The sequence below is a fragment of the Diadema antillarum genome, unplaced genomic scaffold (genome assembly GCF_040938485.1).
Source record: "Diadema antillarum isolate AM-2024a unplaced genomic scaffold, OU_Dant_1.0 seq00000411_RagTag, whole genome shotgun sequence".
In the NCBI taxonomy this organism is placed as follows: domain Eukaryota; kingdom Metazoa; phylum Echinodermata; class Echinoidea; order Diadematoida; family Diadematidae; genus Diadema; species Diadema antillarum.
The window spans coordinates 32,739-171,929 of NW_027271397.1; the positions used below are offsets into that span (position 1 = coordinate 32,739).

Sequence of the window (139,191 nt, forward strand, 5' to 3'; positions counted from 1 at the left end):
AAGCTCCGCGAGCGGGAGGAGGAATCCCCCTTCCCCTAAGCTCTACCTCACTAGACTTTATACATACACACAGATGGTGCACATTCGGAATAAGAGCTAAATTCCGTGATTTTATCACTTCGATGAAAAAGTATTGCACCAAAAATTTGCAACAGATCGCTGAATTTCAGGTCTGAAAACGCAAAATCACCTTCGTGTGATGGGAGGGGATATGCGCCTATCTACACCCTCGTGTGCATGCTTTTTCTGTTTGACTGCTGAACAGACGGTGTTCATGATATTCAGTGTAAGAATTAATACAAGAAGATTATTTAAATGATACCATTTTATAGGCAAATTGTTCAATAATAATCTACACTAAAATATACTGCAACTTTAAACAAGTGGGACTGTTTCAACTCATTAAAACAAGCAAAAACATGCATCAAATTGCACCATTTGCAACATCAAAATGCAAAAAGTTCTCACCGTGGGAGGGGGAACACCCCCTCCCACACCCTCCCCTCCCCCTTCGCTCTCTCCGCTCTCTCGGGTTCAGTCGCGTTCATGATATTCAGTGAAAAGAATTAATACAAGAAGCGTATTTAAATGATAGCATTTTATAGGCAAATTGTTCAATGATAATCTACATCAAAATATATACCTTAAACAAGTGGGATTGTTTCACGTCGATAAAACGCGCAAAAACATGCATCAAATTGCACAATTTGCAACATCAAAATGCAAAGAGTTCTCAACGTGGGAGGGGGGACACCCCCTCCCACACCCTCCCCTCCCCCTTCACTCGCTCCGCTCGCTCTGGTTCAGTCGCGTTCATGATATTCAGTGAAAAGAATTAATACAAGAAGTGTATTTAACTTATACCATTTTATAGGCAAATTGTTCAAAAATAATCTACACTAAAATATACTGCTACCTTAAACAAGTGGGACTGTTTCAACTCGTTAAAACACGCAAAAACATGCATCAAATTGCACCATTTGCAGCATCAAAATGCAAAAAGTTCTCACCGTGGGAGGGGGGACACCCCCCTCCCACACCCTCCCCTCCCCCTTCACTCGCTCCGCTCGCTCGGGTTCAGTCGCGTTCATGATATTCAGTGAAAAGAATTAATACAAGAAGTGTATTTAACTTATACCATTTTATGGGCAAATTGTTCAATAATAATCTACATCAAAATAAACTGCTACTTTAAACAAGTGGGACTGTTTCACGTCGATAAAGCGCACAAAAACATGCATCAAATTGCACCATTTACAACATCAAAATGCAAAAAGTTCTTACCGTCGGAGGGGGGACACCCCCCTCCCACACCCTCCCCCCCCCCCCCCCTCGCTCGCTCCGCTCGCTCGGGCTCGGTCGCTTCGCTCCCTCGCAGACTAACCGCCCCCCCTAAGATGAAATCCTGGCCACGCCGTTGCAAGTGCCTCAGCAGAATCAGCAAGAAGTATCCACTTTATATTGCTTCAGCTGGCTGTGGCCTGGGCTCCCAAGTTTGTTGGGTTTGATGGCACAAATCCTCAGGGCTCGGGTCGGCCGGGCATTGAAGGAGGGTTCCGATGGTCCGCAGCCGATTGTAAGTTTCCCGCCAAATCTTTGAACTTGGCGTGTGTCCGGTTGTATCAAATCAGAGCAGGAGCAGGCATGACACGTCCGTTCAGAGGAGCGTTCTGCTTTGGTGCTTTGGTGCTCTGATGCTCTGATGCTCTGATGCTCTGATGCTCTGATGCTTTTGTGTTTTGACCGGGACATTACCGATTTGCTGAATATCGGAAATTTGTCTGAGTTGTTTTTCGTTGCGGCATTTAACTAAGATTCCTGCGTTCATACTTTTCATGAATTCTGGCGGGCTTCCTGACACATTTGGATTGATTTGGCAATTACCAGTAAACTTATGTTGCGAAGAGATTTGGAACGCTCGATGGGGGTGATAAACACTTTCAGATCTGGAGGATTTGCTTTTGGCGTACGAAAGACGTTTTCGTAATTGTCATAGTCCGTTTCGGAATCTGTGGAATTTGACATAGAGTCCCTTCTGGTGCTTATCTCTTCCACCGTACTTAAGCCTTCTCTGTACTTTCGTTTCTTACGCCTGCCTGAAACAACTCTGTAATCTTCTTCATGAACTTTATCATAGCTAGTGTCGCTGTCTGTCCCCTTGGGGTCAAAGCCCCTTTGGGGTCTACAGCTCTATCGTATTCTCGTGAGGCGGCAGCCACCGCCATGGTTTCACAAGACGCCAATTGGCGGGAAAGTTGAGTTATTGGTGCGAAGTGCGAAATTCCGGATGTTTGCTTACCTTAAAACTGTTCGACGGCGTGCTTCTAGAAAGACGTATATTCCATATGCCTCAAACTATGGCCCAAAACATGCAAAGTGAGTCCAAAATATCAAAATATCAAAATTATCCAAATAACAGAGATTCCAAGTTCGGAGCTAGAGGTGGACACGTCCGGCGTCCGTGACCACCGCTTGACCTTTTTTTTTTTTTTTTTTTTTTTTTTTTGACCACCGGTCTATGTAGTCTTTTGTCAAGGCTCTCTTCCCAAATTGCTCTCCACCATACAGCAAGAGGGCCTTGGTAAAAGGCTAGAGCGACTAGAGCTACTCCATCTTACTCTGCTAGCTCTGTACTCGTACTGCTACTGTACGTACATACTCAGAGTGTACGCAATACGGATGACTTGTACGCTTGCCCGGCGCCCAACACAAACCCGGTATAACCCCACGAATAGTACCGATTCTGACAGAAAATTCGGTGAAACGGCCAAGAAAGAAAGCGTGCGAAAGTGAGGAAGTTCATGGCAAAATACTTTAGCATCTGGTAAGTGTGCAACTAGTTTAATGTACAATGTGCGTTTCGACGTTACTGTATTATGAGATCACTGAGATGCACAGACTGAACCCGAACGATGCTGAATAGGCTAGGCCTAAACTACTCTAAACATTGACGTTAGAATTCTGCCTCAAGTAACAACTTCAAGTAAACGGACTAACATTACTAGTAGAACTAACGTTAGGACTACTAAACGTTAGATAGGATCATAGGAGAAGTTGATTGTTCTGAAGCCTACGTACCTAGCCTACACCACCAGAGACAGAGTGTGTGGCGAGAGTTGAGTACGAGTACGATACTACTTCAGTACTTGTTTACGAGCCGGAAACGATTCAATATCCATAGAACCACACAGTCAGACCTACGTGGGGTTCCGCGCCTATCTGCGTTCGTTGTGTATGATTTCCTAAAGTTGCTGGATGTTCGAAGCCGCCGCTCAATAATATTTGAAGCCTGTGCCAAACAGGATCTGCCGCGCAGATACGAAGACAATTGACTCGTGTCTCATTGCATAACACCAGCCACTTTCAAAGGAAGATAGAGTAGTCTATGTTTTTGTGATGGAATTACTTTTCGCTATCCCTTCTTACAAAAGGTAGATGGTATGGTACAGACACGAGGATGCGCGAATAGAAATTGAGCAAAAAATGCTGAAATAAAGATGAAAATTACTAGACTGGGCATACCCGGGCACTAATCTGATATAGATAGGCCTATCTATCAATAAAGAATTATACTTGGAAGATTATTTCATGTTAGAAATGTTAGAGTTCTACTTCTAGTTTCATTTGTGGAAATTAAGAGGAAAAGTGATAAAACCAGCTTTCCTGGGGCCTGTTTCACAAAGGTCGCACTTAGTAAGTCAGACTTAGCGCTAGTCAATCTTAGTCTAAGTGCGACTTTTTAAGTCTGTTTCACAAAGTCAATCTTAGGCTAAGACTGACTTATTCGATTTGAATAATAATGTACGAGCCAAAAATATGCTAATTAGCCATTTGTTGTCTGCTGATGATTTTTGAGTAATTTCTGGAAGGGAAATTGCTTTGATTTTCTGCAACTGCGATTCATATGACATTACTGTATCATTCGTTATTCACAGTGCTTATTTACTGACTCATATTATTTCTCTTTTGTACATGAATAGCCGCTCGTTTGATGATTATTTTGATATAAGACTATCTAAGAGATGTTTTGTGCATGAGGCCTCTTTAATCCAGTCCCACATGTTTATATTGGACTGTGTGAAAGTTAGGATGAATGGGGTTGCTCGCGCAGCTCGCAGCAGCTAGCTGGCACTGATGAATGATCTCTGCATTCTGTGCAACCATTCACATTGCACAATTGGTAACTGTGGACCTTGGTAGAAGAGGATTCTGGCTAGCCTCTTGTTGCACACGAAGAGAAGTTTTCTTTTCCAACTAGCTAGGGTTGGTCGTAACTACAGAAGTGAGTGTAGCTTGATCTGTTAGTCATTAGGTAGGTCCTTGAAATTATGTAGACATAGACATAGTCTAATTTGAGCAAGAGATGATTCATCGAAGGTTAGGAAGGGACTGAATATTATGAACTCTGTGTGTGTTGTACCGATACTTGTATTGTAATTTGTAGAGTCTGCTCATTACTAATATCATGTCATTAGACAATGTCTACATTAGCCCGACCAGACGCTGTTAATACGCTGTGCGAATAACTGGGCTGTGTATAGTTATGTCTACATAAACTCTTTATCAGTTCTAGTATTAGTATGACTATAATTAAACATGGCTATGCCTAACAGTTACTAGTACTAGTAGTGTAGAGTCTGTGCACTGTGTTATTAATCAAGATAGGGGCACAGTGCCACATCTTCATGATTTTGAAGAAAACAAAGTGCATGATTGCCCTAGACTGCATGTATAAGGTTAGTTAGAACCATAATAAATCATGGCTAATGGCTATCAATTAGTCGAATTTTAAAGTCCAATTGCTGGGCCCTGAGTTGAATTGGGAAGTAATTGATGAATTTATGCGTTTTCGGATTTTGGAATGTGTTTGAGAACTGCATCAATCAAGATTAGGCATAGAAACTACTTTGTACTAGACCTCTAACGTTTTCCGTGTATACGTTACTGTAGCCTTTGATGCGAGGCAGAGGTGACTGTCTATTGGCTAACCGTTTCCTCTAACTGACACAAAATGCTGGGGGGGGGTTGTTATGTCTTATTTTGTTTTGTTTTTTGCTTCCAGGAAAAAAAAAAAAGCATTCATTAAGATGTAACTGGTACCGTAGAAATGGAAACTTGGCTAATTTCATTGGCTGTCATGTGTAGAGGTAGACCAATAAATCTGCCTCTTGTCGGGTAGCCTCTTGTTAACTGTATTTATACGGTCGCTAATGCAGTCGACCGTATTACAGACTGTACAGATACAATTAGGCTACCGAACAAGAGACAAATTTATCGGTCTAACCAGTTAGTGTAGATAGACACAGCCCCGTCCTGTACACAAGAGGTATAATATTTCAAACAAGTATAGGTCTAACTAATTTGTTCTAGGTTTTTCTAATTTGTTGTGAATGCATGATATTTGTAATGGATAGGCATGCATTAATATTCATGGGTAAGCAGCTGAGAAGATAACACAGGCAAGAAAGGATTGATAGAAATATAATTAATTTCCAAAGTCCAGATACATGTAGATTATATAGCTCTTTATGAGCTAAAATTTTGGTTTAACTTAAAACAGTTCAAACTATCAGTACATTTGTAGGTAGGGATCTATTTTTATGACTATTTTTAATTTGGACCATTGTTCAGTGTATAGTGTAGGAGTAGACCCTCTACGAAACTAGTGATTCTCTAGTTTGTTAAAAATACTGCCAGCTCACTCAGGATAAGATAAAGTGGAAGAAATTAATGAATATTGGAAGTTGATTATGCTTTTGAACTTCCCATTTTGGAATTTAAGTCTGACTTTACGCATGGCTTCAGGCCATGCGTAGAGTTACGCAGGACTTGGTGGGACTTACGCATGACTTAAGCTTTGTGAAACAGGATTCAAAGTCCTGCGTAAATTTACGCAGGACTTAGGGATTTACGCAGGGTTTGGGGATTTACGCATGAGTTAAGTCAAACTTAAATCTTTGTGAAACACACCCCAGGATGGCACAGTTTTCATCATTTTCACATGATACAGCTCTGGTTTACACTTATGCGCAAATTTCTGGACGGAATTGACTTTTGATTTACATGCTTTATAAATAAGTGAAATTTCATTTAATTCAGTAAATACACTGTAATTAAGCAAAATATGGCCAACATTATGATAACATTCAAAATGAATCGTCAGATTGCTCAGCAAGACGGCGGCGTCGAACATCGATCATCAAAGGCACAAGTGCACCTGTGGAATTCTTTTGTACATCAATAGAAATCTGACAACTGTTTGAATAACTACAGCCAGTTGGAACTCCCTCCTCAAATGGTATAACGTGGAACTTTTATGCATTGTACTGTTCAGGGCGTCACATACCTTGGACGTAGACCGACCAAAGAGGTAGTTACAGGTAGATTTAACGTTAGATTTAGTACTAGTAGGCTCGTAAAGTGACAAATGTTAGGGCCAATAAAGTGTGATAATAGTCCAGATATTAATCTGCCTCCAGTACCCCCAGAAAAGGGGGGTTCAAGTTGAAGCCTCGTACTCGTAGACGTAGGCTTGTATTTATAGGCTCTGCTATAACGTTAGATCTAACGTTAGTGCTAGTAGTAGTAGGCCTATCTAGCTTTTAATAGACTATTAACATTTATAGATCTATACAAAAACAAGAAATGAATGTGAAAAAAATTCAATAACCAACTCATTTAATTTATCTCAACTATGAAGACAAGATTTCTAATGAAATTCATTTTAAATTCATCAAACAGTCCTTCAAGACAAAAGTGATATCAAAGGATTAGAATATACTGTATAAATCTATATTGACGTTCTTGTCAAATATTATTAGGGGGAAAATGACAGCTAGAAAAAATAATAGCTTGTTGGAAAAGTGCATTTACATCCGCTTTCTACATCCTATGTATTATCAAAAGAGCGAGGGGTGGTCGGTTTTAATGTAGAACACCTACTTACAAGCTTCAGGGCAACTGAGTGCAGAAAAATAATACTCCATGCCATGCGTTTTAAGCCGCCATCCAGAGCGTGTACCTCAGATTGCATTTTCAGCGCGTGCTTGTGAATTCGGAGTATTTCCTCCACATGTAAGTAGAATTTCAGGCATTGTGAGATTATTCACATTTCTATTGATAGAAAAATATTGCTCTAATGTTTTTCTATCAATAGATACTTATTAAAATATCTCACAATTTGCCTGAAATTTTACTCACATGTGAAGAAAATACTCTGAATTCACAAGTGCGCATTGAAAATGCAATTTGTGGTACACGCTCCAAGATAGCTGCTTCAGATGCATTAGTTGTTATTTTGACGTGCTCAGTTGCGCCGTATTTTGAAACCAACACCCTTACCCTCTATTGACAATGTGTAAAATGCACATAATGCTTCTCCTATACATGTGCCATTAATAATCTACAGTATCATTGTTTGGCTGTTGGTCTTGTTTAAATCGTTTTTTTTTTTTTTTCAGTAATATCGATATTGAAATACACAATTCACAACTTACCAAAATCAAAGATAATATGCAGCATGTGCAAACGGTACATCATCTTTCACTGACAGCCATTTTGAATAATCGTGTGAACTCTCAGTGCATATTGTATAAGCTGTTTTTGCGAATTTCGCGAATCACAGTTGGATGGCGAATTTAAGAACACGCGAAAATGTCTCCATGCGCCCTGTTGATAGTGCATTTTAGTAAGCATTGGCGTCAATTCGCGAAAACAACATCTCGCGAAAATGTCTATGGCCTCGTCATTCGCGAAAATAACAGCGTATACAGTACTGGTGTAGACAAGATATTAAGTGTTCATTTTAATTTCAGGAAACTCTGCTCTCGCGAAATTCTCGAAATTAAATGCACACAAACATTCCTTGTTTTACAGTATTGCCATCACTCTTCGTCCGGCGTCTGTCGTCCATTGTTCGTCATGCAAAACTTTTTATATTTTCATCTTCTTGAAAACCCCATGACCGATTTTTACCAAACTTGGCAGGTATCATCCCTAGGGGGATACGATCGATTCGTTCAAATGGGCACCATGCCCCCAGAATTAAAGAATCTGAGTTCCAAATTTGTTCATTGCAGATCCAGGGGTGCCCCCCATTGGAGTCGGGGGGGAGGGGGGGGGGGAGGGCGGGCTCCAAATGCAGGCTTAAATTGTAACTTTTCAGCTTCTTCTTGAAAACAACATGATAGATTATCACCAAACTTGGCAAGTAGCATTCCTAGAGGGATAAGATCATAATGTGCTCAAATGGGCACCATATTTCCCTTGTGAGCCCAGGGGCCTCAAACCTCCTAAAGTAAGGAATATTCAATGATAGGTTTCTCTAAAATCAAAAGTGATATTGAGCTTTAAGTCTTTTTGTTCAAAACTGCTTAGTCCAACTTTCTAAGTACAGTGTACTTGGCTGGTATTTGACCAGTGTGATGGAATACAGTGCATTGCTGTTATAACGAACTTGATTATAACGAAATTCCAGTTACAATGAAGATTTATGGCAGCAACATTATCAACTCTCTGTAATTTTACTTATGCCTCCGCCACGAAGTGGTGCTGGAGGCATTATGTTTTCGGGTTGTCCGTCCGTCCATACGTACGTCTGTACGTCCGTCCGCTTTCGTTTACGCGATAACTTGAGTAATATTCACTTGAATTCTACCAAACTTGGTCCAAGTATAGAGTATGATGGGGCAATTAGTTGGTTAGATTTTGGGTGAAATCTGCCAAAGGTCAAAGGTCAAGGTCAAATCATGAAATTGTATCCGTTAACGCGATAACTCAAGACTGGATAGAGCAAATTTCACCAAACTTTGTCGGAGGATGATGTATGATGGGACAATTACTTGATTAGTTTTTTAGTGAAATCGGTCTGAGGTCAAAGGTCAAAATCAAGGTCAAATCCTGAAATTTATCTGTTTACGTGATAACTCAAAACTGGACGAAGCAACTTTCACCAAACTTGGTCCAAGGATGAAGTAAGATGGGGCAATTACATTGTAGATGAGTAGTTTTTTAGTGAAATTGGCAAGAGGTCAGAGGTCAAAAGGTCAAGGTCAAATGCTAAAAATGTTGCTATTTCCCCAATATCTATGCAATGTCCTAATGTATTTTCTTGAAACTTGGTGCAGACATGTACTACTGCATAAAGATTCTCCAGAGAGAGTTTCATGTCATAAGGTCAAAGGTCAAAAGGTCAAAGGTTAGGTGAAAATGTAATATCACATTTCCCACAAATGGTTCAATGTATCTTCATGGAACTTGGTACATACGCATGTACTGACTGGCAGAGATTATCTAGGGAATTTAGGGGTCATAGACATCGGTCAATAGTCATGGGGTCAAAGGTCAAGGTCAACTCCTCAATATTTTACTAATAAATTTCCCTCGTACACTAGTATATGAAATGCTTGCATTATTAGTTTTCAAACGTAATATATTGTATACACACTACCTAATGGAGATTCTCCAGGAAATTTCCAGCCAGAATGTCAAAGGTCAAAGGTTAAGGGTCAAAGGCCAGGTTTCAATGCCCCCCCCCCCAAAAAAAAAAGATCTATTTTGTACTGTAATTACACTCTTTCTTCATACCTTCGAAATTACTCAATTCATAAACTTATAAAAGGGTCCATCAGAATTCAAGTAAAACTTCTCAATTCCCCAAATATGTGTACCTGCACTCTTCGACAATTATAGCAAACCCAGTTCAAGGAAAGTGAACATTCAAGTCATTTCTGACAAACCTGTCATATCAATATTTTGCCAGTTATGTGAAACTGTCATGGATCACACATTGTGAAGACATTGTACTATACGCCTATTGGGAGAATCATGCATTATGGCGGAGGCATCAGTCGCCATAGCGACATTTCTAGTTGTTTATTCAATCGGTTATAACGAAAATTTCGATGTAACGAAAGGACTTCGTCATAACAGGAGTCCTCTGTTTATGCGGGTTGAGGGTATTATATGCGATATTGAGGGTTTATGCACTGCAAGTCAACAAACCATTAGCAGTCCTACCGGTCAGGTCTTTTGGCCCACTACTTCTTCTTTCTTGCCCCATACTGTTACCCAACTGCCTCTACATAGTAGAGCAGGTCTTAGTCCCTGTACCATAAACGATTAGCTCTTCTTGCTCAGGATCTAGCAGTAATGGGGCTCTTAATGGAACAGACAATATCTTCTTACATTGTTGTTTAAAGATATATGTGGGGTAAAGGGGAATTACAGTACAGCTGAAAGTTAGTCTGAAAAGAAGTCATAAGATTTTCTAGCAAAAACAATGAAAATTGGATCAAAATTGGGTGAAAATAAGGAAGTTATGACATTTTGAAGTTTTGCTTATTTTTCAGGAAACGGTTCGTGAGCAGTCATTATATGCAAAATAGTAAAGTTGTCTGAGGTGGAACCTTCGTAGTTGTCTGCCGATGTATGCCGGATCGGCGCTTTACGCAATTCCAGGTTTTGAGCAGCTGAAAACTCCGCTTCGCGTAAAAGTTTACGCATTATTGCATGTTTTACATAATTTTTGCATATTTTGTGTGGTTCTTACGTGAACAGTGCGTGAAATATGCGTCAAATATCAGTGATCGTTCACGAAAATGTTGCCGCTATTGCGTTCATGCACGAATCATGCGCGAATCATGCGCGATTCGTACGCAGTTCATTAATGATAATGGGCAAGTCCAAGATAATGTCCCCTTTGATGCTCAAAATTCATCTGGATTTGATTTAAAAATTATTTGTATCATGTTGTAGCCAAAGAGTTAAATTGCGTATTTCCAGGAAATAGAATATTGAATTATGCAAATTTATGCAAGAAATACTGCCTTAAGTTGCATAAATCAAAAACAAACCTTACATATGGGACAAATGAAAAATATTCATCTGAAATCAGCTGAATATGTTCTTGACCTAGTTCCTTTATGGACATGACCCCTGCATGAGCTAGTTTAATTTCCAATTGGTACAGTTGAATTATGCAAATTATGCATTTTCCCAGAGCGAAGTGTCCCATACGTAAGGATTTGAGTATATTTTTAAGTTTTTTCTGAAGATTTCTAACATTGACCAATCATACTTTAGGAAGTTCTAATTTATTCATTTTAACTCCAGATTAGCAAAACTAAACATGTTGAAATTTAATTTGTCCTTCATCTATACTGATTAGATTTTGCTTACATATGGGACAGATGCCTTACATGTACATATACCATAATGGGACATTGCATGCAAAGTGGATGGGAAAACCTCCTTTTGACATGGATGCTATATGTACTTATTTGTTTGGTTAATGGTTATCTTTGCACCTACTCTGAAGGATATGTCTATATCTGCCTTTCCTATTCAGTTTACCTCAGGGAGAGTGTAAAAACAACATTATTGAGTCATTCTATAATTAAGAAAGGAAAATATAGAATCTATTTCTACTTGTATTTTCTTATTTTCGTGACAGGCTGTGCAGCTGGTCTTCATTTAACATTCCTCCTTTTAACATTTTGATATTGGACATTTTCTTAATTTAGTTACCATTTTCAACTTTACCTCTGTACAAAATGACTTTGTCCAAGGGAATGGGATTCTCTGAGTATCATTTTAGGTGCAGTACACTGTTCAGCATGTACTACAGCCTCAAAGGGAAATCAAAACAATTTTACTTGTGGCACTCATCAATGACAACATTACAGGTCTTACTGAAAATTCACTTGAGGTGACAGCAGGTATCTTTGTCATTGACAGCAAAGGAAGAACCCTACTTTATTTAGAATGCTTTATTTTCATATGATGTTTAATGTGATATTTCAACTGCACACCCCAAGAATATGTCACGACTTATCAAGGTCATGAACATGATTTCTGAAAATCCTGTAAAATGAAGACTAGTTCACTTTTGCCATGAACCACGATATCAATACTAATTCTGTGGTTGGAGTGCTAAAAACACAACACAATCAAATGGGGAATTCATTTTTCTTTTTTATTTGAAGAGACAGATACATGTATGCTCTGAGACATCTTCATGTATTATGTCAGGCCATAACTCACACTTACTTCGTACCCCACATCTACACATCAAAATGCATTGTAATCTGGTACTGTATTATCAAATGAGGTTATAGAATTTGTCAAAATTGTAAGTTTCAGATTAGTGAGTTACTTAAGTGTTTCAAATCTAGAATTACATTTTCTCTTCGATTTGAATGTACAAATGATAGTCTTTCCTGTATCAGCATAGACACAAGCATGCTGTACATACTTATGTACAACGTCGTCTTTAGTTTCATAGAATTGAAGCCAAGCAATTTTTTTCCCCTTTTTTTTAAAAAGCCAGCATAGGTACTTCTACATTCTTCTCTCTCTCTGGTCTACCATGGTTTTTATGCCTCCGCCACGAAGTGGTGCCGGAGGCATTATGTTTTCGGGTTGTCCGTCCGTCCATCCGTCCTTCCGTCTGTCCGTCCGTCCTTCCGTCCGTCCGTAATGAATTTTGTGGACAGGGTAACTATAAAAACCTTTTGAGGTATCCTAATGAAACTTGGCATGTATGTGTATTAGGGGGTGAAGTTGTGCCTATCAACTTTTGGGTGCACATGCTCAAGGTCAAAGGTCAAAAGGTCAAGGTCATATACATAAAATTTCACTATTTCCACCATATCTATGCAATGCCTGAAGATATTTTCTTAAAACTTAGTGTATACATGTATTACCAAATTAATATTCTCTGGTGAAAGTTTGGGTCATGAGGTCAAAGGTCAAAAGGTCAAGTAGAAATATTAAAACTTCACCTTTTTTCTCTGTCTTGGAAATTGTTCAAGGTATCTTCATGGAACATATTATATATCAATATACATGTACTGACTGGCAGTGATTATCTAGAAAATTTAGGGTTCATGGGGTCAAAGGTCAGGGATCAAAGGTCAAGGGAAACACTTCAAAATTTTACTATTTCTGTCATGTTTATGCAATGCTGGCAGGATTATTATATTTTTTACACTTGGTGTGTGTATGCATAACCTAATAGAGATTCTTTGGAAAGTTTTTTTTCTTTTGTTTTTGCCTCAAAGGTCAAAAGGTCAAAGATCAAGTGAAAGTGCTGAACTAATAAGCTTTTCCTCCATATCTCGGAAGTGGCTCAAGTTATCTTGAAACGTACTACATATTTATGCATGTTCTGCCTGACAGTGATTATTTTATGAATTTTAGGGTCAAAGGCCAGATGAAAATGGTATCAATTTACTATTCAATACAGAAATTGCACTTTTTCTCCGTACCTTGAAAATAACTCAATGCATAAACATATGAATGGGTCAAAGTCAAGTCAAAGTCCTTAATTATATATATAATTATATTATTATAAGTAATTTCTTGTAAAGCGCTATGTCCAGTTACAAACTACTCAAAGCACTTTCTGCTCTCTCTTGAGAAAATAGAAAAGGTACAAATAAATAATACATTACAATACAGTGCAATGCCATACAAAACAATACAATACAATGACAACGCCCAACAGTAGAAGAAAAAAAAAAAAACCACACACACACAAAAGAAAAAACCCTAATCATATCATTGAGCAAAAAAATATGCCTTGACATGTTGTTGAAAAGTATCTAGGCTGTGTATGCTACGAACATTATCCGGAAGTTTATTCCAAAGTGAAGGAGCCATATGGAGGAAGGCGCGATCCCCGTAGGTTGTCCGAGTTTTGGGAACATGTAGCACCGTCGAAGAAGAAGAACGTAGGCTATAAGCTGACTGCTTCATTGTGACCAAGTCCTGAAGATACTTCGGAGCCATGCCATGTAATGCCTTGAAAACAAGAGTAAGAATCTTGTACTCAATCCTCTTCTTGACTGGAAGCCAGTGGTATTGTCTTGGTATTGGGGTGATGTGGACATTCTTCCTCACACGAGCTAGAACATGGGCGGCACTGTTCTATACCCTTTGGAGGCGACAGATAGAAGAGTTAGGCAGACCAGTTAATACTGCATTACAATAGTCAATGTTTGACGATACTAGGGTGTGAATAACCTTGACTGCATCAGATTCAGACAAGAATCTGCGAATTCTTGCAATGTTCCTCAGATGGTAGTTGGCACTCTTACAGGCACATTCATATTCAATCTGTTGTCTAGGATCACTCCAAGGTCACGAACTGATTCCAAGAGCGACAGATTCTGGCCATTCAGGGAAATGTGTTCCATCTCAAACACAGAGTGTTGATGTCTGGAACCTATCAGGATCACATCAGATTTGTCATTATTAAGTTTCAGGAAATTGCCACTCATCCAGTCCTGCATTGCCGCCAAGCAATCCTGAATTTGCCGACAACAGATCTGATCGGTTATTCCTGGCTTGAAGGCCACATAGAGCTGCGTGTCGTCAGCATAGAGATGATAGCTTAGGCCAACACGTCTTGCTATGTCACCAAGAGGAGAAGTATACATGGTAAAGAGGATAGGTCCCAGCACGGAGCCCTGCGGGACACCACATTCGATGTAGCACTGCTTTGATGAAGAATCCAACAAAGTAACTACTTGGGATCTCAAAGTCAGGTAAGAGTGGAACCATTTGAGAACATTTCCAGAGATTCCAAAACGATGCAACATTCTCATCAGCATTAAATCGTGGTCCACAGTATCGAACACTGCGGATAGATCTAAGAGGACAAGGAGTACCATCTGTTTCTTGTCGAGGACTAAGAGGATATCATTTGTCACTTTGACAAGAGCAGTTTCCACACTGTGCCCTGGTTAATATGCGGACTGCAGGTTCTCGAACAGATCATTTCCCTTGAGATACTTGCACAGGAAATTTCCAACAACTTTCTCAAGAACTTTGGAGACAAACCGTAGTTGCGAAATCGGTCTATAGTTGTCGAGAGAGTCAGGATCAAGAGTAGTCTTCTTAAGCAGGGGCGTGACATGAGCACGCTTGAAGATGTCTGGGACAATGCCAGCTTCAAGGGAAGAGTTAATGATCTTGATGATGATGTCTGCAAATCTCTCCTGGGCCACTTTCACCATCCACGTTGGAACAGGATCAAGGGCACACGACTTGCAGGGCGAGCTTTTGATGACTTTGGAAACCTCGACTGATGATACGAGTTGGAAGGAGAGCCATGTAGAGGAAGGAGGGTGGGAAGTTTCATGAGCTGTTCCACTGGCAGAGAAGTTGGATAGCACAATGCGGATGTTGGATATCTTCTCATGAAAGAAGTCACTGAACATGTTGGCAAGATCTGCTTCACTATCATAGATAGTAGGTAACCTTTTTGATTTTGACCTTCGTAGGAGCTCATTAACCAGACCAAACAGAAGCTTTTGATCACCATCACAGTCCTTTATCTTCTCCTTGATATGATCTTTCTTGGCTACAGATGCCATATCAGTGAAGATATTTCGTTGCTTTGTAAACTCTTTGCGATCCATAGGGAGTCCTGATTTACGCCAGCATCTTTCTGCCCTCCTTTACATGCTGTTTACACCTGTGTACCACGGCACTGGCTCATGTTCAGGTACACGTACAGATACAAACTTAACTCCCAAATACATGCTCTCCTATTCATCCAATTAAACCTAGGTCAAGGAAGGTGAACATTAAACACATTTGTGACAAGCTTGTCGTTTTAATATTTTGCCACTTTTATGAAAATGTAATCACACATTGTCCACACGTACTATCTGTACCTACATAGGAGAGTCATGCATTATGGCGGAGGCATACCAGTCGCCATAGCGACATTTCTAGTTAAAATCTAAAAGTTTCAGGAAAATTTGATGGATTTTTTGCAGAAGCTACAATTTACATGGCAAAACATAATCAATGATTACAGAGCAAAATGAAGTACAGTTGTTGTTGTGTTTTGTGCTGCATTTCAAACAATCATAAAGCTCTATGAAAACTTAGACAATTTGCAAGGTTAGCCTAGACCTACTGAAACTACCCACTTCAAACTGTATTTGCAAATATATGACATTAAATTTTAAAGTTGAAACTATCAAGACTACAAATTAGTCATGGTTGGCTATATCAAGGTCGCAAGCTAGAATTCGCACATTTTTTTTTTCCACTTAATAAAAAATATTGACCACATAGTATTAAAAATGGGCTAGAAATAGAATGCCAAAATACAGTATCTGTACATGTAGACACCACGAGGACAGTGTTAATGCATGAAGGAATCCGAACAAAGGCATTTTTAATGGGTGATTATTTTTATTTGTCTTGATTTTAGCTACATTAGGTACCTGAACCAGGAAAGTACCCACATACAAGTCTATTTCATTTGTTACATGTTGTATTATGATTTGTGGAACTGAATATGACACTATGGAGAAATCGTAAGTCATTTCCATGAATGCACTTGCACACTAAAGATAAATGTCCCATACGTAAGTTGAGCCATGTCCCATAGGTAAGGCGTACTTTCGTTAATTAAATCAACTTCATGAAAATATGCTTTATTCTTTGAAGTGAAACTTTGCTGAAAGATTCTTCAGTATTGTGCCTTTCTTCACTTCTAAACAGAACTTGATTATTAAGAGAATTCAGAGAATTTTTAATTCAAGCTTTACTTTGAAAAATTCAGTTTTTCTCTGGTCCCATACGTAAGTTGCCATATTTTTCTTAATAAAATACTTAACCCAAGGTCAAATGTGACGCACTCCGTCGGAATGAGTCAAAAGTCGCAAAAAATGAAATCGTAGTTATGCCTATATGTGAATTCTACAGACTCTAAGCTTTACACTGATATGTAATACAACTCATTTCGATATCCCTATAGATCATAAAAACGAATATAAACTACGTTTATGAAGTCAGTCCATTTTCTGAATAACGGAGAAAATCACTCTCAAAGTTCAGGCTATGTTCAAGCTCACAACCTGTTTCTTTCACGGGACGAAACAATACAGCAGTCCTGCTTAGCGACGGCGTTTACGCTCCATCGCACGCACTACCGTATAAGGCGATAGCTTGGGTATGTAAGATAATTAACCAATCGCAGGACAGGTCTGTCATTAACGATTCTGACCAATGCGGCAGCCCGAATGTAAACTTCGGCGCGTTTGTGTCCGTGTCGCTGCCGCCGCATGAATGAGTCGGTACGCGTTGTGTGTCGGCTGCGTTGAGCTTTGCCGCAAGTTTTTAACTCACAAACAATAGGAAACAGTAGAAAGAAAAAAAAGGCACGCAATGCGTCTTACGAGAAGCGTCTTTTAGCGAGGGCGTTGATCGCTTCCATTCTCCTCCCATGTTGTTGTCAATGGAAACTAAAGAGGATGCGTTTAGCAAGTACCAATACCTAAATAGAACCTGAGAACCTATTGTAGGCGGGCACGCAATGCGTCTTACGAGAAGCGTCTTTTAGCGAGGGCGTTCATCGCTTCCATTCTCCTCCGATGTTGTTGTCAATGGAAACTAAAGAGGATGCGTTTAGCATGCAAGTACCAATACCTAAATAGAACCTGAGAACCTATTGTAGGCGGGAGTTCAAAAGACAGCATCGGTAGAAAAAGTCAATGAAGTTAATTACGATAGTCGTCTTTTGAGATCGTGTTCTTTGCGTGTACTAAAAACCCTCAAATTACGCACATGGTCGTAATGTTGCAGAGCATCAAAGACTGCTTTCGCGTCAGTTCTGCTGCAGCTGTACACAGCCGTAACATTCTGAATTCCCGCCATATTAGGCACATTTCCTGTATAGGCGTTGCGTGCACAGTAATTATCGCTTATCACGCTTGCCAATGCTGCACATATTATACGTATCAGAAGCAAAGGTTGATGTAGGCTTGACAGCTTCACGTCGGGTTTACAATGATTGTATCATAAATATACTTCTTATTCTCAGTCACTTTTGTTATACCATAGCATATAAAAAACCATTAACTTGTAGCTTAAGCTGAATGTGTGTTTTTTTTTTACATCACATTTGCAGTTACAATCTTTCTGCATTTGAGAAATGGAGTATAGATAATAATACTGACAAATATTCGGAATTAATACTTAGGCCTTCTTCATTTCGTTTTGTATTCACAAACCTATTAGAAAAATGATTGCTTGATTACTTTCGGGTAAAGGAACCACCGGAAAGGAACCGCATTTAATTGTCTTGTTAACGAACCTAAGCTAATAGTGAACCATATTTCATTGTGTGATTAACGAACCTTCAGATAATCAATTGTATTACCCCCCCCCCCCAGAAAAAAAAAAGCATTTCAATGTCATGCGTTGTCAATAGTGATAAAAGGCCCGTTTTTATTTCGTAGTGTGTCTCAGTACTCCTGTGCTTATTTTTAAGGGTGTGCCTCTCTCAATGATTGCGATTGATGTTCAACTATTTCTTTCACGCAGCCTTCAACAGGAAAAAGCTGAAATTCAGGCAAGGAGACGAGTTTTCTTCCATGAGATACAATCATCAAGACACACATCTATTCCCGAAAGTTGTGTGATTGCTTATGTGCTAAAGAATTGTGTCCATTACATGAATCAGGCACTATACAAAACGGTTGAAATCTACTGAAAGTCGAACTTCGTTTTTTTTTTTTTTTCATTTCATTTCCATTTCAAGCTGGGATAGACTAGAAATTAGTTTGTCTATACTTGCAGGAGACATTACAGTTTCCAGTACATGCTCCGCATTTAAACAGTCGCCATATTTTCGTGGTCAGAATCAGATAATGGGCACATGATATGTTATAAAAATAAACATACAAAACAACGAATACGCCATATGTACAAACATTATGAACTTCAATGAATTAAACTTACCTGTGACATTCCGCATAAAAAACAAGCACGCCGATTAAATAATATTTTAATAGAATTAATAGAACACACAGCGATCATGCGTGGCAGATCAAATCAAGTTCAATTGGTGAGAAAGCTAAATGAAGTTAAAAAGTTGACTTCTTTTCGTTTCTCTTTCAATTCATGAAAACAGAATTACATTGTATATCTATTGAAGAGGATTGTCTCTGTTGCGAACGATCGCCATATATAGCACTGTTAGTCTTCTGCGCAAATCCGAATCCCTAAATACTTTAATTTTTGCTTGATAATGTAATAACCCTGCTAATAACTTATAAAGGACTCGCAAATTAAAAGTTTCAAACCGTATACTAAAACATTAGTACGCGGTGTATTTAAAAAAAAAACACACATTTTGAATGCGTTGTGTGTTAGCATGTTAGTAGCATCAATCTGCCTTTTATTTTCCGTACGTAAAGCGCACAGAAACGTAACCAAACGTTACCAAATACAGTGAAATGCATTTTACGGCGTGGTACTATCATTAGAAGTATATCCCATTCCTTTTTTTTTAATTTGCTTGAAGCAGTCGTCAAACCATGTGTCATTTTCATAGCGACATCACTTAGGAATTAGAATGTATGAAGATAATCGTTACTCATTTATTTTGTGCTACTATTATAGCACTTATATACATTTTCCAACTTTTATTGACATGCAGTATTATGTTACTGTATGGTTACGATTACGAATGTTGGTTATGAATTCAAAAGACTGGTTCATTAATCGAACTATAAAGGTAATAGTTGTTTTGAAAGTAGTTCGGTACAAGTTCAAAACGCAATCGAAGTCATAGTCATAGGGGGAACTGATAGCTCTAGAAAACTTGTTTAGGCTCGTAAAGATTGCCGTATGCAATCTTTGTAGAAAGTTTTGACTTAGGCCATCTTTTGAGTATTTTGAGAAATTATATAAAGAATTATTTGTTTTGATTATGTCAAGAATAAGTTTTGAACTATGAGAATAAAAAGGCGCGGTTACCCAAACAATGTCGTACTTCGATTAGACATGATGGGTAAAGTGAATTCATGACTTGACTAATCCTTACTGAATTGATGATCACTTCTGTAAACCATCAGTTATGTCTTGTAGATGATACCTCTGTAATCGCAGTCAAAATTCTTTTGAGCGATGAGACGAAAACCAACAAACAAAATGCCGTGTATCATCGCTCGAGATTCCAACATTTGGCGTCACCCGACCAACAATAAGTGACGAATCAAATGGAGTATTATGTTGTGGGATAGCAGACTGTGTTACGATTTTTAAATGTCGAGATTCCAACATTTGGCGTCACCCGACCAACAATAAGTGACGAATCAAATGGAATATTATGTTGCGGGATAGCAGACTGTGTTACGATTTGTAAATGTTTCGAGCAATTGTTAAAAAAAAAGAGAAAAATGAGGCAAAGTTCAAGAAATTAGAAAAAAGCACGTAAATGCAGGCGATCATGTTTGATAATCAAAGTAAGAGATTACAATCGGCGGTGCGGATGTATATGATTGCCTTATTTACATGTCTGATTTCTGTAAACTACATGTATGTTATATTTAAATTTAAGTTCCCTTCCCTCCTTGATAAATGTTGCGTTGGGTTTTTGCTATAGGCAACGACAACAAATGCCTACTATACATCAAGAGATGACCTATACATACATGAAACACAAAAATTCTGTACGTTCTGATATAATGCAACTGCTTGTTTGTTTGTTTGTTTGTTTGTTTTGAATTACCATGGTCTTTGTCGGGGGAAAGATGAAGAAAAGTAGTAGAGTGTATCACTCTCAAATCCGGATGATTGCGATAAGTGTGTATCCCCGCCCTTTCTATACAGGTAAACGATTTAAGTTTGGTATGCAATTATAAAAGCCTGCATGAGTCACGCAGAAGAACTGATTCCGCGATCACTTGTAACCTTTCATAAAATTCACGTTTTAAGATAGTAACGATAACTTGTAGGAGATAGAGTAAGTTAGCGTCCCTGACTGTGGTTATGAACACAAAAGGGGACTGAAAAATTCTTTTACAAATTAGCAGACATAATGCCGATCCTCCAACACTGTTGCTCCATTCCGTCACTGATTCTGCTATCAATGGCGAAGAAAGAATACTGGTTGCGTGATTCTCCACCCCTTGATAGCAGGAAGTTTACCTTTCATTGTTTAAGGCTTCGTTGATGGGGGGTTTAAGGCGTGAACAGTGTCGTCCGAGTTCTTTCATTCGAAATTCCTCAGAATACGCAATTCAATGGGCAATTAACGCTGCTACTTCGCAAAGCTGTTAGCCAAATTCTTTGCAGATTTGACCTCTCACATGTCAGCTACATGCAATACACGACAAACAGCTATCATTACAAACATTCTGATTAAAAAAACAAAACAAAATGAAGAAGCACACTTTTGAGTAGCGACACAGCTTTCTGTCCCTTTCTCAAATAGGTCCTACTTGAGTCTAAAAAATACACAGATGACAAGAGTCAGAATATCCTCCAAAGGGAACACGAGCTATTTGGGCATTAATAATGTTTGTCTTCCGATTTCTCTCCATGCCGTCACGGCCCAAACCATCATAAGAAATAGGGCAAAAAGTTTTATTAACCAGGGAAATAATAGTACGCATTACATACATTTGGCGAATTATCACCCGAATTGTCGACGGTATATAAACGAGAATAATTGACAACTTAGGCCCTACTATATCTCCAGAGATGAACTTTAAACAGCAAGTCACATACCAGGGAACGAAAGTAATGATTATTTGAATGAATTCATTAATGAGGCCAGTTAATAACCGTTGTAAAAGTACACACACGCATAAAGAGGTTTCAAGTTCGATATGTGATCATTGTATTAGCTCATAGATAAAGTATCATAAATTTTGCGTGATCGTTCGTTGGAATTAATTTTCTCAGCGCGATTTGTGCGTCACATCAATCACCACTTCATGAAATGGAGGGCACGTATCAAACGAAACTCGCTGGTCATGCAATTGATGGCCTTGGTCAGCTCACTATTATTGCGTAATTCTAAAGCCCTCGCCGCTTGGCCGCCGACGCCGCCGCGCGCACCATGCTTTGTTTTGTCTTCAATGGGGTCAAGAGCAATGCCTCATTAGCATACACCCTAGCAACGGAGGCGGAGTCTCGATCGGGCAAGAACAATAGGTGCGAAACGCAACGCAAAGGCGAGCGTTCGAAAAAAATGTAACCGAAAAAAATTGTCTCAGAAAAACTGTGATTTGGGACACTTGTACTCATTTTTACACGCTGAAATTTTCTGTACAAACAGATAAAACATCAAGGAATCAAAATCCGTCATAAAAAAAATTCGACCCGAGCAGTGCTTCCCCTTCATTTTCGGCTCATTACGGGAAAACTCCCTGTGCGACTTATGACTCATTTTGTCGGAGCGCCACACAAATGACATCAAGCTTAAATACAATATTCTTCTCAGGGATACTAGTCCTATTGATGATAAACGGTCAAATCCAAGTTCTCCTTCATTACTTTTCAGAGGTTTGAAATCACTGAATGTCCCATACGTAAGGTGCGCGATATCTTGGACTTGCCCTAATGCGTAGATTATATGTGGTTTTTCGTGGACCTCAGTCGTCAGGCACAACCACGAATTCGCCCTATTCGGGGCCCTTTGTGTGCCTATGCACTGAAAGTGCGTGGTTTGTTAGTGATTTTTGAGTGATCTCTCCGTAGTTCTTGCGCAATTCATCGGTGATTTTCATCGCGCAAATCAGCGAAGATTCTCGACGGAGAAGCACGCACAACCAAATTTCTTGCGTGATTCATGCGTTTACGCGACTTATGGGCAGTGTGACCAGGGGGGCATTTCATGAAGCATTTTGTCCGACAACTTGTCGGACAAAATTTGCTTTCAGCCAATCAGAAGCAAGGATTTCAGTAGCTTTTAACAGTTTGTCAGACGAAATATCTGACAAATTGCTTCATGAAATGCCCCCCAGGCCTTCAAATCCTGACATGTCTGACTGATGATTATTCAAGTTAGTCAACCAGGAAATAACATATTTTACACTGAGATAACAGAAACATTAAATTTTTGTCATTTTTGTACACTAGCAATGAAAAATTGAGAAGTGATGACATTATCCAGTCATTTGCATAGTAATATCAACTGTACGAGAACTCTTCTGCAGAGGTACAAACCTGTAAGAGAAACTTCACAATGCCATAACTTCCCTAATTTTTTGCAGTGTTGCTCAAATTTTCACTTGTAAGATTTCAATCTTTCGTACCAGACTAACTTATAACTTGACTTCAATTGATCTTTAAAACTCGACTCTCCCATGAATTGTCTATATTTTCTACCCTTTAGGAAGGATGAGCATGTAGGCCTGAATGCTTGGGAGCTTGCCCAGTGGGAGATGTAGGCTAGTCTGGGGATGGTCACCGTGCGACCTTGGCACAACCTAACCGCAGGTCGCAACATGTTTTGAACATTTCCAAAACCTTGCATCGTCAAGGGACCTCACCTTTGTGGCGGCGAGCTGCTGCGATCTGGTGCGACCTTTGGGTACCCAGTGAGCAACTTTACTGCAGCTCGCAGGAAATCGCTCCAGCTGGTTCCAGATTGCAGGCCCATGTCGCATAGTGGGCATTTAGGCTTAACAGCATTGAAAATTTTGAATTTTGGAGAAAAAAAATGCTGAGTTGCAGTAAGGAGTTCTGTGATTCACTAGATTATTTCTACAGCTCCTGGCAGAACCTGGTCATGGAGCATCCTGGTTTTCATGTAAAGAACGAAGAAAGGTTTAATTTGTCAGTGAGTTAAAGAACTTGAATCTGTTTTCTCCTTACATAATACACTGTAGTAATAATCCCATTTCATTATTGGAGCAGCAAACCCTGTTTCATTTTCATTTTCAGATCAACAAATATGTAATGTAACTTTTAGATTAATTAACCCCTTTTCCCTTGCAGATCTACAAATCATATTTCGTTTGCAGAAAACTTTCCTCATTAATGAACTGTCAGATTAACGCAGCAAAAAAAAAAAAGAAAGAAAAAGAAATGGATTCATAAATAAACTCTCTTTCTGTTCTGGAGTAGTGAACCCTATGTCATTTTCAGATTAACAAACATTTATATTTCACTTTCTGATAAGGGAACCTTGCTTGCAGTAATGAGTCAAATGATCGTTATGCAAAAAAAAAGATTAGATTAAGTAAAATTGTTTTTTGTCCCCGCCGAACAAGTTCGAGCAGGGGACTATGAAACGGGCTCCGTACGTGTGTGTGTCCGTGTGTCCGTCCGTGTGTGATCAAAATGTTCAATTTGCTACTTCTCTGTCATTTATGAGCCGATTTTTATTCTGTTTGCTTTATATTAGAGCACTACATGGGAGCTTTGAAACATCTACACAGAATTTCAGTTGTGACCTTTGACCTTGACCTTTGACCTATATTGTACATTTTGCTACAAAATGCTACTCCTTCGCCATTTCTAACCCGATTTCGATTCCGTTTACTTTATATGATAGCACTAAGTGAAAGCTTCAAAACTTCTACACAGAATTTTGACCTTTGACTTCTTTGACCTTTGACCTTGATTTTTTTGACCTGTATTGTACATTTTGCTACAAAATGCTACTCCTTCGCCATTTCTAACCCGATTTCGATTCCGTTTGCTTTATGTGATGGCACTAGGTGAGGGCTTCAAAACTTCTACACAGAATTTTGACCTTTGACTTCTTTGACCTTTGACCTTGATTTTTGACCTGTATTGTACATTTTGCTACAAAATGCCACTTCCGGCGGGGACATATATTACGCACCGTGTAATTTCTACTTTTCCTTGTTTAAATTGTCAGGGTGAAGATGTAGAGAGGGAATTAGCATTGTCATCTGTGGAATGCATGGTAAGATCAAGGAGGTTCGAGAGGTGAAGTTGTAATTATACAATGTACCCGCGCTTACACGAAGTGTATTATGAGGGGGTGTGTGGTCAGGCGGTCTGTTGCAAATCTTGCATTACGAACTCTCACAGTTTTGAAGCAATTTTTATGAGACTTGGGTTACATGATGACATTGAGGTATAGATGTGCCTTTGATGATCAGGGTTTGAAACCACCATCTTTCTGAGCAATTTGAAGATTTGTTTTGAGCTCTAACAATATGTTGTCTACATTTTGCTTGTTTATTGTATCCCCCGAACAGAGTTCGGAGGATACTATGGATTTGGCCTCGTCGCGTTGCGCTGCGTCCGCCGCTGCCGCCGCTGTAGAGATTTCCTTGTGAGCGCTGTACCAGCTGCGTTTCTTCTCCGATCGTCTTCAAATTTGGCATGAAGGTGTATTGTGGTTAGACAAAGAAGCCTATTGTTTTTGGTGATGGCACCCTCGCTTGTTCCATCTTTATACATGAAAAGGTAAATTCAATATGGTCTACTTGTGAGCGCTCTACTGGCTGCAGTTCTTCTTCGATCATCTTCAAATTTGGCATGAAGGTGTATTATGGTAAGATGAAGATGCCTATTGTTTTTGGTGATGGCGCCCTCGCTTGTTCCATCTTTATACATGAAAAGGTAAATTCAATAGGGTCTGCTTGTGAGCGCTCTACTGGCTGCAGTTCTTCTTTGATCATCTTCAAATTTGGCATGAAGGTGTATTATGTTAAAGATGAAGAGGCCTATTATTGTTTTTGGTGATGACGCACTCGCTTGTTCCATCTTTATACATGAAAAGGTAAATTCAATAGGGTCTGCTTGTGAGCGCTCTACTGGCTGCAGTTTTTCTTCGATCATCTTCAAATTTGGCATGAAGGTGTATTATGGTAAGACAAAGACGCCTATTGTTTTTGGTGATGGCGCCCTCGTTAGTTCCGTCTATATACATGAAAAGGTAAATTCAATAGGGTCTGCTTGTGAGCGTTCTACTGGCTGCAGTTTTTCTTCGATCATCTTCAAATTTGGCATGAAGATGTATTATGGTAAGACAAAGACGCCTATTGTTTTTGGTGATGTGGCGCCCTCACTTGTTCCGTTTTTATACATGAAAAGGTAAATTTTAAAGCGTCTGCTTGTGTGTGTGACGCTGGCCTTGTTTATCGACAATTTTTTTTTTTCAAATTTGGTATGTTGATATAGTCAAATCTATACATGTATACCTATTGATAATGCTGACCTCACTATTCCAGCTTTTACAGGGTCAAAGGTCACCTTGATCATGTCAAAATTTGCAAAAGTGCTTGTTTATGCAATAACTTGATTGTTACTCAACAGATTTTATTTAGACTTGCTAGGAGGAGTATGGGTGATCATTCTACATGAAGGACACAACAGTTTGTGGTGACGGCGCCCTCAGTGTTCCGACTTTGGATGCAAATGCACATTTCTTGTGTGTACTCCATCAGCCACATTTAATTAGATTTTCTTCAAATTTGGCAAAAAGGTGCTTTATAGTGAAATGAAGATGCCCATATTGTTTTGGGTGGTGGCGCCCTCGCTTGTTCCGTCTTTATACATGAAAAGGTAAATTTGACACTGTCTGCTTGTGTGTGTGACACTGCCTTGTTTCTTGACCGATTTTTTTCAAATTTGGTATGTAAATGTATCATAGTCAAATCTATACACCTACACCTATTTGGATTTTATTGTATCCTGCAACAGTTGCCATGTCATACAAAATTCTGGCCTAAAAAGTAATCCAGATGGAGTATGGGACACGGGTTCGGGGGATACATGTGCTTGATTGCGAGTGCTCTAGTTATAAAATGAAAGGAAATTGTACTTTGTGATAAAGAATATGAAACAAAAGTCATTTTTTGTTCCAAATTATATCAAAAGGTGTATATCTGAGCTTTATGTAGTGAAAATGTGTGAAATTTTAACCTCCTTGAAAGCCAGTTTTATCACTTTTCTGATTACTGAACTATCAAATGAAACTCAAATGGTATCATCTTCAAGTATGTACAGTGCACTCCCGTTCCATAACGAAATGCTCGGTACTGGCAGTTTTCTTTCGTCATAACGAAATATCGTTATAACCGAACAAATACAATATTTAACGAAAACAAAGAAACCATGCATGTATTACATTCTGTTTGTTGAGCCATGGACCTGGAGGGTCCATGGTTGAACACTCATCATACACTGATGGAAAGCTATGTGAAATGGGATAGCACCTTTTTAATTTCGTATTTATTACATTTAAAAGAGAGCAAAAAGTTGTTTGTATTGTTACACATGTATAGAAAATGATCCGGTTACAGTTCACTAGTCCAAAGGTTCGTTTCTTGCTAAAGTTCGTTCGATGGCTCCTTATTCCGAAGTTTCGCCATTCCCAGAATTCCGAATGTTTGTTCATCTGAAGCTTCATTATTCTATGAAGATTCGTTATTCCGAAAGTTCATAATTTAGGTAGAAATATATTGTTCGTTTCCCGAATGTTCATTGATCAGAAAAATTAAATGAGGTTCATCATTCCAAAGGTTTGTAAATCAAAAACTGAGAAAGGTTCTCTATCCTTAAGGTTTGTTATTCCGAAGGTTTTTTAATCCGCAAATGAAATCAAGTTCGTTATTCCGAAGAAGGTTTGTTAATAAAAAATGAGAAAGGTTAGTTATTTTGAAGGTTCGGTTATCTTAAGATGATTATAAGGCTTGTAATTCCTAAGTTTTGCTAGTGGACTCACCTTTTTTACTTTTGGATTAAAGAAACTTTTTTAAATGTTCAGATTAAATAACGAACGTTTGGAATTCCTATCATTTTCGGACTAACGAACCGTTGTAATAAGAATTATATTCCACATACTAAGAATGTTGCAATAGGATTGGTCCAGAGCTGATCACGTGATGAAGCGTAGTTTTGCCCATCGCATCACCTAAGAAGAAAAGTTCGTTACACTCTATGTTGATAGTTCCTTTTGTTTCGCTGATCTCCACACAGTCCACACAGTCCTAACGCAAGATGAGTACGCGCGAAATAAAAGTGCGTTGCACTGTGGACTATCATGTGACCTATGTCACTTGATAGTACACAGTGCAACGCACTTTCACTTCAGTGCCACGCGGTTTCATTGTTTTGTCATCTACGCGCACACGTACCTAAGCCCTAAGGATACCTAAAGACAGCTAAAACGGTTTCAGATGTGGAATAAAATGGGAATTTCTAGGACCCTAGATGTGGAATATAAAGCAAATAATCAACCTTTAGTTTCAGGCAATGAGACAAACTATCACTTCATCGGCAATCTGAATGTGTACGCTATCTTTCCTCAGCTGCGCTTTGGAAAGATAGCTACATCCAGATCGCCTCGGAAGTGATAGTTTGTCCCATCACCTTCACCAACGTTGATTATTTGCTTACTATATTTCATTGTTGGATTAATGAACCTTACGAACCTTTGACATAACGCCAAAATGTTCGTAATAACAAACACTACTTCATTTCCAAACTAACGGACATTTTAGGTTATCAGAATCTCTATAAAGAATCTTCGGAAACGAACCTTATTTCATTTAAGATTATTGTATCACAATAACGCAAGTTCCCCTCGGAAACTGTGCATGACACAAGGAGTGAATACACAATGGGCCGGATGCATAAACGCTAGCAATTGCTTGTGCTAGCCTTTTACTCGAATCCGTATGCATAAAAACGAGCAATTGCTTGCGAGCAGAAGCTTTTGCTAGCAAGCACAAGCAATTGCTTGCAGCTGGCAAGCAATTGCTTCGAGACCAAGCATTTGCTTAAAACATATGCATAAAACATACCTTTTGCTTGTTCTTGCTAGCAATTGCTTACGATTTTCCAAGCTCTGTAAAGTGAGCTTGAGCTTTTGCTTAAATGGAATGTTCCCTTTTAAGTATCATTTTCATTTTCATAAAAGAAAGACCATACTTGTGCAGGAGTGGTATAAATCTACAAGAAGGTACTCCTAAGAAGTGTAAGAAACTTTTTCGTTTCAACAGCGGGAATGTCCAGTGGTTAGCACGCAAAATATGATGAAAAACAGGTAGGATGTCTGACTTCGGTGGAGAGCAGGGAGACCTCTCTCCTCGTGCGATCTGGCAGTGTTCTGTGCGTCTGGAGTGTCATTTCATAGCTCTTCTGCTATGTCAGGAAATGTTTCCGCTCACACACACCCTTTCAAATACATGCTGACACACTCGCCTTTGTTCTGGTGTTTGCACAGGCGTGACGTCCCTTTTGTTGAAAACGCATTACAAGCAATTGCTTGAGCGGGACAAGCAAAAGGTATACGCACAAGCAAAAGGTTATGCATATGGATTTAAGTAATTGTTTGAGCTAGACCTTTTGCTAGACGAGTTTGTGCTTTTGCTTAAAGCAATTGCTTGCAAGCAATTGCTTGTTTTATGCATTTGGCCCAGTGATGAGAAGCGTTCGCCCATGCAGAGACATTATAAATGCTTGTTCCGCTACTCTTTTTCGAAAGCGATCCGCATTTTGTTATAACGGAACACATTTCTTTTGTTTTTCTTTGTTAGTGGTGCTCGGAAAAGACTTCGTTATAACGAACATTTCGCAATAACCGTGTTCGTTATAAGCGAATTTTGTGCCATAGACTCTAATGGCGATAATTTTGGGACCAGAAGTTTTACTTCGTTATAACCGTGTTCGTTGTAACGGGAGTGCACTGTAGTGAACTTTATAAATTGATATAGCAGATTCGTGTACAGACATGCACAGTCAAGTAATTGACAATGTGTTTTTTAGCTCACCCTAGCCGAAGGCTCAAGTGAGCTATTGCGATCGCCCTCCGTCCAGCGTCCGGCGTCTGGCGTGCGTCTGTGGAGCCTGGAAATGTGCAAATGCCGGGAAATGTGCAAAGTCCTAAATTTCATCAACCGGAAATGTGCAAACGTGACGCTGGGAAATGTGCAAATTGTTAATTTCACCTATATTATTATGTATAGAATGAAGAGAAACCCTCAAAGCTGCGCATGAACAATTACCATCTTTACCACCTCTCTGAGCGACCACAATGTAATCTGTCTTTTCAACATTTTTTTTGTAAACCCCACAAGGGATTTTCACTAGATTTGGCAGATATCATCTTAATGGTGATATGGTCGTGATTTATTAAAATGAGGCCCCCCCCCCACCACCAAAGGAAAGGGAGGGGGGGGGGGGTTGAAGCCTCAGAGTCCCTGAACTCTGGATTTTTTTTTCTTCTTCTGTAGAATCGAAAAAGATAGAGCTAAGTTAGTGCTTTGAAGATGACTGAAATTTCATGTTTGATTACACTGTATATGGCAGATCTAGGGGTGCCCTGATTGATGGGGGGGGGGGGGGGTTGAGAAGGGTGAAGGGGAGGAGAGGGATTTTCCACATTTTCAGCATCTTCTTGATAAGTCTATCTACAGTTTTACACCAAACTTGGCAGATAGCATCTTTATGGTGATATGATCTTTATTTTGTATAATGAGCCCTACCCTCCCCCCCCCCTCACTACCAAAGGGGTAGATGAAGCTTCAGAAACCTAACCTCTGGAATTTTTTTTTTTTAATCTTCTGCTAACAAACTGGAAAAGACAGGTAAGTTTAATAGTGCTATGAAAACATTAATGACTGAAATTTCATGTTTGATTATGGCGGATCCAGGGATACCCAGATGGGGGAAGGGGGTGAAGGGGAGGAGATTTTTCACATTTTCAGCATCTTCTTGAAAAATCTACAACAGATTTTCACAAAACTTAGCAAATAGCATGTTAATGGTCATAATATGATCTTACTAGATAAAATGAGCTCCCCCCCCCCCCCCCCCACCGCTGAAGGATGGGGGGAGGTTTGAAGCCTCAGGCTCCAGAAACTCTCGAATTTTATCTTCTGTCGAACCAAAAAAAAAAAGAAGAATAGAGCTAAGTTAGTGCTATGTAGACATGAATGACGAAATTTCATGTTTGATTGTGGCGGATCAAGGGGGGTCCTTATCGGGGGGGGGGGGGGGGGTAGAGTGAGCGGAAGGAGGGGGATTTTCCACATTTTCTGCATCTTTTTGAGAAATCTTTGACAGATTTTTATCAAACGTGGGAGGAATCATCTCTGGGGTGATAAAATCCCACTTTGTTTGAAGGTGAAGTCCAGTTTGTTCCCTTTCCCCAAAGCGGGGGCTAAGAGGAAGGTACAATTGTAGCCACCATGTTATAAGCAAGAGTGAAATTTCATCAAAAATGTAGTAAAATTGTGTTCCTCTTTATTGTACAGCAAATTTCTTCAAATATGTACCCTGGTATTCCTTTTGTCATGCATAGGGTTTTCAAGAAATACCTTAAATTCTGAATTCCACCCGAACGTCTCATCTCGGTCCTTTGAAAGGGGCTGAGATGGGGGGAGGGTTCACCTAGCTCCTCCAGCCCCACCTTTTTGGTTGGGGGAATGCTCATTAAACAAATTGAGGTCATATCACCTGATGAATATGCTACGTGCCAAGCTTGGCAAATATCTACTGTACACAAGTTTCAAGAAGAAGCTGAATATGAGAAAATTCCACCTCCCCTGCCCTTACATTCATGAATTAACTTTAATTCTCTTAGCTCCATCACTTTTGTATTGATTTTTTTTTTTTAAGCTGAAATGGGATTTTATTACTGGAGAGATTCTTCTTGAGTTTTCAAGAAAAAGATGAAAATGTGAAAATCAACCTCCTTCCTTACCCCCCCCCCCCCCCCCCTCTTTGAGCATCCCTTCATCTGCCATAGCCAACTTGAACCTACAAGCACGGTACTATATATAGATACCTGTCACACTTATGGTTAAAGCAAATTTTCTAAACAACCCCTTAGATTTGGGCATTCGTCTCTCAACAACCACGCCCTTCTCCCCCTGGTTTGTTGCCCCTTAGTGAGATTTTATTACCCTAGGGATGCTAGCTCCCACGTTTGGTGAAAATCTGTCAAAGATTTTTTAAGAAGATGCTGAAAGTGTAAGTCTTCTTCCTCATCCCCCACTTTCCCTCGTCCCTCCCTCCCCCCCCCCCCCCCAGCCCCTATCAGGGCACCCCTGGATCTGCCATAATTAGACATGAAATTTCAGTCATTAAAGTCTTCACAACACTAACCAAGGCTACGGTCAAAACTCAGAGCGGCAACCGACCGATTTGTAGCCTCAGTGACCAACGCTCAGCGACCAACAGGTGACGATAGGTTATCTACCCGTATCCTGTAGGCGCACCGGTGGCTGCCTGAAAATTTCTCACGAACTACCTGGGTTTATTCTTGTACCTATATGTGATTTGTAATGTGATAATCTATTAATTAATTAAGATAACACTCGAGGCTAAGGATTTAAGAGTTAAATTATCAACTACCAAACCTCAGATAACTAGAAATTAGAAAATCAAACAAAAGAGAGGAAAACCCAAGATGGAACAAAGATTGAGATAAATCAGAATTTTCCAAAATATCTCTGTTTGCTTCTAATCTAACAGTATTTTTCTATTCCTATGTAATTTCATATTTCCATTTCCCCATCTCATGTTTTTCATGACTTCTTCATTCAATAGGCCTTTAATGAATATGATATATAATCTATATATAATATGCTAAGTTGTCGTTGTTGTTGGGGCCTTAATGTATTCCCTGTTTTATTCCGGTGTTGCTGGATTGTCTATCTCCTCTTAAGCCGTCGCCTCCAGGCGGCTGCGACCGGTGCCGTCGGCCACGTGAAAGTATCCTGCATTGAATGGCGTGGGTTTCGTCCCCGCTCCCCCTCCGTGTCAACATCGAGGATGACAAAGAAAAATTTATTAGATTGACGCATAATGCATGATTGTGCGTGAGGAAAGAGCAGAGCATTGGACTCCTGCTTTCTCGATCATCCATCTTTTAGCTTGCAGAGACAGTGGGAAACTAAAGATGATGAGGTGCAACAAAATCTCTGTCATCTTTGGTGGACAAACACAATGTAATCACAGGTATGCAGTGTATGGCCTGTGCCTGTGTACTGTAAAACATGATATATTCGTGGCATGAATTTTTCACGAATTGGAGCCGACGGCCTTTTTTGCGGCATGAAATTTTCGCGAACTGCCCCTGGCATCCAATGCATATAGTGTAGACAAGAACTTTCGCGTGCATTTTAATTTCGCGAATCTTGGCGCTCGCGAAATTCGCGAAATTAAAATGCACGCGAACATTCCTTGTTTTACAGTATGTAGTGACAATACACGAAACACTTTCGCGTGTGTGTGATATGGACTCTGATACGGTAATACACGGCACGGTCATACAGGGCATTTACGTATAGTTCGCCATTGGCGTGCCCGAAGGAAAACAATGAATACAGTTATTTTATTGTATTTTTGCACAACTACAGGATACTATGCAATTCAGGTACGTCATTGAGTTTACTCTCAAGTCGGGTATCATTGTACTCAAACTGTTTAGGACGGCTAAATATCCACTTAACTGGGACACATATTCATGATAATCGTGGTCTTCCATTGGAGATTACACGCGCCACTGTCCATTCGTTTACCACAGCTGCTGTAAACATTCATAAGACATGTGCGGACATAGGTGACTAGTGTAGTCCATTCGCTTTGTGAACTTATTTTTGAAGTTATGAAGTGAAAATAAAATGGAGCAACAAAAATACTAGGGGTCTATGAAGAAGTCCTACTTAGCACAAGATTATGTACGTTAGTGCAGTGAAGCAGTTTTGGACAGTTTGCGCAGGTTTTATGAAGAGCAGAAAAATGGGGAAAATATATTTGTACAATAAACATTTCTGCCTCCTTGATTCGTCCCTATATTATGACTCTACTCTCTCCTCTCACCCAAATAATAATTGTAATCATAATGATAATAATAATAACAACAATAACAATGATACACTGAAATAATGATAATAGTACAATAGGCCAATGCAGATGAATGGAGAGGGGTGCTATGATCCATAACTAAGAGTGGGGGGAATTAAGAAACACAAACAGGAACTGGATTGTTTTAATGTTGAACATGAAATATTAAAGGCACATGGTCCCGGTGTTTTAGTGAAATGCATACGCGGGCGCACAGCGCAAGTTTCCAATAAAGACCTACGCTATCGCCTCCTCTTTAGCGCTTACGTTTTGCCCCATTTCCCCCTAGTTTGAAGAAGTCTGAATCCACTGTACTCAGTGGTCTGATCACAGTTCAGCTCATGATACGGCTGAGGGGGATGACAGCTTTCGCAAACTTCTTTTATGATGTCATAATAAAAAGCATGTATGCATACACCCTGGCATTGCTACAGACTGCGTGATGCGCAGAAAAGAACAGGGAAGGCAACGTTACCTAGCAACACCTATGCGCTTTACTCTTGATGACAGCTCAACTTTGGCAATCTTTGTATCAATGCTAATGGTGATCGGTAGTATCATCAACAGCGCCCTCTACACTACCAAGACTATGTGCCTTTAATGATGATGAAGCTATTTGAACCATTTATCAAGTGTAGAGTAACCTTGACATGACAGAAAGTCACTATCCTATCCGATTAATTATGTAAGATAATAATAAAACCTAATTACTATGATCTCCCCTCCCCCCCCCCCAAGTAATAGTAGAAGTAGTAGTAGTGACAATAATAATAATGATAATAATAATAACAGTTGATGAACAGTTTCAATGAGATAAGCGAGTGTTTCTATGATCCATCAAACCAAGTTTTGGTGATAAAAATAAAAATGAGGGAGCAAATGAAGACGAAAATATTCTATGTGTATTTCTTCTCGCATATTAAACGTGGGTAAAGAAATATTAAAGTTCATACAAAAATACGAAGCCCTGACCTTTGGATTCCCACAGGTGCCTAATACTTATAACACCTAATGACAATGATCTCCCACTCCCCAAATAATAATAATTATAATTATAATAATAATAATAATAATAATAATAACAATAATAATAATAATAATGATGTACAGTCTGAAGCAGATTAACGGATGGTTCTGTGATCTATCAAACCAAATTTTGGTGATAAAAACAAAAAGGAGGGGGCAAATGAGGACGAAAATAACGTTGGAAAAGAAACATGAATTTAAAAAAATATGAAGCCTTGAGACCAGCCATGGATTCCCACGGGTGCCTGCGTGGAGGCAAGAGGCAAGAGGCAAGGTAATTAATATCAGAGTCATAGTGTCAAGGGTATCAGAACTTTCGGGAAATCTCATAGATCCTGAGCGTTTTTAGTAATTTTTCCCTAAATGTTAGTTTTTGTATTTTGTTCTATGGGATGGAAATCTGTGTGTTTATGTGTTTGTGTGTATGTGTGTGTGTGGGGGGGGGGGGATGGGCGTGGGTGAGGGACAACAAAACAACCGTTGGACTTCAACGGGTGTAGATAACCCCTCGAAACTCAAGTTCTATTATAAAAGCAAGTAGCGGGAAGATCCCAACCAATGGACCAGATCGCCGGGCACGTTTTACAAATGTAATACTGGGAAGGGTGATCATGTGTAGAAGAGAACAAAGGAATGAGAAAACATTTTTTTTTTTAATTTCAGCAATAAGAATGTGCAGAATCGTATATGAGAATAAAAAATAAAGGCCCTCAGACCCATGGATTTCCACGGGTGCTGCTAGTATAAAATATATGAATAATATTTTTGGTTCGACAGATCTAAGAAGAGTAAAAGTGAAAAATCCAGAGTTTAGCGACTGGGAAACTTATCACCCCCCCCCCCCCCCAAGAAGATGGAGAAAATTTGGAAATTCCCCCTCCCCACCCTAATCAAACATGACATTTCAGTTATTAATGTCTTCATAGCACTAACTTAGTTCTATCTTTTTCGGTTCGACAGTTCTAAGATAACTAAAATCCAGAGTTTAAGGGACTCTGAGGCTTCAACTTCCCACCCCCCCCTTCCTCTTCGGGGGGCGCGCTCATTTTAACAAATCTAGATCAAGTTAGGTAAAAATCTGTCATGGATTTTTCAAGATCATGCAGGAAATGTGGAAAATCCCCCTCCTCCCCCTCACATCCCCCTACGTATCTATAAGTTCTATCTTTTTTGGTTAGACAAAAGAAGATTAAAAATTAGCGATTAGCGATCTGAAGCCTCATCCCCCCCCCCCCCCCCTTTGGCGGGGAGGAGGGTGGGGCTCATTTGAACAAATAAAGATCACATCACCGTAAAGATGCTATCTGCCAAGTTTGGTGCAAATCCGTCTTGGGATTTATTATGAAGATGCAGTAAATGTGGATAATCCCCCTCCTCTCCGTCACCACCCCCCCCCCTCCCCCCCCCCCCCAATCAGAGCACCCTTGGATCCGCCGTAATCAAACATGAAATTTCAGTCATTAATGTTTTCAAAGCGGTAACTTAGCTCTATCTTTTTTGGTTTGACAGAAGGAGATAAAAGAATCCAGCTCCCCCCCCCCCCCCAAAAAAAAAGGAATCTTAAAGAATGGTAGCATCCCGAGGGGATAGGATTTTAATTTGTTTAATTGGGCACCACGCACCACCTGGGGACCCAGGGGAGCCCAAACTCCCCAAAATTATGGCATCTTACAAAAGTTTGTCTCTAAAACCAGAAGTTATAGAGCTAAGTTAATGCTACAAGTTAGTACATGTACATTGATGACTATAGTTTCAAATTTGTTCATGGCGGAACCAGGGGTGCCCCATTTGGACCCAGGGGAGGGGGTGGGAGGGGGTCCTAATTGGAGCCTACATTGTACATTTTCATCTTCTTGGAAACCCCATAATGGATTTTCACCATTGGCAGGTAGCATCCTGTGGGGGATAGGAACTGATTTTCTTGAAATGGGCACCATGCTTCCCCAAGGGGCCCAAGGGGGCCCAATCACCCCCCCCCCCCCCAAAAAAAAAGGGATCTTTACAAATCTATTTCCCTTGACAAATCAGGACCATAATTATACATTTTCATCTTCTTCTTTAGAATGTGTTGTCAAATTTTCACCAAACTTGGCAGGTGTTGTTGCCTACGTGATATGAATAGGCATGACTCCCCACTTGGGGGGGGGGGGGGGGGGGAGGGGGGAGAGACTGGAGCACAATGCCTGAAGTGTGGAGGGGAGGACAGTCAGAACAGCCAAACTGAGTTGAGAAATCTTTGTACCAGGTAAATCTTCTTTTCTCAAATTGTAAGCGATAAGCTGCAGTAGTACTATGTGTAATTTAGATTAGTGACTGCATGGAAGGTGAACTTGGGATACTCAGGTGAGCCCGAGACCCCCGGGTCTGTTGTTATTTTATCATTTTTTTTTTTCATTTTTTTTTTGGGGGGGCGCAATTTTTATTCATACATCATTGTTTGTATCTGTATAATACCACTCATGTTTCATAAGAAGGGACAGTGAAAAGTAATTACCATCATAAACACCCGTGATATTGTACACTGTATCTTTGATAGTGACCAGTTGTGATGCAATGACACATGAATCACACACACGAATATTTTTGTGTGTCGTATGCTCCAGTAGTTGGCGACTTGATTCCACGGAAGGAATCCCATTTTCTTTGCTCAATTTTCCACTAATGAATTAAAAACATGCGAAACTCTTCTTACCCAGCCAAGCGCAAAAAAATTAATCATGCGAAAATATCCACTTTTACAGTGGTCACTGGTGTGTCTTCATTCACGCACACTGTGGCCTACCATTCAATAGCCAAGTATTGCATGAGATAGTGCTGTTGTGTGATGTGTGAAGGATTGCAATCGCCGCTATGGCTTTTCACACCAACTTGCAATTGCACTGTGCTTTCTTTTTTCAAGTCTCTTTTTTCAATGTCCTCTGAATTGGCACCAGCGACAGTGATAAGTAGGTAATAACAAAAAGAAATGTCACTTGATTACAGAAGATAGCATTGTCTGTGAGATTGATTACTTCAGAGGTTAATATGGCATTGCTAAGTGGCACATTGCATAGTCTGGAGTAGGCAGGTGATTCTCTGAGTTGGAAAAGCAATAATTTGCTTGTGTTGGCGTATAGGCCTCACCCTGAACTTACCTGCTTTATTTTTATTGAGCCCACCCTGGGAGACTAAGGGATCGCCTGCGGCGTCTGTTTGTCCGTCGTCCGTCTGTCCGTCCGTCGCCCCTCTGTAACGCTACAAAAACTTGAATTACTCTCTACTGAGGACTTCAATTTCATGAAACTTAGGCCGTGTTTATGCTTCCCCTTTTCGGGCCAGAATCAGCGTTTTGATACATGTTTAGTTCAAAATGCGGTTGCGCCCTTGCTCGTTTTGATATAAACACCGTTTCAAAACGTTGTTTCAAAATGCTCAAAAAAGTGCGTTTACGATCGGCGTTTCTGACTAATCACGTTTAAAGGGGAAGCATAAACGCAACTCACATCACATACGCGTTTAAATGACGTCACCTCCATCGTTTTTGGGGTTCACTTGAAATTCGCGCGCAAGGCCAGCTGACCTTTCGATTACAGTTGTACTGTGCTGCGAAACACAATTTGCAGGTGCTGATCCCTCGAGCTCCCTGTTGGTACACTACTGTACATGGTGACAGCCATTATTATTAAATAATGCATGAAGAGCTCACAACACATCATTAATTCCGATTTGTTAACACTTTGTCAATGAAATAAATACTCGTATTTCCTATCATTGTCTGCAGTTCATGTTCGTGTGTATTGTTAAAGCAATCGAAATTATATTAGACATGCTACGGAACATGAGCAATACACACTCAGGCCAGAACTTCCAAAAAAGCGCACGCCCCAATTTGACCTGCCTCTGCTGAGGTCAGTGAAGTAATTGCAAACGCTCTTTCCAAGGTCGAAGAAAGCAAGCATAAACCGTGCTCCCGTGAACCGCGTTTTAAATCAGCGTTTTGAATCAGCATTTCAAAACACTGATTCTGCCTTCGCAAATTGAGCATAAACACACCCTTAGAGCGAAGAGTGTTAAATACAAAGTTACACATTTTACCAAACATGAAGGTCACAGGCAGGGGACAATGAACTTTAGAGCCCAATGTTTAGTTTTTATGAAGCTTTTCGATTATGGCTCAAAACTTTTGATCCCTATCTCCGTTTGTGACCAAACTTGGATGGTAGATGTCCCTTGGGGAGTTGAAGGTCACCACAAGGTCAAAGGTCACAGACAGGGGTAAACAATCTTTTAGGGCCCAATGTTAAAGGGATGGTAAAGTATTGGTGGAGATGAGAATTGGGCTTTTAAGTTTTTGCAAGGTACCAAGAAAACACTTATAAAATAGTACAGAGCATACCATTTTAAGAAGAGAATCAAAGTTTATTTGATGAAAATCAGGTTTTGAATGACTGAAACATCCAAAAACAAAGTAAAACAAAGCAATCGTAATGAAGTGTTGGTCCCACACTTTATTAGAATCACTCTGTTTTGGATATCTCAGCCATTTCAAAACCAATTTTCATCAAATTAATGTTGAATTCCTCATGGAATTACATGCTCTTTCATATTTCATAAGAGGTTTCTCATTATCTCACCAAAAAATGTTAGAAACCTGAAATCAGTTCTCAACCTAAACTATATGAGCCCTTTAAAGGACAAGTCCACCTTCATAGATATATGGATTGAGTGAATGCAGCAATATTAGATTAACACATCAATGAGAGTTTGAGGAATATTGGACAACCCGTTCAAAAGTTATGAATTTTTTGAAGTTCCTGCTCAGTCACTGCTGGATGAGAAGACTACTACAGCTTGTGATGTCACATGTGTGCAACGATATAAAGAAAACATAAAGAAAATTCAACATATTTTCACTTTTCTCACATAGTAAAAAAAACGCTTGACTTGCCTCTTTCAGAAGGCAGGAGGAATAATATTACCCTTAAAACATACATCAGTGACAGGTTGAGGAAATGTGCACTTTTTTCAAGAAATTAACTTTTGTGAAATTCTCTTTATATTTTCATTTATAGCGTTGTATGCATGTGACATCATGCACTGTAGTAATCTTCTCATCCAGCAATGACTGCACAGATAATTCAAAAATTCATAACTTTTGAATAGGTTGTCCGATTTTCCCTAAACTTTCACTAATGTGTCCTAATAGTCTTGATGCACTCACTCAATCCACATGTATATGAAGATGGACATGTCCTTTAAGTTTTAACGAAGCGTTTTGATTATGGCTCAAAATTTTGATCCATATATCTGTTTGTGACCAAACCTGGATGGTCACCACAAGGTCAAAGGTCATAGGCAGGCAGGGTCAATGAACTTCCGGGAGTTAGAAAAAAAAATAATTTCTACGCGAATGGGCAAGACACATTTTGGCTCTTGCCTTGTAAAAGATATTGTGGCCTTATCACCGGCGAATATGGCATGTCTTTCATAGTACATGATGCGCAGGTCTGTGTGCATCAATAGGAATTGTGTGCATAAGGTATACTGTAGAATGCTTATTCACCTCCTTGGTTTACCACATACACACTATTCCTACTGACACAAAAGACATGTACATCATCTGTTTTATAGAATAGGGCTCAGGGATCTTTTTTTTTTTCTACAAATCCATCTTTTATCATGTAACCAGATGACAAAGCTACTGGACACATTTCCTTTGGGCTTGCCATAGATGCCATGATTTTTTTTTTCCACTGGTTGAAATTTACTCGCTGCATACTTTTATTTACTAGACACATTTACTGATGCATGGCTAGCTCACATTACTTACCATAGTAGTATGCGAACACTTGCTTTAGTTAGCAACAACATGTTTACAATGGCTGTCTTCAGTGAGGCAGTGAAGGGCTAGTAAAGATCAAGTTCTTTACCAATCAAATTGCAAGATATGTGAGCAATTCTTTAACATGAATAAATGATGAGAATGAGGTATGAACACAAGTTCCTATTTTTTACATGCTTTGGATAGGAAGGTGGGCCAGAAACTTAACTCTTGTGATTACTGGTACTTCCTTACCAGGTCATTATCATTTTAAGTACTCATTTGTCAATGTTGTTCTGTTTTTACTCACAGGAAAATACGGGAAGGCAAGAGACGGTCACAGCAGGCTCTAGCAAAAGGACCAAAGCAGTGAACAATAAAATTAACTGTGTTACTTGAGAGTAAATATAAGTCCACGATGGGCAATGTTTTTGCAAAACTCTTCAATGGTCTCTTTGGTAGGAAGGAGATGAGGATATTGATGGTTGGACTTGATGCAGCTGGAAAGACAACAATTCTCTACAAACTCAAGCTGGGTGAAATTGTCACAACAATTCCCACAATTGGTAAGTAAACTCGAGGCAGCAGATGGATGTGAATATGAATGCAGAAGCATAATTTTGCTTTATTCTAGTGGATTGAACTGAAGTGCTATATTAAACAAAAGGGTACTAAGTACTAGATTAAAGGGATGGCATCATTTTGGTTGAGAGGGCACTTCAGATTTTTACCTTTTTTGTGAGATAATGAAGATTTACTTCTGAAATATGGAAGAGCATGTAATTCTGATTGGTTTATATCATTTCTGCATTTCTTTTTTCATACATATATGTGACACAGAGTCAATTGAACAAAGTAATTATAACCCCAGCCACACATATTGTGTATGGGGATGTATAGGAATCACTCTGAGGTCAGTTGGCCGGGCGGTCAGTCGGTCGGTCGAGGGGCGGTTGCAAACTAGTGGCTCGAAGTTCTCTCGCTTTTTTTGAGCAATTGACCCCAAATTTGGCATGCATAACCACTATCAAAGGTAGATGATCTCATACACTGTAGGAAGCTGTGCAAGACACTTTTTTTGTCTGTATGGAGCTATGCCATACAATGGTAACTGCACATTTTTATATAAATCATACAGAATATGGCGGCACAAACTACTCTTATTTTTTTGACAATCGACGTAAAATTTGGCATGTGTTATCGCTATCATTGGTAGATGTGTAAGACACCTTTTTGCCACGTGGCAATGGCACATTTTTTGAAAATCACAAAATGTTGTGGATCAAACTACTCCCTCAGTTTTAAAGCAGTTTAGCTGAATTTTGGCACATGTAGTCAATGTAATGTGTAGTTGTGAGTGTTAAGAAATCTGTTGCCATGCCAACTGTAATTTTTATACAAATCCTACAAAAAAAAAAAAAAAATATGTGATTGACCTAACTCAGTTTTTTAGCAATTTAGGCCCATGTGATTAATGTAATATGTAGTGGTGTAAGGCATCTTTTTCATGAGTGTTAAGAAGTCTGCTGCCATGGCAACAGCAATTTTTACACAAATCCTACAAAGAATATACAGGACTGGTGTAATTGACCTAGCCCTAACCAGTTCTTGAGCAATTGGCCTGATATTTGGCTTGTGTGACCGCTATAGAAGGTGAATGTACAAAATGCCTTTTTCTGTCAGGATCGCATAATGCATTACCATGGCAACTGCAAATTTCCATTAAAAATCCTACAAAATGTTGTGCATCAAACTACTCTCAGTTTTAAAGCAGATCAGTTGAAATTCACCATACAATGATCAATGTAATGTGTATTTGTGCAAGACATCTCTTTTTGTGTGTGAAAAAAAAATCTGTTGCCATGGCAACAGCAGTTTTGTATACCAATCATGCAATAAAATATGCAGATTGAGGTAAGTCCCTTAGTTTTTATGCCTCTGCCATGAGGTGTCGCCGGAGGCATTATGTTTTCGGGTTGTCCGTCCTTCCGTCCTTCTGTCCGTAATCAATTTTGTGGACAGTGTAACTATTAGTCGAACTGCCCTAATATTTAAAAAACTTTGGGGCAGTTTTTGTTGAGCCCACCAGAGGTGAGGGGAAACTAAGGGATCGCCTGCGGCATCTGTCTGTCAGTCATCTGTCCGTCCATCGTCTGTCCATCGTCTGTCCGTAAAGCTACAAAAACTTGATTAACTCTCTACTGAGGACTTCAATTTCAATCAAACTTGGAGGGAAGAGTGGTTATGCAAAGTTGCATATTTTATAAAACATGAAGGTCATCTTAAGGTCAAAGGTCATAGGCAGGGGTCATTGAACTTTAGGGCCAAATGTTAAGTTTTCACTCCCTTTTCGATTATGGCTCATAACTTTTATGTACAAGTCCTTTTGTGACCAGACTTGGATGGTAGATATCCCTTGGGGAGTTGAAGGTCATTACTGGGGTCAACAAACTTTTAGGATTCAATGTTACAGTAAGTTTTTACGGTGCGTTTTGATTATGACTCATATCTTTCGATCCATATGTCCGTTTGTGACCAAACTTGGCTGGTAAATGTCCCTTGGGGAGTTGAAGGTCACCACATGGTCAAAGGTCATGGAGGATTAAACATTAATTTCTTATACTTGAATGGGTGAGATACATTTTGGCACTTGCTTTGTTTAATGAAAATCATAGAAATTGTCAGTTTATCTTACTCAATTTTGAGCATTTGACTTAAAGATATGTCACATGTGACTAACAGTGAGCAAAAGACATTTATTCAATATTGAACAATGCATTGTCATGGTAACAATATTTTTTCAATGAAAAGCATACAAAATAATTGCTGATTGAGCTACATTAACTCCCTCAGTTTTAGGTGGGGGTATTAATCACATTGAGTGATAGTTCTAGTTCATGATGTATTGCCCTGGGCACAACTAGTTTGAATTCATGGTAAAATATGTACCTGAAAAAAGTTAGCACATGTTTCTATGTGATTGCATACACATGCATTACATTTCAGGATGAATGAAGACTAATTGAGATAGAAGAATTCCTTGTGAATAAATGATACAGCATTCAAACCCTGGTCATCGGGTGTTAACCATGCACACTCCCATACACGCCAGTTGATGCTGCAAAGTTATAATTTTTTTTAACCAAGGGATGAAAATAGAGCAAAGTCTGAACCCATACTTGAAAATTAATGTTGAATTTAATGAAACTGATTTACAATGTATCCTTTCATTTTTTAATTGCTCCAACAAAATTGTACACTATTCAGATATTGCTTATATCTCTGCCAGTGTTATCTGATATATAGTTTTTAAATGTTAACCATCAAAAGAGGGGAATGTTTTTTTATAATACCTAGTACTAGTGGATAAGATGTCTGTTTGGTGATCAGGGGCCCGTTGCATAAAACTTACCGTTGAATTTCAATGGTAACTACCGTCAAAATTAGGTGTCACGGCCAATCAGCATCAAGGATTATAAAATTTACCGCTAATTTGAAGACTTACCGCTGGAAAGGAGCGGTAAGTCCAGCAGTAAGGGTTTTATGCAACAGGGCCCAGGAATTCGTAGGATTAAATCCTGCCTGTATTTTTTTTAGATATTCATGGCTCGTAGTCATGAGACTGAATTGCACAAAGAATTACATGGTAAAAGAGACAACAATGATTACTCAGCCATTTAAAAAACAATTTTCATCAAATTAACTTTGAATTCCTCTTAGAATTATGCTCTTTCATATGTAAGAAGAGGTTTCACATGAATTATCTAAAAAAATCGTCATAAAAAAAACCAGAAACATGAAGCCCAATCTCAACCGAAACTGCACCATCCCTTTAACTCTGTTTTCCTGTAATTCTCGCTATCGCCAATGACGTAAAAAGTACCCGGATGTGGCTTTTTCGTCAAGATGTAGTGCACTTGGTAGCAAGGGCACTTCCGGCGCGGGGCATAATTTGCACAACGCTAACGTGCGCGTACGTGTACCTTACCTATAGCACAGCGCCGACCACGGATACTAGTACAGTAGGCCCCTGTACCGCCCGAGCCAGCGAGTGGCCAGGCCTGTCATCATACTCGTACACTGTAGTCCCCTCCGGCGGCCGGCCTTGCATCGCATTAGCATGCACCACTGCACACAGCGCATAAGCTAACACATACCCCGGTACAGCGTAGAATTTCTACTGCTTGATCATGCGATCGATGTGCACGCATCACAGATCAGTCATCTCTGCATACGCTGAAAATATGCTGGAAAATATTCACCCACCTGGATATACAGTATATCGTCATGGAATGCCCATCTTTTTTTTTATTTGTTCTCTGTCGAAATGTCGCGAACACAATCGGGAACGAACAGTGATCTCGAACTTATCCTGTCTCCGAAGCAACTTCTTCCAAGTAAGTACGTACAATGTAGGTAGGCCTACTGCCTAGTGCTACTACAGTTACCACTACTAGTAAGTCGCGCGTACACGCACTGCGCTGTGGAGTCACCCGCAAACTTCACCCACGCGGCCACGTCACGTCTCGCTTGCCAGTAAGGGTCCTATTTCTGCAGATTTTTTTCATTCATTGTCGTGCGAACAACACATGGCAGCTTCGCAGCAACAACCAATAGTCGTATTAACAGCAACTTCTTAAGAATGGAGAAATTTCAAATCATATTAAAGCTGTAATTCAAGTCGAGAAAACCGGAAGTACACGTAGAATACAGTCAGTTGTGTGTGTAAATAGCATTAGTCACGTATCACGCGCGTACGAACGGAAGTGACTTTGCTACCGGACTATCCCATAATGCACCGTAAATGACGCTTAAATCAACATCCGGGTACTTTTTACGTCATTGGCGATAGCGAGAATTGAGGAGCCATACATGTACTTCTGGGTGATTACAGCAATGGCATGAGAAAGGCAGAGGCATCCTAGATGACTGTACATGTTGAGCAAATTTCTTGCTTTGTTCAGTGATATCTTCATTTTCATATTTGCATAATTCAAAGTTTTACAAACTGTCATATGTTTGCTATTGCAGGATTCAATGTAGAGACAGTGGAATATAAGAACATTGCCTTCACAGTATGGGATGTGGGTGGCCAAGATAAGATTCGACCACTGTGGCGGCATTACTTTCAGAACACACAAGGTACGTACACATTCCTATAAAATTACCATGTACATTACACATACACACACACACTCAGCAACAACAATGCTGCTTGGAAACTTCTATGCTTCTTCATATTTTGTTGGTGGACTGCAGTTTCATTCTATATTCAGTGAACTCTGTGTATGGTTTAAATGACTACTTGATTCTTTATCAAATTGGCATAACCACCCAAAGTGTCTGTTTTAGCTGTGAAAATGAGGTATAAGAACCTGTTATATATCAGTTTAACCAATGTATAGTACATCAATTTATTCAAAACTTATCAAAACGTTTAATTTTAATCACATCTGCAATTTTATCCGCTGTTTTGTCAGTAGGGTTATGGTAAGATCATGCAAAGGAATGCTTTAAAGAGCTCTTAAGAGAATGTTCAAGTTGTGATTCATGTAATTAAACATTTGTGATTAAACATTTTTCACAAGTCTAAGGTGTAGTTTCTTTTCTGTCTGTCAAGAAAATTTACAAGCAATTATTTTCATAAATGAAGGACTTGATGCTGCTAAGTAAGAAATAGTCTGGGTGCCAAAGCCAAATTTTGAGTTAACCTTTTTGCCATCTGCTAATGTTTTTAATGGTTTTACCCTATTTCGAAGGTGCTGATTCTGAATCTGAATGATGCATCTCCAGTTTCCTTAAGGGTTGTGAGACATTCAAGACGGCCACCAAAATGGCTGCCAAAAACAGATATTAAATGTATTTTTCTTCTAAATGTTGAATTGAAACAATTAATGGCCTTACCCTATTTCAGGGTTCCTGAATCCAAATCTGAATGATGCAGCTCTTGTATCTTTGGGGGTTATGGCATATCTAAAATGGCCACCAAAATGGCCACCAAAACAGAAAACCAGTGTATTTTTCTTCTAAATTATTAAAAATTGGGGGAAACTGATGGTTTCAATCCTATTTTGAAGGTGTTGAATCTTAATCTGGATGCTGCAACATTTGCATCTCTGAGGGTTTTGGGACATTCAAGATGGCCACCAAAATACTAGTAATAATAATAATAATAATAATAATGATAATAACAATAATGATAATAATAATAATAATAATAATAACAACAATAATGAAAACAATAATGATAATAATGATAATGATGATAATAGAGAGACTCTTATAAAGCACTCATTCTACCTAGAAATACACTCGTGGCGCTGTAGAACAGAGTACATATATGCATCACGTTACAACAGTATCACAGAAGATAATAAGAACAATAAACAAACAAACAATATACATGCACATATACATACAGGTAAACAATTGTCAATTTAACCCCCAACTATGCTTGATTCGAGGTACCTGTAATTCTTGTGAGTTTGACGGATGGAGATTTCGTGGTGGTTGGTGAAGATGTAGAGTATTTTGAAAGTAGGCAGGGGCAGATTTGTGCAATGTATGGTAAACAAGAAGAAGAATCTTGAAGTAGATATGTTTTTCTGCATGGCCGCCAAAAACAGGAATTCCCATCCAGTTTCTTCTAAATGGTGAAAAATTAAAACAATTGCGGTTTTATCCTACACTCCAAGAAAAAAGGGTTCTTTTGAGCACCATTCACATTGAATGGTTCTCAGCACTGTCACAATAGCAACACCTTTTTGGTGCTCGTGAGAACCTTTTTAAATGGTGCCTGTCGGCACCTTTTGCAGAAGGTGACCATTAGGACCTTTATACGATGAAATGGTGCTCATGAGTACCATTTGGAAGGTGCCTATGGGCACCTTTTTGACTAAAGAGGTGCTCACATCCTCTGTTTTAAAGGGTGTATATGAGAACCATTTCATTGGAAAAAGTTCTAATGGACACCAATGTTAAAAGGTGCTGCCTGGGACCATTGTAATAGGTTCTCACAAGCTCCAAAAAGGTGTCGCTTCTGTGATAGTGCTGAGAATCATTTAATGGTGGTGAAAAGAACCTTTTTTTTTTCTTGTAATATATGAGTTGATGTCTGTGTATTTTTGGTGTGTTTCACACACAGTGCTGGTAAGGTGCTTCATTGTCACCATTCTTAAAGGTACCTATTTGCATTGAAAATGTGCATCACAAACTCAATTCATGTCAGCAATCAAGCATACGTACAAGACATATTGTACATATCAGCAATACATGAGCACGTCATACATTATTATTGATCTGGAAAAAGCCAAGAATAACACACCCATGCACACACAGTTTCACAAGCATGAATACATGAAATTCACCAGTCTTTTTTCTAGACTTACAACATAATCAATAACTTAAATCCATAAAAATTTACTCTTTTACAAATTCAGAGCGATGTTTTTATTCAGGTTAACTTTTACAATCTAAAGGCAAGGTTTGTATTTGTCATGTTATAATCTATGTCACATATTCTTGATATATTTTCAGTCGTTCACTAATTTTGTTTTTCCACAAATTTGTCATTTGTTAACAGTTCTTGAAGCACCACCACACATCTCTGTACAGATGATATGAAATAGCAAGAGGTGCATCAGCCTTTTGAAGAACAAAATTTCCAGTTCTCTATGAAATATAAAATTCCTGCATGGGTGTACATACAGTAATTGTGTCAGTCTTTAGATGTGCAAAAATCAAGTATATTACTTGAGTAGTATGAAGAACTTTTACCACATGTTTGCTAGTTATGGGTTTTTTTTTAAACACATTCATGCTAAAAGCAAGTACAAAAGGCAAGAAAACAATTATGTTAAACAGGACCTTTGGCATTGTCGTTGAAAACAAACATAATATTTCTGGTATGAATTCATATACTTGGAAGAGGATAAGCTATATGAATTCATATACTTGGAAGAGGATAAGCTATACACTTTTGGTCACAGAACGTGGGGTACTTGAATTAACTTATCTTTGGTTCTATACCAATGGCTATTTTTTTTTCCGTTCTGCAATTCGAAAGCACTATAGACACAATACACAACTGCAAATGCAAAAGAGTATAAATTCAGACTAATCATGACCTCTAACAATTTACAGCATATTCTATGAAAAAAAAAGAAAAGAACATCTGTTATATATTGTGAAGGATGATAAGAATCCCAAGGGGAAAAGAGCTGGGATACCACACCACACAAAGTTTCACAAGCATGAATAAACAAAATTCACCAAACATGCATAAAACATATCTAGCATTTGGGATCAATAAAAATGTACACTTTTTTAAAGGCAAAGCCATAAATTCCTTGGAGTAAACTTTTACAATGCAGACCTAAGGCTGAGGTTTGAATTTGCCGTGTTATAATCTATAACAATATGTTGTTAACATTTGTCATTTGTTCATCAAATTTGACAACAGTCTTTCAAACAGCACCACCACACACATGTATTTCTGCAAAAACAATATAAACTGGCAAGCGGTACATCAGTGTTATAGCTGCAATAAGTTTTACTAATTAGTGTGTAAAGATGCAAACTTTAAACGTGCGCAGAAATCGAGCACATAATGACTGGAGAAGAATAAAGAACATTTTCCACTTATGTTTTTAAAGTTTGAAAGTGCATCAATCTACCATGCAAATACATAGGACAAGAATACAGTTATGTACAATGTGACTTTTGATGATATTACAGTGCGGTACATGACATTATCATCTGTATAGGACGTTTTAGCGGCGCATTAAAAACGCGTATTGTACATTGTAGTGCGCTCAATTTTTACCGTTCAATATCAGAGCATATTGAACGAAATGCATAGGCCAACGTATTAATTCCCCATTACCGTTGTTCTTGCATGAATACAATGTACTAGCACTTGGAAATGGATATGTACACTAGTGGTCACATGATGTGGAGTACATTTATAAATCAACTTTTTTATGCCTCTGCCAACGAAGTGGCCGGAGGCATTATGTTTTCGAGTCGTCCTTTCCGTCCGTACGTCCGTACGTCCATCTGTCCCGTTTTGTTTTTGTTGATATCTCAAGAACCGTGAGGTGGTTTTGCATCAAACTTGGTATGAGGGTATATCCTGGGGGGATGATACTTTGTTTGGATTTTAGGGTCATGGGGTCAAATGTCAAAGGTCACAGGTTATTTTGTGAAAAAAAGGTTGAAATTTCATGTTTTTCTCCATATCTCGCAAATGGTTCAAGGTATCTTCATGCAACTTAGTAGGGTTGGGGGTACCAGCTATCGTCACCCTAAGGATCTGTAGCTTGTTTATTCTAAAAACATAACACAAATTCGCCTAATTCTAACCTCAAATATGCCATAAATACTGCAGTTTTGAATGTCATGACCGTCTCGTTGATTATGAATCTCCGTTTTAAAATAGCGCAATTTTAGTGCGCGCATTCCGTTTTCTTCGCGCAGCTAAAAAGGGTACCTTGCGATCAGCACCCCCTCCCCTCCATAGGTAATACACGTGAATTTCACAGCCATGCGTCGTTACTGAGCGGATGTGTAATAGAAACGTTTTTAGCTTGGTTTGTTAGTTTGTTTTTGAGATTCATTTTCGTTTCTTCGTTTTTATTGTCTTTATAGCTAATGACACTTGATCCCGCGCGTACCTTTTCGTTCTATACGCAAACAGCCATGATACGCAGGGTGCCGATGGGAAGGTACCCTGCCGATAGGTGGTACCCCTACCATATATCGTCTCTGGGGCGACAAGACCTCGTATCTACAAAATGTCAAATGTTCAGGAGAGCTAAAAAACATGGCGGAAAAAGCACTTTATCGAATGGGACAGCCGTTCCTTTGACATGCCATGGTGGCTTCACTTTTGGGGTAAGACAACTAGGATTTGGACAGGACATCACTTGACCGATTGTTTGACCATAAATGCAAAAAAGTCATTTTCACCAAAATTGCAGATACAAGGTCTTGTCACCCCAGCGACGATATATGCATGTACCGATGGACAGTGATTATCTAGGGAAGTTGGGGGTCATGGGTCAAAGGTCAGGGGGTCAAAGGTCAAGGTCAACTCCTCAAAATATCACTACTTTCCTTATATTTATGCAATGCCTGAAGGTTTTTTTTTAACTTGATGTATGCATGTATAACCCAATATATATTCTGTGGGAAGTTTCTTGCCAAAAGGTCAAAGGTCAAAAGGTCAAAGGTCAAGTGAAAGTTTTAAATTGCACTTCTTCCTCCATATCTCAAAAGTAACTCAAGGTATTATCATGAAACTTGTTACATATTTATGCATGTTCTACCTAACAGTGATTCTCTTTGGAACTGTGGGGTCAAAGGTCAGAGGCCAGGTTTAGATAATACTATTTTACCATTTGATACTGAAATTATACTTTTTCTCAATACCTTGAAAATTACTCAATGCATAAACTTATAAAAGGGTCAAAAGTCAAGTAAAAATCATCAGTTCCCCCAAATACCTGCACTCTGACGTTTTAATCATTCATCCAATTGAACCTAGTTCTAGGAAAGTGAACATTCAGCACATTTGTGACAAACCTGTCATTTTAATATTTTGCCAATTGTGTGAAACTGTCATCACACATTGTCAAGACATTGTACTATAGACCTAATAGGAGAACTATGCATCATGGCGGAGGCATACACCAGTCGCCATAGCGACATTTCTAGTTTCTATTGGTTCTACTTGAGTAACTTTTTGTTTTGTCATGCAGTTTTGAAAGCACTTAACTTATCTACACAACAGCAAGACACCAAAAGCACGAATATAAATTTGGGTAAATCATAATCTTTGGCAATTTACAGAATTTTCACAGGCAAAAAAAAAATGATGTGATAGAGACTATCCCTATTATCAATACTAAAATGTAAATTACACAATTAACAGAAACATACAAAGATGTAGTCTTCTTCTTGCTTATGAGGCAGCAGCAGCTAAATAATGTCCCTCAGTTGTTGTAGCCAAGTTACAATATGTGGGGTAGGGTGTGTCAGGTCCATGTTGTCAGGAGGGTGGAGATCAGGGCACTCACTCAAGATGTGTTGAGCAGTCTGTTGTGGTGCACCACACTGGCAAGCTGCTGACGGGCGTAGCCCCCAACGATGCATGGCTGCATTGAAACGCCCAACTCCCGTTCGAATCCGATTTAGAGACACCCACTCACTCCTTGGGAGGTTTGCTCCTGGGGGGACAGATGTATTGGGCATGACAACGAGTTGGGCAGGTCGTTGGGTGTCTTCCCAGCTTGTTCTCCATGTCTGGCAGATGTTGAAGTCTGATCCCCTCAGCGTTGCTGCATGGCGGGAGAAAGGGTGGCGAGACTTCAGTCGCTGATGCCGCTGACCCAGAGTTACAGAGCCCTCAACTACTGTACGTCGTGGAGGAGGTCGTCCGGGTTGCTGGAGGCCTTGGTGACCAGCCTATGTGTGTGATGTTCTCGGCGCATGGGGGCGGGAGCGATGCCTGAGAGAACAGGTAGGAATTCTGTTGGTGTAGGCCGGAGACATCCTGTAATTAATCTCATGGTGTCATTCAGAACTGAGTCAAGTTTCTTGGTGTGAGAGCTCCTACACCACGCAGGGGAGGCGTATTTCGCAGCACTGTATACCAGTGCTAGCGCACTAGTGCAGAGAGTGGTTGCACTGGCACCCCATTTTGAGCCTGCAAGTCGGCGAAGGAGGTTGTTCCGTGAAGACACTTTTCCACTTATGGCCTTGAACTGTTCCTGGTAGGTCAGCTGCCCATCCAACTTCACTCCAAGGTAGGTTGGTGTAGCATTGTATGGAAGAGGTGTTCCATCAAGAATGACACTGAGTTGCCGATTAGCCTCCTTGGTGTTCAGGTGGAAGGCTGTTACCGTTGTCTTGGACATGCTAATCTTGAGTCTCCAGATCCTGAAGTACTTCGCGATTTGCGACATATCTGCAGTGAGGGTATTCTCTACATTTGACCAGGCTCTGTCAGAGTGAAGAAGGGCAAGGTCATCTGCATAGCCATACTGTCGTGAGGTTGTGAAGGGGATGTCACTGATGTATATGTTGAAGAGCAAGGGGGATAGTACAGAGCCTTGAGGAACTCCATTCCGCAGTTGGCGTGGTCTGCTGGACTGTCCATCACTAGTCTTCAGAACGAACCTCCTGTTGGCTAGAATGTTGCAGAGGAACCTCACCATGTGGTGATCAGGGATTGTCTTTAATAATTTCAGAGTCAGACCCTGTTGCCACACAGTGTCATAGGCTGCAGTGAGGTCGACAAAGATGGCGCCGGCTTTGTGATTCTTCTCAAAGCTCTCTTCGATGTCATTGGTCAGCTTGACAATTTGGTGGACTGTACTCCGACCATGGCGGAAGCGCGCTTGTTCGTCTGGTAATTGTGGGTCGACCACAGGTTCTATCCTCGCCAGAAGGAGACGTTCCAGAAGCTTGTAAGGGACACAGAGAAGGGAGATTGGTCTGTAGCTCTTGGGGTCATCAATTGGTTTGTTTGGTTTTGGGAGAGCAATTACAGTGGCTTTTCTCCATATCTTAGGGATGACTTGGTTGGTGAAACAGCAAGAATAGAAATCTGTTAACCACTTCTGACATTTGACCCCGCAATGAATAAGGAATTCCGGTAGGATGTTGTCCGGACCTTGGGACTTTCCACTCCTAAGTAGGGCTAAAGCATTAGCTAACTCCTCCTGAGAGAAGGGGGCCGACAACCATCCATCCACTCCCGGGGCCTGCCATAGGTTGGTAGTCTCCTGTTTCACAGATCGAGTGTGGGCCTTGTCACAGTCCTTGAATCGCCCATTGCTAACAAGTTGTTCCGCGATGGAGTTGGCTGAAACGGGACATGTTCTAGGTTTGGTACTGTTTCCAGTGAGGCGTTTGAGAGTCTTCCAAGCAACTCTGCTAGAGTGAGTGAAGTCTATCCCTTGCACGGTTTCTTCCCAACGTTTACGACGCTTCCCGTCTAGACAATCAATCAGTTCTGAGGCTTTGGTGGAAGCCATGTCTCCAGGTTCAGATCGCAAGAACTGGTTGTAGATAGCATCACATTCTTCGTCCCAGGTGGGGATGTAGTGTCGGCGAAAACCGCGCGGGATGGAATTCGTTGCTGCCTTGATAAGTATATTGCAGAAGTCTGAGTAGGCTTGGTCGATGCCATGGGGAGTTGGTGGAGGGAGATTGCATACGGCTTCATCTACCAAAGTCGAGAATTTTTTCCAGTCGGCCTTGCGGAAATTCCAACGCTTAATAGGCTTGGTTGTGACTGGTTGGACTGGGTTTACCGGTATGAGCAGTGATGGCCTGTGTTGTGACTTGGGAAAGGGGTCTAAGATGATCCGGTGAGGTGATGGGCCTTGAAAGTTGACAAAGGCTAAGTCAGGGTTTGACGTTGTATTCCATCTGCAAGAGTGGAAGCAGTCTGGCTGTTTTGGGTCAAACAGTAATTGGACACCAGCTGTTGAGGACCAATCTTCTAGTGCAAAACCATCTGGATTAGTGGATGAGTAGCCCCATGAAGTACTGTGACTGTTGAAATCTCCAGCATAGATGCAGCACTGAAGATAGGAAGGGTATTTGGCTGGAGTCGAAATGAGGGTGGCTTGTAGATATTTATAATGGTAACCTCTTCAACTAACGTTGCCGTCCACTCCACTGGTGAGTCTGATGGACATGAAACCAATGCTTTCCAACTGTGAGTACTCTTGACAAAAGTTGCAATCCCATGAATTTCGCTTACTGTATGTGCGGCCAGAGTGAAGCCAGGGATCTTGAGATAAGAGCTGTCCTTAGCATGAGTTTCCTGTAGAAGAACTACTGTTGCTTTATGTGTCTGAAGTAACTGTTCAATAACATTGATCTTGGCTTTGGTTAGGCCTTCTACGTTTAGTTGCAGCACGGAGACGCCTTCCTGTATGACATCAAAAGATGCTTGCCCTGATAACCTTGTGTCAGCTTCAGGCTGTGAACATGAAGGATTCATCTTATTTAGAGCTTTACTGTTGCTGCTGCTGTCTCAGATTGTTGTCATTCGCCTGATAAATCAGTCACCTGATCGATCAGTTGCCCCGGGCCCACGACAAGGAGGTTGACAACACGGACCCACAAACACTATTCGGTGCTACCCGATATTCGTGTATTCATAGCTGAAAGTTCTAAAGGAGAGGAAAAAAAAAATTGGACGTGTCCTTTAGCTCTTGTGACGTCACAATAATGAATTGCGTCAAATCTGGCTGCTTACGGGTGCTTTGTGTGCGTTCCTGAAAGTTAGCTGCGATGACTGTAGGGGATGACGTCACAATGAGGTTTGTTGGCTGAAGATGCGCACTTGTTGCATGTTTCTAGCGTATATGCCTAAACCAGCAATATGGGGTTGCCCTCTCCAAAGGTCAAAGTACTGTTCCTTAGTAAAAGCTGCGTTGACTGCACTGTAAATGGTGACGTCACAGTGAGGATTGTTGACTGGTTGCGCACTGGTTGCGCGTGTATCTAAGGAATACGGTTGTTACTATCAATTATAAAAAGCAGCGTTGTGGAGTAACCCGGGTGACGTCACAATGGAGGTCTGCGTTGCAGCTGGATGAATGTGTGCTCGTTGTGTGAGTTTCTGGAGCACAGGCGCCTGTTGCCAGGACTTGATGACAACAAGTTGTTATGGCTTGAAAGGAATCTTTACAGAGTCCAACGATCAAAAATCACACAAAAGTATGATAAAAATGATGATAACTCACTCAAAGTTCTTCCGAAATGAAAATTGACACCCCCAGAGGATTCCAAACTCCAAACTCTTGAAGGGTGTGTATTTTCGTTATCAGCTGAATCCCGGAAAGTAGTTTGTTGACCAGATTAACAAGAGCGCTACAAGCACACGTCCTGCACCGACGAACACGTATAGGTCGCAAAGATGTAGTAATATTGCACTTTAACATATAAGGCAAACACCAAGTTCATTGACTTTTTGACCTTTGACCTTGTTGGCCTTCACCAACATTCCAATTTGACTGGCATCTATGAGGTCATGTACCTGTGGTATGAATTTGGTGGTCATAACTAGAAGCTGTGGAGAGTTATTGAGAGTATAGTGAGGTGCTTGCACCTCGTCAGGGGCCCGAATACCGTCACCCCGCTTGAAATTGTTTTAAGCACACTAAATAAAAATTTATGACCGGGACTGTGTTCAGTACACTTGAAACTTGGCAGGGCCACCACAGCCAAGCAAATTGTGGTGAAAACCGAACAGTTTTTCGCGAGAATCTGAAATTTTAATCGGAATACGTGTTAGAATGCTATCACCACTGTCCCCGCACGCATCTTTTACAAGTATGTCTATGGGAACATCACGGTCACCCGCACACGTCTTTTACGTGCTAAGTCTATGGGAACGCTGGTGACGCGTTGAGGGGCCCCTTCAGCGCACAACTATTCCGCATCGTTCACGTTTGGCGACGATAGCTGCAAATTTTCGATATCGATCAGTGAACGTGTGATTCCATTGGAATTTTCAGCATTTTTCCTGTATGTGAAGGGGATTTCATAGAATTTCAGTGTTGAAATGTGATTCAAATATGAACAAAAATTTAACTATGATGAGGTGCGGGTCACCCAAACATACATCACAGTACTAATCCAGTGCTTATCAAATCAAGTAATGGTCATTTAACTTTTGACCTTTAACTTTGTTGGACTTCACCATTACTGAGTACGTATCTAAATATTATCACCATCTTTAGGTGATGTACCTGTGGTGTGAATTTGGTGGTGATGTTAATATGTGGGGCTCATTCTGAAAAAGAGTGTTTTTGTGATGGAATTTCTCCTTTAATGACGATGTGCTCCAATTTTGCAAGTTCCATTCATGTCCTGGTCAATATTACACAATGACATTTTTTTTTTTTCATTGTATACAAAGATCGTAGGAAATACAGTCAAAGCCCATTATAAATGAATCAATGGAATTTTCAAATATTGTCAAATTATGATTATCAAAATAAAACTTTTCTGTTTTGTGTGTTCCTTCCTCTACCCCCCCCCCCGAAAAAAGAAGACAAAATGTAATATTTGGAGTTCAATATTGCTATTTCCCTGTCAATATTAAGTATTCCTCTCTCCTCTTCTGAGTTCAAAGTAATATATTAATTTCTGGGGGGTTGCTTGCTTTTGGGGGTTTTTTTGCACTAATTTTTAACCATGAATGACTCCATTTCTCAGATAATTGGCATCTAGTCCGACCTCATTTGGTCTACACCCCTCATCCCCCTCCATGCAGTTGATACAAAGTTGTTCCAAAGTGCATATAGTGAAAGATATTACTGTATACGCCATATACTTCACGAGTCTAAATTTTTGCGAATCGAGACTTCCCAACGATTTTGTGAGTGGTTAAATTCGCGATCGTGGAGTACTGAATTGTACGGGGAAATGTATACGTGTACATCACTTTCATATCAGGATCAGAGTCAATATTTTTGCGTGTTTTTAATTTCGCGAATGGCAGCTGACCCGCGAAATTCGCTAAAATAACAACCTCGATGAATATTTGACGTATACATGTACAGTAATCACTGGTACATTGTAAGTTGCAAATATTGGGATCATAACAAAACATATGTCACCCTCCATCACAAAAGCCAACAAAAAGTCACCAGACATAAATTTTTAGTTGACAGCAGATTCTGAAAGAGCAGCTGTAAAATGATGTATATTAATGCAAGTGGACTTCGATACCTACCCTTTCTACATATTTCTATGAGAAATATGTAGAAAGGGTAAATTCTCTGGCAGCATCAGTGGTTTCTCATTGACTCAGCTCATTCTTGGCTAGCCTAGGTTTCTGGCCGATGCTGTCAACGGGCTATACAGGCTAAAATTGTCATTCTGATCGATATATTCTCTTGGTCACCGAGCTCATTCTTGACTAGCCCAGGGTTCTGGCTGATGCTGTCAACGGGCTGTCACAGGCTGTCATTCTGATTGATGTATTGTCTTGGCCACCCAGCTCATTCTTGACTAGCCCAGGGTTCTGGCTGATGCTGTCAATGGGCTATCATGGGCTGTCATTCTGATCGATGTCTTCTCTTGGCCGCCCAGCTCATTCTTGGCTACCCTAGTTTTCTGGCCGATGTTGTCAACGGGCTGTCATGGGCTGTCTCTCTGATCGATGTACCTTGTTCCCTAACTGCACCAGTGACCCCAACACGTACTGGTTACAGTGCCCTGGCTGGAGTTACATGTTCCCTGGTGTCTGTGCATGTGTCCACTTCCTTGACATGTGAATTGAAAGATACTCTATACCTGTACTGGGTTAAAACAAAGCCATTGCTAGTTTAACGGAACACAGCATGACATGACTCCTTACTAAGAACAAGCCTGAAAACATACTGAAGAGATTTTGACCTAGTGTATATATAACTTATAGAACAAATTTCCCATTGCATCTAGACAAGGGAAGCCTAGGCTTTAGCCTATCTAATAAAGTTCATAATTACAATGAACTGATAAAATTCAATAAATGTGCAGATTCTAGACAATAATCTCCTTGGAATACAACTGATTCTGTGATATCCCTGCATTTGTAATTTTTTGCATGCTTGACATCACATATAAACGAGACTAGGATCTAGTCTATGTAACTTTATTTATGGGCACTGGCAAAAACTAAAATTTCAAACCCTAACAATTTGTTGGTAGGGGCCTAGAGCTAGACCATTGATCTAGATCTAACTAGAAACCAGTTAGACATTTTATAAGGTCTAGATTAGAGTTTATACATTAAATGCAGATTCAATGTTCTTGCGAATATGCAATTATAAAGTGCGTCCCACTATATAACCAAGGGGCCAAAAGTTAAAAACAGAGGTCGAGTTCCACTCTCTCTACAAACTAAGTAGACCATGCTTATTTTCCAGTTTTTATTGTAACAAACAACATTCCACTGGTCTACCTCAGAACATTTGTTGCGAAAGCCTCCAAATCCAAGATGGCGTCCAAGATGGCCGCCATACAAATACTGAATTTATTATTTGAAAGATAGAATTCGATAGAAACATCAGATTTCAACAAATGTGTTGTCATATGAAAGAGAATTAAATTTTTCTACAAGTTGATACCATTTTTGTGGGTTATTGTGAAAATGGATTGAGATTTTAAGGAAAAAACACTCATTTTTTGATATTTTTCTGAAGAAAGGAAAATCATGAAAATGCTTGATTCAGCATAAATCAGAGAAAGACTGAAGGATTATCTTGAAACGTTTCAAGAATTTTATTTGACATATAATTGATATTTGGAGAAAATTAGGGGTCAGTACCATATTTGGTTCAGGAGTTATAATGTCAAACTTGAAAACTCACTATGTAAAAATGGCCACTTTAGTTGTGACAAGACCTTGTTGGTCGTAAAGAGAGTCTGCGTGCGCCAAGACTACTACACGCACCACTGGCACTGACGCTTGTAGCAGTGCCAGTGGTGCATGTAGTAGTCTTGGCAAATGCAGACTTTTTCTTTGACAAACAAGAGTTTGTACCTGCAAACTAACTTTTCATACCAAGTGGTAGCTCAGGTGACACTGATTGCTATTATTTCAAAGTAGATTGTTCTGAAGCAGATGAGATGAAGCAAAAAATATCTTTCAAATAGAGGTAGAAGCTTGAAACAACCTTGCTATAGAAAGTTTAAAACAAAATTTGGATCAATCACTCAAAAAATTCAAGATTGCAGGCCATCAAAGCTGTAGTGTATTGCGCCAAGGTAAATGTATTATTTCGATTTTGATACAATTTTGTCTGTTGTGCTATCTATTCATATGATTTTAAATATTTTGAACATTGTAGTGCCATTTCAAACCGTCTTAGGTTTTTATGTAGACATTTTTAAAACCAATGATATTCTACTCCGAAAAAGAAAAAAATCGAGTGGAAGTTTTCATTTTTGAAGGAGTGAATAACAGAAAACTGAATTTAGAGTGAAATTGGAGTGAATTTTGAGTGAAAATTTTCATTTTCACTCATGTTAGAGAGACCTTAGGGATCACTCGTCACTCTTGGAGTGATCCCTGAGGTCACTCTAAAATGAATGAAAATGAACATTTCCACTCTCGAGTGATCCTGATATCTAATATGGGAAAGCATCTACCGATGGCATAAGTTCAGATCAATTGTGACACTATAACCCACATGAAATCAGCCTAAAACATAAAAAAAAAACTTTCAGCATGCTTATTTAGAAACGTGAATAACAGCACGAATAATCAATTTGGACAGTTTTATTCGAACAATATACTGAAAAGTAATTTCGCACAACACATTTAAGAGCAAATTTGAGAAATTGCCGCCATGTCGGATTTTTCGGGGGGGGGGGTGTCTCGGATCAGAAGGGCTTTCAAGGACATCTACGGATCAGACATTATTACACATAATATTTATACCATCATCATTCACGTTTCTACGACAGCAGAATAACATACAAGTAAAAAAGCATATCTTTGATACAGAAGCATTTCTTTTTTTATCAAAGATCGGGCCTTACCCAAACACTGGAGTGAGCTCCACCCCCCCCCCCCCCAACCAAAAAAAAACAAGCAAACAAAGACCCTCAATATGGTTTACACTAGTACAATATCGTTTGGATGTATACAAAGAAACATATAATAGACAGCAATGTAAGAAGATTAAAAAAATATATCAAATTGTAAGTTGAGATTCAATTTTGACGCAACACACTAAAGATATTGTTTACCATTGGGGGAGATATCACATTCGATTTATATGTGCAGGTTAGTTGTATCACAAAACATTCTACCATGTAAAAAAAAATATAATAAAGCCTAAAACATACGGAGATATCACCATTTCTTTTCAAGAAACCATAACCATGATAACTGTTGACAGCTTAGTATTTAAAAAATTATTCTTATCAGATCTATTTAGTATATCTAACAATTGAATAGCATTAACTATACTGATTTAAGTTTGTACATTAGTTGTTCTATCCCTAACTCACAGTTTAGAACTAGTTCGAGGAATTAACTAAAGCTGGGTTTTTGTTTTATTTGCACTAATTTTTTATTTTGATTTGATTTTATTGGTTCCTGCATTATATCATTGCTCATGCAGATACATAAACATATATCATATACATTAATGGTACCATACATATAAATGGATATACATGAACATTAGTTGCTAACAAAGTGAGTTTTTTTATTACCTTTATAAAAACGAAACATAAAAAGTGAATTTTGCAAAAAATTGATATCATTTACCTTTAGTGTTTTTTATTCTACGAACAAAGGATCTGAATGGTCCTGATGACCTGAATTGGTAATGGCAAATAATGCCTTGAACGACAACCTCGATTAATTACCGCCATCTTGAAATTTGTGTCGATACTATTTTTGTCGCTAAATATGACACAATGGCAAAATTTGTGCCAAATTCCAAGCTCCTATCTCTTTTTGGAAAATACTTTCTGTTCAATCTTATCTGCCTCAGAACAATCTACTATGAAATGCTAACAGTAATAGCGACCAGCGTCACCTATCACTTGGCATGAAAAGTTAGTTTGCAGGCACTTGCAAGTCACTAGACCATTACAGTATTACATGTGACCATGGAAACACATTGTATGCAAAATTTATAATGCATAAATATAATTTTTTCAAGTTTTAGATGTTAACGTGTCAACAGTGTGTGATATTGCCTGTAATTCCGTAAATATGAATTATGTATCAATCTCAGTAAATCTCAATCTCAATGGCAGGTTTCAAAATAATTCTTCAGTTCTTTGATAAATACTAAATCATGCATTTTTACATTTCTTCCTTTTTTTCAAAACTATATAAAATATGGATTTCCTCCCCCTCCCCCCCCCCCAAAAAAAAAGAGAGAAGCAAACAACCCCCACCCCATTTATTACAATACACAGCTAAGGTGGTATCAACTTTTAGGAAGTTTTACTCTCCTTCGTATGACATCAAATTTTTTGCAATCCAACGTCTCTATCAAATTTTATATTTGAAATGTTAAATTCAAAAAAATGGCGGCCTATTGGACCGCATCTGTACTTTGGAGATTTTTGCAACAAATATACTGAGGTGTACTAATGGAACATTGCTTAGTATGTTTAATATTATGTATGGTCTTGCTTATAGAGAGAGTGGAACTCGAAAAGTAAGTACGATCTTGGATTTGACCCTCTGTGACGTCTTTGGGAACAGATGCTTGTAAATACATGAAAAAACAAATGTAAAATGGGATTTCAAGTTTGAGACATTATAACTCCTGAACCAAATACAATACTGACTTCTAATTTTCTCCAAATATTGATTATATGGGAAAGATGTTAATTTCTACATGGTTTTCATAAACATTTTTATGCCTCCGCCACGAAGTGGTGCCGGAGGCATTATGTTTTCGGGTTGTCCGTCCGTCTGTCCTTCCATCCGTCCGTCCATAATGAATTTTGTGGACAGGGTAACTATCAAAACCTTTTTAGGTAGCCTAATGAAACTTTACATGTATGTGTATTAGGGGGTGAAGGTGTGCCTATCAACTTTTGGGTGCACATGCTCAAGGTCAAAGGTCAAAAGGTCAAGGTCAAATACATAAAATTTCACTATTTCCACCATATGAGTGCAATGAATGAAGATTTTTTTTTTGAAACTTAGTGTATACATGTATTACGCAATTAAGATTCTCTGGTGAAAGTTTGGGTCGTGAGGTCAAAGGTCAAAAGGTCAAGTAAAAATATCAAAACTTCATCTTTTTTCTCTGTACCATGGAAATTGTTCAAGATATCTTCATGGAACATAGTATCTATACATATACTGACTGGCAGTGATTGTCTAGAGAATTTAAGGTTCATGGGGTCAAAGGTTAGGGGTCAAAGGTCAAGGGCAACACTTCAAAATTTTTCTATTTCCCTAATGTTTATGCAATGCCAGCAGGATTCTTTTTTTTACACTTGGTGTATGCATGTATAACCTAATAGAGATTCTCTGGATAGTTTTTTTTTTCTTTTGTTTTTGCCTCAAAGGTCAGAAGGTCAAAGATCAAGTAAAAGTGCTCAACCAATTTATTCCTCCATATCTCGGAAGTGGCTCAAGTTATCTTGAAACGTACTACATATTTATGCATGTTCTGCCTGACAGTGATTACCTTATGAATTTTAGGGTCAAAGGCCAGATGAAAATGGTAACAATTTACTATTCAATACAGAACTTGCACTTTTTCTCCATACCTTGAAAATTACTCAATGCTTAAACGTATGAATGGGTCAAAGTCAAGTTAAAATCCTTAAATCCCAAATACATGCTCTCCTATTCATCCAATTAAACCTAGGTCAAGGAAGGTGAACATTCAACGCATTTGTGACAAACTTGTCACTTTAATATTTTGCCAATTTTGTGAAAATGTAATCACACATTGTCCACATGTACTATCTAGACCTATTAGGAGAATCATGCATTATGGTGGAGGCATACCAGTCGCCATAGTGACATTTCTAGTTAAATTTGATTTTTTTTTTACTTTTTAGAGAAATATTCATGGTGCATTCTGAAAAATGTCTACATAAAAACCTAAGATGGTTTGAAATAGCATTACAATATTCAGAATATATAAAAAACATAAATAGACAGTAAAAAACAGACAAAACTGTATCAAAATCGAAATAATACATTTACTTTGACGCAATACGCTATGTCAGGTTTGATGGCCTGCAATCTTGAATTTTTTGAGTGATTGATCCAAATTTTGTTTTAAACTTTCTATAGCAAGGTTGTTTCAAGCTTCTACCTCTATTTGAAAGATATTTTTTGCTTCATCTCGTCTGCTTCAGAACAATCTACTTTGATATAATAGCAATCAGTGTCACCTGAGCTACCACTTGGTATGAAAAGTTAGTTTGCAGGCACAAACTCTTGTTTGTCAAAGAAAAAGTCTGCGTTTGCCAAGACTACTACATGCACCACAGGCACTGCTACAAGCGTCAGTGCCAGTGGTGCGTGTAGTAGTCTTGGCGCGCGCAGACTCTCTTTACGACCAACAAGCTCTTGTCACAACTAAAGTGGCCATTTTTACATAGTGAGTTTTCAAGTTTGAGACATCATAACTCCTGAACCAAATATGGTACTGACCCCTAATTTTCTCCAAATATCAATTATATGTCAAACAAAATTCTTGAAACGTTTCAAGATAATCCTTCAGTCTTTCTTTGATTTATGCTGAATCAAGTATTTCCTTTTATCAGAAAAATATCAAAAAATGAGTGTTTTTTCCTTAAAATCTCAATCCATTTATCCTAATAACCCACAAAAATGGTATCAACTTGTAGAAAAATTTAATTCTTCATATGACATCACATTTGTTGAAATCTGATGTTTCTATCGAATTCTGTCTTTCAAATAATAAATTCAGTAAATATGGCAGCCATCTTGGACGCCATCTTGGATTTGGAGGCTTTCGCAACAAATTTTTTGAGGTAGACCAGTGGAATGTTGTTTGTTACAATAAAAGCTTGAAAATAAGCATGGTCTACTTAGTTTGTAGAGAGTGTGGAACTCACTCGTTAAGTAAGCGAGTTTTGGGGGTTTGGCCCTCCGGTTAATAGGTTCAATGTCTTGCAAATTCTCACTGTGTTGGAAGCAATTTAGGCCTAATGTTACATGCAGGTCTATAAACTGTAAACATTACAAGTAAAGACAGCTTCAATCATATTAAGGCTTAACTCACTGAGAAAAGTTACTGGAAACTAATCTAATTTGATTTTGTACCAATGAATGTCATCTAAAATGAGATAAAACCACAATACAGGCCTTGTATTGATATCTATATTGCTTACTGTAAACGTTATGCAGGCCTAGGCCTAAGAGTAGGGTTTCTAGTAAAACTTTATAAGGATGGTATAGTTTTGGTTGAGGCCTAACTTCAGGTTTCCAACATTTTTGGTGAGATAATGACATGCTTCTTCATGATAAGCCCATGATGGATCGTCACCAAACTTGGTAGGTAGCATCCCAACCCCCAGCCCCATTTAAAGAATCTCTGTGCGTGATATCTTGATTCTGCAAAATTGAAAACACGCAAAACTCTTCTTACCCAGCCAAGCACCAAAAAAAAATTTAGTCGCACGAAAATATCCACTTTTACAGTATTAGTGAGTGGTATTATCACGTATGTTTATGCCAGATTCAGGGATGGCTCCCTTGGGGTTAGGACTAAAACTACAGACCACATTTCACATTTTGATCTTCTTTTAGAAAATGCAGGTGCAAATTTTCTACAAACTTACCAGATATTATTGCCAGTGTGATAGAAAATAAATGGAGAATGCTCTCCTGGAGGTTTCCCAAAGCTCCCCAAGTTTGCTACGTGTAGTTTCTTGTGGGTAATAGTCTTCAAGAATGTGTGGAAGGTAAATATGCAATACTCAAGTGACCATGAGACCCCTCCCCCACCCCAGTTTCTTGTTTGAAGTTGCAATCAATCAAATCAAATTGATATCTCTGTGATAATATGTGGACTCGCCCTCCATTTCCTTTGTGCATAGAATCTCATGAAATCTCTTTTCTTTTTTATTAGTTTTGGTTATTGATGATGAAATATGTTGCTTGTATGAGGGTTATATAGAAAATATAATGATTGTATTGAGGGTGTATATGTACAATTGGAAAGTTTCTTGATGGGAAAAACTAAGTCATTTTATAGTTCAGAGCAAATTGGGGATGAGTTCACATGTAGCATTACAATGTATTTTCGAATGATTGCATCTTCTAAAAATCATAATTCTTATCAGTTTTCATCAGAATTTGATCAAACTTACTCTCCTGTTTCTGTAATTTTGTTGATTTCATTCACAAAATTTTCAGGATGGATTTCTCTTTTTTTAGAAGATATAGTCACTATGATATACTAACAAGTTTCTTTTTCTTTTTCAAATTTGATTGTGAAAGGAAATGGTTTGACAAAATCAGTAAACTGGTAACATGTTAAGTGTGAAGATAAGCAAGTGTTCATTGCCAGTTTCAACATCAGAATGCATTGGCTTTTGTTGTCCTACAATGTGATTATAAAAAAAAAAATCAGTGTAATATGGTAACCTTTTTATAGGAATTTACATGCATGGCATGGAAAATTAATCATGAACAGGAGGGAAAATTGTAAGAATGTTATCTGAATATCTTATTCATGTGTTTCTGTCTTAGGTCTCATCTTTGTGATAGATAGTAATGACAAGGAGCGACTTGGTGAGGCAAGGGACGAGCTCACCAGAATGCTGAACGAAGATGACCTTAAAGATGCAAAGCTCCTGGTCTTTGCCAATAAGCAGGTATACTTGCTTTTTTTTAAGTCAGTATACCTCTGCACCATGTGTGCTAGAGCAATGTGCATTTGGGGCTTCTTCTCTTTTTATTTTGGCCTATCAGAGTATGTTTTCATTTATGTGAAACTGGATTGAAAATCAAAAGTACTGTTCTGCTAAGCTAGAGCAGTAGATTTTGACAGGGCAGTGCATTGTATGTAGATTCAGGGGCAAATTTACCTGAGGTCATTTAAGAAAAGTCAAATATTTCAATTTAATTCAATTCATTTGTGCTTTATTTTAATTCAGTTGTTTCCATGCCAAAATCCAATTGATTGCATCAACATTTTGCCAGTTACAGTGTCTGTTGTGAGTATGCTACATGAGGTGCTATTGTAAATTACCTTTTTTTATGCAAAATCTGATATAAGGATGAAAGGTCACGAGAATTTTGATAAATGATAGTGTTCAGTGTAACAATCACAGAGCATGCAGTCATAGTAGTCTGGGTGACAGAGGCTGAACCTTGTTTTACCGCCCACCCAATGTTTTTTTTCAATGGTTTTACCCTATTTCTGGCATGCTGAGACCGAACGCAACTCTTGCATCCTTGAGGGTTTTGATATATTCAAGATGGCTACCAAAATGCCAACAAAAATGGATATTCACATGTATTTTCTTCTAAATGGTGAAAAATTGAAAACATTTGATGGTTTTATCGCATTTTGAGGATGCTGAATCCGAATCTGGATGATGCAAAATGGTTCAAGGTACCTTCATGGAGACTTAGTACAATGCATGCACTGGCTTACAGTAATTATCTAGGGAACTTTGGGGTCATGGTTCAAAGGTCAGGGGGTCAAAGGTCAAGGTCAACTCATAAATTCATTATATCCCTCATATTTATGCAATACCTTCGTGATTTTTCTTAAAACGTAATATAAACATGTATTACATAATAGAGATTCTCTGGACAGTTTCTTGCCCGAAGTGTCAAATGTCAAAAGGTCAAAGGTCAAGTGAATGTACTAAATTTCACTTCTCCATATTTTGAAGTGACTCAAGGTATCATGAAACTCGCTACATATTTATGCTTGTTCTGATTGCTGATATTTTAATATTTATCATTGAAATTCCTCCTTTTCTCCATACCTTGACAATTACTCTATGCATAAACTTATAAAAAGGGTCAAAAGTCAGGTAAAAATCCTCAAATCCCCAAATACATTCAACACATTTATGACAAACCTGTCATTTTAATATTTTGCCAATTTTATGTGAAACTGTCATCACACATTGCTAAGATATTGTACTTTAGACTTATTAGGATAACCATGCATTATGGCGGAGGCATACCAGTCGCCATAGCAACATTTCTAGTTTTTTTATGTTGTGAAGGGATTTCTTTCTTTTTCTCTTAAATTTTTTTTTTTGTGGGTTTCCTCTTTAGATATATGAATCTGTGTGTGTCTACATGTGATATATTATGTGTGACAAGCTAAAAAATGGAAGCTAAATTTCTATTAGCATATAGACCAGTAAATTTTACTGAATATACATGTATTTGTGTATAATGCAGATGTTGCAGAGTTTCGAGGCATAGTGGATTGGCTGATTAAAACCTAGAAAAAGAAGGTTCTCTGTTCTGAAGCTAGAAAAGCAAACAAACAAACAAACCTGAGGAAAATTAAGTTTGAATTTATAATTCAATAATTCCCTACTTGCCATAGAAAATAAATCATACTCACTTTATCCACGACTCTGTGAGGAATTCTAAAACAAACACTCTTCCAAAATCCAGTTTGATTGATTACAAGAGTAAATTTTTTAAACTTCAGTTCTCTATCAGGGTCTTTTTACATGTTATTCAATCCCTAGAGAAATTAAAGTGTTAAAATTAATGAATAATTTTGAATTCAAATAGAAACAATTTCGTTTGGAAGACTATACACATAGCTAATTTAAGGGACATTTCTGGGTGTTTTTGTATTGTTATTGTTCAAACCTTCTGTGTATTTTGCAATGTTTGTATTTTGCATTGTCCTGTTTTGTCAACTTGTATGATTACATTCTATGTCTTACTTTTTTGATGACACTTTTCATATCTTTTCTTGTAAATGGAAACTTTTCTTGAAAAATTACAATTTCGTTCTGTTTTTGGCTCTCCCCAGGATTTGCCCAATGCGCTGGGTACTGCTGAAATTCAAGAAAAGCTTGCTCTAAGCGCGCTGAAGAACCGATCATGGTATGTGCAGGCTACTTGTGCAACCTCTGGAGATGGCCTTTATGAAGGCTTGGACTGGCTTTCTAACGCACTGAAGAACCAATGATGGCACTTATATTTTTTGCCTTGATAATTTTTTGTTCTTACTTTGATCGCCTGTTCTCCAACATCAATGTAAAACTAATACCCCTGTTCCACAGAGGGTTTTTTCTCATCAATCACTTGTCGGAAGCAATAAACTTTGCTTCTGCCTACCAGCTAAAGTTTGTCAGATCGGAGTCTGATGAATCCAACATGTGTTGGTCAACTATCAGGTCAGTGTCAGACATGTCGAGGCTTGATCCAATGAGACAAGATCGTCTGAGGAAGATCACATGCTACATGTCTGACACTGACCTGATAGTCGACCAACATAAGTGGGGTTCTCTGAGACGTTGCATCAAAATTATACCTTGCAGGATCCTGCAGGATCCTCCAAGGTATAATTTTGATGCAACGCCTAACTGCAATCTGATTCACTTTGTTTGGTGGATGGAAGCATCAAACTTTGGTTCGGACGAGTGACCAATAAAAAAAAAAATCTCTGTAGAATGGGGGTATTACAGCCGCAATTTGTGACTCCCCTATTATCAGATGTTTATATTCATATTTGGGTTTGTAAATTCTGTTGCACCTAACAGTGGGGATTATGTAAATTCTTTTGTTTGTTTGTTTTTTCTTTGGGGGGGCAGAGATGGTAGCCCAAGTGCCAGCATGCCATTCACTCAACTGAGCCAAAGGCTCAATTGAGCTGCTGCGATCACTCATTGTCCGGCTTCCAGTATGCATCTTGCGTAAGCTTTTTACATTTTCATCTTCTTCTTTAAAACCCTATGACAGATTTCCACCAAATGTGGCAGGTATTATCCCTAAGGGAATAGGATCTCAACTTATTCAAATGGGCACCCAAGGGGAGGGCACACAGGTGGCCCCAAAACCCTCAAATTAAGGAATATTTAAAAATCTTCTCTAAAACCAGAAGTAATATAGCTAAGTTAATGTTATAAGTTAGTACATTGATGACTGCAGTTTCAAGTTTGTTCATGGCGGCTATAGAGGTGCTGCCCTTCGAGCCCTGTAGCAGGGTCCAAATTGGGGCATAAATTGTACATTTCTATCTCCTTCAAAATGCATGTTCAGATTTTCACCAGACTTGGCAGATGTTAATCAGGAGGGTAATGAAATAGATATTTGTATAAATGGGCACCATTCCCCACTCTATCCCCACATTAAGGAATCTTTACAAATCTTCATCTCTCAAAACTTTAGTGTAGTGAATAAATTAGACTGGTGACTGTAGTTGTCAAGTTTGTTTGTGACAGATTGGGGAATGTGCTGGGAGATCAAATCAGGGCCAGTTTTCACATTCTCATATTCTTCTCCAAAATGTATGGTCTGATTTTCACCAAACTTGGCTGGGATTATGGCTCGGGCAATAGAATATGTACATGTATATCTGTTCAAATTGGTGACTGTAAATTCCACTTGCTCATGGCTGATCCACAGGTGGACAGGAGGAGGTTTCAAGTTAGGGCCCAATTTTCACCTACCTTTTCAAAGTGCATGGTCAGATTTTCACCAAACTTGAGATGTTTTGTCACTGGGGGCACAGTGTCGCATGGGAGAGACAAAGGCCTAAGATTAGGAAATCATTACAAATGAGGGGGATGGTAGAAGGGGTTGATCAAATTGGGGCCTAATTCTTTCTTCTTTTTTTTTTGTCCTCCTGAAACACGGTCAAATTTGTCACCATACTTAACAGGCATTTTTACTAGAATAACAATGTATATCTAATACAGGGACCCCAGAACCTCCCTATTAAGCCCATTTTAACAGAACCTTTCAAACTAGAGTTATCGCGACAACGTCAGGGTTGAGTACTGGTAATCTGTTTTTACCCTGCCTATTAAAATGGTCCCTGCAAAGTGTTGCTGGGACGTTGTCACTGCAGAGCTGCCAAGTCTCCCTGATTCTTCAGGAGTCATCCTGACTACTTCTGTACCGCTCCATGTCTAGATAGGAGATTCTAAAAGCCCCCTCATTTTGGAAGATTTTTTGCCCAATGGCATCATGTACTGTAAAAGTGGAAATTTATGCGCCTTTTGTGCAACCACAAGCTAGCAAGAACATTAAAGCATGTGAATATTTTTGCATGCCATATGTTCCAGTAATTAAAGGCATTATTATGTGATCCCACTATCCTCTCGAATCACCTTCTGTATCTGTACTGATTCTATTTTTTATTTATTCTTTATTCCTCTTTATTTCTCCTCAAATCTTGGGCAGAGGTTAACTCAAAAATTCCTTCGAGTATCAACTTCAAACTTTCATCATGTACTGTAAAACAATGTTTTCGCGGGGTGAAATTTTTGCGAATTAGAGCCGACTGCCTTTTTTGCAGCATGAAATTTTTGTGAGTTGCCCTTAACATTCAATGCATCTAGTGTAGACAAGAACTTTTGCATGCATTTTACAGTATGTATCATGTCATGAAGACAACAGATCTGAGGTATCACCGTGATCAGTCATCCATGACGTCGGTATAGTCATTATCTCAGATCACACACTCAATCATATCTCATCAATGGAATTTTCTGTACATATTCAGAAAAAAACGAGTCGTAGATATTTCATGAGTTGCTAATGCTGGCATATTTATCAAAAAGGTATCAAATTCCTCAGTGATAATAAAAAATGTGAAATTTCAAAATGACATCAAATATCAAGTTCACTCAGGCATATCTCATTTACCCTTTGCCAATTTTCTCCCAGATTTCAGTTTGTTGTAGCTTGTTAGATTCTCTTTCAGATGCGTAACCTCAGATTTTATATTGAAAGACGTCATCACCTAAAAAAATGATTGAAGGTAACCTTCAAATTTGACCATTAACTCGCTGTCTCTACAGCAGTCCATTTTCTGGATATGCCAATTTACACGACTGTCTTTATCAAGCAGTAGCTCACTTTCTCCCAGATTTGAATATGTTGCAGCTGAGACTTTGGGCTATCAGAAATGTGCCCTCCATTTTTTCAATGGATGGCAGGATCGCATTGAAAAACTTGTATGAAATTGAAACTCAGCTTTGATGTAGGGAGATATTGAGCAATACATAATACGTTGCATTTAAAGGGACCGTACAGTACTTGTTGAGGTAAGGATTCAGGTTTATAACATTCCCAAGTGAGATAATAAGAAACCTCTCATGGAATATGAAAGAGCACGTAATTTCAAGAAGGATTCAATGTTTGTTTGTTGAAAATTGGTTTTCAAATGGCTGAGATATCAAAAAAAAAAAAATGATAATTATAAAAGGCAACAGGCCACAACTTATATTAGGATCTTTGTTTCACCTAGTTTTTGGATATCTCAGCCATTTCAAAACCGATTTTCATGAAATAAACTTTTGATACCACTTAGAATTGCATGCTCTTTGACATCTCATAGAGTGGTTTTTTAATATCTCGCAAAACGTTAAAAGCTAAATCCTCATCGCAACCAGAACTGTACAGTCTCTTTAACGTGGCTCAATGGATAGTGCGTTAGACTTTGGATTCAAGCATCTGGTGTTCCAAGCTTAAATGCACATGACTTTTTTGTTGCATTTTTAATCCTTTTATTTTTCCTTTTTCTTTAGTAACGCCTTGTTCTCCCTTCCTAACTGTATCTTTTTTCTGATTTTTATTTTTTTAGATTAAATTTCTATATTATACCTGAACTTATTTCTTCCTTTTTTCTCTTCCACTTTTTGTGCCCTAGCTCAAGAAAAACAGTCCGTATATACCCCCCATATTTTGCACATGTTTATTTAGTCCATATCATGAACATCATTTCATAAGATAACTACTTCATCAGACGCCATCTTGGCTGTGTAAATTAGGGTCAAAGGTTATAAAGGTTTCATCCTATATTTTGGTGAATAAATAAGCTATTTTTCCCATATTTTGCACTTATTACCATGTTGCAATAATCATTTCCGAAAGTAACAATTAGTTTCTCAGATGTCATCTTGACTCAGCAAAGTTTGGTTAAATTTGTTTCAGTTTCATTCTGTATCTTCATTTATAGTGTATGCAGTGTCACCCTCATATTTTACGCATATACATATGGACCTTGATGCGTGATCATTTTGTAAAATAAGGACTCATTGGTCTGATGCCTTTTTGGCTGTGCAAATGAGATTCAAATATCACAGAGTCATTATTTTTTAGCGTGGTTAGCATAATATGCTCTACAGGGGCCAGATTTTGAGCATGTGTATAGACCATTTTACCTGGATCTTTGCATAATGCAATTCAATTCAGTTTTCTTGTCCATTTCTGGAAATTTGTTTTGTTTGCTTGCATACATGTTACATTGATACATACATATACAAAGCACACGTATAACATACATGTAGATACATAGATATGATAGACATACGAGATGTGATCTGTATAAGTCAACATTGTGTTGGATGTGATGTGCATGTAACATGGACGGGTGTGTAAATGTGTGTCAAATTAATAATAACTATATAAGAGTTTTAAACAACATGAGTGAATGCATTTTTATGTCTAAATAAATGATTGTATAAAAGTCTTGAAGGTTATATGTGTGCGTGTGTGTGCGTGTATGCGTGTGAACGTACAAAAATGTATATCACACCACGATCATAATCATTCTAAATTGATATTTTCACTTGACTTTAACCTTTGACCTTTAACCCAATAGCCCAGAGGGTTAAAAGTCAAAGGTTAAAGTCAAGTAAAAATAACAGTTTGCTCCGACGCCCTCTTGGCTGTGCAACATAGGGTCAAGGGTCAACAACTGCAAATGTACTTCTTCCTGTATGTTGGTAATTACATGCCCTATCACTCCCATATTTTGCGCACATCAAATCCATGTCATATGAATTGTTTCATTAAATGACAACTTTCTAACAAGACTCCATCTTGGTGATGTAAAGTATGGTCAAAGGTCAAAAACATCTTGTCCTGTATCTTGCTGGGTAAATATGTGGCATAATGCCCCCATATTTTACTCACATATAGACCATGTCAATAGGATCATTTGGTAACAGTGACTTATTCTTCGGACACCATTCTTGGATGTGAAAATGAGGTTCAAAGGTACAAAATTTTAATTTTGCATCTTTTTTTTAGTATACATACTGTATCCAAATTTGTTCTGTAAGCAAGTCCCTTTCTTTGATGAAAATCTCCAAAATCACGAAGCCATTCACCCCCCCCCCCCCCCCACCACCCACCCAATCACAGATACCAGATAGGGTGACAGAATTAGTGTTGGGGCTCAAAACATTTATTTCTGGATACATTGGATCACCTAATTTGTCAGAATTGACAAATTTTCAAGTCTAGTTTACCATTTGCAGATGAAACAAAAACCCAGCTTTAGTGCTTCTTTTTTTATGCCTCTGCCACGAAGTATCGCTGGGGACATTATGTTTTTTGGTTGACAGTGTAACCTAAAAGCTGTTTGAGGTATCCTAATGAAACTTGGCATATGTACAACTATATGTATGAGTGGACAAAGTTGTGCCAATCAACTTTGGGATGCACATGCTCAAGGTCAAAGGTCAAGGTCAAATTCTCAAAATGTCACTATTTCCCTATGCAGTGCCTGAAAGTATTTTCTTGAAACTTAGTGTATTCATGCAATACCCAGATAAAGATTCTCTAGGGAAAGTTTTGGGCCTTGGGGTCAAAGGTCAAGTGAAAATGCAAACTTATATTTTTCCCCATATATGGGAAATGGCTCAAGGTTTCTTCATGGATCTTACTACATACTCATCTGAAAACTCTGACAGTGATACTCTTGGGACTTTTTGGTCATGGTGTCAAAGGTGAGGTTAGAGAACTAAAATTCTACTAGGTAATGCTGAACTTGCACTTTTTTCTGTAACTTCAAGGTCAATGTATAAACTCCATAAAACTACATAGGTATATACATGCATTACTTTACAATGCTTATGAAGGTAAATGTTTTTTGCATGGGGTTAAAGGTTAAGGGAGAATGTTCAAATGGCACCATTTTTCCATATATATATATTGAAAATAACTTTATGATAATGGATGTCACCAGTTCGTGATAATTTGAAGAATTGTGGACCATGTGGTCAAGGGTGAAGTGAACATGCTCAAATCCCTGAATACCTGCTCTCAAACAATTTAGCCATCCATCGAAATTAAACCTACCCTTTCAGACAAGTACACGGTGTATATGATGTATTATTGGAAAATTGAGCAAAGAAAATGGGATTCCATAGGGAATATGATGTATGGATGTACAGTCAACCTCACGTAAGTCGACATAATCGGGACTGAGCAAATCACGTCGACTTACGCGTAAGTCGACATTTTGTCGACTTAAAAATGAAAACAAATTTCCCCTGTACAGAGTAAGATTTGGATCACGATGCGGATCGCTATCCAAATCTTACTCATTTTGCCGCCAAAACATGCCTACTGACATTGGCAAGAAAAATGTTTTAGCTCATGCATAAATCTCGCGCTGATTAGGAAGGAGAACGCACAATTCCCAAACCTCTAGAGATATTTTGAGACAGCGGGATCGGAAACCTTGGCCGTTTCTAGACACTTTAAGTTTTAAACTTGATTTGAAAAATCAAACGCAAATTCCCCAAATTGCATGCAACTTTGCGATTTAAATTCAAGTGCGTTGCTGCAAAGATATGCGTGTGAATTCGTATGACTCTGTCGACATGACTTTCAGGGGCGGATCTAGCTTTTTATAAAGGGGGGGGAGGGTAGGGAGTATGGTAGGGAGAATTTTTGAAAATCTGTGTGTGAAAATGTCGTTTTCTTGCATCTAAAACACCACTATTTTTGGTATAGAGGTCATTGCCAAATTAACCCCCATGAAAATTTGTAAAATTTAGTTGCATTTTCCTGCCATGTAAGGCCAGTTGACAACACAGGTACAAAGAATTGGGGACCTTGGAATAAGCACTGTCAACCTAATACTTTTATTATGAACAGCTAGTCACTGATACTCACTGGCAAATCTCAGTCGAATATGATGGACTGGCAGAAGAGACGTCGTGGATGTTTCTGCACAAATCGCGGAACTACTTTGTTGGAACTTAGCTGCAGGGTTGCCTGGTAGTGGATAGCCATGAGGGTGAGTCCAGCAAGCCTCTCTTCCCCTATAGTAGATCGAAGATATGTCTTTACTCTTGTGAGTGCCAAAAAAGAACGTTCAGCCTCGCAGCTGGTGACTGGAGATGTGCAGCCCAGAATGATCAGCATCCTGATGTTAGGAAAAAAGTCCTCATCGGCATGTCTCAGGCAGTCAACCAAGTTCTCAGGAAGCTGAGCTTTGTCCATGTTTTGAAAAAATCTTGTCCAGCTCCCAATCTCTGCCTGAAACATAAATATATTGAATATCACAGTGCTGTCTCTTGGTGTCAAAAAATTATTAACATTAGAATAAGAAAACTGGGAGAAAATGGTACCTTTAGGTTTTCTGGTGAAGGAAGATCTGCTTCCCAGAACATCAGCTCCTGCATCTGTTCATCAAGAGCCTCTGTGTTAGTCAGGAGTACGCTCGGAAGAAGTCCCATAATGGACCTCATGCATCGGTTTTCTGGGGAGAATCTTTCTGTCAGACCTTGGCTGAAGCTATCCAGAAAGGGCACAGCTATCGCTCTCTTGAAATATGTGCTATAACCAAAGAGAACAAATGACAATATATTGTCATCATTGGTATATACTATCTTTACAGAACATATAATTGCATTTGAAACTGTACTGGAGATTGTTGAAGATAACTTTAATAATAAAGAAATGCTAATTCCGTGTTACTCAAAAACTGGTAGAAACTATCCCTGCCCAAGGAGAATGGTAAGAATTCCGCATACTGAGGAAGGGGTAGATCCACCATTTCTTTAGTGACTGACATGGAGCTACTTGTTATATATCCTTTATTAACTAGAAAGAAATGACAAGCTGTACAAATAATAGAATTATAGAAAACAAAGATGGTTATTTTTAGCAAAAGATGATCCCTCCGAACATTAGCCTCCCATCTTATTGGCTAGATTACTGATAATGAGTCATTAAAGTCAGTAGGGATTGTTCCGTAGTATTGCACATTGTCGTCAAGAATGCACAGAATTAAAAATGATAGAAAATATCAATGACATACTGGTATAGTATTCACCTTGGTGTATCAGCAGGAACATTAGCTCGATTTCTCTGCACCTTGGTCGTTCTTGGAGTTTCGATGCTACTCCCAACGTCCTCTGCAATTGCACAAGACTCCATGAACCATTCATCCCACACTTCATCGATGTTCACGCGCATGCTTTGGATTTCCTTGGTGACAAAGTCAATGTGACCATACGCCTTGAATATGTCACTGTCTCTCTTCTGAAGTTTGACACTTAGTGCCTTTACCGGTTGCAGTCCATTTTTGAGAATCACCAGTGCGCTGATATGAGTTCCACTGGTAAGGGAACATCTCAGGCCCTCTGCTTTTACCAGGGTTTCTCTGTCCCAGTCCCAGTCTTCATAGTTCTCATCTTCTCTACTTTCTTCAGGTGCAGTTGTCAGCAGTGGATAGAGACCTGGTGTCACCATGGAGTGCAAGCAGGTGACAATGTATTTGTACAGAAGCACCAGGGTTTCCAGGCAGTCATGGCGCTCCACCCATCTCGTCTTACAAAGGCCCTTCAGCTTCTTGACCTTTTGTTCAGGTGCATAAACCTGGAGCACAAACTCCAAGTACCGTTGCCTCTTTGGGGAGAGTTGAAAGAAGAGGTACAGCTCGTTAATGACCCCAATCACATTGTGCAATGCCTGAACTTTGCAGGAGCCAGCTACGGCCAGATTCAAGACATGTGATCTGCAGTGGGTATAAAGAGCAAGTGGATCCTGGGCCTTGATCTGTGCCTGGGTACCAACATTGCTGCTAGACATTGCACTTGCCCCATCATAAGCCTGACCTCTAATGTTTTTCACATCTAAACCACTTGCTCTAAACCATTCCTGCGTTCACATCTAAACCATTCCTGCGGAGGACGGACATGATAGCCTTCCCCACCTTCTCTCCAGTGGCGCGTCTGAGGTGAATGAAGTCAATGAAGACTTCCTTGATCTGTGGGTGATCAGCTGTTGACAGATCAAGGAATCTGACACAGACAAAAAACACCTCTTGGTTGGCATGGGGATCAGTGACTTCGTCAGCTGTGATGCTATAGAAAGTTGTTTTCTTGAGAGGGTGCAGGAGCTCCTCTTTCAGACATTCTGCTGCTGTTAGGATGATATCATTTTGAATAGTCTTAGAGATGTATTTCTAGTTCTTCTTGCCTCTTCGCAGATGTTCATCCAGCACTGGATCCCTGGCAGCTGTGTGTTCCAGTAAAGCCAGAAAGTTCCCTCTGTTAATTAGGGGGTTGGCTGTGCTGTCATCTCTATGTCCTCTCAAGGACAAACCCTGTCTTGCCAGTAGTAGAATCGTTTCCAAGATCTCGACCAGGATGTGACGATTGGTTTCAGATAGTCGCTGAGCCTCACAACTGAGTTTGATGTCAATTCTAGACTCAGGACTCTGGTAAGTGCTGATGAAAGCCTTTGCTGTGTCAGTAGCCTGCTTGTGGTATATGTTGGCAGCATGGTTGGTGAGGATGCCATCTTTGCCCTTTGCACGAGCAAACTTGGTGAATGGGACTTTCACTAGAACTCCAAAAGTACTCTTGTTGCTCTTTGCATACAAAGTACAGTATTTGCAGAAACCACCCTTTTGTGATGGTGAATATACCAGCCATGGGTACTCTTCAAGCCAGGAAATCTGGAAGCTAACTTTCCAATTGTTGCCGCCCTTTCTAACTTCTTGGAATGCCAGCATGCTGCTCTTGTCAGGCTTGAAATGGTTTGTCTGGAGCTGAAACTTTTTGTGTCCGAGAGTTTTGATTTCTCATCTGGAGAAGCAAACCGACATCATTGACATCAACATCCATGGCAGACTCCTCAAACTCTAGATTGGCATCAGGACTATTACTACAGACTCCACCTGAAGTAGACCCAACCCCACCACCAGCAGAACTAGGACTTTCATCACTGCAAAGGACACTGTCACCACTGGTATTTGTATCACCCTGATCAGAAGCCACTTTGTGATCATCATTCTCAGACCTGTATAAAGGATGTGAAAACAGTAACTTCAATAGCTACCGGTACTATTTACTAAACCTGTTCATTATCATGACCAATCCTGTAAATGATGAACTAATCCTGCAAACTACAATATTTGTTAAATGTTGTGGTTTTTTTTTAATGAGAAAATATAGTTTGTAATCATTGTTACAGCAAATAAAATTACTTAATTTTTGTGGCCCAAAAGGGCAACTGCCAAAAAAGTTCATATGGAGCTCTGGGAAATGCAAACATAATTGATATTCTATTCTACTGGCCGAACGGGCCATTAAAATCCTGTTATAACGAAGTCCACGGGACCGGCAGTTTTCTTTCGTAATAACGAAATTTCGTTATAAGCGAATGAATAAACAATAAAAATACATAGAGTTGATAATGTTGCGGCCCTAAATTTTATTTTGTTGTAACCGGAATTTCGTTATAACCGTGTTCGTTATAACGAGAGTGCACTGTACTCGCATTCTAAAAAAAAAAAATGTTAATGGCAGTTTGATCACTTTCCTAAATATGCCCAAGTATAAGTGATTCAATTTTAACTTAAACAGGTCAAAATTAATATTTGGAACAGTTTTTCTTTTTTTTTTTCCATTGACAAGGAAAAACAGCATGTTTTGGAACGGTGTTTTTTTCATATTTTTTCATCTACAAGAAAAAAAGGGTGATGTACTGGAACGGCTTCGAGTGAAAAAAGGCGATGCAACTCAGCGGCACATACCCACTACCCATTTTTAAATGGCATTTTGTACTTACTACCCCCCCCCCCCCTCCCCCTCCGGGTTATCATTTAAACATGGGTATTATGAAGTATAGTTACTCGGTTATGCTATCTACAGAAGATATGAAACTACTCTGTTATACAGTTATAGAAGAAAAAATCAAAGCATAAGTATTAGAGTTGTATACTTTGTTATTTTGCCATTGGCTTAGCCTTAGATTACTCAGCGATTCATCAGTCCTAAAACACGCCTGCGCTCTGGCAGAGAATTTGCACACACACCGTACAATACACAGCTACTCAAATTGTAAACTGACCAGTCAGGAGACTGAGCGCCCTTTCCCGGCGAAGCGTGGGCGCGCAGCGCCCCGGGCCTGCCGGGCCGGATGTGTTTTATTTACTCAAATTGTAGTATTACAACACGTCCGTAACACCCCCATGTATGGTAATTTACCCTGTATGCCAACTGTTTTGCATGATTCAAGCATACCTTCCAGTAAAGAAAGATGCGAGACTGGATTGCCGCAACCTCTTTGCCCTATTTGCAGGTTCCATAATGCTTGTCACTCAGACTGATAAAAAAGTGAGCAACTTGAACAAGTAATCCAGGAAATGAGCAGCCCAGCTCAGCGTTGCCAGGTCAAATCTTCACAAAATCCCCACCCAAACGACACTTCAAAAATCCCCAAAGTTGCCAAATTTTGACAGAAAATCCCCAAATTCGTTTTACATAAAACTCAATATTATTTTCATTCCCAAATATTTATTTTTTTCTGCAACGCTCTTGCGTTTTAATACAGCGTTGCGTGTGATTTGATGGACTTATTTTTTTTTTAATTATAGAGTTGCGTTTAAACGCAAATGAGTTTTAGTTTCCTACAATTTTCTGGTTTCTTGCATTTGATTTTTAGAATTGCGTGTAAATGCAATTGAGTTTTAGGTTCGTACAATAACTTTCTAGTTTCATGAATATCAAACGCAAGTCTTTTCAGCAACGCACAATGCAAAATTGTGTGCGATTTGATACACCTGCATTTGATTTTGACTCGTTTGCACCATAAGTTGCATCACGCTGACCTGCATCAAACGATACACACAGACACAAACACCTGTACTACGTGTACTACTCAGTGTAAATGAGTCTATACCTTTTCTATTCAGGCGTATAAGACAGTGGATGCATGGCGCGAACGCTACTGCGCCGTACACTAGCGAATTAGCGAGAAGAAATGCTGCGAATCGGGGCAGGAAAACAATCTTTTTCAGAGAACTGGGATAAGAATTCGAGCAAAAAATTATGTCGACTTAGACATAAGTTTGCGTTTGAGAAAGTTGCGTTTAACATAATAATGATAATAAATACGTGTTAGAATGAACACGTATTTCAGCTCACTTGGCACTGAAAATCATGTCGACTTAGGCGAGTTGTCGACTTTTAAATGTCGACTAATAAGAGGAAATTTTCAAGGAATAACAAAGGCAAAAATCAGGACTTTTTTATCGTGTCGACTTAAGCGAGTTGTCAACTTATGCGATGTCACTTAAGCAAGGTTTACTGGATATTCATATAGGATAGTTTTTCGCGTCTGAATGCGTGCATATTGATTTGTCGTTTTATTGTGGGATGTTTTTTAAAACAATGTTTTGAGCACCATTTTGTACGATAATGCTATAATGCGACATTTTGGGGGTGTGAAAGCTCTCAAATCCGTACATTGTATAAAAAGACGGGGCTTATTCACAACACATGCCTAGGGCCTGACTAGAAAATGAGTCCAGCACAAAGTATAAACACAAAGTGCAAAGCCTGCACAAAATTCATACTGTGCAACAGAGAGACTCATACACATTCATTGAGCTTCCCATGAAAGTCCGACTGAACGCGAAGTCTAAATGCTTCCATACAATTACCGGATAACGGGGCATTGCATCTGAATGGACTTGTATTAATATGTCGCACAGTTGTATATCCTTACATCATAATGATTATAACGTAACTCAGTACATCTGAAAGCACTACTAGGTCAAGCCAAAGTTAGCACTTGATACATTTGTGACAAACATGTTAGTTTTTTCTAATTATGTGCAACTGTCGTCTCACATTGTCAAGACGTACTCTAGGTTTCTCAAATATTTGTGAGTAAAGAGTTCACAATGGCTGTTCAAGTAAACTGCCATTATCCAAATTAATCACAAGTCTTACAACTGCTGGAGTATTTAAACACCCCTTCTAAACAAAATTTAGGTAGCGTATATGAATCAGCATGTGGTCAGGCGGGTGGTTGGTCAGATAGTGTATTGCAAATGTTGCTGGTCAAATTACCAATACTTCTTCAGTTTTCAAATGAAAAAAAAAAATTGGCTTATTGTGTTGAGATCTATTTGCCATGATAACAACACCAGTGGGCTCAAAATAGGGCAAGAGACTTTCAAATTGAGTAAATTGTCCAGATTTCAATTGATTCGAGTGAAATTTGGCAAACATGTTAAGCTTAATGCGAAGTTATGTACAAGACACGTGTGTACAGCAGCATTCAGTATATTGCTGTGGTAACAACACATTATGGCTCAAAATCAGGTGAAAAGCTTGTAGAGAAATTTAATCTCTAGTTCTTAAGCCATTCAAACAAAATTTGGCACAAATGAGAAAACTTCCATTGTTGTGTGAGACACATTTGCAAGAGTACTGGAAAGTGCATTGCCATATAGTAACAATGCATAATTCCCCCCCCCCCCCCCCAATCAGGAAAGGCCATGCAGATTTAATTTTCCAGCTTTTATGCCATGTAACTGTAATTTGATACAAGTGACGACTGTGACGTACAGTTGTGCAGGACAAATTTATACAAGAAGTGAAGTGCATCACCATGGTAACAGTGCATTTATGCCCCGCCCCCCCCCCCCCCCAAAAAAAAAAAAAAGAAAAAAAGAAAAAAAGAAAAGCCTCGCAAGCATGGAACCCAGCTTTTAAGTGGTTCAAATCAAATTTGGTACAATTGTTGAACTTGATGTTAAGTTGTGCACATAAGATTTCCAAAAGTAGTTGAAACTGCATTGTCATGATATCAGTTTATTGTGGCCCCTAAAGGGGAAAACAACAACAACAACAAAAAAACATCGCAGGAGAAGTTTCACCACTTTATTAGCAGTTCAAGTAAAATTTGGTACATGTGTTGAACTTCATGCAAAGTTGTACAAAACAAATTCATCATTATAGCAAAAAGTGCATTGCCATGGTTTACAGTGGAGAAGCCTTTCTGATTGAAATTATCCAGTTTGTAAGTGATTCGGATGAAATTTGACCACGTATTGATTGTGATATAAAGTTTTGCAAGACATATTTTTTTCAAGTGTAACATAAAGTGCTTTGCCGTGGAAATGGCACATTTGTAACTGTTTATCATTCTCAGCAGTGTACCAGTACAGAAGTGTTAGATAGGGGTTTTCACCTTCAGTGAAATCTGCAGTTTTGTTGTTCATACAGCAGACTGTGAGTATCTGCAAAATACAAAGTAAGGAATGTATATAATGCAAGACTATTTGAACACATAAGGGACACTCATATGCTAGCCATGGAAGGAAATGTAGCTGAAATTTCATTGTGTAGATGGCCAAGAGAACACAGGAACTTGCAATAAGGCATTTAAAAAGTCTGTATTACTGCCAATGATGTACTCTTCATGTGACAGAACATTTATACCTGAGCTATTATTGTATTATATATATCAATGTGTATGTTGGTAATTGTATATTGTTTTCCATTGTATTCAATTATCTGCAGTAGTCCCTAGGGTGTGTGTGTGGTTTTTTTTTAATGGAAAAACATTTTTTTTAAAACATTTACACACATAGAACAGATATGTCAATCATGGATGGCGCTATCAAGCCCTATTAACTTCATACAATGACTGCATTTATCAGTGAATGTAACATAGTTAACTGCATTGATGGGATACTGGAAGTATGTTTTAGATGAATTTAATTACTTTTTGCCCACTGGGAGTAGATATAGATTGATGTACTATATGGAAACCACATGGTTTATTTATGTGTGAATGGACCTTTTATATCACCACTTGCTAATTTTTTCTGCATATCACCTGCTAAGTAAGGAAATGAGAGATTACACCAGTGCCCATTCCATCAGTCACTGATGACAGCATCGAGATTATCGTAATCATATGGAGGGCTGTCCTAGAGAATTTAAGTGTGGGGCAAATATCTTCCTTTTTCCTCACCTTTAAAAGACTATGACACAGTCTTTAAGCATAAGTTATGGATAGTAAATCACACTACTGTATTAGCTGTAATTTTCACATACAGTTATTTTTACGAATGAGGAGATCACAGACATTTCCACGAAATGGTGTTTTTTGCGAATGGACACCAATGCTGATATAAGTGCACTATTACCCTAGCATGGTGACATTTTCGCATGTTGTTAAATTGGCTGTCCAAGAGATATTCCCAAAATTCATGAAAATAAAACCCTCGCAAAAATAACAGCTTATACAGTATAGTGTCACCATATTGTGTTGTACATTTATACATTTATACTCTCACTATAAATTTTTTTTCTCAGAAGTGTTTGAATATGTCATTCTAAACACATTGCAATGTAGATTGTGTCAAAGAATGAGGGGCACAGTGATGTTCTTGATGTAAATATAGATAAATAATATAAAACAGGTGTGCAGTCATATACAGTTCCAAATTTAATCATGTAAAGTCTTAAATTAATGTAACTTGTAAGTTGAAAGTGGTAAATGTTATCCCAAGGAAATACTCCTTCCTTATTTTCATGATAGTGTTGGTGGTCTTCTTATGAGTGTCATCTTAGGTTTTGTCATCAGATTTTGCAAATCTCCATTACTCTAACGAATTACTAAAAAATAAACATTTGATCATGATTGTTCTGAATTCTGGCATTCTGCTTTGTTAGCTATACTCTTTTCTGCCATGTCCTGCTTGTCTCCTCTCTGTGTCGTATTTTATGCCTCATTCTGCAAAATACTGCTTGTGAGCCCCAAGCTGAAATTAGAGCTTTCTAGCTCACTTGAGCCTTTGGCTCAAGTGAGCTACTGCAATTATTCATCATCTGCCATCTGATATCTGTCATGCACTCTTTACATTTTTCAGATTTTTTTTTTTTTTTTTTTTTTTTTTGGGGGGGGGGGGGGTAATGCATGAGGGATTTTCACCAAACTCTACAAGTAGCATCTCTAGAGTGGTAGGTTCTGCATTTGGTCAAACAGACACCATGCACCCCATAGGTCCCAAAATTAAGGAATCTGTAAAAATCTTCTCTAGAACCAGAACAATGTGGAATAGACGGCACTTACCATGCAGTGGGCGAAGTAGTTGCATCAGTGGACACACCCCTTTTTCGTGGAAACCTACCCGTAGAAGGTTTTCATTGTCTTCTAGACTTCAGTCAAGTTCTTTTTTTTTTTTTTTTAAACATTTTTCTCCATTGCAACATAAGCCATGTTCAGACGTATTTCTAGTCGGAATAAAATTTATTGACGCGGCAATTAAAATTCAAATTTATACTTATCTTACCATGCCCCTGTGTCCACACGACGGTCTGGGGAAGAAACTCCGACCAATTCACCACGGCCTTCGCGGGGATCACCATGGAGGGTCGGTGTAACTTCCAGAAGTGGTAGCGCCGCGCACGTCGACCATACGATTGTGTTTTACCAGCGGCATTTGTCTTCTCCATACTTGTTGATGAGAATTTCTGAGCGCTATTATATTCCATAGTTTCTTCGTCGCGATCGGCTAGGTTAGAATTGTACTGCACGCGCACGTGTACTCGCGAAATGTCAACATTGCAATTTGACTCCGGAAGTTTTACCTAGGTCTTAAGGTATGTAAGTTCATAGATACTCCGAGGGTTTGTCCACACCGGCAATTTACTCCGACCGGCTAGTCGTAGTAGCGGAGATACTCCTGAGAAAACTTGTATCTTGGTCGGAGGAAGAGGTCGTGGTTACCACGACCTTGTTCAGACGGGCACTACTCCGACCCTTCCTCCGAAGTTACTCCGACCAAAACTGCCCTCGTCTGAACACAGCTATAACATAATTGTATATGCACAGTGTACATGAAACTAAAAAAATTCATCATTAGCAATCAATGAAAAGGGAGGTAGGCCTACATTATACTTTAGAAGGGGATCATGATACAAATAAGCATTATAGTGATAAATTAATCACAGGATGGAGATGGGGGACCCACTGAAAAGCGAAGCTTGTAGATTGTGGTGCCCCCCCCCCCCCCCCATTCATGGTAACCACACCCAATTCATATTGCTTGAACAATTAACCAAATTAAACATACACAAGTTGGTGTTATTTCCTAGGGTTGACACACGAAATGAAATGTACAAAATCCAGCAGAGACAAAAACTAAAAGCACAAACAAGCAAGATACAAGACAAGTACATGAACTAAGATGCACCAAAATACATGTACAAACAAGAAACACTTCAAATGCAACAATACAATGAAAATCTGAACTGGTGTTGAGAAGGGAGATAAGAAAGAAAGGGTTGGAGGAAAGGCATGTGGCACAGACATTCAAATGCACGGATCAGGCTATGACTTAGTGATAATATACTGATTATACTAACCCACCAAGGATATACTCTCATACATTTTAGTTATATAATTTCAACAATATCCGCATCAGTTTCCTTTTAAATACAGCTAATGATGGGGCATTTTTATATCATCACTTAATGCATTCTAGAATCTTTGCCCATCATATAATTATGAACATATTTTGTGCTAACATGCATGCATGGACCTCAACAAAGGTAAATGATATTCTTCTTGTGGGATATTTATGAATGGACAAATGCTTATAAAACATATATGAAGCAGGTAAGGGCCCGTCTTATAAAGTAAACATGAACTGACCAAATTGGAAATAATATAAATCTTTTATTTTAGCAATTTATTCTCAAAAAAATAATGAATCTGTGTGAGATCTCATAAAAGAGTGGAAAATAACATGAAATGATTTTTTTTTTCGTTTCTTTTCTTCTTCTAAGCAATCTAACAGATTTTGATGGGCATTGCCCCAAGCCATTAAACCGTAATGTAAATAGGGTAATATCAGAGAGGAATGCAATACAGCATGTAAGTAGCAGAGTAATTAGAGGTGAAACTTTACTCTGTTTATAACACCAATTTTTCAAGATATAATTTTGGAGATGTTATAAACATGACATATCAAGGAGAGTTTATTATAAATAATAATCTTGAGAAATTTAATATGGAAAACATTTTCTGCTAATATCTCATTAAAAAAAATATATTTGTTAGTATAGAGAAGATAAAGTATTATTAAACGTGTGATTTGGTTTTCTGAAAATGACTAAACAACATGTAATTTGTTTTTTTGAAAATTAAGGGATAATTTTGTTAGTACTTATCCATTGCTATATCTAAACCAACTCACATTGATTGTTTCCACAAGTATATGAGGATTGTGATGTGGAAACCCCCCCCCCCCCCCACTAATATCATCAGCAAAATGAATAAAAGACATCACATGGGAAGATTTACTGAAGTCACTTCTGTATAATATGAATTACAGTGGGCCTAACAGGTTGCCCTGTGGAACTCCAGTGTTCATTCTGTAACTCAGTCATATATGCTCCTGTCAGAAAACATCGCTTTCTATGAGAAAAGTAGTTCCTGAACTACTCCAAGTCCATTCCATGTATTCCATAATGATTTGTGAAGTACATGTAGTACTTCGTGGTTGATCGTGTCGGAGGCCTTGGAAGGAAGATGCCCACGATGTATTCTAGAGATCTATTGACAGCAAGTGCAAATCCTTGCACAAAAGATAATTAAGCATGAATAGTGTCGTGTTCTCTGAAACCAAATTGACAATTTTTTAAAAAAAGTTTTTTTCTCATGAAAGAAGCTGTCCTCATAATTATTTTTGTACAATTTTCAAAATGGAAGATTAGAAAGTAATTGGTCTTTATATGTTGATGTCTATTCTATATTACCTGTCTTCAATGAAAAAAAAATAACCTTTGTAATCTTCATTGCAGCAGGGACATCACCTTTAAATGAAAATAAATTAGAGATATTTAAATGATGGTTCAGCTATGTAATCAATGATATTTTTAGAATACAATTATCAATGCCATCATATCCAGAACTTTTCTTGTTTGGCATATGTGAAACAATATCAAACATTTCGTACAGGGGAAAAATGGATTTAGTGTTAATCGGGCTTAGATACGTAGCAAAGTGATCATATGAAGGAGGTGTATTAGTCAAGAGGTTGGTGAAAAGAGAAGAAAAAATGTTGACAATATGAGCTATAGATTCAGAATCTTCATACATTACATCATCAAATTCAATATTTGTAATGTCAAATGTGTTTTGGGGAAAGATTCATAGCTTGTTTCATAGTTTTCCAAGTATTTTGCATATCTTGTTCGAAAAAATTCCAAGCGTTTAACAAAATACTAGTGCTTTTCCAATCAAATAAGTCTCAACAGTGTTTTTATAAGAAGTATATCTCAGTTTGAAACTTTTTTTTTGTAATCGTTATCTGAATGTTTTTTCTTAGGGATAAGTTTATCATATTGTTCATATAATATTTTACAGAACACATCGTATGAGGAATTAACATCAACCATAGTAGAAATGCGTGACCAGTCTATGTTATCAAGACTGTCACATAAACGCGCAATATATATTCTGAGGAGTAGCTTTTCTTTTCATTGGGCAAGGCCCAATATTGGTATTTTCGCTTGATATTAAATAATGTGCCTTAATAAGATATAGTAGCCAGAGATATCAGAAAGAGTAACATTCAATTCAATTCAATTCAATCATTTATTGTCTGATTTAAAAAATACAGAAAACCTTCCTCCACTGGCAAGATAACAGAGCATTACACGACAAGAATAACAAACAGATCACATACATAAACAAAATGACTAATAATTAATTAACAATTCGATACATCAAACGATATACCGTTACTAATTAGACTGAAATACTAATGAAATGAAGAGGTATGTTTGAGACTATAAAAATAGAACATTATGATATATTATAAAATGGGTTCAAGGATGTAGCCAATAGGAAGCGCTGAAATGAGACACACCTCCTTCCTTTACTTCAGTACAATTGCACTGCCTGTAATCCTATGGTAGATTGCCGATCGTCTGTGCGCGCGGCGGCTCCTTTGATGAATTGCATGCATACGCGCTGTCAATCCTGTAAACAGCTTCAAGCTTCGAGTTCGGGCTGCTGGCCGGCCGGCCTGTCTCTTCCCTTGTGCATAACATGTGTGGCGTACGTACGTATACTCGAACGCTACTATACGTACACTTTGTACAGTACAGTAGACCAAGCGTTATGGGACCGGACGTGTACATGGAGTCACTTTGAAGAGCAAATCCAACGATTTAGCAGGTTAATTCTCACACCGTTTTCAGAGTATGTTGTCTACTAGGCCTATATGAGGAGTCTATATCAAGTCTTTAAGGTAAAGGGTGCATATTCTATGTAAAATAAGTAAGTTTTCATGCGGGAACTTAAGTGTCCGGAAACCCAACCCCCCATTATACTTATACTGTATGTGCGGGACTTCCGCGAGTGCGACGTGCGTAAATGTTTGGGACGAACATCTTCGGACGTCTTGACCCACAAAGGTACGTGAAAAACGCTGAAAAATGATGTTAGTTTTCGAATTTTCGACCCATTTTATAAAACAAATGATGCACAGGATTATTTCGTGGCGTTAGTGGAGGCGTAGCTCACTCTCGGGTATTTACAATTGTGAAACATGCAGTGCACCACGCCTACACTAACACACTCTATCCTGTGCATCATTTGTATATTATAAAATGGGTTCAAGAATGTAGCCAATAGGAAGCGCTGAAATGAGACACACCTCCTTCCTTTACTTCTGTACAATTGCACTGCCTGTAATCCTATGGTAGATTGCCGATCGTCTGTGCGCGCGGCAGCTCCTTTGATGAATTGCATGCATACGCGCTGTCAATCCTGTAAACAGCTTCAAGCTTCGAGTTCGGGCTGCCGGCCGGCCGGCCTGTCTCTTCCCTTGTGCATAACATGTGTGGCGTACGTACGTATACTCGAACTCTACTATACGTACACTTTGTACAGTACAGTAGACCAAGCGTTATGGGACCGGACGTGTACATGGAGTCACTTTGAAGAGCAAATCCAACGATTTAGCAGGTTAATTCTCACACCGTTTTCAGAGTATGTTGTCTAGTAGGCCTATATGAGGAGTCTGATCAAGTCTTTAAGGTAAAGGGTGCATATTCTATGTAAAATAAGTAAGTTTTCATGCGGGAACTTAAGTGTCCGGAAACCCAACCCCCCATTATACTTATACTGTATGTGCGGGACTTCCGCGAGTGTGACGTGCGTAAATGTTTGGGACGAACATCTTCGGACGTCTTGACCCACAAAGGTACGTGAAAAACGCTGAAAAATGATGTTAGTTTTCGAATTTTCGACCCATTTTATAAAACAAATGATGCACAGGATTATTTCGTGGCATTAGTGGAGGCGTAGCTCACTCTCGGGTATTTACAATTGTGAAACATGCAGTGCACCACGCCTACACTAACACACTCTATCCTGTGCATCATTTGTATATTATAAAATGGGTTCAAGAATGTAGCCAATAGGAAGCGCTGAAATGAGACACACCTCCTTCCTTTACTTCTGTACAATTGCACTGCCTGTAATCCTATGGTAGATTGCCGATCGTCTGTGCGCGCGGCGGCTCCTTTGATGAATTGCATGCATACGCGCTGTCAATCCTGTAAACAGCTTCAAGCTTCGAGTTCGGGCTGCCGGCCGGCCGGCCTGTCTCTTCCCTTGTGCATAACATGTGTGGCGTACGTACGTATACTCGAACTCTACTATACGTACACTTTGTACAGTACAGTAGACCAAGCGTTATGGGACCGGACGTGTACATGGAGTCACTTTGAAGAGCAAATCCAACGATTTAGCAGGTTAATTCTCACACCGTTTTCAGAGTATGTTGTCTAGTAGGCCTATATGAGGAGTCTATATCAAGTCTTTAAGGTAAAGGGTGCATATTCTATGTAAAATAAGTAAGTTTTCATGCGGGAACTTAAGTGTCCGGAAACCCAACCCCCCATTATACTTATACTGTATGTGCGGGACTTCTGCGAGTGCGACATGCGTAAATGTTTGGGACGAACATCTTCAAACGTCTTGACCCACAAAGGTACGTGAAAAACGCTGAAAAATGATGTTAGTTTTCGAATTTTCGACCCATTTTATAAAACAAATGATGCACAGGATTATTTCGTGGCGTTAGTGGAGGCGTAGCTCACTCTCGGGTATTTACAATTGTGAAACATGCAGTGCACCACGCCTACACTAACACACTCTATCCTGTGCATCATTTGTATATTATAAAATGGGTTCAAGAATGTAGCCAATAGGAAGCGCTGAAATGAGACACACCTCCTTCCTTTACTTCTGTACAATTGCACTGCCTGTAATCCTATGGTAGATTGCCGATCGTCTGTGCGCGCGGCGGCTCCTTTGATGAATTGCATGCATACGCGCTGTCAATCCTGTAAACAACTTCTAGTTCGGGCTGCTGGCCGGCCGGCCTGTCTTCCCTTGTGCATAACATGTGTGGCGTACGTACGTATACGTACACTTTGTACAGTACAGTAGACCAAGCGTTATGGGACCGGACGCGTACATGGAGTCACTTTGAAGAGCAAATCCAACGATTTAGCAGGTTAATTCTCATGCCGTTTTCAGAGTATGTTGTCTAGTAGGCCAATATGAGGAGTCTATATCAAGTCTTTAAGGTGAAGGGTGCATATTCAATGTAAAATAAGTAAGTTTTCATGCGGGAACTTAAGTGTCCGGAAACCCAACCCCCCATTATACTTATACTGTATGTGCGGGACTTCCGCGAGTGCGACGTGCGTAAATGTTTGGGACAAACATCTTCGGACGTCTTGACCCACAAAGGTACGTGAAAAACGCTGAAAAATGATGATAGTTTTCGAATTTTCGACCCATTTTATAAAACAAATGATGCACAGGATTATTTCGTGGCGTTAGTGGAGGCGTAGCTCACTCTCGGGTATTTACAATGTAGTGCAACATGCACTCGGCTTCGCCTCGTGCATGTTTCACAATTGTAAATACCCTCGAGTGCACCACGCCTACACTAACACACTCTATCCTGTGCATCATTTGTATATTATTGATGCATTGAATCTTTTAAACATGCTGACGTCTGACTATGGCAAATATATGTCAAAAATGCAAAGTCATAAATACAAAATTGCACAGACCCTAAAAATATGTTGGGAGTGAAACATGAGTGATGTACATAAGGTACATTATACAGAAACCCAGGGATCACATGTCACATGTGTGCCCAAGAAGAGCGGGAATAAGAAGAAAAGAATAGAGGTGGAAAAGGATGGAGAGCCTAGGGGTTCCATAGAACAGCTGCCTCTAGGGCACACATTGTAATACAGTGTTATGTGTTATGCAAATATACATGCACACGTATGCGAAAACATTCCGTGATCATTCCAATAAGATAACAGAGTGCAACAATGAATGCTGCATAATGTAAATGTAAATCACAGTCCATGTGTGCCCAGGAAGCAAAATAGAAAAGATGAAGCTGTGCTCAGACGGAGGCAGTTTTGGTCGGAGTAACTTCGGAGGAAGGGTCGGAGGAAGCTTGGTCGGAGTAACTTCGGAGGATAGGTCGGAGTAGTGCCCGTTTGAACATGGTCGTGGTAACTTCCTCCGATCGGAGGAACTTACCATGACCTCTTCCTCCGGACGAGATACTCCTGAGTTTTCTCAAGTATCTCGCTACCATGACTAGCCGGTCGGAGTAAATTGCCCATGCGGACAAGCCCTCGGAGTATCTATGAACTTATACCTTACGACCTATAGGTAAAACTTCCTGGGTCAAATCGCAATGTTGACAGTTTGCGACTACACGTGCGTGTGTAGTGCAATTCTAACCTAGTCGATCGCGACGACAAAGCTAGCAATCATGCAGAAATTTCCATCAACAAGAATGGAGAAGACAAATGCTACTGGTAAAAAAAAAAACAATCGCATGGTCGATGTGCGCGGCGCTACCATTTCCGGAAATTTCTTCCCACGACCGTCGTGTGGACACAAGGGTCGTGGTAAGATATGCATGAATTTGAATTTTAAATGCCGTGCCATAAATTTTTACTCCGACAAGAAACACGTCTGAACATGGCTAATGAGGGAAAGAACCAGAGGATAGACGAGAGGGGGGAGGGAAAAGCTGCCTATGTGGGCACACATACAATGTGATATGCTTTACATAAATACATATATCAAAATTCCATTAGTCAATTCGCAAAGGGCTGTAAATAACTTGCATAATGAGACATACAATATGTATTGATAAAAGCACATAAAATTGCACACTTATACATAGTGAGCTGTCTTGAAAACTTATCAATACAACAGTGTTATCCTGTAATAATAATATTGCATTAATTACCCTCAAAAAGTGCCCAGAAAAAGCAGGAACCATGAAGAAAAGAGCATAGGATCCGAGGGAAAGAAGAGAAATGGGGAAAGGGAAGAAAGGAGTAGGCCTCTCAAGAGAGATGTTTATCCAAACTCACAAAGAATGCAGTATGCAATGTACATGCAGTTGAAATACACGAATGAATAACATTCCAATGTCGTTCACAAGAGCCTTATGGTTCAACGGTGAAATACAATAGTAAGGTACATTTTATTACGCATGAATGAATGAACTTGCATTCATATCATTGATAGACTGGCTCATAAAAAATATACAAATATCACAGTGATTATCTCAATAAATAATCGCCATATACATGTATCACACTGCATATGAGCCCAATAGGAGCCAAGAGAGGAAAGAAAGAGAGAGAGAGAGAGAGAGGAAAAGAGAAAATAGAAGAAAAGGGTAGAGAGCTTCCAAAGAACTACAAGTGCGGGCACGCATGCAACATAATTCCTAAATTATGCGAATAAATGTATAATTGGAATTCTATCAGTAATAATGAAGTACAAGATGAGGAGGGTTGTATATTCCTCGTGCTTTAGGCAGGAGCTTCACACAGGCGGAAGATTCAAAGTCTATTGTCATGATAATGAGTTTGAGTCTTTGAGTGTATTTAAAGGAGGTGGATATTCCACGTCTCTCATCTTTTCGAAGTGTAAACAAAGGATCTTTCCAACGTCACGACTACGTGAAAACTAAAGACACCACAGTCATTCAATTCAACAGGCACATGCACTGTGTATTATGTTCGCCCTAAAGGGGCCTTGCGTTTATATGCCATTATCACTCATCAATCACAATCTCATCAGAATGATAAAACAGTTTCCGTGCGGAACAAGGGGAGGGAATAAGACCTGTTGTTATCAATGCTGTATGTATGCAGCGTGTGGGCGGGACCCTCCTCATCTTGTACTTCATTATTACTGATAGAATTCCAATTATACTTAATTTATTCGCATAATTTAGGAATTCTATCACGTAATACTTCGTACAAGCTTCAGAGGGATGCATAACAATTCAAAGAGCATCACGGGAACTGTTTTGTATGTCATACAATACAGATCATGGGCGTAAATCCCGGGGGAGGATGGGGGGGGGGGATATATCCCCCCCCCCCCACTTTTTAAGGAGGGGGGATGGCCTGTACAAATATCCCCCCTGAAATTCTCCCAAGAATAAGATGTAGGAACAAAAAAACAAACAAAAAGAAATGTGGTGATATTGATTTCAGCATGATGGATTATTGCATAGCCTATAATCTAGGCGGAGAATGCAATTATTGTCTTTGTAATTTGCTGTTAAGCTAAACGGTTCTAGGAACAGTACCCCCTGGAAAACCACCCTCCGGATAACTACCACCCGGATAATTACCCCCCAGGACAATTCCCCCCTAGGGCAACTACCCCCCGGACAACTACCCTCCAAGGGCAATTACCCTCCAGGGTAATTACCCCCTAGGACAACTACCCCCCGGACAACTACCCTCCAAGGGCAATCACCCCCCCCCCCCAGGGCAATTCCCCCTTAGGAAAACTACCCCCTGGATAACTACCCCTCGGATAACTACCCCTGGATAACTACCCCCTCGGATAACTACCCCCTGGATAACTACCACCCGGATAACTACCCCCTGGATAACTACCCCCGGAGAACTACCCCCTGGATAACTACCCCCCGGAGAACTACCCCCTGGGTAACTACCCCCCGGAGAATTACCCCCTGGGTAACCCTTACAAAAAAGTACCATGGCTTTACCATGGTAATACCATGGTATGGTAATGAACCATGGAAACCTGGTAATTTTGCCCTAGTAAAACCATGGTACATTACCATGGTATTACCATGGCAAAATACCATGGTATTACTGCTCTTACCACGTACCATGGTATATTACCATGGTATTACTGTGCTTACCAAATACCATGGTACCGGTACCATGGTACAATACCATGGTATTTCTGAGGTGAATTTACCATGTACTGTGGTGATTTGACCATGGTTTTACCATGGTATTACCATGGTATTACCATGGTAAAATTACCATGATATTACAATTTGAAAAGAAAAATAACATAAATGATTGTGTATTTCCAACATGCAGTACTAGTATGTTACCTTCTTAACATGGCCTCGAATCGCATACACCTGTTTCTACACTATTGTACAAGACCTACATCCTACTCTACACAGGTTTACCTATCTGTATACCTAGAGTATACTTCCTATTCCTAAATACATTGCTAGTGTATCAGTTCTTTATATATGGGCTGATATCTGAAAAGGTTTAAGACATGGTTACTAACTACATGTCATACATAATATTAGTCCTATCAAAATATGAATATGCATTGTTATAACACAAGTTAAAATAGTTGGTAACAAAAGAGAAATTTCCCAACATACTTCAAAGTTTAAACCCAGACTATATACTTTGGGTTTTTATGTCTTTTATCAATTTTCTCTCCTTTTGCATGTTAGATGCTCTCTCATGAATATTCATGAGCGATACAGAAACCAAGTCAAAACAAGGATCGTGCAACTTGAATCAACTTGTGTTACATTTTCCAGTTGGGTAGATGAGGTTTAAACTGCATGGGAAGAAGTCAGTTGTGTTCGTGGATATATTAGTACTAACCGGGTGTTTGCACTCACCCACACCCACACACACACAAGCACACACATACACACATACACGCATACACACATTCACACATATACTAAATACAGGCAGTACATTTATTACATGAACGTACCGGTATAATATTTTGGGTCGTACTTGGAATTTGTATGAGATAACACACAATGTGAATTAGTTTCAAAACAAATGAACTGTTATATATAAAGAATTATACAGTTTGCTTATTTTTAACGGGCCGGGCTTATTTGGCTATAAATGCTAAAATTTGCATTTTGGGAGGGAATTTTGCCTCACCCCCCCCCCCCCCCACAAGATCTTGACCATTAGTATTACGATCGTTATAGCGAAATTTGGCACGTGTTACAACCACATTGTAATCTACAAAATTATGTCTTATATGTCTTAAGAATTTTTTTTGATTGTCAATTTCTAATTTTAATTCATCAATTAATTATTTGTGCAAATTAGGCCCAACATCTTATTTTAGCCCAGTTAAAAGCATTAAGAGTCTATTTCTTAATTATTTGTAAGTCTGTTTGTACATGTTTAAAGACTGTATGCATCACACATTAAAGGACTTCCAAAAGCCATTTTTTTAATGTATATAATTGTTTTTGGAGTTTCAAATGTATTTCTTTGTTTTTTTAATTTTTTCCTTTGTTTTCTTATTGGAGATTCTCATTGACCACTTTATATCATAATTAGCATAAGATCAATCAATCGCAGTGATTAATGTTACAGCAGTGATAGCTCCAGGGGCCCCTTCTTTAATTTTTGATAAGATAAAAATAAATAAATAACAAGAAAACAAAATGAAAATGGGCGTGTGTGCCCCCTTTAATTCCGGAAGTGGCACCATGACAGATCCCTCCCCCCCCCCCCCCCATTTACGGAATTCCTGGATCCGCTCCGCTAAAGAATAGTCAGATTTTTCAAGAGTTTCTTTGTTGCTGTTTTCAATCAATCTTTGCATCGATTTTTTTTTTTCAATCGGAGAAGGGACCGCACTTCACAAGCCTTGTCTTTTTAGTGGGTCCCTCCTTTTTTCATACAATGCATATTTCATTTATTTCACTTTTGTTACCTCAGCAACCATTGCATTGTACCCCTACTTTAGGTTTTCAATTATTGCTTTCTCTGTACAAATTACATGCATTATACTTTCATTGAAGAAAGCGAGATTTATGTTCACCAAATATATTATTTTGCTGTGAAAAAAACAACAATGAATTTGAAGTTGAACTTGAAAAAAGTCAAAATGTCTCATAACAGGGTCTCTTCCATCGCAGACTCGAAACGTCGAGGGTGGATTCCGCCCTTCCCTCTCCTGCCACGTCCCTTAGAGTTTAAGGGGTTTACCTTTAGAATCAGTTGATATATATTTTGATTTTTCCCATTTGTTGCAAGTATACTCATAATGGTCCAATAGTTTTGACTGTAATGTATTGGTACGTTTATAATCGTTTAAAAAGTGGAATCAACTGGTAAAACTGCCAGATTTGATGAACTGGTATGAACTTCCCCAGTCATGCCAGTTTGGTCCATTTATCCCGGCTTGGTTCTACTAACTGTTACGGCCTTAACTTTATCAAAGTGCATGTAGGTTAAATCTGCATTGCTTTCAAGTTGAATAAATCTATCAGTTGTGTCAAGTCATTTGCAACAGGTATACAAGAGCCTGGTTCAAAAAAGCTGAATCTGCTGGAATCATGGAGTTGATGTTTTAGTATGCCAGTTTTTACTGGTAAATCTGCCAGTTGTGTCCAGTCGATTCAACCTGCACCAAATTGGTCCAATTTTTCGGGGTCATCCCACAAGTCATAAGGCCCACAAGCTCGACATTGCATCATGGGGCTTACGTTATTGTAAAAGTGTCGTGGACCTTATTTACCTAGTGTCGCAGTCATATGGCCTTGTTCGCTAGGCGTCAAATTTATGGGTTGTTTGATTTGCTGGTTGTATGATTTGTGGGTGTTGAACTCGAATGTGCACTCATTGTTTCTACTGGAATCAACTGGTTGTTGTATGCCATTTCACACAATTTCTTTCAAGTGGATCATCTACTGAAAAATCTGCTTGTTGTGTCCAGTTGATCCCACTTTGTCAAAGGGCATACTTTGGTCTATCTCTTCCTACTGGAATCAACCAATAGGCTTTAATATTCCAGTTCACACAATAGATCTAATTTTTTTAATCTGTCATTTTCATTAGAACAGTTCAACTGTTAGTGGTATGGCAGGGCCCTGTGGTATAGAGCAGTGGCAACAGTGGAGAGGCTCTCCTGGATAAGACCTTATTATTATTATCATTATTATTATTATTATTATTATTATTATTATTATCATCATCATCATCATTATTATTATCACCAGTACTACTATGCTACTACTATTATGTGTGTTATTATTAACTCACTCATCACAGTTTGATCCATTTGTTCAAACTGGAGTCAGCTATGTTTTCTCAGTGTACCAGTCCATTCCATCGCTTTCAAGTGGAATCAACTGGTAAATCTGCCAGTTGTGTCTTATAGTCAATTTCAATACAATTATTTAGGGCCCGTTTATGTCCAGCTGTATCTATACAGGAATCGGGTAGTTGATATTTCAGTATGACACTTTATTCCGTTTCTTGCAATTGGAATCCAGTGGTGAATCTGTAGGTTATGTCAATAAATTCTAATTGGTAGACAATTGCGCAGTTTATTTCATTTGTTTCAGTCTGTCAGTTGGAATGAAATGTTAGTTTGGAGTCAACTTGTCTAAGTGGAGTCAACTAGTGAATCTGCCAGTTGAGCGGCATGTTTTCCAGTTGGTACAAATAAAACTTCATAATGAATGATTTAGAGCCAGGCCATATATTCAGCTGGAATTGATTGGTGTTTTTCAGAGTGTGCCAGCTCATTCAATTTAGTGTCAGCTGAAATGGTGTGAGTTGGTATTAATTTTCATCTTTAACTGTATGGTAATTCACACCATGGTAATGTGAACGAGTATCGGCCTACTTCCAGTTTGCAACTATTTGAACAAGTTGGGTCAAACGGATAGCTATAATGGGACCATTTTTTCCTTGTGATACCAGTAGAGAATGTACCTTTTTTGTCATTATTTGACATTTAAAGGGAATATACAATACTGGACGAGATGAGGATTCAGCTTGTAACGTTTTGCGAGATATTTAGAAACCACTCTTTGAAATGGTAAAGAGCAGAAGAGGACTCAAAGGTTTATTTGATGAGAACAGGCTGAGAAATGACTGAGATATCTAAAAACAAATTAAAACAAAGAGCTCCTAGTGAAAGATGGGGCCTGTCAATTTCATTTTGATTTTTTTTTGGGGGGGGGGGGAAGGGATTGGTAATCTCAGCCATTTCAAGACGAATTTTCTTCAAAACGTTGAATCCTTCTTGAAATTACAGCTGTACATGCTCTTTCATATTTCATAAGAGGTTTATCATCTGAATGAAAAAAAAAGTTATAAATCTGAATCCTCATCTCAACCAGTACCTACTGTATAATCCCTTTCAGCTATAAGAATATCATAATTGATATTTTGTTGTTGAACCACGGTATCACCATGGGTATTTCTGTGTACCTTTAGAAATACAGAAGATAACATAAAGACTATGGTTATATATGCTGCGGTACAATTAAAGACCCTGTGGTTGTAGTACATGGTATGATGGTTGTTATATGGTATCTCCATGGTTATTCTATGGTACAAGTAGGCCTAGTAGTGCCATAACCGTACTATGGTATGATGGTTATTACATGGTATATCCGTGGTTAATTAGTGCAGCAATACTGAGGAAATGCCCTATATACCATGGTTATTTTATGGTACAAGTGGTAATACCGTGGTGACGCCATGGTATGATGGCCATAACCCGGCATCACCATAGTTATTTCATTGCACCTGTATAGTTATACCAGGCAAATACAGTAGATGGCATGGTTTTTCCATGGTACTGGTAGTAATACCATGGTAGTGCTATGGTATAAAAATTATAACATACTATTACTATGGTTATTTTGTGGCGCCTATGGTAAGACCATGGAAATACCATAGACTTCACGGTTATTCTATGGTATACGTATCAGTACCATGGTTGTGTCATGGTAATGATAGTTTACCATGGTTTTTCTGTGGTATCACCATGCATCACCATGGTTTTTCTGTGGTACTCATAGTAATACCATCGATACCATGGTTTTACTATGGCAATTGAGGTTTTACCATGGTTTTTCTGTGGTATCACCATGCATCACCATGGTTTTTCTGTGGTACTCGTAGTAATACCATCGATACCATGGTTTTACTATGGTAATTGAGGTTTTACCATGGTAATACCTTAAATTTCATGGTTATTTTTTGTAAGGGAACTACCCCCAGGATAACTACCCCCGGATAACTACCCCCCCGGATAACTACCCCCCCCCCCCCCCGGATAATTACCCCTCGGATAATTACCCCCCGGATAATTACCCCCCGGATAATCACCCCCCCCCCCCCCCCGGATAATTACCCTCCGGATAACTACCCCCCCCCCCCCCGATAATTACCACCAGGATAATTATCCCCAGGTTAATTATCCCCTCCTCCGATAACTAGACCCCAGATAACTTCCACCCGATAACTACACCCTCCGATAACTTCCCGAGGATGATTACCCGGATAAGCAAGCCTACAACTCCCCCTCCCCTATAACTATCAAGACGAAAATTACCCCAGGACAGTGCACCACGCCAATTACCCCCTGGGTAACTACCTCCCGGGTCATTGCCCCCCCCCCCCATCTTACCTTTAATAAAAAGAATATCATTACTACAGGAAACGAAGTTCTTTGTATTATTTGCCAGGAATCACGGAGATGCCATACTGATACATCATTTTATGAAAACAACATCTTAAAGATTTACAATTTGTATCGTTTGCACTTAGGACAATTTATGTAAAAGCTTAATTTCTCCCTCTGTATTTTGACTCTGTGTTCATAAAAAACGAAGCTGTCCCTTCATATCCTACCCGGTAATCCAGTAAATGTCAATGCCTTTAACCAAACTATTTTCGCTAAATCTGTATTTTCTTTTACTGTTCCGAAATTTCGGATTTCTCTTGGTAGTATAGTATAAAAGAAGTTTTAAGTTTGAATGCCTTTACCATTGAACTAAAGACATTGTGAAGAAATGTTACACTTCAGAATGAGTTAAACTTTTTGCAATATTTTTTAACCACAATTGTCTATCGTTTACCACAACTCCATGTAACACTTCTTTATTTTGAGGAGCTTATATCTCATGCCTCACGTGCCCTGGTTTTGACCCATCATCTTCCTCTTCCCTCTCGCTTTTCTCTGTCCACTGTGAAGGTAGTCTATTCCTGTCATTCATAACTCACCTTTCCTCTTTCTCTCATTACAAGGGATTTATCTCGTGTGTGTTCATGTGCAGTGCACTCCCGTTAAAACGAAATGCTCAGGACCGGCAGTTTTTTTTTTTTTTTTTTTCGTTTTAACGAAATTTCGTTGTAACCGAACAAATATAATATGCAATGTATAACGAAAAGAAGGAAACCACGCATAAAAAAATTTTGTTTGTTGAATCCTCATCATACGCTGGAAAGCTATGTGAAATGGGAGAATACCTTTTTAATTTCGTTTAAATATTACATTTTAAAAAGAGCATAAAGTTGTTTGTGTTGTCACACATGTGTAGAAAATGACGGTGTAGGATTTGGTTACAGTTCGCTATTCCAAAGGTTCTTTTCTTACTAAAGTACGTTACTCCGAAGACTCCTTATTCCGAAGTTTCGCCATTCCCGGGATTCCGATGGTTTGTTTATGTGAAGGTTCGCATTTCCGCAGAATCATCATTCCGAAAGTTCATAATCTAGATCAAAATAATATATTGTTCATTTTCCGAAGGTTCGTTGATCTGAAAATGAAATGAGGTTCGTCATTCTGAAGGTTTATAAATCAAAAAAAAAAGAAAGAAAAAGGTTCACTAGTCAGAAAGTCCGTTGTTCCGAAGGCTTTTTCATCCGAAAATGAAATAAGGTTCGTTATTCCGAAGAAATTTTGTTAATGAAAAAAAAGATGAGAAAGGTTAGTTATTTCGAAGATTTATTTATCTTAAGACGATTATAAAGATTGCAATTCTTAAGTTTTGTTAGTGTACTCTCCTTTTTCCACCATGGATTAACGATACTTTTTGTAATGTTCCGATTAACGAACGTTTTGAATTCCTATCATTTTCGGACTAACGAACCGTATAAGAATAAGAATAAGGACCATATTTTATTATCGAATTAACGAACCTTTGGAATAACGCCAAAATGTGCTTAATAACAAACCCTCTTTCATTTCCGAACTAACGGACATTTAGTTGTATCAGAATCTGTGTGTTTTGTATTAAAGGACTTCGGAACAATGAAACAAACCTTATCTGAATTCAAATTATTTTATTACAACAACGCAAGTTCCCCTCGGAAACTGTGCGTGATACACGGAGTGAACATTTAATGATGCGTTCGCTCATGCAGAGACGCTTTAATACTGCTTGTTCCGCTACGCATTTTCGAATGCGATCCGCATTTCGTTATAACGGAGCGCATTTCTTTTGTTTTTCTTTGTCAGTGGCGCTCAGAAAAGACTTCGTGATAACGAAAATTTTGTTATAACCGTCTTCGTTATAAGCGAATTTTGTACCATAGACTTTAATGGCGATAATTTTGGGACCAGAAGTTTTGCTTCGTTATAACGAAATTTCGTTATAACCGTGTTCGTTGTAACGGGAGTGCACTGTATCTTTATTTGTGTACTTCGTCTCTGTCTTAATTTGCTTTCTTTGCATTGTTTCATCAATTTTGTAACTATTTTACTGTTATACCGTTAACGCTCATTTCAGAATTGCCCTACTGCATTATTGGGCGTATTAACAACTAGTATATCAAGGATGTGGGAAGAGATTGTCACCTCCTTGGTATGATTACTGCAGAACATTACCTCCCTTGACAATTACTCCTTATTAAAATTAGGCTCCAAACAATCACTCCTCTTACAATAACTCTCCCCCAGAAAATTACGTCTCTCATTGTTATTTTCGAACACATTAGCTATTTGAATTGAAAAAAAACCCAACATTTTTTCATATCGTCTGGTTTTGGTCGAGACCTAACTTCAGGTTTTAAACATCTTTTGGGTGAGATAATTAGAAACCCCTTACGAAATATTAAAGAGCATGTTATTCCAAGAAGGATTCAATTTTTTGAGAAAAAAAAAATACTCTTGAAATGGCCGGGATAAAACAGAGCAGCCCTATAATGTAAAAAGGATTCTGTCAACTACAACTCTCCCTAGATCTATTCAAAAAGAGGGTGCAGGACAAAAGACTTCGTTAACAACTAGGGGTGTTTTGTAAAAAAAAAAAAAAAAATACCGTTAAACTCGTAATATTTTACTCTTTCTAATGAGACTAACTTATATTTGAACTGGATTTCCTCTTAAAGTGTCGAGAACATTTAATTTGAAAACTAGCACAATTCTACTTGTATGTAAAACAAGCTGTAATTTTACTCTCATGACAGATTAGGGCACCTTTTGATAAAAGTTGCCAGTTATGACATCTTGTTAGTATCTAATAATTTCAATAAAACCATGGGTTCTGCTTGATTGATAAGCTCGAGTCACTGACTTGTTACCATGGACCTGCTTTGATCGACCTACAACGATTGGTAATTGTGTGGAACTGACAGCTTGTCAGGACTGATAACTTTCATAAAACCGTGCCCGGATCCTATCAGAAATTATGGCTTTATATCGAAGAGTCCCTCGCTAATGTTAAGGGAATATGAATTGCAGTGAAATCAAACTCTCCTTTTCTATGTTTTATCGTCTATCATGTGTTATAACGGTAGAAAATAAATGACAAGCCAAAAGAGTGATGACAGTGTAAAGAAAGGTGCATCTTCTGATATTAGTTATCCAGGGGGTAGTTATCCGGGTGGTAGTTATCTGGGGGGTAGTTATCCGGGGGGTAGTCATCCAGGGGGTAGTTACCCAGGGGTAGTTATCCGGGGGGTAGATGTCCTAGGGGTAATTGCCCTTGGGGGTAGTTGCCCTAGGAGGGTAGATGACCGGGTGGTAGTTTTCCTAGGGGTAATGGCCCTGGAGGGTGATTGCCCTGGGAGGGTAGTTGTCCGGGGGGTAGTTGCCCTAAGGGGGAATAGACCTGGGGGGTAATTATCCGGGTGGTAGTTATCCGGAGGGTAGTTGCCCAGGGGGTAAGTGCCCGGATACGAAGCTAAACGTATGATGGAGCGAGATAATTGTCTTTGCCAAGCGATACATCTGATGCGGCGAGACTACGAACAGTGGACGCATACCGCGTCCTCTAGGCGCCACGATCGGTGGCAGTTTTTTTTTCGTGTAAGAAGACTGCCACCCATTCAAAAAAAAAAAAGAAAAAAGAAAACAACGACAAACAACTGGATCATAGGCGGTGTATTCGCGCGCATCCACTGTTCGTAGTCTCTTCACATCAGACCAGCTGCATCCCCACCTATAGGTTATAGGCTACATACTGTATGCATGAGCCATGACGTTCGCACGCCCGCCTCGTGACGAGAGCATACGGCTGAACAGTGCTAGCAGCGCTCGCGTACTTCTCTCGCACGCCAATGCATGTAGAGCAATATCGACCGTAATGCATGCTTCGGATGTTGAACTACTATAGTAGCCACACAACCAGATGGCAACCAGCTGCATGCAACCAGGGAGGTGCTCTTCCCACCTCCTTGATGCAACACAGTTTGTAGGGCCATGGACGTAGGCGTGAACGAGTGCACCATGCCGAGCGCGATACGACTCACGTCGAGCTCCGCATGAGTTACCCAAAGATCTAGATAACAAGCGAGTTCGTTAACAGCCTTGTACGAGTTTCAGTCGTAGGAATTGCAACACATTTACCCTCTCCATATTGGCAGTGATTTTGCTCAGTTAGTATAATTCGTTTGCCTCCAGAAAAAAACAAAAGGAACGGGTGTCGATTCCCATATTTTGCCATATGCAAGTACCTCCTTTAATCTAATGAACATTGCTTTAGATTAATGGTTCAGACCTACTAGTATTAACCAGATTTCTTTTGTTTTCTTGGGAGATGTGCAAAAAACACAAGAAAGTTCACCTGTTAACAAACATACATCAATCGATTAATAAGACAAGTTTATTTACAGCCAATTTTATTGATATGCAACATTCATCTCACGAACAGAAAAATGTATTCTTTAATCCCTAATTAAACAATCCCACAGAAAACGCAAGACATTCTAACAGTTTGCCAGAATAGTACGAAAAGATTTTCACTTTTTTTTCCAGTAAATAGGACCTACTTGAAATTGAGTACTGAAACGGATACTGTACCTTACCAAATCATTTTCACACGTTGGTAAGAATGTATAAAACCTGAAGTGTGCCGTGATCCAGAATGAATTTTACAACTGTATTTATGAGCCTGTTATGTTGTTGGAAAATAACGTTGCTTATCATGTCATTGTGCTTAGTAGGGGCCAGATATAAAGCCATTAACTTGACAAAGATGGAAAAAAGGTGAGCAAAATGAATAGAACTATCTCTACGAAAAGGAAGGGCTGAACTCATTTTGATTTCTGCAAATATGAATGGTATTTAAATGGTAATAAAAATACAAAAGAATCTTTAAGAAAAAATCTCAGGAAATTATTCAAATTGTCGGCATCATAATTATGCCCAATTATGTTTGAACTTTCAAAGGCTACAGTATGTTAACATCTGATAGACCTGGGCTTCAGAAGTGCTCTGATATGTAGGCCTATGTTGCGAGATTTGTAGTTAGTAAACATTGGGTTGTCTTCAATTAAAGTACGGTTTGCTTATTCTATTCCTGTGAGGTAACTGAAGTTAAAAGGTAAAATTTCCTTCAATACGAGATGAACTTTCAAGTTTTCAATCTCCGCCTATACGGTCCTTATATAACCTTGCGTTTCTGATGTTTATTGTTTACTCTCCAAAGGAATGGGGTTCAAGACATAAAAGATAATAATTACACTATATGGTCGATTGGAATCACGGAACATAATTATGTTATTAGAGTCCACAAAGATTGTCATAGAGACACATACGGAGAAAAAACTGCTTGTTTGTTTAACCTTGTTTGCTTTGTTACTGTTTTATGTTTTTAACACATAATGTACAAAACTGATCTCGCGGAATAAATTTATTCAAGTGAATAAAACTATATGTATATTCACCTTTATCCATAGCAATTTGTTCTCAATAGTGTTTTGATCAGAGGAAAACTAGTGTGTTTGTTGTTGCATGTCACAAGTTATCCCGGGTTACATGAAGAGCTGTCACTATACCTTGCCACTACAACTCGACTTCTGTGGAAACCGTTCTTCGTTATTCTGCTAAGTACCATTATATCCCCCCCCAAAAAAAAAAAAAAAGCGCTTTTAAAGTTCAATCGTGTGCAGTGGATGAAGTTGGGGGAGACAAATCATTTTGTCTCCCAAGCAATTCCCGAGATGAGGACAAATCTCGAACTTTCTTTATGGAAAATTGGACAACTACCGCCAGAGTTATGCACCGGATCGCTGAATTGTAATCATAAATATGCACAAGCTACTGGGTTCCTTTCGATAGACTTTGTACACTTTTGAGATTGACGTTTTATTTCGTTATCAAAGAGTGTGCAGCAGATCTTTCACTTACAAAAGCTCCCTCATATGCAGAGGCGTCGATGGAGGGGGAGGGGGATGGTTCCTCCATAAAAGTATTGGGGACAAACAGATCATTTTGCTCCTCCTCGTAACTCCCGAGATGTGGAAATGTTCTTACTTTTTTTGATAGAAGACTGTCTAAATATTTCACCCAAAGATGGCTGAATTTCAATTCTGAAAATACAAATCTAATAGGCCTAACCCCTCCCATACCCTCCCCGTTCAATCATTTCTACTTAATACACTTTAGATTGACAGATTTCAAAATGTTTCATCCAAATTGTGCACCAGGTCTGTTACTTCAGTTTAAAGAAATGCAAATGTTCCTTGGGAGGGAGGAGATATCTAGATACTTTCAATTAACGGAGGATTCCGCCCCCCCCCCCCCTAAAAAAAATAGTATACACTTCGGGGATTGAAATTTCAACAGATTACATCATAAATGTGTTTACGAGATATTTGTTGCTGCCAGTAATTGCCAGCAGTTGCGCCCGGTGCGCCCCATCCCTTAATTTCCAAAGCGAAAAAGGTACAGCTACAAACGGCAATTTTTGGACTGTAAAATGTCAAAATTTTCAAGCTCGCTCGCTTCGCTCGCTCGCATTGAATCGTCATGCCATTCTCCTGATGTTGCTGCCGGGCAATTGCCAGCAGTTGCGCCCGGTGCGCCCCCCCCCCCTTATTTTTCAAAGCGAAAAAAAAATATAGCTACAAACGGCAGTTTTTGGACTGTGAAATGTCAAAATTTTCAAGCTCGCTCGCATTTAATCGTTATGTCATTCTCCTGATGTGGTTGCCAGTAATTGTCAGCAGTTGCTTCCGGTGCGCCCCCACCCCCCCCCCCCCCCTTAATTTCCTGAGCGAAAAAATATAGCTACCAACAGCCGTTTTGGGACTGTACGATGTCAAAATTTTCAAGCTCGCTTGCTTCGCTCGCTCGCATTTAATCGCTATGCTATTCTCCTGATGCTGCTGCCGGGTAATAGCCAGCAGTTGCGCCCGGTGGCCCTCCCCCCCCCCCCCCCCCTTAATTTTCAAAGCGAAAAAATGTAGCTACAAACGGCAGTTTTGGGACTGTAAAATGTCAAAATTTTCAAGCTCGCTCGCTTCGCTCGCTCGCATTTAATCGTTATGTCATTCTCCTGATGTTGCTGCCAGTATTAAATTGCCAGCAAATGCGCCCGGTGCGCCCCCCCCCCCCCTTAATTTTCAAAGCGAAAAAAAAATTATAGCTACAAACGGCCGCTTTTGGACTGTACAATGTCAAAATTCATGATCGCGTTCATGATCTTCAGTGTAAGAATTAAGACAAGAAGTTTCTCTAAATGATACCATTAATAGGCAAAATTGTTCAACAATAATCTACATAAAATGTACTGCTACCTTAAACATGTTGGACTGTTTCAAGTCGATAGAACACGCAAAAAAATGAATCAAATTGCACCATTTACAACATCAATGTGCAAAAAGTTCTCACTGTGGGAGGGGGAAACCCCCCTCCCACACCCTCCCCCCTCGCTCGCATCTCTCCCTCGCATCTAACCGCTCCCCGATCAAATCCTGGCTACGCTGGTGATAGGCCCCACTATTTAGTAGGCCTTCACAGTGATGTCGCACAGGCCAGGGAGGTGACGTGCACAGGCGGAGCAAGAGCTGAAATACCACGATGTAGTCATTCAATTATCTGTGAATATTTCTTTTTCTTACTTGTTTTTTTATGGGAAAATCCCAAATTTCACCGAAAGTGTGCACCAGATCGCTGAATTTGAGGTCTGAAAATGCCAAATTTTCCTCGTGTGGAAGGGGAATACCCCCCTCCCACACCACCACCCCCCCCCCCCAGGCCGCTCCGCTCCCTCGCACAGATATTCAAACTCAAAGTCCCTCCCCTACCCCCATCATTAAAACGGAACGATGCCCCTGTGATGATTGCTTCACTGACTTAAATCAAGAAAATTGAAGAATACAATTAATAGCTACAGGAAAATTATCTACTACGTTATTCAAGAAATGGATATCCTTATTAGCATTTTATTGAATTTATTTGGGCATTATTCAGGGCTGCGCTACGTTTTCGAAAGGGGGGGGGGGGCAAAATCGCCTGTCAGTCAAGAAGAAAGAACATCAAAAGACAAGAGAAACAACAACAAAAAAGTCTTCATACGTTTAATTGAATTGAATTGAATTGAAAGGGTATTTTATTGAGTAATGTCCATTGCAGCCCGCAGGCTGGATTGCAGACATTTTACAGAAATAAGCACGATACTATAAAATATGTACAATATTGTATAAAATACATAGAATGAAAAATGAATATCAATCATATTCGTCACACAATATCAACATTCAAAACAAAAACACAATTCCCATTATACATATACAATTTCTAACATCACTATTCTCATTACCATAAATAATCACGATTACTTTAAAAATATCTGTAAATTCAACTTCTTTCTCATCTTCTTCTGCTTCCATTTTCTCTTCTTTTTGTTCTTCTTATTCTTCATTTTCTCTCTTTTCCTTTTTTTTCCAGCTTTACATTATCCAACTTTCACTTTTTTTATACTTCTACCTCATTTCCTTCACTAACAATATCCAAAATTGATTATCATTATCATAACCACACATTTGATATCATTACAACAAAACCACCGTTTACAAACGTATTTCTCTTACAACAATCAATATCACGTTCAGCCCCACCCCCCCCCCCCAAAAAAAAACTTATATATTATCATTGTTACTTAAAACATTGATTTCAAATTTTAAAACAATTGGTCAAACATAAAAAAGAAAGAATCTTCATATATCACAGATCACATAACACAGAACATAAGAAGGCAGGTATTGCACTATTGTGTGTGGCAGTATTGCACTGGCTGAGTCAGAAAAGTTTGCCTGAGACTTTAAAAAATGGCACATGGCATATGAGGAAAAATGGAAAATTGGAAATGAAATCAACAATGAACATAAACACATATTCTGTGCTTATTTTACATATACTGGTTATTTGCACTTGTTGATGCAGAGGTTGTTATAAACATTTCTCAAATACTATATGACAAAAATATATATTGCATTCATGTCATTCATCAGGAAAAAAAAACTTAATCACTTACAGCATTACATTTATATCAAAAGACTTGTTAAAACATAAAGCAGAAGAAAAAAAAAACTTAACATATCACATGATTCAAATCATTAAAAAAAGACAGACAAGCGTGCATTTCAATCAGACAAAAAAGGAAAAGATTAATACTGTACAAAAAAAAAACGGCAGGTGAGAGAGAAAGAACATCCTAACTGGCAAACAAACAAACCATATGTTTGGATATCAGAAAAGGACATTTAAAAAAGAAAAAAAAATCTGTTCTTGAGATTTGGATTTCTGTCCATTCTATTTGTTGGTGCAGGTGGTGCTACAAACACTTCTATCACATTAAACTCGGTTACTTTAGCACATGCACACACTCTATACCGTATCTGCACACCACATGTATTTAAAAAGGATCCTAAATTACAATGTGTTGTTAAAAGATACATCATAGGCAAGCACACGCACACCCACACACCCCCACACACCCACTCACACACACACACACATGCACACACGCACACACGCTCACACACAACATAACTATTCATTTAACAAGCGAATTAAATGAGGAATAGCACTGGTCTTGTGTCTTTCAGTTCTGTACCGGACAGTGGTGAATTCTATTACATAACACTTCGTACAAGCTTTCAGAGGGTTAGCATATTCCTGCGTGCTTTGGCAGAGAGATCACACCAAGGAAATTCAAAGTCTTTTGTTATGATAATGAGTTTGGCACCCCAGTCCCTATAAATAGCAGGTATTCCCACTATTCGACATCTTTTCTTCGTGTGTTCGGCAGAGAGTTAGCTTGCATAGTGCAACTGTGCGTTATAAGCTTCGCTTACTGATATTTTTCGACGTGTGACAAACCTGAGTGATACAGAAGACAACGGTTCACAGCCGCCGGTAACGGGGCTGTATATCAGGTAAAGCTGAGGTCTAATCTTTCGGCGCAGAAGAGTGAGATTCGACGTTTATCGGCCCAATTATCTCGTTTATGGATGGACAGATGTCTGTCTCCAAAACCTCTGAGCCAGCCCGCCATGCGCTGCATGCGGGAGCACTTCAGACTGGCTCCTTCGCGGTGTGACCGCGAAGTTGATTTACTGAGCACTTTGTGGAGACAATCAGCCAGAATTCTGCAACCACTCACCTGCTCAGCTCCGACCCGAAGGCGGAGTTCGAGAGCTTAGTGCAGGCAGCACAGCCCGTGGGAGGCAGTGCAAACGCCGCTTCGGCGACCAGCTCATAGAGCTGGATCGAAGCAGACAATTTGTATGAAGGCCCTGAGGAATTCGGCCTCGCAGTTTCTGATGGATTGACCACTCAGCTGACAAGGCGGTCACATTGCCTCCGTCATGCCGTGAAAGGAGAACGTGGAAAAAAGAATCCATGCACTACAGTACATGACGCCCTCGACCCCCCCCCCCCCCCTTTCGGTGTGTGCACCGAGAGTCGAGGAGCAAATGTGCACCTCAATCCCCGGGAAAACCGTCCAGCTGACAGAAGTGCAAAAGACGGTGATTCAGTGAATGTTCCCTTTAGTAAAATAATGCTAAAATCACCCGGGAGCTGCAGACAGCAGCTAGGGAGCAACGGTCAGTCCATTCAGCCCCCGTTGCTTGACTGGCGGTCAACGGAGTTACTCTGTGCGGTAACATCTTCGTATGAGATGAACATGAGACCCGAGAGGAGCTCAAACTTGCTTTCAATCAGAAGTACAGGGGCATAATGATTTATGCAGTAGATCGATCTCCATAGGGAAAACGCTATTTGAGAAAGACTTGCAAACAACATGAAAAATGCTGGCGAGTCGCCCCTCGTGCGTGGGCCAAAAAGTCACCTTCTTCGACCGACCGCGTCGTCGGTCGTTCGGTAGCACGCGGATAGAACATACCGTCATATTTTCCAGCATCGCACCATCGAATGTAGAAAAACTAGTAAGTCCCCGTTTACATGCGGGACGACTCAGATTTTTCAAAGAGACGTGGTCTCTCATTATTTCTGATCCCTGGATTTCAGACACTATTTGTTGTTACAAGATCTTATTTGACGGTTATCCCAACAAAAATTATTCCTCCTTAATTACTACTGTCGGAGGAGGAAAATGCGGCAATTACATTGTACTTTGGAATTTCTTTCGTTGTTAACCAGAAAGGGGCAACATCAGAAATTTCCCCAGGGGAAGTTTCATTTCTGTCCACTATATTCACAGTTCCAAAGAGAACCGAGGATCTCAGATCCTTCATTGATTTGAAAAATCTGAACTCGTTCGTTCAGTATGAGCATTTCAAGATGGAAATTTTTCGAAGTGTTAAAGAAATCCTAATCAATGCAATCCGACTACTTAACGTCACTGGATCTCAAGGATGTATATTTTTTCCATTCCTATTCATGAAGATTATCAAAGTATTTGTTCTACGTGGAATGGTCGTTTTTATTGTCTAATTTGCTTACCCTCTGGGTTAAGTTCAGCGCCAAGGGTATTTACTAAAGGAATGAAACCCGTTATTGCTTCTCTTAGAAGCAGAGGCATGATAATAATGATTTATTTGGACGATATTCTAATTGTTTGCCCGCTCTAAAGAGGAGAGTATTGCTAACACAAACTGTGTTTTGGATTTACTGGCATCATTGGGATTGTCATTAATTTTGGGAAGTCACAACATCTCCGACCTACTCAGGCTTTAATTTGGTGGCGAGCCATCTAGACGAAAAAAAAAATGACAAGATAAGGAATCTTGGGCATCCTATTTTGTCGTCTCCTTCGACAAAAATTCGAGATTTAGCAAAGTTCATTGGTTTCGTTCTCCATTTGACCCCGTACCGGCGGGTCGTTGGCATTATCGTGTTCTAGAGTCGTGCAGAACCAAAGCAGTGCAAGAATCAGGTGGTAATTTTGATGCATCTCTTTAATTCAATAAACAATAATGCCATTGACGAAATTCGTTGGTGGCTTCCCTTGCCATGCAAGGAATTTGGGTCCTGCATCGACATTCCTGTCATCCATTGACAATATTCGTACAGATGCCAGCACCTCAAGATGGGGTACACTCTGTGTAAATGATAATTCCTTTGCTCAAGGTGTCGGGTCTCGAGAGGAAGCTAATCTGCATATCAATGCGCTAGAATTACTGGCTATTCATCGAGGCCTTGCCTCCCTGTGCGACACCTCCCAGTTCAAGAAGCAAAATTCGCTTCAACCATTCTCAGCTCATCTTCACAAGTTATAAGGAAGATGGGGGACACGATACGTATGTAACTCACAGTTACTATACTGTTACAAAACTATACTGTTCTTTCCTCCTTGTGATCATGTGTTCATACGGAACATAGACCTTGTCATGGTACTACTCAGATTGCTCATGAATAAAATTTGACCTATCATGAACGCTCATGTGCAGCAGTTTTTTGTTTCATTTGCCTGAAACATATCTCAGATTATTGACAGTTTCTGCGTATTACTTTGAAGATGCTAACCCTCTGAAAGCTTGTACGAAGTGTTATGTAATAGAATTCCTAAATTATGCGAATAATATTATGAAGTATAATTAGAATTCTATTAATAACAATGAAGTACAAGATGAAGAGGGTCCCACCCATGAACGCGTTGCGGGTTCATAACATATTGTTGGATAACCCTCCCTCTCTCTTCTCGTCACAGAAACTGTCAACTCATTTGCCATACTACCTGCAGTCGCAACTTCCGTGACCAGGCTCATTACTTTACTGTATGGCTTCATGCCTGTAAGATATATATGACTGATCCGGATGAATAATTGTTGATACGTATTCTGTTCAATGTTAGTGGAGACTGACGTTGAGTGATCGTGTGAATGTTTGGATACTGCCTCGTATACTTTAAAAAGATGTCGAATAGTGGGAATACCTGCTATTTATAGGGACTGGGGTGCCAAACTCATTATCATAACAAAAGACTTTGAATTTCCTTGGTGTGATCTCTCTGCCAAAGCACGCAGGAATATGCTAACCCTCTTCATCTTGTACTTCATTGTTATTAATAGAATTCTAATTATACTTCATAATATTATTCGCATAATTTAGGAATTTCTGTTTACTTCTTGTATTGTGTGAGTGATTACGGGGTGGCGGAAGCAGGTGGTGCAACTTGGAGGATGGATCCAGGAGGGTCCTCGCGAAGGACACACAGAGGTCTCGCCGCCTGTCACTGAGGGTGGGGAGGTGCAGAGTGTCCCTAGCGTCTGAATAGCTGGAATAGCTTCGACCAATGATGATTCTGCAGGCTCGCTTTTGTATGCGCTCAATCAAGTCGACCTGTTTCTTGGTGAGAGCCGCGGCCCAAACAGGAACAGCGTATTCTAGAATTGGTCTAACGGTGGACAGATAGACTGTTAGGAGGTCAGCTGGGGCGAGGCCATGGAACTTAAGTCGGCGCAGAATGAAGAGTCGACTGTTGCCCTTGCAGACCATGCTGCTGACCTGGGTGTCCCATTTCAAATTTGATTGGATGAACACTCCTAGTAGATTAACAACTTTGTTGTTCTCCAGCACTTGGTCGTCAAGCGTTATGATGGTTGGTGGTGGAAGCGTCCTTGCAAAACATATATCCATGTTTGCACACTTCTTCAAGTTAAGACGCATGTTACTATATCAGTTGCCCATTGTTGTAGTTCCATTAGTTTATCTGGCAGTGAAGATTGGCTGTTGATATTCCGACATTCGACCACCGTTAGGTCGTCCACGTATTTGTAGTGTCGGGTATCAGTAGGCGCGTGGCTCACCTCGTCGTTGTTGAAGACGTCATTGATTAAGGCAGCAAAGACAACTGGTCCTAGCTTCGTACCCTGCGGGACTCCTGACGTGAGGATACAAGGGTCAGAGAGTGTGTTCTTGTACTTAAGGTCTGATTCTCCGCCGAAAGTCGGCTGACAAGAAAAAACAAACAAGCAAAAACAAGAACAAAAATTCGTCATATTTTTGCTGCCACTTCCCTCCCACTTAATTTGCATGGAAAAGAGTGGGACATTTGACCCCTGTAAGTGTGGGGGGGCAAACTCCCCCCCCCCCCCCCCCCCCCCCAGGGCTGCGCCGGTCCGGTTATGGGCTGGTAATCGTGGTGATGGTGACTATCGCCCATCATCCCCCCCCCCCCACTCCTCAGTACTGATTTACGCCGTTGGTACAGATGGCAACTATGAAAGAAAACACAGCTGGCAAAAGTAGCCCTCATGTGTATTTCTTAGCAGTTTTAATACTCGCACTTCGTTCAGTGAGAACCACGACCAAAAATGATAACATCAGTTGATAAGTTGGAATAGCAAAGCGGCAATACAAGGCTGTTACAATACTCTTGGTGATAACATTAAGTCGCTGTATATAATATGTCGGAGGTTATACATGAAGGCACTGTTGTGTACAATGTTAAACAAAACACATATCGCCACATTTAAGTTTATACACAAACATCATTCACGATCGTCTAGGTCCCAAGATTTAGGATAGTGGGCGCAAAATTTTGTTCTGTAGAAGGTTTAAAGTAGAACTCCCTAAAGGTTCTGGAGTTTGACCAGTTTGCTCTCGCCATTATTTCATGGATCGAAACACCGTGGCAAAAGGCAGCTGAACTGGCCGCACTACGATAGCTGTGGGCCGAGAAAATTGATGCATCTATCTTTGCTTTGACTAGGACATTCTTTAACCATCTTGCTATTGTGGCATTCGACGCCTTGTTGCGTGTCTTCCTCGTCGAAAGAAAAAGCTTTGTCTCCTTATTAGCCTGACGAGCCACTTCCGTTCGTCTGAGATATTCCTTTAGAGTACACAAAACGCAAATTTTTTCATTTGGAGTGTAAGCTGGTAATTCAACCGACTGGGAAGCGATATTCGCCTTGGGTGACGTTGTCTCTAACAAACCCATAATTTGAAAACTAGCTTGCACATTCATCATTTACAGTCATGTACGATGTATCAAGAAGACCTAACGTCTGAACTCTTTGAGCTGAAACAAGTGCAGTAAGAGAAATAAGCTTTTCACTCAACTGGAGTAAATCGAGATTTTCATTAACATCTAAGGAACTTAAATAGTCCAAAACCTTGGAAACATCCCAAGTGCTCGTGTACCTCGGTTTCGGAGGTTTCTCATTAAATATTCCCTTCATCAATCGTATGATAAGCGGATGCTTTCCAACAGAATAACCATTAATAGGTGGTAGCGCAGATGATAGCGCTGAGCGATAACAGTTCACTGTAGAATAGCTCTTCCCCAAACTTTGGGAAGACAAAAAATTAACAACATGAACTATAGTTGGGTTAAACGGATCAAACGATCGTCTATTACAAAAATGTAGCCATTGGGACCAAGCAGACTCATACTGTTTGTTGGTATTTCCCTCCATGAGCGGGAGAGAAGACGTCTAGCGTCCTCCGAAAAGCCGTCTGCTTCCCATTGTTCGCCGAGATGGTCCAGGCGACTAGCCTGACGTCTGGCAACGTCGTGGGGAGGGGCTCTAGACACCCCCGTGGGAGGAGAATGGGCGGGGCTATTAATGACTCGAGGAGGATGGGGTACCAGGGCTGGGCTCTCCACAATGGAGCGATGAGCAGCACCATCTGGCAGCTGTCCTGGTGTAACTTGTGCAGGACTCTAGAAAGAATGCAAATAGGTGGAAATATATATGGGGTTAGCGAACTCCATGATAAAGAAAATGCGTTAACAGCGCATGAAAGTGGATCGCGTTTCCATGACACGAACATCTGCAATTTGGCATTGTGTCTACTAGCGAACAAATCAACATCAGGTGTAAATGACTTTAAATAGACAGAACTGTCGTAAAAATATGTGGTCGAAGGCTAAGTTCTTTGTTCATGTCCTTTCGAGACAGAGTGTCGGCCTCAATGTTATGAATGCCTGGTATGTAAGAGGCCGACAGCCAAACATTCCTACTAAGGCACCACGACCAAATTTCCCTTGCGATGTACTCTAGATTTGGGGTATTTCCTCCCATCTTGTTCACGTAAACCACTGTTTTGTTACTATCCGATTTCACGTGAATGTGTGTATTGGTAGTTACATCACAGAGCGCTTGGATTCCTCAATATACTGCGAGGAATTCAAGCACATTAATATGCAAAAGTGATTCGTCTTGCGACCACCTAGCTTGAACAAAGGAGCCGTCATTCTCACAAAAGGCTCCCCAGCCTGAATTACTTGCATCAGTGCTCACTGTCTAAGGCTGCGTTTATCAACTTTCCCCTGTTTAAACGACTTTCGAAAGCCCTTTCCATAGCCCTTTCCATAGCCCTTTCCATAGCCCTTTCGGAAGCCCTGTCCACTCCCTGTACTATCAATGTGCCACTTGGGCTGCGTTTATCAACTTTCCCCAGTTTAAACGACCTTCGAAAGCCCTTTCGATAGCCCTTTCGATAGCCCTTTCCATAGCCCTTTCGAAAGCCCTGTCCACTCCCTGTACTATTAATGTGCCGCTTGTTTTCGTCGGCTGCGTTTATCAACTTTCCATAGCCCTTTCCATAGCCCTTTCCATAGCCCTTTCCAAAGCCCTTTCCAAAGCCCTGACTGCCTGTACTATTAATGTGCCGCTTGCTTTCTAAGAAGGGACGGCGAAAAGCAATTACCATCATAAAGACATATCTTCCTTTGAGAGTGAGGAGTCGAATGCCACATGAATCAATTGTCTTCCTATCTGTGAGGCAGCTCCAGTTTAGCACATACTTCAAATATTTCTGAGTAGCGGCATGAGACATGGGATCGAAGGGAATGAGACTGTTGTTACTTTATTTCTCAAACCTTGTTGGTGAGAGAAACATCTCCTTGTTCAAGCATATGCATGCATTACACACAGCTGTATGTATACACCTGTGTACACGTACTCGTGTGCACTTTACGTGGCGCGCGTCTTTTCAGAAACTGGAAACGCATGGTTACGCAACCGCAGTATAGGGCGACCTAAAGGGCTTTCAAAACAGCTTTGCGTTTATCAACTTCGAAAGGCTTTTACAAACAGGTTTCTGATAACCTGTTTAGGAAATCTGTTTGGATCGTCACAAATTTCGGGCTTTCAAAACAGCTTTGCGTTTATCAACTCGTGAAAATTCCTTGAAAGCTGTTTGGATAACCTGTTTCTGCCGAGAAAGGAGAGTTGATAAACGCACCCTTTCGTAAAAGGCTTTCCTAAAGGGCTATCAAAACAGCTTTGCGTTTATCAACTCGTAAAAATTCCTTGAAAGCTGTTTGGATAACCTGTTTCTGCCGAGAAAAGGAGTTGATAAACGCACCCAACTTCGAAAGGCTTTTACAAACAGGTTTCTGATAACCTGTTTAGGAAACCTGTTTGGATCGTCACAAATTTCGGGCTTTCGAAAAGGCTTTCCTAAAGGGCTTTCAAAACAGCTTTGCGTTTATCAACTCGTGAAAATTCCTTGGAAGCTGTTTGGATAACCTGTTTCTGCCGAGAAAGGAGAGTTGATAAACGCACCCTTTCGTAAAAGGCTTTCCTAAAGGGCTTTCAAAACAGCTTTGCGTTTATCAACTCGTACAAATTCCTTGAAAGCTGTTTGGATAACCTGTTTCTGCCGAGAAAAGGAGTTGATAAACGCAGCCTTGGTTTCGTCGGCTGCGTTTATCAACTTCCCCTGTTTAAACGGCTTTCGATAGCCCTTTCGAAAGCCCTTTCCATAGCCTTTCGAGAGCCCTTTCCAAAGCCCTGACTGCCTGTACTATTAATGTGCCGCTTGTTTTCTAAGAAGGGACGGCGAAAAGCAATTACCATCATAAAGACATAATCTTCCTTTGAGAGTGACGAGTCGTGATACAATGCCACATGAATCAATTGTCTTCCTATCTGTGAGGCAGCTCCAGTTTAGCACATACTTCAAATATTTCTGAGTGGCGGCATGAGACATGGGATCAAAGGGAATGAGACTGTTGTTACTCTATAAGGGCTTTTTACACTTGTAAATTTTTTGCTTAGTCCCGTACCAACGGTGGGGCTAAGGCCCCCCCCCCCCTTACCAACGGTGGGGCTAAGGCCCCCCCCCCCTTAGCCCCACCGTTGGTACGGGACTATCCTTAGCCCACTTTCTGTTTACACTCGTTTTTGCCAAAGTGGGCTAGCCCCACCGATAGTACGTCCGGTACTATCTGGCCCTGCAAAATAGCAGGGTTAGCACCGCAATTGCGGTGCCAAGCAAGTGAGTGTAAACAGAACGAAAAAAATAATCCTGGGCTAAGCGACGGAGACGAAGTCCGACCCCCACTGACCAATCAGAAACGAGGTAATCAAGTGCTGCCGGTGCGTGTGTGTACGTATACAGTACACAGCGTAATCATGAATATTCATGTGGTTTGGAAAGTCCGGGGCTAAGAAATACGAGTGTAAAAAGGTCAGTTTTCTCATTAGCCCCGGACAAGAGATGGTATGGGACTAATTGGCGAGTGTAAAAAGCTGAAAAAATTGGTACGGGACTAACGATAGTCCTGGGTCAGAGAAAGTCCGGGGTTAAGAAACACACGTGTAAAAAGGGCTTATTTCTCAAACCTTGTTAGTGAGAGAAACACCTCCTTGTTCCAGGCATATGGGTGCATTACACACAGCTGTATGTATACAGGGTGTCTCTAAAAAAAGTAAACCCAACTTCAACAGCAAATTTTCAGAAGACTATAAAATATTTGCACATTATTTTTTCATGGTTAGATAGTCCAATAAGTCCTCTTTTCAATGATACCACGTAGGTTATGTAATTCTCATGCATGACTGAGCATGATTCAACTTAGTGAATGGGTGTGAAATCATCACTGTGACAAGTTATTTCTTGCTATTGTCATGCATGAAGGGCATATTTGAAGTTAAAGTTTTGTCACATGTTAGGCCTATGATTACTTTAACAACTTCAGCAAAGGTTGTTCCTGACACATTCACACTCCACATGCTTTCCAAACACGGTACAGTTGACAATTGAGCAGAGAGTGTTCCTGGTAACTCGATACCAGGAAACAAGAAGTTTCGTGGAAGTTCAAGAGGCTTTTCGGGTGCAGTTCCCCGACAGGCAGCCTCCAACAAAAAGAGCCATCTGGTATAATGTGAGAAAGTATGCTGATCACGGAACTAGCCACAGTGATGATTTCACACCCATTCACTAAGTTGAATCATGCTCAGTCATGCATGAGAGTTACATAACCTACGTGGTAACATTGAATCGAGGACTTATTGGACTATCTAACCATGAAAAAATAATGTGTAAATATTTCATAGTTTTCTGAAAATTTGCCGTTGAAGTTGGGTTTACTTTTTTAGAGACACACTGTACACCTGTGTACACGTACTCGTGTGCACTTTACGTGGCGCGCGTCTTTTCAGAAAGTGGAAACGCATGGTTGCGTAACCGCAGTAGGGCGACCTAAAGGGCTTTCAAAACAGCTTTACGTTTATCAACTTCGAAAGGCTTTTACAAACAGGTTTCTGATAACCTGTTTAGGAAACCTGTTTGTATCGTCACAAATTTCGGGCTTTCGAAAAGGCTTTCCTAAAGGGCTTTCAAAACAGCTTTGCGTTTATCAACTCGTGAAAATTCCTTGAAAGCTGTTTGGATAATAGTAGACTTGCTAAGGGGGTATACGCTGCATTTTTTAGTACAAATGTCCTACTTGGCACAGATATTCCCTAGGGCAATTGAAAATTTTTCATCTAAAGAGACAATCTGTATCTATGCAAATAAGCCTTAATTTGCATAATTTATGCAGAAATACATATAAAAATTATAAAAAATATATGTGCATCCAGCAGAAATACCTAATTTGTAAGAAGTATTCTATAAAGTAAGTGGAAACAATTCCTGCAAAAAATGATTTCATACCTATGTAAATAAAGAAAAAATTTGCATAATTACGCAAGTTATTGTGCAAAAATCTGCATTTTTGAGAGAATTTCCAAACTATTAAGCACTGGATCTTGAAGTACAAAGTTTGAACCTGGGATGGATGTTCCTTGGGTCAAAAGTAAATGATTCATCTGAAGATACAAACTGTTTCTATGCAAACAACTTGTATATTTGCATAATATGCCTATCAATACCTACATCAGAACAAACAAAAAGCCTTAATGTGACATGTCTTAGATCGCTTTGAACTTAATATCCAAAAAGCTAATAGAATAAGACAATATTCTCACAACAACACTTTTCAGTTGCATAAATTGTTTCCATATTATTTAATTAATTTAGGCATTTTATGCATAAATTATGTAAATAAGTACACCAGACGTGAAATTTCGAAACATATTGATCATTGAAATAATTTTTGCTATTAATTTTCCCTCATTGCATAAATGCTTTGCAGGGTGGAAAAAATAGCAATCGATATTGACACTCTTTAAATATGATTATGCAAATCTAAGAGTAGGGCCTACATATGAACAGATGCAAATCGTAACAATATTGCTTACAAAAGGACTGTTTTTCCCTTGCAGACAGTACACAACTGAGGTCATGGTTAGAATCTCATTACAAAAAACACTACCATAGTGAGAGTGTGAATTCTGATTTTCATTGTATTTTGTAGGCAATCAAGCGAATAAGAGGCTTTTTACATCAAACTGATTATAAACTTGTGCAAATTTTGTGGATGCAAGGGTATCTGCACACATTAAGAACTTACAACTTACTTGTTTTCCCTTGGGATAATGTAACTCCCTGGCGGTCCAAAGAATGTTATATTCCTCCACATATCAGCTAATGCCTGTATAGATGATCATGACCTACATGATCTTGAAGCTTTTTCCAAAAAATAATTATGTTGACTGGTTTAGTGTAAAGATGTCTGAGGTTAAATTAAAAGAAATACACAGGTAAAAATGTAAAAGGTAAGAATGTCAGAGGTTATACATGTGTGCATCAAAATTAACTTCCATGCGACCCATACATTAAATGTAATGATCGTGATGACTATACCATGTCACTGAATTCCATGTCCTTTCCTACTTATCAAGAGGAAACATAAGCACTTGAGAGGGGGAAGGCTTAGCATTTTTTCGATAATCAACAAAGGTATCACTGTCAAGTAGAACATGCGCAAATATGTACTTACTAAGTTTCGTGATACCTTGATTCACATTCAAGATATGAAAGAAAAAGTGAAATATAGCACTGTCATCAGTGCTTTGACATTTTGGCAGGAAATTTCTCAGAGAATATCCATAAGGTAATACATGTATATAATCATTAAGTTTCAAGAAAAATCCCACAAGCATTGCAAAAACATGAGGGAAATAGTGAAATTGTGAGAGCCAAATTTACCTTGATCTTTGACCCTTGATCTTTGACAAATGACCCCTAAATTCCCTAGAAAATCCCTGCCAGTACCAAGTTCCATGAAGACACCTTGAACCATTTGCGAGATACAGAGAAAAAAAGTGAAATTTTAACATTTTCACCTGAACTTTGACCTTTGACCTCTTGACCTGAAACTCTGGTGAATCTTATTTTGGTAGTACATTGTATGCAGTCACTAAGTTTGAAGAAAGTACCTTCAGACATTGCGTAGATATGAGGAAAATAATAAAATTTTAGCATTGACCTTGAACTTTTTTACCTTTGACCTCTTGCCGATTTTACTTAAAAACTGCTTAATCACTAGCCCCATCATACGTCATCTTTGGACCAGGTTTGGTGAAATTTGCATAATCCAGTCTTGAGTTATCGCGTAAACTGATACAATTTCTTAAGTCGACCTTGACCATTGACTTCTGGTACATTCGGGTATTAATATGCACAATGTGCTAATTAGGTGGTATTTGCATAGACAAATAGTGTTTTGATATTACAAACCATTTCCTTTTGCCTAAAAGAAATGCATACTACTTCCATAGTTTTCATCATAAAATGCAGTTCTTAGACTGTAAGAAAAACTTTGAAAATAATGTTTTACTTTACTTTCTTTAGTAATAATGTAAATTAGCTGGTAATGATGGTTCAATTATTCAAATTCTTTTCTCATTTTCTTTCATAAAGGGTTTCTAACGGGCTATATCTATCTAGGTTGAGATTTAGGTGCCAGGTAAAAATGGCAGAGGTAAAAATGGCAGGGGTAAAAATGGCAGGGGTAAAAATGGCAGAGGTAAAAATGGCAGAGGTAAAAATGGCAGAGGTAAAAATGGCAGGGGTAAAAATGGCAGAGGTAAAAATGGCAGGGGTAAAAATGGCAGGGGTAAAAATGGCAGGGGTAAAAATGGCAGGGGTAAAAATGGCAGAGGTAAAAATGGCAGGGGTAAAAATGGCAGAGGTAAATATGGCAGAGGTAAAATGGCAGAGGTAAAATGTCAGAAGTAATGAGAGCGATTTCGTCAGATATAAACGTATGAAGAGGTCTTGAATGATATCCTAGTCAGAGCAAAATGTATTTCTCGAATTAACAAATCCAAATTGCAGATTTGAAGAATATTGATTTAATTATGTTTTAAAAAGATTAGAGCACTCTCATTATTCTGAGTTTGATTCAAGTGCAGTGGCGTAATCTGTCTGTGTGCAGAGAAATAATAAACCAGCTAAGAGCCTAGTAGGCCTATGGGAAATTATTTTCATTATTCAGTAATATTGTTATTATTATTATTATTATCATTATTATTATTATTATTATTATCATTTATCATTATAAGGGCATTCCAACAATGATGCAAAACCCTTAAACAGTATAATCCTACGTTATTTCGCCCAATGAAGTTATCACACACACACACACACACACACGAACCCACTTTTGGTATAAACATATACGCAGATATACATACTCTCACATACACACTCTTACACAAACGAATTCCGCTCACGTCCAGGCTAGTATATTGTCATTACTTTTCATTTTTTGAACTGTTTAGTGTAAAGAAGTGAAGGAGACATAGTCGAAGCAAACCACTAATTTTTCACCTGTTCAATATTATTTTCTCACATTCAGGTTTCGTAGGAGCCTGTTTATCTCACAAGGCCTGATCACGACATAATGTAGAAGTAAAAATACAAAACGCCAAAAATAAACTACAGCAGATGTATCGGCAGACATAAGTAAACTCTTGCAAAATATTCTATTACATTGTTCAAGTATCACATGGCGCAAAAATAAATAAGCTCTTGCAAAATATTTTATTACATTGTTCAAGCATCACATGGCGCAAAAACAAATATCTCGAAGTTTAATGAACACTTTGTAGTCACTTTACAAACTTATGCCTATTAAAACTGGAGACGAACTTTAGCAATAAACTGTTCTAGTGAGAGTAAAAACTGATAGTTTGCCACGGGATTTCTTTCAATCATTGTTGAATGAATCCGCAGGCGAAAAAAATGTAAATGTTTGATGCCTTTCAAACTTAGCTGTTGCTCCAAAGTCAGATTCCATTATGTTATCAACATGGTGTGTTGCTAAAGATTGGTAGATTCAGCCACCGAAAATGACGTTGTTCCCTCCTTATGCAACAACAGTAAGAAAATCCAATCCAACCCCATCCAGGTATAGATTGAAATCACCGCCTATGACACTATGATCGCGATTCAATTTACACAGGGATCGCTGAAGCTCTGCAAGACTCTCTTTACATGTGCCGCGGGGAGAAATGTAACACTGCCCTTTTAAATTTCTCCCAGTGGTAACAGAAACAGTAAAAGATCCCTGCCAATTTTTCATACCTGCATGTCTGTTATCAAGCAATTTTATTTTCAGAAGTTTGCACACTTTTTAAAATACTTATTAACCTAGTATAGGACCTACCAGATCTAAAGTAAGTTTGATATTTTACGGACAAGATACCTATAGAGCTGTATAATATTTTAATATGTCCATTTTAGGTGTATACCGAGGCTCATCTTTTACTGATATAATTGGATTGTTGCCTGGCCGAGCATTTTTCAAGTTACATGAGTGTCCCATTTTTCTCCCCGTGTCCCATTTCTCCCCGGTCTCCCTGTGCTTTATTTCAGGAGAAGGCACGAAAAGCGCGTATTGCGAGAAAGGTGTCAGAAACATGAAGAAAAAAAATATTCTCTGTCACTTTTACCTCGTCCTCTTGCATTTCAACGACTAAATTTTTATCAATGGCATGTTTTATCTCTAGCATTTTGACCACTGACATTTCGACCACTGACAACTCTACCTCTGACATTTTTACCACATAATTATTTACCTCTGCCATTTTTACCGCTGCCATTTTTACCTCTGCCATTTTTACCTCTGCCATTTTTACCTCTGCCATTTTTACCCCTGCCATTTTTACCCCTGCCATTTTTACCCCTGCCATTTTTACCTCTGCCATTTTTACCTCTGCCATTTTTACCTCTGCCATTTTTACCCCTGCCATTTTTACCCCTGCCATTTTTACCTCTGCCATTTTTACCTCTGCCATTTTTACCCCTGCCATTTTTACCCCTGCCATTTTTACCCCTGCCATTTTTACCTCTGCCATTTTTACACCGAACCGAGATTTAAAGGGAGTTTCATTAGGCTTCACTAAGGCTTTTTGTTTGTTCTGATTATCTATAGATGTGTAGGTATTGATATGCATATTATGCAAATAACAGGTTGTTTGCATAGAGACAGTTTGTCTCTTCAGATGAATCATTTACTTTTGACCCAAGGAACATCCATCTCAGGTTCAAACTTTGTACTACAAGATCCAGTGCTGAAGATTTTTGCACGATAACTTGCGTAATTATGCAAATTTTATGTTTATTTACATAGGTATGAAATCAATTTTTGCAGGAATTGTTTCCACATACTCTATAGAATACTTCTACCAAATTAGGTATTTCCGCTGGATGCACATATATTTTTTAATAATTTTCATATGTATTTTTGCATAAATTATGCAAATTAAGGCTTATTTGTATAGATACAGATTGTCTCTTTAGATGAAAAAAAAAATTCAATTGTACAGAGGAACATGTGTGCCAAATAGGGCATTTGTACTATAAAATGCAGCGATCACCCCGTTTTTCGCCCTTAGCAAGCCTACTATAACCTGTTTCTGCCGAGAAAGGAGAGTTGATAAACGCACCCTTTCGTAAAAGGCTTTCCTAAAGGGCTTTCAAAACAGCTTTGTGTTTATCAACTCGTAGAAATTCCTTGAAAGCTGTTTGGATAACCTGTTTCTGCCGAGAAAAGGAGTTGATAAACGCAGCCATGGATATGTCGGGCAAAACTAAGCATGTCTGAAAACTTTCAAAAGGCTGCGAAACCCACCAGGCTATCTCCCGGAGCTCGTTTTCCCCCAGCTGGACACGAGTGTTGAAATTTCCGTTTGATGTCTTAAGCTTCTTTGTCTTGAACCATTCTAATGTGCGAAAATGCAGCCGCCCCGTAGGGATCGCATCAAAAGTGTAAATAATCAAACCAATAAACTTTGCCAGGTCCCTGATAGCAACTCGGTTAGACGATAACAGAATTTGACCGCAACTCTTTGATTTCACCACTTTTCCGAGAGGAAGACTAACTGTCATTTCAACGGAATTTAGCTGGAGACCCAAATAAATCAAAGCCGTCTTAGGTGTAGTGCTTGATTTCTCGAAGTTGACTAGGAACCCTAAGTTTGTCAACAATTCGACGGCACATGTAGTATTTTGTGCGCTCTCTTCTTGGGAACGTGCAAAAATGAGAATGTCATCCAAATAAATAACTGCACGAATTCCCTTACATCGAAGGGACGAAATGACAGGTTTCATGACTCTAGCAAAAACTCGTGGGGCCGAGCATAGGCCGAAAGGTAAACAATTAAAACAGTAGAATTTTCCATTCCATGAAAGACATAGAAACTTTCGATGCTTATCAGCCATTGGAATTGTGAAATAAGCGTCTTTCAAATCAATTGTCGTTAAATAATCGAATGGCGATAGCAGTTCCTTAACATCTCTGAACGTTTCCGTTTTAAAATGTTCTTGTTTTACAAAGGCGTTCAGGTTCTTCAGATTGATAATTGGTCGGAGATCTCCTGATTTTTTAGAAACTGTGAATATAATGGATAAGAAGGCAACATCTCCCTTAGCAATTTCGCTAATTGCACCTTTCTGGCAAAGCAAATTGACTTCTTTTTCGATGGCAGCTTTCTCCTCGTGGGAGAAAGGAAAGGAAAGGGAGTTTCGTGATTGTTTAGGAGTAGAATCAAAATTTATTTTGTAGCCAGTGATGGCATCAATTACCCACTGATTGGATGTTATAGCCGACCAAGCGTGTCTGAAGAACCTGAGTCTTCCTGCCTGGAATTGTAGCTGTTTTGAACTTACTAGTTTTTTGAAGAGTCGTCACGGGCATTTCGCTGCTGGCCAGCAGTCTCCCGAAATCTCGGAGGGGGAGGACAAGAGATCGTGGCAGGCCGGAACGATCTCTGTGGAGGTCCCCTTACAAAAAAAAAAAAAATGTATGGTACATGTATGGTATGGCTCTATGGTGTATGGTAAATCTATGGTACAACTCTATGGTAGATGATTGCTCTATGGTATACCATATAGTGTAAATATATGGTGGGAATATTGCATATATGGTACATCTGTATGGTAGATGCTTGTTCTATGGTATACCATATGGTGTAGATACATGGTGAGTAGACTGCATATGGTACAACTCTATGGTAGATGCATGTTCTATGGTATACCACATGGTGCAAATTTATGGTGAATAAAGTGCTTATGGTACATCTGTATGGTAGATGCTTGTTCTATGGTATACCATATGGTGTAGATACAAGGTGAGTAGACTGCATATGGTACATCTCTATGGTAGATGCATGTTCTATGGTATACCACATGGTGCAAATTTATGGTGAATAAAGTGCATATGGTACATCTGTATGGTAGATATGCGTTCTATGGTACACCATATGGTGTAAATACAAGGTGAGTAGACTGCATATGGTACATCTCTATGGTAGCTGCATGTTCTATGGTACACCACATGGTGCAAATTTATGGTGAATAAAGTGCATATGGTACATCTGTATGGTAGATATGCGTTCTGTGGTACACCATATGGTGTAGATACAAGGTGAGTAGACTGCATATGGTACATCTCTATGGTAGATGCATGTTCTATGGTATACCACATGGTGCAAATTTATGGTGCAGACCTAGGGTGGTATTCTGTAAGCGCGATCCTTATTTCGACCCTAGGAGCGCGCGTAGGACAGAAAATAGGATACCCTTAGGACAGGCAAAATCGGTATTCTGTAAGTCTGTCCTAAGCCTATCCTAGGACAGTCATCTATGAATAATGAATATTAATGAGGAAAGGCAGGACACACCCGACGCAATATCTATAAGCCAATCATCTGGCTAATTTTACGCAATGCGCGCCCAAGATCTACATTGCTCAAGAGTGCGCTTCACGCAGCTCTACTGTACGAGGAGTTAAAAATGCATTGTCAGTCTAATTTTACAGTTAAGAATACAATTTTGATTATGAAAGCTTTAGCACGCACTTAGCCCACCATAATAAATGTGACCTTACGATTTCCATTAATTTGCTTTTAAAGTTTTTGCAGAAATTAGCTCAAATTTTGAACTTTTGGAGGATATGTTGGGGTAAACTGGGATATCATCACTGCATGCCAAACTTCGCCCTTAATTCAAAGTTATTATAAAATATATTAGATTTTCTTAAATGAATATTAAAGAAATAATGATAATAGATGCACACACACACACATGCGCTCACATTACTCTATGATCGATATGCTTGTAATAATAATGTCTTGCTTATTGTTACTGTTTGTCCCACTTAAACCAAACCAATGTTCCACTTCTCCCATAGGAAAAAAAACAAAACAATGATAACACAAATACGACACTTATAGGAATATAGCGTAGCAACCCGTTATGTGGCTATAGCATCAAAAGTCTTTGGGTCCGATACATGTGTGCCCCACTCTAAATATCAGAAAGTTATTCGAGAAACTTTATAAAATCACAATTTTTTCCCCACTTAATTAACCCCGCTAGCTCTCCCCTATCTTTATGGTACTATAGACTTACATGCAGGGCAATGATAACAGAATAAATAAAGGAGATTACTGATAGATTAAACAAAGATATAAACATGGAGCTGCTATAGCTCCATGATATCCTAACCTAGACGGGTGCTGTTCGTTATTCCGAAGGTTCGCTATTCCGAAGGTTCGTTATTCCGAAGGTTCGTTAAACCGAAACACACAAATTCCCTATACCTAGAGGTTTGTTAATCCGAAAATGAAAAAAAGGTTCGTTATGATCCGAACATTTGTGGCGTTATTTTGGAGGTTCGTTATTTCCAAGATTTGTTAATTCGAAAATGAAATTCGGAATAACGAATATTCGGAATAAAGAATCTTCGGACTGAAGAGCCTTCGGAATAACGAACCTTCGGAATAACGAGCTGTATAACACGTAAGTTCACTACATTTTGAAAAAAAAATTAACCCATGCACATGGACTGTTAGGTCACCGGGTTGCGTCACACACTACGTACGTCTTAACAATGTGACAGTATGGATCGTTGCGTTACTAGTACTTTACATGGCCGGCGGAACCGTGGGGGCCGTGGGGGCTCAGGCCCCCACTTTTTGTGCACCATACAAAGAAATACATAAGGTGTCATCACTTTGGGCCCCCACAAATTTTTTTAACCCGGAAGTACGTAAGTGGCACTAAATAGAAATAGATAGAGATCTTGAAGTGTGAGCGCGGTAAAGGTTATGTTTTTCCACTGTAGACCTTTTTTTTTTTTTTTTATTCGCTTGTCAGCTTGCTGAAGAAACCCAGAAATGGAAAGGGAGAGAGGAGCTGAGGACCTTTTTTTTTCTTTTTTTTTCTTGTTAGCTCATGAAACCCGGAAGTAGGCCCCCACGCTTTTAAAAAACGTTCCGCCGCCTCTGCTTTATTTTTCATGCGACCTGAAGCGCACTGCGTACGTTTCTTTTTCTTTGGTTACTAGATCTTCATAGCAACGACTTCGAGGGTCACGTAATGTGGGCGGCGAAGGTAGGTTTGATACTTGCACTGCGTCCGCATGACGTTCGGGCCGACGTTGAGCATAATAATAATGATAACAACAATAATGACAATAATAATCTACTACTATAATAGTGGAAGTTGTTGTTGTTGTCGCGGCCTTATGTATTTCCTGTTTTATTCCGGCGTTGCTGGTTTCTCTATCTCCTCCCGAGCCGTCGGCTCCAGGCAGCTGCGACCGGTGCCGTCGGCCGCAGGGGAGTATCCTGCATCGAATGGCGCGGGTTCCGTCCCCGCTCCGCCTCCGTGTCGACGTCGAGGACGAAAAAGAAGAATTAATTAGATAGATGCATAATGCATTTTTGTGCGTGACGAAAGAGCCGAGCGTTTTAATATTCATCGAACCTGCGCTGGACTCCATCTTTCTCGACCGTTCATCTATTAGCTTGCAGAGACAGTGGGGATACTAAAGATGATGGATGCAGCGAAATCTCTGACATCTTCCGGCGGACGCGCACGCACACACACAATGTACCTCACAGAAATCTACACACTCTACACAGTGTGTATTAGTTCTGTGATGTACCATGTAAATGGATGTACCTTTGCCTCCGCCTGTTGTACGTGTATGTAATGTATTGACGATGGTTACACGAAGCACTATATCTGCGTGCGCGTGATATGGACTACACGTACAAGGGCATTTACGTACAGTTCGCCATTAGCGTCCCCAAATGAAAACAACGAACGTTGTTATTTAATTGTATTTTGCACAACTGCAGAATACTATGCAGCTCAGGTACGTCATTTAGTTTGCTCGCCGTTTGCTCTCAAGTCCTATGTCATTGTAGTAAATGTACGCAGACTGTTTAGGACGGCTAAATATATTTGCCGATCGTACCCTTCCATATCAGATTACACGCGCAGCAGCTGCATGTGTCCATTCGTTTAGTGGTTTACTGCAAAGCTGCTGTAATCATACATATTCATAAGATGAGCGGACGTAGAGGAAAACCTCGCTTTGCCGACCGCCTATTTTTAAAATTACAAGTGGAAATAGAAAGTGTAGTTCTATGGTCTATAAAACCAAGTTTTGGTGACAAAAAAAGAGGGAGCAAATGAAGACGAATATATATTCTTCTTTCTTCCATAACATGGGGAAAAATATTAAAGAAAAAAATACGAGGTCGTGAGACCCTACTCCCACGGGTGCCTATTAAACCTGATGACTATGATCTCCCCCTCCCCAAATAACAACAATGATAATAATAATAATAATGATAATAATAATAATAATGATAATAATAATGATAATAACAATAATAGGAGCAATAATTGTAGGCCTAATATTAATTATGATAATGTATACAGTCTGAAGCAGATGATGGTTCTATGAGTTTTGGTGATTAAAAACAAAAAGGAGGGAGCAAATGAAGACGAAAATATTTTATTTTTCTCTCATAACGTGGGGAAAAGAAATATGAAAAAACAAAACACAACATAAAACAAACCGAGAACTTGAAACCAGCCGTGGATTCCCGCGGGTGCCTGCGTGGATGCAAGAGCAGGGGGTAATCAAAGTCATAGTGTTAATATCTTCCCATTTCGACGGGAACAATCTGTGGGCAGAACTTTCGCGGAATCTCATTTGCGTTTTTGGTAATTTTCCCTGAATGTTTTTGTTTTTTGCCCTGCGGAGGTGTGTGTGTGTGCGTGATGGGGGTGGGGGGGGGGGTGGGGTGAGGGGCAACAAGACAAGTGTTGGACTTCAACGGGTGCAAATAATCCCTCGAAACTCAAGTTCTATAATAAAAGCAAGTGGCAGGAATGATCCCTACCAATGGACCGGATCGCCGGGCACATACTACAAAAATGTATAACATGTATTAAATTTCTGGGAAGGGTGGTCATTTAGAAGACAGCACAATTAACGGAAGAATGAGAAGACTTTTTTTTTTTATTTCTTCAATAAAAATGCGCAAAATCGTATTATGAGAAAAAAAATAAAACCCCTCAGACCCGTGGATTTCCACGGGTGCTGCTAGTGATAATAATAATAATAATAATAATAATAATAATAATGATAATATTGATAACGACAATAATTATTATTATCATTATTATAATATTAATAATAATCATAATACAACAGTAATAGCTTTTGTTGTTATTGTGTACATAATGTACTTTTGATTTATTTTGTGCCGAATAAAATGAGGTGTGAATTGAATTGAAAATGGCGAACAACAAACAAATAAACACATAGTACCAGCTAGATAAAAAATACAGTTGTTTCGAACATTATAGACTGCAGTTTTAGAATCCTCAGTATGAGAGGAACAGATAACTCTGTTATACGATCTATGTATCTATTTTCTTGTTCATGAACATACAAAATAAGAGACATACTTTATAGGTCGTCAGTAGGCCTATATACGCAATAGCCCAGCATAAAGCGCCAGAGAAAGATTGCCTAGAGGCTATCCTTATTTTTGCTCCTAAACTTGATCCTACTTGTGCTTACAGAATACCACTTATCTTAAGATCTCATTAACATCTAATTATATCTAATTAACATATCAAGTTACGCCCCTATCCTAAGCTGGGAGAGAAATAAGGATCCCTGACGTCACTATCCTATTTCTTCTCCTACGCGCGGTGTTACGGAATACCAATCGCGTATTTAGGAGCGAGAGCTGTCCTAGGATCCTTACAGAATACCACCCCTAGAGTGTGCCACGCCCAGGGGGTGGGGTGCAGACCTAGAGTGTGCCACACCCATGGGGTGGGGTGCAGACCTAGAGTGTGCCACACCCAGGGGGTGGGGTGCAGACCTAGGGGGCATTTCATGAAGCATTTTGGTCGGATATTTTTCTGACAAACTGTTACAAGAGAGCCCAATTTGTCCGACAACTTGTCAGACAAAATGCTTCATGAAATGCCCCCCTAGAGTGTGCCACACCCAGGGGGTGGGGTGCAGCGTCATCGACGTCGTCTTCGTGGTCGACATCGACATCTTTTGTAAATCATCATCGTCATCGACGTCGTCTTCGTGGTCGATCTTTTGTAAATCATCATCGTCATCGCCGTCGTCTTCGTGGTCAACATCGTCGTCTTCATGGTCGACATCTTTATAAATCAGCATCATTGACGTCGTCTTCGTGGTCGACATCGTCATCGACGTCGTCTTCGTGGTCGACATCGACATCTTTTGTAATCATCATCGTCATCGACGTCGTCTTCGTGGTCGATCTTTTGTAAATCATCATCGACGTCGTCTACGTGGTCGATATCGACATCTTTTGTAAATCAGCATCATCGACGTCGTTTTCGTGGTCCGCATCGTCATCGATGTCGACTTCGTGGTCGACATCGACATCTTTGTAAATCAGCATCATCGACGTCGTCTTCGTGGTCGACATCGTCATCGACGTCGTCTTCGTGGTCGACATCTTTTGTAATCATCGTCATCGAGGTCGCCTTCGTGGTCGACATCGACATCTTTGTAAATCAGCATCATCGACATCGTCATCGACGTCGTCTTCGTGGTCGACATCGACATCTTTTTTTGTAATCATCGTCATCGACGTTGTCTTTGTGGCCGACACCGTCATCGACATCTTCGTGGTCGACATCGACATTTTTGTAGTCATCAACGCCGTCTTCGTGGTCGACGTCGACATCGTCTTCGTGGTCGACATCAACATCTTTTGTAATCATCATCGTCATCGAGGTCGCCTTCGTGGTCGACATCGACATCTTTGTAAATCAGCATCATCGACATCGTCATCGACGTCGTCTTCGTGGTCGACATCGACATCTTTTTTTGTAATCGTCATCGACGTCGTCTTCGTGGCCGACACCGTCATCGACGTCGTCTTCGTGGTCGACATCCACATTTTTGTAGTCATCAATGCCGTCTTCGTGGTCGACATCGACATCGTCTTCGTGGTCGACATCAACATCTTTTGTAATCATCATCGTCATCGACGTCGTCTTCGTGATCGACATCGACATCTTTGTAATCATCATCGTCACCGACGTCGTCTTCGTGATCGACATCGACATCTTTGTAATCATCGTCATGGACGTCGTCTTCATGGTCGACAGCGTCATCTTTGTAATCATCGTCATCGACGTCGTCTTCGTGGTCGACATCGACGTCGTCTTCGTGGTCGACATCGACATCATCTTCGTAATCATCATCGTCATCAACGTTGTCTTCATCGTCTTTGTGATCTTTGCCATCGTCGTCATTGTGATCATCATGGATATCATCCTCATTTGCGTCATCGTAATCATCATTGTTGAGATATGTCGCATATTTCAATGATGGGAGTATATTCTGCATTACCACTTGCCCTCAAACTGGAGAAATTGACCCAAAAGAGTCAGCTACTTCAGATACCATATTATGTAATATATTTCGATGTGCTTTCATTTTCTCAATAATTCACAAAAGTCATCCGTGACGGTTGCCTGACCGCGTATCGCGGTGGTTGTCATACGGGCGAAACGCCGGACGTCTGCCACTCGTGAGGTTGCCGAAACGGCGGCGGTATCTTCCTACCGACGGGGCGATCTTCTGCCCCACCAAATAAGTATTTCCCACTGATTTCATGGTCGCCGAAAGGTCGCCACCGAAAAGTGTCTGACCTACTTGCACGGTTCGGCTGCAAATGCCCCGATACTTTGGGTTGAAAGATGGCTTTAAATCTTCTCAGCGCTTCATCGAGATTTCATACGTGGCGTGACCCGCCAGCGTTATCCCGTCCAGCGCCAATCGTTTGACGCGGCTCACATCAACTGCCCTCTTGTCGTCGGCGGCATCATGAAGTTCTGCCAGAATATGGGCGTAAGGGATCATTCCTCGCACTACGGCTTTTTGAAGTTTTTGGGCTCGAGAGTCGGCCGCTCTAGCTCTGGTAGGAATGGACGCCCATAGCTGTTCATCGACACAGGGAGCACACAGCGCCGGGGCGTTTGCAGGCGTCAGATATTGCTTATCTAGTTTTTCAAGACACATAGGCTACGTTTATCAACTTTCCCCAGTTTAAACGACTTTCGAAAGCCCTTTCGATACCCCTTTCGATAGCCCTTTCCATAGCCCTTTCGAAAGCCCTTTCCATAGCCCTTTCGAAAGCCCTGTCTACTCCCTGTACTATTAATGTGCCGCTTGTTTTCGTCGGCTGCGTTTATCAACTTTCGATAGCCCTTTCCATAGCCCTTTCCATAGCCCTTTCGAGAGCCCTTTCCAAAGCCCTGACTGCCTGTACTATTAATGTGCCGCTTGTTTTCTAAGACGGGACGGCGAAAAGCAATTACCATCATAAAGACATATCTTCCTTTGAGAGTGACGAGTCATGATACAATGCCACATGAATCAATTGTCTTCCTATCTGTGAGGCAGCTCCAGTTTAGCACATACTTCAAATATTTCTGAGTGGCGGCATGAGACATGGGATCAAAGGGAATGAGACTGTTGTTACTCTATTTCTCAAACCTTGTTGGTGAGAGAAACACCTCCTTGTTCCAAGCATATGCGTGCATTACACACAGCTGTATGTATACACCTGTGTACACGTACTCATGTGCACTTAACGTGGCGCGCGTCTTTTCAGAAACTGGAAACGCATGGTTGCGTAACCGTAGTAGGGCGACCTAAAGGGCTTTCAAAACAGCTTTGCGTTTATCAACTTCAAAAGGCTTTTACGAACAGGTTTCTGATAACCTGTTTAGGAAACCTGTCTGGATCGTAACAAATTTCGGGCTTTCGAAAAGGCTTTCCTAAAGGGCTTTCAAAACAGCTTTGCGTTTATCAACTCGTGAAAATTCCTTGAAAGCTGTTTGGATAACCTGTTTCTGCCGAGAAAGGAGAGTTGATAAACGCACCGTTTCGTAAAAGGCTTTCCTGAAGGGCTTTCAAAACAGCTTTGCGTTTATCAACTCGTAGAAATTCCTTGAAAGCTGTTTGGATAACCTGTTTCTGCCGAGAAAAGGAGTTGATAAACGCACCCTCAGTCTTTGGCGGCATGGTCACGGCTTTTGTTAGCCGGGTAGAAAGTGTGTCAAAAACGGGCTTTCCAAGCACCTCGGGGCCATGACCATATAATTCGTCGTCAGAGTCAAAGCCAGTGTTTTTGTTCACTTGTGCAGCGGAAAAAATCTCAAGGTCCGCTTCTGGGTCGTAGCTGACCTGACGGCTGGGGGACAACACGCCTGATACAACAGACTCCTCCGCAAAGATGCTTAACAAGTCATCTCCGTCATCCCGGCTACGCCGAGGATGCCCGCCGACAGTTTGGGCACATGCTTCGCATGCTGCCCGGCGGGATGTTGAGCGTCAGATGGTTGGTTCTCCATTAAAGCTGCTAGTTGCGTTTTTAACAGTTCGAAATCCGCCATCGACGGCGCAGCAGCTGTGGACGGGACTGGGCCCGTCGACTGTCACCCGACTTCCGACATATCCATACTAGTAGTTGGGAAACTGTGTATGATAAGACGAAGACGTATAACCTCCTGCCGTTCACACACACAAAAAAAAGATGAGAGGCGTGGAATATCCACCTCCTATACGTCCTGTGGTAATTTGGGACATACCACAGGACAGTACCACGGGGCAGTACCACAGGACAATACCACAGGGCAGTACCACAGGACAGTACCACAGGAAAGTACCACAGGATAGTACCACAGGACAGTACCACACGACTTGTCCTGTGGTATTTTGGGACGTACCACAGGGCAGTACCACAGGGCAGTACCACAGGACAGTACCACAGGATAGTACCACAGGACAGTACCACACGACTTGTCCTGTGGTATTTTGGGACATACCACAGGACAGTACCACAGGAATTGTCCTGTGGTATTTTGGGACGTACGACAGGACAGTACCACAGGATAGTACCACAGGACAGTACCACAGGGCAGTACCACAGGACAGTACCAAAGGAAAGTACCACAGGATAGTACCACAGGACAGTACCACATGACTTGTCCTGTGGTATTTTGGGACGTACCACAGGACAGTACCACACGAATTGTCCTGTGGAATTTTGGGACGTACCACAGGACAGTACGACAGGAATCCTGTGGTAATTTTCAATGTATACCACAGGAGAGTACCACAGGAACTGTCCAAAATCCCACAGGAAAATCATAATATGGTGCTATTCCACACAGAAGTACCACACAGCAAATTAAATTCGTAAGTACCACAGAAAAATGCTACAGGATATTCTTTTTTTTTTAACATTTTATACCAGAGGACTATCACATCAGGAGAATATCAAACAGCAGTACCACACAGGAGTACCACACAGGAAAATTGTAAGGCAAAATCAACTGAACTTTATAACAAAAATACAAACAAAAAAGCACATGTTAATATTCCTCAATAAATTGATAGATGAGTTATGCTGTGAATTATAACAATTGATTTGCCATTACTTATCCTGTCCTATACTCCTACAGTATTACCTATTTAGTGAAAGTGCTGATGTAAAGCATGAGAATTTTCATAAGGACTTCTGTGGTACTCCTGTGGTACTCCTGTGGTACTCCTGTGGTACAAATTTTTGCATAGCTCATGAATATTCATAAAAAGCACTCTAGATTTTAGAAAATACATATATGACTTAAAAATTCAAAGTATTAATGATGGAACTTACTTTGAACTTTATGAAAGATTGTCTAATTATGTTATGTTATTTCCAATATCATAGATATTGTTATGAAAGTGTACTTTCATATCTTGATAATAAAGTATAATCGAGTTAGTAACCATGCCTTAATGCTTTGCGGATAGACGGTCATATATATATATATATATGTACTGATACAGATGATGGCTACCTAGGAATAGAATATGACTATATAGATCTATTATAGGACTAGATTGGCACTTGGCCATTAGACTCTCGTTTGAGGTTATATGTTAGGAGTAGGACAGGTTATTAAGTAGGGCCATGTTTGTCCTGAAATCCATCACTCACCTATCAGGAATATTCCTTGATATGTGGCTAAAATTCTCCCAGATTTTTTTTTTTTCGAGCTATCCTGTGTGGTACTCTCCTGTGGTACCATGGAAATGCTGTGTGGTACTGCCCTGTGGTAATGCTGTGTGGTAATGATCGACCTGTGGTACTGTCCCAAAATACCACAGGACAGTTCCTGTGGTACTGTTCTGTGGTACTAGTCCTGTGGTACTGTCCTGTGGTACGTCCCAAAATACCACAAGAATTCCTGTGGCACTGCCCTGTGGTACGTCCCAAAATACCACAGGAATTCCTGTGGTACTGTTCTGTGGTACCGGTCCTGTGGTACTTTCCTGTGGTACTGCCCTGTGGTACGTCCCAAAATAGCACAGGAATTCCTCTGGTACTGTCCTGTGGTATGTCCCAAAATACCACAGGACAATTCCTGTGGTACTGTCCTGTGGTACTGTCCTGTGGTACTTTCCTGTGGTACTGTCCTGTGGTACCGTCCTGTGGTAATTACCACAGGAGTACCACAGGACTTTTTCGTAAGGGATATATACACTCGAAGACTCAAACTCATTATCATGACAATAGACTTTGAATCTTCCACCTGTGTGAAGCTCCTGCCTAAAGCACGAGGAATATGCAACCCTCTGAAGCTTGTACGAAGTATTACGTGATAGAATTATCATAAAAGGCATTTGTACAATATAAATATCATAACAAACTTTCCGGGTTCAAATTCAAATCTGTCAAAACAGGTGGGCTATTGGAATCGACAAAACAGAATATTGAACGAGAACCAGTGCCCTCATCAGTGGTTCCACAAACAATCAACCGAACCTAGGTTAATGTATAGGAGGTGGCCGAATGGGGCGGGGATGAGAGAGAAATGGGGAAGGCGAGATGATGTGAAGACGGTGTGTGTGTATGTGTGTCTATGGCTGCGTTTATCAACTCCTTTTCTCAGCAGAAACAGGTTATCCAAACAGCTTTCAAGGAATTCTTACGAGTTGATAAACGCAAAGCTGTTTTGAAAGCCCTTTAGGAAAGCCTTTTACGAAAGGGTGCGTTTATCAACTCTCCTTTCTCGGCAGAAACAGGTTATCCAAATAGGTTTCAAGGAATTTTCACGAGTTGATAAACGCAAAGCTGTTTTGAAAGCCCTTTAGGAAAGCCTTTTCGAAAGCCCCAAATTTGTGACTATCCAAACAGGTTTCCTAAACAGGTTATCAGAAACCTGTTTGTAATTGAGCCTTTCGAAGTTGATAAACGCAAAGCTGTTTTGGAAGCCCTTTAGGTCGCCCTACTGCGGTTACGCAACCATGCGTTTCCGGTTTCTGAAAAGACGGGCGCCACGTAAAGTGCACACGAGTACGTGCTGAACTGGAGCTGCCTCACAGATAGGAAGTTAATTGATTCATGTGGCATTGTATCATGACTCGTCACTCTCAAAGGAAGATATGTCTTTATGATGGTAATTGCTTTTCGCCGTCCCTTCTTAGAAGACAAGCGACACATTAATAGTACAGGCAGTCAGGGCTTTGGAAAGGGCTCTCGAAAGGGCTATGGAAAGGGCTTTCGAAAGGGCTATCGAATGGCCAACAAAAGCTGTTTAAACAGGGGAAAGTTGATAAACGCAGCCGACGAAAGCAAGTGGCACATTAATAGTTCAGGGAGTGGACAGGGTTTTCGAAAGGGCGATGGAAAAGGCTTTCGAAAGGGCTATCGAAAGGGTTATCAAAAGGGCTTTCGAAAGTCGTTTAAACAGGGGAAAGTTGATAAACGCAGCCTATGGGGTGCGTTTATCAACTCCTTTTCTCGGCAGAAACAGGTTATCCAAACAGCTTTCAAGGAATTTCTACGAGTTGATAAACGCAAAGCTGTTTTGAAAGTCCTTTAGGAAAGCCTTAACGAAAGGGTACGTTTATCAACTCTCCTTTCTCGGCAGAAACAGGTTATCCAAACAGCTTTCAAGGAATTTTCACGAGTTGATAAACGCAAAGCTGGTTTGAAAGCCCTTTAGGAAAGCCTTTTCGAAAGCCCCAAATTTGTGGCTATCCAAACGAGTTTCCTAAACAGGTTTTCAGAAACCTGTTTGTAAAATCCTTTTGGAAGTTGATAAACGCAAAGCTGTTTTGAAACGGCTTTGTAGTATTGTACTTCAGTTACGAGCAATGAAAGCGTTAAACACTGGCCTTTCAAAACATACAACCTTGTGGCTCAGAGCT

General features: G+C 39.6%; 2 protein-coding genes and 1 pseudogene across 2 annotated transcripts; 1 reads left to right on the forward strand and 2 right to left on the reverse strand.

The window, feature by feature from the left end:
* Positions 1–2,618: 2,618 nt before the first annotated feature.
* On the forward strand, positions 2,619–68,394 carry LOC139732297 (ADP-ribosylation factor 1). The gene is made up of 5 exons (XM_071643168.1): positions 2,619–2,824; positions 40,736–40,989; positions 45,455–45,565; positions 65,658–65,782; positions 67,927–68,394. The coding sequence occupies exons 2-5, from the start codon at positions 40,842–40,844 to the stop codon at positions 68,083–68,085; spliced, it is 543 nt and encodes a 180-aa protein (XP_071499269.1). The 5' UTR covers positions 2,619–2,824; positions 40,736–40,841; the 3' UTR covers positions 68,086–68,394.
* Positions 68,395–75,044: 6,650 nt separating this feature from the next.
* Positions 75,045–76,958, reverse strand: LOC139732299 (52 kDa repressor of the inhibitor of the protein kinase-like). The gene is made up of 3 exons (XM_071643169.1): positions 76,201–76,958; positions 75,494–75,701; positions 75,045–75,401 (listed from the first exon to the last, which is right to left on the reverse strand). Exons 1-3 carry the CDS (start codon positions 76,956–76,958, stop codon positions 75,045–75,047), a joined length of 1,323 nt encoding a protein of 440 aa, XP_071499270.1.
* Positions 76,959–114,486: 37,528 nt separating this feature from the next.
* Positions 114,487–116,220, reverse strand: LOC139732300 (uncharacterized; annotated as a pseudogene).
* Between the last annotated feature and the right edge of the window lie 22,971 nt (positions 116,221–139,191).

Bases quoted from the DNA above. Each gene is read 5' to 3' on its own strand.
- LOC139732297 (XM_071643168.1), top strand. From the start codon at position 40,842: ATGGGCAATGTTTTTGCAAAACTCTTCAATGGTCTCTTTGGTAGGAAG. The intron at 40,990-45,454 runs GTAAGTAAACTC...TTGCTATTGCAG, and splicing joins CACAACAATTCCCACAATTG to GATTCAATGTAGAGACAGTG. The intron at 65,783-67,926 runs GTATACTTGCTT...GGCTCTCCCCAG, and splicing joins TGGTCTTTGCCAATAAGCAG to GATTTGCCCAATGCGCTGGG.
- LOC139732299 (XM_071643169.1), bottom strand. From the start codon at position 76,958: ATGTCTAGCAGCAATGTTGGTACCCAGGCACAGATCAAGGCCCAGGAT. The intron at 75,702-76,200 runs GTGAATACTATA...CTTTGGTTATAG, and splicing joins GTTCCTGCTGATACACCAAG to CACATATTTCAAGAGAGCGA. The intron at 75,402-75,493 runs GTACCATTTTCT...TTTATGTTTCAG, and splicing joins CTTCACCAGAAAACCTAAAG to GCAGAGATTGGGAGCTGGAC.